The 144,179-nt window shown below is 37.2% G+C and overlaps 1 protein-coding gene and 2 long non-coding RNA genes across 3 annotated transcripts; all 3 read right to left on the bottom strand.

Moving 5' to 3' along the window:
• Nucleotides 1–59,325: 59,325 nt before the first annotated feature.
• On the bottom strand, nt 59,326–136,128 carry LOC139128324 (uncharacterized). The gene is made up of 8 exons (XM_070694119.1): nt 135,989–136,128; nt 98,322–100,221; nt 96,937–97,398; nt 96,126–96,211; nt 90,789–90,852; nt 90,130–90,393; nt 88,515–89,018; nt 59,326–63,666 (listed from the first exon to the last, which is right to left on the bottom strand). The coding sequence occupies exons 2-8, from the start codon at nt 100,039–100,041 to the stop codon at nt 61,973–61,975; spliced, it is 4,794 nt and encodes a 1,597-aa protein (XP_070550220.1). The 5' UTR covers nt 100,042–100,221; nt 135,989–136,128; the 3' UTR covers nt 59,326–61,972.
• LOC139128313 (uncharacterized) lies at nt 121,862–125,229 on the bottom strand. Its single transcript, XR_011551253.1, has 2 exons — nt 125,031–125,229; nt 121,862–123,877 (listed from the first exon to the last, which is right to left on the bottom strand). It is a non-coding gene; the product is annotated as an uncharacterized lncRNA (long non-coding RNA).
• LOC139128318 (uncharacterized) lies at nt 131,719–135,371 on the bottom strand. Its single transcript, XR_011551255.1, has 2 exons — nt 134,433–135,371; nt 131,719–132,170 (listed from the first exon to the last, which is right to left on the bottom strand). It is a non-coding gene; the product is annotated as an uncharacterized lncRNA (long non-coding RNA).
• Nucleotides 136,129–144,179: the final 8,051 nt, after the last annotated feature.

Genomic DNA, 144,179 nt, shown 5'->3' with positions numbered 1-144,179 from the left:
AAATCAGATTTCACTTTTATAGCAGATGCGTAGGCAAGGTAGGAGTCAAGCGTGACCATACTAAAAGATCCAATAACGATTTAGCATTAAATGTTATATCATCAGTACTTTTTTCGGGTGTGAAGAGAAACGTTTTCGTGAAGGTGTATGCTTATTCTGACAATAGTGTGAATGACCTGAGTTGCAACTGAATCCGAAGCAAATATAACTTTACGTAGTCTTTGATTATGAAATAAAATGTGACAATCTTTCAGTAAATCATGCCTTGTGGTTGGCATTATGTCATATGTATGTCATAGCATTCACTTTTATTGTTTGGTGAGGTGCATAGTAACAATTTCTTGGCAGCTTGTAGACGACTTTCAAAATGTTTGAGGTTCTCAAAAAACCTAGCTGAATATAATTGAAAATCAACTACCAATCGTTTTGCACTCTAATGGTGTTATTTCAAAAAAGGAACGTTGGAAGATAGAATAGTATGTGATAAGTTACTGAACTCATTACCAAGCCTTAGGTTAGAGATCGAACCTGTAACTTTGTCTCATAATTCAAGAAAATGCAGTCGAAAATTCTTTTTTTGAATGTAAGCGATACAAATTATGACGAAATATGTAAAATTAGTTTAATAATTTTCTGACCAAAGACATAATTGTCAAATAATCTACTCCTAACATAAAATGTCACAGGTAAGCTTATACACGTAACATTTGTGATTACAAGCAGAAAATAGAAAGACATCACTCCGGTTAATTCGTCGATATAACTGTTATGCATTTCATGCATACGACGTTTCGCTCCGCCATTATAGCAGCTTAGGATACATCTTAAAAGAGTTATAAAGTGTGCAGATCTGAGTATGCTTAATATATAACAAGTAAAAATTTAAATTTGCTGGATATGGCACGCATAAGCCTTAACTAATTTACAGTCTTGAAACCTTCAAACATATACAGGCTAGTGTATGAGTACAACTTCCTGAAAGCGAAATACATAATACAAGAATAGAAATCGAGAATGGTATGGAAAAGTCAAATGAAATTTAGAATGAGTTAAAATGTCTTCACAGTGAGAATGTCAGTAAGTACAACTTTCCGAAAGAAGGCATTACGGGAAGCTATTTTAGAGAAGTCTAAACACATACTCTTCATGAACAAAGTCCTTACAACATGTATGGAATTTAGTGATAGACACAATTCAGACGAAATCAGAAATAAGAACGTGACGTGTTCCTTTTCACAGTTAATAGTTCTTATCATACAACAACTTCAAATGATATCTAGAGATTGTGTGCCTCTGGTAATTTTAAAAATTATGCCTTTTCAATTATTGTTCTTCTGAAAAGGGAGCAGTACAATGAAGGTGTGAACGGAAACAGTAGTGCGGAATGAAACATTTCTTTCCTTTAAAGGTTAGCCACTCTATTTACCCTGCTATCGGATCTTAGTGCAACTTTCAACTTTTCCCAGAACAGCCTCCTGCCCATTTCATTTTCAGGCCACTCTAGATAACGTTTGGTCAGCAGAATATTACGTAAAATACGAGGCATAGCAGCGTCGGGAATTTTTTTCAGTAAAATCATCACAATGATATCTCGTTTCTCTTCAAATAGACAACTCTGTGCCATCCTCATTTCAAAGTAACACCATTCACTCGCAGCAAAATGTGGAGACAGTATCAACATGGTTTTCTTGCTTTGCTCGATACTGTCCAGTATGTTGTCAAAAATATCATTGCCAGGTATAAAATCCCGTTCGTGTATGCAGAGTTTGAAATTAGGCGGATCAATGTTCTCCAGATGAGGAACCAATTCATGTATGACCCAATCGCTGTCATGTTGGTTGTAAACAACGAATGCGTCATACTGTTTATTCATCGGTTGTTCCTCGTCATTGTTTTTGAGCCTGTATCCGCCCAGTTTCAGCTTAATTAGGAAGTACGCAAAGCGGATGTGCCAGTGAAACCGTTTCACTAATGTCACGATGATTATAACTGCAACAACGAAACATGTCAACGGTAATGAAACTATGAATACTAAATTGCATTCGATCCCATGTTCAACTGAAGCTACCTGAACACCATATTTCACTGTTCCTTGAGAACATTCATTACGTTGCTCTTCAAAGTAACCGGAAAAAACTGCGACTTGTTTATCATTTGTCAGCCAATCCTTAAATGGCTTGATTTTACAAGAGCAGTCGAAAGGATTATCATACACCTTTAACAAATACAATGATGACAGAGAAGTGAGTATTTCCGCTGACAGAAATGTGATAGAATTTTCTGATAAATCTAATGTTTCCAATTTAGTTAACTTGTCGGGTACACCATGAATGATTGATAATTTATTCTTTACCACCGACAATTCTACGAGGCTACTTAACTCGTTCAAACTTGTGAAGTTGAGCTGGTTGAAATTATTGTATGGCAGTCGAAGAATTCTGAGATATTGCCGAGGTTGTAAAGGTAGTACTTCAGTATTCAGTATGACAGCACTGCTTCCTGTTTTCCAGAATTTCGTATTTTCTATGACCAAACTTGTCAACTGTTGAAGTCGGACGTCTTTTTGGGTCAAGATACGCTCATCATATTGCCTTCCATCAATATAGAGACTCTCAAGATGTGGTGTATCTGCTAAATTGATATGTGATAGGTGGCATGTAGCCCCCAAAGTTAACGTCAGTTTGGTGAGACTACCAAGGTTTTGTAATGGGTGGAAAATCCGTCGAGTTGTGCTATAAAAATATATGTTGTTGCCAGATAATGAAAGGCTGTTTAAAATTTGCATTGTATGGAACGCCCCGTCGGGCACCGTGTCTAATTTATTTCCAGACAAATCTAAATGTGTCAACTTTGAAAGGGAAATAAAACTCTGACGGTGTATAGATGTGAACTTGTTACCACTGAGATTGATTGTAGCTAGGCTTGGCTGTTTCTTAAAAGCATGTTTTGGAATTTCCCCAATGAACTGGTTTCTGCTGACCTCAATATTTTGCAAGTTTTCCAGTTCTGATAGTTTGAAGACGAATTTACGGAAATTTTGTAACCTGTTTCCATTCAGTGTCAAATTTGTTAAAATCGACAGTCCACTGAATGATGCGAGGGAATCATCGTCGAGGTTACAATAGTCCATTTTCAACGTTTTAAGTTTCGGCAGCCACTTAAACGAATCTGAAGCGATTGGACCAAGAGAATTTCCAGATATATCCAGTTCTTGCAGATTGCTGTGAACGAGGCCTTCAAAAGTTGTTTCTGTGAGATTGTGTTGGTCATTTCCTCCGAGTGCTAGTTGCGTTTTTAGAACGTTAATGGTTACATTCTGTAGACTTGTGAGAAAATTCTGATACGTTTGAAGGTCTAACTTTGTCACCCCGTTCAGTGTTAGCTCTGATACATTGCTGATCCGCAACGGAAGAAGAGGTGTCACTTGGGACTCTTTAAGAAAAGTCAAATCGATTCTTAGTTCGCATAAATTACTCCTTGATAAGTCAAAGAAGGGAAATGTATTGTTGTATAAACGTACATTGCCGAATGAGACACTTTTGAGAAGAGGAAAGAGTGAGAAGCTGACATTACAATCTTCTCTAACTTCTAACCGCCCGATCGATATACTTTCAAGGTTTTTTGAACGCTTCAACTTCCTTATACTGTTACAATTCATGGTCCAAAAAAACACAGTTCTAAGATTAACCAAATCTTTGAACACTTTCCCCGAAGCGCTTTCCGGCATCGTAACGAACGCAGAGAGTTCTTCTAAATTTCTTAGACCTTTTAACAGCGATGGTGGTAGCAAGGTAGGGAATGCACTCGATGAATCAGGATTACGTATCGTCAACTCGGATAAATTGGTCAGATTGGAGAAAGGACTATCTGCCGTGTTCGAGAAAGTTTTGATCGAAACTTCCAATTCCTTAAGACTTGGCAGGTGTTTAAATGTACCCTTACCGTATGTTATATGACCGAAGCCACTAAACCGCAACCTCCGTAGCTTGTTAAGTCCCATAAATGTATCACAATCAATGTTTAGGTCTTCAAAAATCTCCATGTTAAGCTCTTCAAGAGAGTGGAGGCTTTTGAAGGAGTTCGGCGTAAGACTGGAAATGTAGTTACCGGAGAGGTCCAGGTATGTTGTTGATGATGGCAAATTCTCGGGTACTTTCGTCAAATGTCGGTAGGTGCAGTCCACGGCAGTAGAGTTGCTGATTTTACAGCCTGCCTCAGATGAAATGGATGAAAACGTCACGAGCATCATTAAAATGCAGACCTGTAAGTCGGTATCTCTGATTGGAATGGATAGAGTCTTCATGGTAGTTCTTATGATATGCTTTGCAGCATATAACGGCTTAAAAGTGTTCTAGTGAAGCAAACTAGACCAGCCAGATTCAGAAATGGTTAAACCGGGATCAGGATTGTCCAGAGCCACTTGTTTGTGCAAAGGACAATGTCTGTTGTGCGAAGGACGGCACTAGCACCTTGCTTTGTCGCCAACCGTTTCGCTTCGTGATGTATGAGGGGCTGGGCTAATCGATAGTGTCATTATTCACAAACATTTAAGAATCTAACTCCAGGACTATTGTGTAGCTGATTGGCTGTTTTGAATTTGTTGAATAACAACGTTGAGTTTCAGGCAAACGATTGGCTACAGGCTTCCAGGACGCCGCACATCGTCGGGGATGGGCAATTGGTGACAGCTTTCAGATTCCGCAAATTTTTGTTCGCTTGGTGAGAGTCTGATGGGTCATTACAAATTAGATTTCACTCGTACAACGCTTGTGTATGCGAGATAATACTCATGCGTGATAAGTCTAAATGTTTAAACGATGGATTAGCATTCAAATATTACATCGTTATTATAGAGGAACTTTTGATGGAGTTGTTTTGTGTCCATACATCCGCCTGTCCACTCCCTTCCTCTCCTGTCAAGAGATTGCACATTGCATTGACTTCCAAAATTATTCGACAAATAATGCCATTCGTATCTATACATAATCGTGAGCAGAAACATTTTAAATCAGTGCCCGTGCTATTTTATGCCATGAATACATTATATGAACTTAACAATACCTTGATACGTATTACTTGTCAAGGAATCTTGCCTAACATTGTATATTAAATCACCGTCCGGACGGTGATTAAATCGACGATATGTTAACGTATCCTTTGAGGATCTATTTCCTTATATCTATTTGCCTTCGTCAATTCATTGTATGCCGTGCATTGTTGTCATACAGGAATTCTAAAGACGACTGAAGATACTTCGGCTCTCATGGACTTTTCGTGATGGTGTCTTGTGATTACTTCAAGTTGCGTGCGGATCCTCTCCTCTTCTGGCTATAGGTGGCGCTTGCACTGAGAAATAGGCATCTACATTGATGAAGAGATTTACGATTATGAAACAGACAAAAGCAATACAAAGTGCAATGGAAGATATACCAGTATAGACATTTCGTATCAATTATTTGACATACGACATAATTCAACAAATAATGGTAAATTGTTAAAGCTGACACTTAAACGTCTAATACAACTTCTCCATGTTTGGAGAATATCATACATGGAACATTCTTCTATGTAATTGTAAAACCGACGTCAACAAATATTACTCACCAACGAGTACAAATTAGGATTACTGCTTTGCATTGTATTTGTATTAATATTGGTTGTATTGTGGTTCTTGATGATTTGGGTATGTACGATACAACTCGATATGTTGTTTAATGAAATCACAATTTCCCGTATTTTTCGATATTCGGTTGTGAAGTGCATTCATTATATTGCACAACTTTGCATAGTACCGAGCTGTGAATATATATATATATATATATATATATATATATATATATATATATAACACACACACACACACACACACACACACACATATATATATATATATATATATATATATATATATATATATATATATATATATATACATTGTCTCGTAGCGTGGTTGTGATGTAGCTGTTATCGGATACGTACACTCTGTGGCAGGGAACGTCAGGCAGTAGACGTATAAGAGACGGCAATGGTACACAGAAATACTCTAAGTCGTATTATTTTATTCAGCTGAGTAACACGAGTTACACGGTAAACTTCTATGACCTACACTAGTCGTCAGGGTCACGTTTGAACGTCGTCTAGGGCGTCGCTGGTAATGTCCGTCGACACTGTCCATCCACGGAGGGACCGTGTTCCCAAAGTTCTCCTAAAACGGTGTCTGATGTTCTCCGTCTAACACACTGAGATTCATAGTTTATATTGAGTTTCAGAAACTGCAAAGTCATGGGTCTATAATTAACTAAGAACAATCGGCAAAGTCAAATCGCTCTTGGTTAAGTACAATGTCAAACAGGGGTAAAGGTCGTCCAGGCATTGATAATGACTTAAGAAGTTGAAACAATAAAAGGTCACGAAAACGAACACGGGAGATAACGTGCAGGGTTATTGTAGGTCATTGCAGTTAAATTCACAGATTAAATTCTAAGCATTTGTCTGGCTACATCACAATATATATATATATATATATATATATATATATATATATATATATATATATGGGTACATATATAAGGAGAACGATAATGTGTTTAGATCTGAATGGGCTTGAAATAACAAGTCTACATTGAAATTTGCAAACAGCTTCGACGAAGGTCTTGAAACGTTCAAAATTACATTACATCAGTATGAAACACCGAGTGAGACACTATCAACGTGATTTTCTTGCTGTTCTCAATAATGTCAAGAATGTTGTCAAAAATACCATTGCCGGGTATAAAATCCCGTTCGTGTACGCAGAGTTTAAATTAGGTTGATCAATGTTCTCCAGATGAGGGACCAATTCATGTATGACCCAATCGCTGTCATGTTGGTTGTAAACACAGACAAATAGAAAGACAGACTAGCAACGGGTATTGTTCAAGGTGTGAAGCGGTTACGTAACCCATCCATGTTCGCCTCGCCTCAGGTGGCTCTCGCCTTTCTTTTCCGAAGAGTGCCCACCATGCATCCTTTGGTAATTTTCGGATGTTCGCCAATTTTTAAGCGAAAGTATGTTCGGCAAAGTTTGTGTTTTTGTTGCGCATCAGTCAAAATAAGTGAATCCCCTTACCCATTGTACCAAAAAAAATGATGACCCCCCTTTTAAGATGACAAAAATTTCATGACCCCCCCAACATTGCTTGAGTAAAGCTGCACACATATACATCTCTTGAGGGGGGATAGAATCCAAAAAAAAGATTCTCAGATTTTTTCAAAATGACCCTCCTTACAACCCCACAATGTGTGAATGTTCAAATTTCTCCTTCTGACTTGCTATAATTCTGACATTGGGATTGGACAGAAATTACAGTGAATCGCAATATTTTTGCGCAAGCGAGTGTGTACAAAATGATATTTGGATTTAATTGATAATCAGCTGTTGATAATGTTGATTCACTATACATGGTAGTCTATGAGAAAACTATGTAATACTTTGTCAATACAAAACTATATCTATACATTTACAGATATCTGATAATTGACAGAAAAGTACTTAATTGCAATAGGGTTGTTACAACTGGTATGTCGACAAAATTTGACTTTAGAATTTCAGCAAAAATGTTCATCCACTATACATGGGAGTCTATGATAAAATTGTGAATAATTTTTTCCAGTGAAAAATTTGCTATACTTGTTCATATACAGACGTTGAATAATGAACATAATTGTACTTGATTAGAATATGATAGTTAAAGGCGCATATTACGTATACAAGAAATCTGATTTTGGAATTTCATTGAAAATATTCATTCACTATACATAGGAGTCTATGAGGAAACTATGAATATTTTTTTCAAATACAAAAATAGGTAAACCTGTGTATTTTATGTACTCTCGATTATTAATATTAATGTACTTGATTAGACTAGGGTGGTTACAAATGGATATATGTGCAAGAAATTGGATTTTAGAATTTCACCGAAATGTTGAATCACCATACAATTGGTAGTATGTGAGGAAACTATGAATAATTTTTTTCCAATTCAAAACTACTTACATCTGTGTATTTATGGACGTTTGATAATTAATTTTAAAGTACTTAGTTAGATTAGGATGGTAAAAGGTTAATATGTGTGCAAGAAATCGGATTTTGGAATTTCACGAAAATGGTGATTCGCTATACATTGGAGTCTATGAGAAAACTATGAATAATTTTTTTATAATGCTAGACTAAATTAATTTGTGCTTTTATAGGCGTTTGATAATTGATGCAAATGTACTTGATTCAAATAGGGTATTTGAAAGTTCAGATGTTGACTACAACTATGATAATGGAATTTCACCTAAAAGTATAATTTCACTTTTCATGGACTAGTGGTCTGCAGGTAACTGTTAAATAATATCCCTTACACAACTTGCTATATCTCTAATATATAAGTAATATGAATTATCCGTTGCCCTCATTGAGCTCGATTTACAATAAGACAAGCCTCAGAGTCGCCTAGTTAAGATGTTCATGAGACAGATAATTATACTTTTGTTCGGATTTACAGTTAAATAACTTCAGAGAATAAAATCATGCAGCAAATCATTTTCATCTCTCAGAATATTTCTGAAAACTGAAACTGCTTTTTGACGGGACGGATACTTATGAAAATTAAGTGACCCCCCTCTGGGCTGTTTGAAAAATACATGACCCCCTTTGCAGTTTTCAAATTTAATGTGACCCCCCCCCCCCTGGATTTTGCCGGCCTACCCCGACTGTAATAACTGAACGCTCCTTTAGTGTTTCTGACTGAAATGGATAGTATCTTCATGATTCACGATTCAGCGTTCAACGTAGCAACAGTGTTGTAGTATAGTAACGCAGTACAAGTCAGATGTGGTAATGGTTGGTCTGGTACTATTGGAACTGTCCACAGCCACTTGTGTGTCCGGTTTATGTGTTGAGCGACACTTAAATCAACAGGTGACCATTATTTCGCTTTATGATATACGATGCGGACGTTTGGTGACAGGTCAAAGTAGCATCACAATCCCTCCAAGGGAATGTAGTGCCATAGACATTTGTCTGTTTGGTGAGTGTGCTATTGGATTATAAATATAAATATCAAAATGGGGTTTCAATTTTTCAACGGATGTATGCGCAGGCTTGCACTCAGGCCTTTGTTAGAGCTAGGACTTTAAAAGTAAATTAGCATCAAAATGTGACATCATTGGCACTATTTTGATGTGACAATGAATAGGTTTTTGATGGAGGTGTACGTTCACAATGGATCCTATGAAGTAAAGTGGTGCAAATGAATCCCAAACAAGTTTTACTTTGATGTAATCCTCAGTCTTTTCTATGTGTTAGTATATGCACATACCTAACGGAGCTGATAAAGGTTATATGTACAGCTCATTTTAAATAAAAATATACTTGATCAGAAAAGAGTGCCAATACAGCTTGCAGAGGGCACCACTAACATTTTAAGATCATCAAAAGTTTTCGCACTCAGGGATGGGTCGATCAGGAAGTTTGAATCCAGTACCCACGGCATGCTGAGGCAAGATTTTAGGCTGTAGTCTGCTGTTTGTGTCGCACACGGGACAGTTCTAACACATTTAAATATTAAGTAATGACAGGCTATCCGAGAAGTAAAATATTGTGTGCATTTTTCCCGTTTTCAATTTATTTCCCAATAATGGAATTTTTGTCAGTTATATTTGCAATTTATGATACAGAAGTACTTTTTTGTTTTCAGCTTGTGTAAGTAAAGTGACAGATGCTAGATGACCAAGAGTTATTGAACTATTCATCTGTCGGACGATAAAGAAAGCAGAAGTAATTTTTAATGCAACCAGATGTGAACTGAACGTGCTTACGTGGTTAACAAAAAGGTTCATTACATAGTAATACGCTTCATAGAAGAATCAGATATATGTCAGATCATAGTACTTTCGGAGTTAGATCACCAATTACAAAACTTAATTGAATATGCAAATAGGCTGCGTTTAGCTTGACGATGCTCAATGCTTCATGGAACTATTAGATATTTATCAGAAAAACATCTTTAGCTCGTTTCATCGCCTAATGCTGTAATTTCATAGTTATATCACTAATTACAAAGTTCATTAAAATGCAAATGAACCCTTAATTAACTTTACACCCTGCTTCATGCGACAATGAGATATTTATCAGATCAATATTTGAGCTAGTTTCACCAACGTTGGTGCCATAATTTCAGAGGTATATCACTGAGTACATTTAATTCACAATGTTCACTAAGTTAACAAAGTTCATTAAATATGCATATGAACCGTTAATTAACCTCACATTACTAAATTCTTCTCAATGCAGTCAGATATCTGTCGGATCAGTATCTTCTGCAGAGTTCTTAATATTTGAAGCCGTCATTTGGAGTTATGTGACACCCCAAATCTTGTATTGACATTCAGGAAGTGGTGCAGCCATAAACTGAAGACAGACGCAAAACAATGACTCCCTCATTTAATGAATGAAATCGAAGTAAGATATGTAAGATATGTACGGAAGAAGGGTCGGGATCAGCGGTAGATATTGTCGGGTCGTCGGCAATGGAGAACACCGAGCCATAATGTCCGTAGAAAGGGTGTGATTTTCAATCCTTTCGCTTTTAATTACTGCTCATTTGTTTGTCAAACTGTCGATACATCTTTCAAATGTTAGTTGCCTAACTTTTGCTCTGAAATGATCCCCCGAGCACCTAACTTTCTGGTCCCTGATTTGTAAAAATCTCAACAATAAAACCTGTGCACTTTACTCTCAGACAGCGCGACGAGTTTATATCATGTATTAATTCAGCGCCATCAATTATCACAGGGTTCAAAGTTTGATCACCATATTAAATCAGTGATTCACCTCTTCAACTCTCTGAATATGTGCCACTTTTCACTTTGATCACTTTTGATAGAGTGCATTATGTGACCACCGAGCATGACTGCAGGAAGTTTATATTATATAGTTTTATGATCATTAGATTTTAAACACGCACATCCCTTTACATTGTATGACATATGATGGTCTACGTGGCATATTGCTCACAAATTAGTACAACTTCTCCCATGTCTTTGACAGATGGCCCAAACAGATATATGTCATCTGCATATGACACATTATTCATAACCGCATCCCCCACTTAACAGTCAATACCATAGCTAGACAAAGTCTCATTTAAATCACCTACATATATTTAAAAGAAGGAGTGGCAATGTGACATGATTCCTGCTTGCCGAACCCCATTTGTTACATTAAAGAGGAAGAAACAGAATTTCTCCAGCAAATACTAAAGTTTTTGGAAGAAAGCCAAGAGCAGAATAGACGGACAGGATTTCTTTTCATAAGTCATGTGATTTACTGTCATATGCCTCTTCGGAATTGACGAGACAAAACAAATTCTGAACTATCATGTGTTCTATAGTAGTGTAAAGATTCTTTTAAAAAGAAGATGTATAAGTCAGTAACCCGCTTCTTTTAGAAGTCAAATTGATTACCCGAGACAAACTCCAACCAAAATTGTCACCATTAGATCTGACATTAATCTACAGTTTGAAACTACACTTCCGGTGCTATTTTCTGAATGAGGTTTCAACACACGTAACGAAAGAAAGCTTTGCCGCGTATCCGGTATGAAACTCCATGCAACTCCGGCCTGATTTACATTCTATTCCCTATGATGTCAACTCGCACCTTTACCAACCCGCCAAGAACCAACTCGCCCGATTCCAACTCGCCTGATACCAACTCGCCCGATTCCAACTCCCCCGATACCAACTCGCCCGATGCCAACTCGCCCGTTGTTTGCTCACGTGTTCACACACGTGAGCATATGTCGCAGCGATGTCTGTCTGTCTGTCTGTGTGTCTGTCCGTCTGTCTGTCTGTCTGTGTGCTCGATATCTCAAAAACGGCTCATCAGATCAGAATCAAATCTGGCACATAGATTCAGTTTGCAAATGGCAAGAACTGATTACTTTTTGCTCATTTGCATAATTAATGATTTTAGAAAAAACAGGTAGATATTGACAACGACAGCACACAATTTGATGAGATTCGCTACAAATGTTGATCACACCAAGATATATCAGCTGTGAAAAATATTAAGGGATGACCTAAAAGATAATGATAATATGCATATTTAATGAACTTTCCTAATTAGGGATATATATCTGATTTGACTCGATCAAAATTGACAAAACTTGGTATGTATATTGAAGATACTATGATTTAACATTATTGAAAGTCATTAAAGCATTTTTACTTCATCAAACTCTTAATTTGCATATTTAATGAACTTTTGAATTTAGGGATATTTATTTGAATTGACTTGACCAAATATGATGAATCTTGCTATGTACATTATAGATACTGAGATATAACATGGTTGAAAGTCATTAAAGATGTTTACTTCAGCCAACTCCTTATTTGCATATTTAATAAACTTTCCTAATTAGATATATATATCTGAATTGACTTGACCAAAGTTGATGAAACTTGCTATGTACATTGAAGATACTATGGTATAACATTATTGAAAATCATTAAGCAGTTTTACTTCAGTCAATTCCTTATTTACATATTTAATAAACTTCACTAATTAGGGATATATATCTAAATTGACTCCACCGAAGTTAATGAATCTTCCACATGTATTGAAGATACTATAAAACAACATTATTGAAAGTCATTAAACTTTTTTACTTCAGCCAATTCCTAATTTACATATTTAATGAACTTTTCTTATAGGGATATTTATCTTTATTGACCAGACCAAATTTGATGAAACTTGCTATGTACATTAAAGATACTATGATACAACATTGAAAGTCATTAAGCATTTTTACTTTAGCCAATTCCTTATTTGCAAATTTAATGAACTTTCCTAATTAAGGATATTTATCTGTCTTGACTAGACCAAAGTTGACGAATTGCTTTGTACATTGAAGATACTATGATACAATATTATTTAAAGTCAGTTAGCATTTTTACTTCAGCCAATTCCTAATTTACATAGTTAATGAGAACATTTCAGTCAATTCCTTATTTGCATATTTTAATGAACTTTCCCGATTTGGGATGTATACTTGGCTTTAGAATCAATCTGTGGTGAATATTATTCATTATGTTGATCATAACACTTTCAATGAAGTTGCAAACATGTGACAAAGGTTCAAATTTACACATAACTGCAATATATAATTAAACACGTGAGCATTTTCAGTTCATATCTGGTTTGAGATATAGTTGTAGATTCCATGTACGCTAACCCGATGGCCCGAGGCCAGCTATTTTCATGCCGGGCCAGTAACTCGTGAAAGACAGTCCTGCTGTTCCTAAAGACATGAGCCAGTAATTGTATTAACTTTTCCTATACGTTAAGAAACCGAATAAGATTTATTCTTTGAAGAGATTTGCAAAACGTGAAATTCGCAAATAATTTTTTTTCCGTGTTGGCACATATTTCAAGCCCTAGCCCGCACCTGTGGTTCTCAATGTTAGAAATATTTGTTGTAGGCTGTTTTGAGAAATAAAACGTTTTTATACGTACCAGGTACTCCTAAAAATAGTGTCAATGACACTAGCTCCCATTTTACAGAGATAATAAGTACTAGTACACACATGACATTGCATTCTTACAGGTTGATTACTAAGAAAATGCCATTGCAAGTCCTAATTAATCTTATACCCCAGCAATATGAAATGCTCATCTCATAATGACTTTTACACATCTGACAGAAAACAACCCTAGGATCAAGAATATCATGTTTTAAAGCAATCCAACAAATACTTTGGGAGAAAATGATTGTTTGACAAAAAATGGGAAAAATTGCCCCCAAAATACAAATATGAAAATTTCACCACGATTTGAAGGAAATCTGACAAAGGCCAACCCTGGGATCATACGTACAAGTTTTCATGGCAACGGAATAAGTGCTTTCAGAAAAGAAGATTTTTTGACCAAAATTGGGAAAATCGCCAAAAAATACAACTTTCAAAATGTCACCACGATATTTGAAGAAATGTAACTATAACAGTCACTATAAAGAGCCTGCATACCAAGTTTCAACCAAATTTGGCCAGTGGTTACAGAGTTGTAGGAATTTGCAGGATTTTTCCTTCCCCCCCTCATTTGCATATTTTTGACTTTGACATGTTCATTTGAACAATTAACATCTCCACCCCTGGGTGCACCTGTCCACCAAATAGTAAGATGGTAGGTGCTGCACTTTAGGAGTTTTTAATGTGGACGGATATACATACATACATGCATGCATGCATGCATGCATGCATACATACATACATACATACATACATACATACATACATACATACATACACATACATACATACATACATACATACATACATACATACATACATGCATACATACATACATACATACATACATACATACGTATGTACGTATAGACATACAGACACGCATACATACATACATTTATTTTTACAGCTTTTAACCTCCAACAGCCAACCAACCTATCAATATCAGCTTGTTCAACTTGATACTACTGCTTATAATAATATAATCAAGAGTTTATTACATTCTAATTAAAGTAAACGTGCCTTTCTTATCAGGATTACGTCATAAAAAACAGCATATCTGTCAGATTATAAAGAATCTTCCATTGGTCATCTTTATCTTTCATCCTATTAACCATGCACATTTTAACTCTCAAATTAACATTGCAAGTAAGTTCTGTTGAATAAGTTGAGCCTGTCGGTACTCAGAGAAAGCACATAGAAGAGACAAATGTTTGCAACTTAAGAAGTTCAAGGTCATCAAAAGCATTATAAGGAATCATGTAACACTTTCATTGCACTGTTTACTCAGATTGCATAATTGCTATAAATAGAACATGAATCTTATAGCCCAGCTTTACCATAAAAACCCTATCACTTTGACCACTCTTTCAATTGACCACTCTATTTTTTTCCTCAAAAAGTAATTTTATTTTATCCTTACTAAGTCGACCATAAATGGAAATTGAACTTTCTCTATCTCTATTTATTTGACCAACCTATCATGACAAACTATTATGAGCAATTTCTTTTAGATAACATACAGAGAACAATACATGACGGTACAAAATATGTCAAAGTTGGGATTCAGGAAAGTTGCCTTTCCATGTTTTAATCATCCAAGATGGTAAGCATTTCACTATGAACTGTAAAAAAAGTTGAACTTTCTAATAATTCTACACTAAAATTATTTTGGCTTTGTTGATTTCCTAATTAATTCAATTATTTAAAATCATATTAATTATTTTTTTCTTGGTGAATTGATAAGGTTTATACAGTTCAAGAGTTACATACAATGCAAGTCAAATTCAGTTAAAACATCAATTACCGCCTAACATTGCATCATTTCTATAAATAACACCTCAGTCTGGAACACCACAATCATAATCTACTCATTCACACAGGCAGTACTTAACTTTGAATGAATGACCTACTACATTACACCTTTGTACCAAATTTAAAAGCATGGCAAAAAGTACCACAAATTGCAAATTTCGCCTTGAGTTCACCGAGTCATCTTCAGGTCACTCCTAGGAACCTGCACACCCAATTAGAAAGTAATGGCATACACAGTTTCAAAGAAGATTTTTTAGACAAAAATGGCAAAAATTGCCAAAAACTACAAATATGCAAATTTTGCCATAATTTTGATGAATTCTATTTTGAGTTATCACAAGGCACCCGTATGCCAAATTTTAAAGCGATCCGACCATTGGTTTAAGAGAAAATATTTTTTACTAAAATGGCAAAAAATGTAAGAAAAAAACTCATTAAAAATAGAAAGCATCAAATATTGACATCAAATCTACATGTTTAAATGAGTTGGGCGTAAGGTACCTAAAAACCACATATGGCAATGATCAGATGAGTAGTTCCTGAGTTATTAATTTTTGACCATTTTCGCCGGTTTTTCTACCTCATTTGCATGTCTATGAGACTAAAAAGTTCATTTTAAGAACGGCACATCTATACTATATATGGCATTACTACACGAAAAATCAGCTTAATACGTAAAGCAGTTCGTGAGTTTTTGAGTTGGACGGACAGACACACATCCATACATACATATAATAATACATACATACATACAGACAGACAGACATCCATCTCACATACAGACTTTTTTCAACCCTATAACCTCCCAAATGCCATATATGTATGGCAAATGGGAACTAAAAATTGCAAAATAGTATCGGGCGAGTTGGCATCAGGCGAGTTGGTATCGGGCGAGTTGGAATCGGGCGAGTTGGTTCTGGGCGGGTTGGAAAAAGTGCGAGATGTACCCCTCTCTGACGACCAAGGGATACCCGGTGTATCGAACGGTATCTGCTAAAGTGCGGGCTGCGGGTGTTTAGAATTATGGCTAGATGTCTAATATATGTAATATGGCATTTAGTATATAAAACCTTTAGAAGGTGTCTTTTATCAATAATCATGATCAGGTCTATCGTACAGTACCCCTTTCCCTGCGAAGTCCATATTTCACCATCAGGTCTAGATTGTTAAAATTAATGAAACACAACTGTATGGTATATTTTAACATAATACTGTACAGTTGAAGGCTGTTGATAACATAAATGCTGTAAACTTGATTTCTTGGACTAAAGATGCTATAACATTAAAATACCAAACCAAGTGGGTGAAAAAACGTCATGCTTCTGAAAAAAAAATCAAAATCTGCTAAACTAAAAGCGGCGATTCCGAGGACCAATTTATTTTATTCCGACCTGCCTGGCCATTACAAATAATTAGGGATCTGAAATCACTTTTCTTTCTTGCCATGGATGTGAGTGGAAAATAATACCAGACTGACAAAAAAAAATCGCGCCTCGGAAATGTCGCCAATTATCGCGGAATGAAAATTGTTACAGTTCTAGTATCAGGCCATAGGAAGTAAAATTCTTTGTAATGCATCCATTCACAATTCGGTTCTAGGGCAACACGTACAGAAAATTAAACAATGCCTACTTAGATGCGATATGTAAGAAAAGTTTTGACTTAAAAAAGCGTAGAAGTGATGTGTACTTAAATGTCGTGTATTTTTCATGAAATCTTTAAACAGAAAAAGACGTACAACAAAGGACTTTGCCGTTTCGGTTCACCCGAGGTCGCGACCGCAGAGAACGACATTCCACTAACATTTTACGCGAGAACTTCAGCGGGAAAAACATGCCATTGCGTTGACTTATTTTCAGGAATCGATCTAATAGGAATATTTTTGGATGAGTTTGTGTTCTGCAGCTCTCAATAATTGTGTATCTCATAATATTGTTACGACTGACTTTTCGTAACTTGTGATCGTCGATGGATCATCACTCACTCAAAGTCACGCAATCGAGAGGTACTACGGGGAATCGTAATACTTTCAGTAACTGGAACGTACACCAAGTAGTCAGTTTAACTCACCACTTCAGATCTTTATTACTAAAGCAGAACGGCACTAAGTCCGTACTCAGGATACAATCATCGATCAGCAAAATCTCTCCCTAAAGTTCTCAGTTCCTCCCGAACTATCAAAATCATCGGCTTTTATACATTTCATCCAAAATTATATCACGTTTTGACTTCATGTGACATACGTTCATTGCACGTAATGTCACTCGTGTACTTACAACGTGAAAGAGTAGTTATACAAGTTATGAAAGTCGGTAAAAGGTCAAAGTAATAAAATCCTAAATATCGGTAAAAGGTCAAAATGTCATTATTTTAAGGCGTTACACTCTTCCACCTTTTTAATAACCAGCGTCCTCGCTGGACAAATCAAAGAGCAGAATCAATCAATCATGTCTAGAAAATAATAAAATGAGAAAGTAAGTACAAGGAATTCGAAATATAATTGATAAAATACAAGGAAGGAACACTAAAATTTATAAAATATCAGATACATAAATCGATGATAAAACTGTTGAATAAACGAGCGATTAAAGATAAAATAAACATACAAGAATTAGAATAAAAGATTGAAAATTAAAGTGATCATAAAATTGTAGTCAGAAAAATCAATGAAGTGGAGGTAATAATATAATAAAATAATGCTAATAATAATAATAATACAGCAATAATAATAGTAATAATAATATTAATAATAACAAAATAATAAATCAAATGAATAAAATAAGGATATACAGTCAACGATCGGAAAATTAAAATAATGATCAGAAGCATAAATTGAGAATCTAGTAATAATACAATCTGTAAATTAAAGGAAAACGATACAATACTTGAAATTAAACTTATACAGACAGAATCAATAACGTCATTGTATTTCAATATCAAAGGAATTAAACACCGAGCAAAATCAAAGTTGCCAATAAGGTGGTGATCGTGTCCGCGCAGAATCAGGCAATCCGGACAGTTTCGAGTCGTTGGGGAGAGTCAGTCTGTTGTTGGGGGATCGAGTCATGTCGTACGTCAATATTGATTCGGGCTGAATGGCATTGTTAGTTTGAACAAGGTCAATGATATCTTGGATATCATGGTCAAAGGCTTAGGGTAACCATAACAACGATCGATAGGCATCACTAGACTGCAGCAAATATAGCAACGTCCGTGCCAAAATACGAGGCTCTTTTTATCTCCAAAAATAAAAACAACAAAAACGAAACATCAACACAGAACATCATCAAAACTTCAAAAACTCCAAAAATACACGCGATAAACCTCAATATCGCGACATCTCCAAAAACTCAATTCCTCAGGCCATTTGGTCAAATCTAAGGACCATTGTATCACTTGCGGATCACTAGCACTGGCATTGTTAGCCAACTGAGGGGAGAATAAACAACAACTCCTGTACGCGTACTTCATCAACAACAAAATACAACTTCAACACGTCATCAACAAAACAAAACAACACTTCAAAAAAAAAGAAAGATACCTCGTTTGCGTACAAGTCCAGAGTATCAACCTAATAAAAAGTGGTTTTCCAAAGTACACCATTGCCATTGTGACCTTTGATGTCTATACGAATGCTAGAAAGCGTTCGACTGAACTGCACCTAAAGCTATCTCGTATCATAACGTTATCCCGACAATGTCAATTTACACAATTTGTCATCCAGGGCCTGGTTTACAGCCTTCGAACTTCATACTATTGCAAAGGGCATGGACCTTTCATCTTACGTCAGGGGGTGAAGGAACTCATTAAATACAGTTAAACTAATAATGGACCCCACGAAAGTGTTTACTGTAGCATCTTAATCTCAGGTGGCAAATATCGCATACCACCATCGTATTGTTCTTATTTATTCGAACCATAGTTTTTATTATCGCCTGACTTTTGTTTTATCGCTCGGAGCTCCGGAGATTGGTACTGGGTTTCTCCGTAAACTTGTCAATGCGGCGTCATTCAGATTTTCTTGCGGTTCCCAGGTATTATGTTTGTCATCATACCCGTGCCATTTTATGAGGAATTCCAATTTACCGTTACGATACCTGCCCTTTACTATTTTCTCGATCCCGAAATATTGGTTTGCCTCCCTATCTGTACTTTCCTCGTCACTTTAAGAATTAGAAAGTCTGCTCAGATGTGCCTCTGCGCGTTTACGTACGTCGCGCCGATATCGTCTCCCATTGTTCACGGTAGGCGACGAATCTAAAGGCGTCTCACTAGCACAATAATAAATCTCTGTATCGGAACCTATATGATAATCTACCGGAGTTTGATTTGGCGGTTCAGTGACTCGGTCTAAATCATCATCGACGTCACTATCGTCAGCGCTATATTGAACAGACTGTGGCTCTAACAATCGCTCTGGTCGTATATGCGCATACTTTAATCGATTTACATGTACAACTTTAGGGTACGGCTTATTATCGTCAATGTGTTCTAAACGGTAATTTACCGGTGAAACTTGCGCACTAATTCTGTACGGTCCCTTGTAAGGATGACGAAATTTCGGACTTCGACCTACTGCTACGGCTGGACTGTATAAGTAAACAGTATCCTCTACCTTGAATTGTACTACCCTGCGTATTTTCTTATCATATCTTTCCTTCATTGCATTTTGCGCCTTTGCTATATTCTCCTTTGCCAAACCGATGGCGACATTTCTCTTTTCTGCCAAATCCTTTAAATGCAAACTAATATTTCGAGTTTTACCTGGCTGGGGTAAAATTTCTACGTCTACCGGAAGTCGTGCTTTGTATCCGAACATGGCTCTAAAAGGACTAATGCTGGTAGTCTCGTGCGGGGCGGCTCGATAAGCAAACATGACCGTCCAAATCGTCTTCTTTTTCAGATACATACATGGATAACATGCTTAAAAGGCTAGATTCAGTCTTTCAACGGCCCCGTTGCACATAGGGTGGTATGGCGAGGCATATCGACAAACTTCTTTTACTATTTGAGACACGAAAGCCGATCCTTGATCTGAGAGAATAATACTAGGGAAACCAAATATGCACAGGACTTGTTCAAACAATATCTTAGCAACCGTCTCAGCCTTCATATCGTGCGTTGCAAAGGCCAAGCTAAACTTAGTCAAATACTCAGTGAACAATAAAACATATTTATTGCCTTGAGCGGTCGGTTTCAAGGGACCTAAGAAATCAACGCCTATACGTTGCATAACTGATGCTACTGGGATTGGGAGCAAAGGGGCGTTTCCCCTAAGACCACGCTTGCGCGAATGGCAAGGAACACACGAGTTAACATATTCAGTAACGTCTTTGATCATATTTTTCCAGTAATATCGCAACCTGATCTTTTCCAATGTACGACTAACGCCCTGATGACCAGCGGTCGCGTCATCATGCATCCTACGGAGAACATATAATTGTAATGCTTTCGGAACAACTAACTGCCTAATACATTTCTCCTTTTTTGCTGCCTTTCCGGTCGCATTCCAATAGTGATAGAGTACACCATTTATAATTACATAATTATCACTATCACAAGCAATGTGTCTCGCTAATTTGTCGTCTGTCGGCAATACACCATTTTCAAGGAAATCAAACCACGGTTTTAACTCTTGATCCTCTCTCTGTACACTCACTATTCTTTGTTCCGCGGCATCTGGTTCTCCTACCTGACTTTCATCGGTACTAGTGTCATTATTTTGTTGGGGGTCTAGGTTATCTGTGTCGGGCGCTTGTTGCTCATGCGTCAAAGCCTGGTCTCCTTCATACAATTGTCGTACGTCCGTTACGACATCATTATCTGAAACGACCTCTATCTCATTAACTGGGGCAACCGACTTATCTTGATCTCCCTGCAAGCGTATCATTACTATCGTGTGAAGTAGCTACCTGTCTTTCGGCGTCCGTATCAGCACTCGTTTCCGCCTGTGTATTATCTAAACCATCTTTACAACTGAAATCTGAGCTATCATCGCACACTTCAGAATATTTCCGTCGCGATAATCCATCAGCGTGAGCAATAGACTTTCCCGGTTTGTGGACAATCTCATAATCATAACCCTGTATCTTAAGAATCCAACGAGCCATTCTACCTGACGGTTTCTTTATTTTGAACAAATACGGGAGATTTGCGTGGTCCGTTATAATCTGGAACTTTGTCGAACGCAAATAGGGGTCGCATTGGGAAAGACCGTTAATTACTGCGATTGCTTCGCGTTCGGTAGTGGTATAGCGTTGCTGGGCGGCTGTGAGGGAACGTCCCCCGTATACAATGGGCCTTTCCACACCGTCTTGCTCTTGCGCAAGCACGAAACCAACACTATATGTTGACGCCATCCGTATACAATTTGAAAGGTTCGCGAAACGTGGATATCCAAGGACGGGAGAGTGGTTATTAAGGCTAGCTTAAGGCAATCAAAAGCCTCGCGGCATTCCTTGCGCCAAGAGAACTTTACATCTTTTCTCAATAATTTATACAAAGGGCCTGCGATCTTAGCAAAATCCCTAATAAACCGACGATAGAAACCAACACAACCTAAAAATGCTCGTACTTCAGAAACATTCCTAGGGACAGGGAAATCTTGCACAGCACTTACCTTTTTCGGGTCTACTGATATTCCCTCCTTATCAAGACGGTGCCCTAGGAATTTCACTTGCTTTCTACCGTAAAAGCATTTCTGTGGACGAAGTTTCAACCCCACCTCACGAAGGCAAGTTAATACTGCATCAAGATGTTGCAAATGCTCCTCAAATGACTGTGAAAAAATAATCAAATCATCGATATACACCAACACATACCGCCGTAACATACTCCGAAAAATGAATTGCATAGTACGCTGGAAAGAATTCACTGAATTCTTCATACCCTGGGGAAGTCTATTAAATTCATACAATCCATCATGACAAACAAAAGCAGTCTTATGTGCATCCCTCTCGTCAATTGCAATTTGCCAAAAACCGGACATCATATCCAAAGTAGAGAAATACTTAGGATTTTGGTCACCCATCATTTCCAGTGATTCTATCAAATTCGGGATGGGGAAAATGTCGGGTTTTGTCAAAGAATTAACCTTTCTGTAATCAACGCAGAACCTATACTCGTTATTTGACGTTTTTTTTAGAAGCACAACAGGGCTTGAGAATTGGGACATACTCGGTGGAATTATACCTTGCGCTAACAAATTATCAACTTCCCTCTCAATGGCTTTCCGTTTCTCTGGGTCGACTCGGTACGGTGGCATCTTTACGGGTTGGGCCCCTGGGACTAACTCAATACGATGTTTGATCACATCACAGTAACCTAATCTCTTATCATCATCAACAAACGCCAAACGATTCTTCCATAAAACATTGTGTAAACTCTTTGTTTGATCTTCATCCAGGGCCGAATCACCAAAGTCAAATTTACTCAAGAAATGTCGTTTGAGGGCGTCATTTGTTAAATCATTAGGCAGGGTGTCATTTTCAACATCCAAATTGTGAATAGTAGCTCCCTCAGGAAGCGGGCAGAAAATCCCCAATTTGGTCCCCTTTCTGACATATACGTCTCTGTCGGTCGAATTCACCAACCTTAGTGGGATCTTGTTTTTCTCGGTGACAGTTACAACCCATGCTGTCGCAACTCCCAGGTGTATTAAAGCTTTAGTTGTTTCGGTATGTCCAACAATTCCGTCGGGCATACTACAATTTCACTGGCCAGGAACTTTACGTTCAAACCGAGGTGAGATAACAAACCCCTGGGCAGCCTTGAGCAGCCTTGACAACGAGGGAGGAGCGAAGTTTCAACTTTCTTTGTGCCACGTCTATAATTGCTCTATATCTCGCCAAAAAATCAACACCAATAATTAATTTCTGTTTCAAATTTTCAACTAAATGAATCGACATCAATGCTTTCTTACCGCCAATAATAACACGCACACTTATAACACCCTTCACAGGTATTTGTCGACCATCGGCTAATTTTACAGCTTTATAATTAGACTTAAGGATTTTAATGTGGCGTAACTTCGGTACTTCTGATAATAATCGCATAGGGGCAACAGTAATGGTGGCCCCAGTATCTACAATCGCCAATATACATTGATTCATTACATTTACATTAATTACATTAATTCCTTGCATACATTGATCATTAATGTTCAAATTACATACACTCTTTACAACATTATTATTCTCCGTCCCTCGCCGTTCACAGGTATTAAAATTTCCAGATCCATTTCTAAAACCTGCCGGCCTTATTCGTTTTTTCGCTGAGAATTTCTGCCTCCAGCGAAACAATTGCGTGCAATATGGCCAGGCCAATTACAATTATAACAAACCGTAGCAAATCGGCGGGGACAATTTGAATTTATATGACCCGCAATCCCACACGTATAGCATATAAAATTACCATTTCCACTCCCATTCCCCTGGCGAAAACTTCGTGGACCACCCTTAAAATTGGCGTCATGTCTATTTCCCCTCTGTCCTTGACTAAAATTATCAAAACCATTCGAAAAATGGTCACGTACCGTATCTTCCCTGGGTGTTGCCGTTGGTTGAAGCCCCGTTGCCGCTGTCGATGCTTGCACGCTTCGGTTCTTTTCTTCCATCAGTCGTCTGTTCTGTTCGACTAGCATCATCATGACTTTGGTTAACTCTGATTCGTGCGATGCCGTTGATCGTCGATCTTCATCCGGCAAATCGACCACCAGCTCCCCAGTTCTGGCGAACGCGAACGCTGCCTTGAAATCTTCGGGATCTCTTCCCGCGACGAACTTCATCAGCTTAGGGCGTAACCCTTGCAGAAAAAAGCTTAAAAGTTCAGCGTCAGTACGACCATACCTGTCACACTTGTCTTTCAAGCGTCCAGCGTAGGCTTCTACCGTCTCGCCGATCCCCTGTTGAATACTACGGATTTCTCGGTCGTTCCTCCATCTCGGTCCCTGCTTCGCAAATCGCTTTACGAAAGTAGCCCTCAGGACGTCCCAGTTCTGTATGACGTTGTCAGGCTGAGACGTAAACCAACGCTCAGCCGCATCGGCCATAAGGAGACCGAATACCCCCCCGGCGAAAGTGTCGGTGGTCTAACACAGACTACCATGTTAGTTCATGGTCATATGACCATGTTCAACCTTGGTAGTTCATGGTCGACCATGTTTGTTAAATGGCACAAATTACCATGGTTGTCCATGGTCACCAACCATGGTCAACCACGGTAAACCAAGGTAGTTATCCATGGTTGACCATGGGCATCAAACGTGGTTGACCATGTTATTAACCTTGGTCAACCATGATCACCGACCAATGGTATTTGATGGTTTTTGAAACAAAACCTGGGTGGAAAATTGTCAGAATGGAAAAAATCTTGGTATAAACCTCACCAAAACTCTGCAAAACACCAGTGATCCCTGACTGGTGTCATTATAACTTGACAGACTCGCTTAAGGATCAGCAAACTTAGCCTCCATTATAGTGTCCACTGCAATAACAGCCAAGCCCTTCAGATTCTATCAAAGATCATCCTCCAACATCTTCTGAGTGTTTCCCTGAATGTTCGATGAGCAAAAAAACCCAAAATTTCTCCCAAAATCGATGTTACAAACACAGCTACTTTTCCAGTGTTCACTGAACAGACAATCCGTTTGAAGTGAATTTTGAAGATGGCTGCTTCAAATGAGCCAATCAAATGCATTGCTTTATGACATGTGACATCATGGTAAAGGGTCAAAGGTCCAATGACAATGGACTATGACCTTGCCTATGTTGATATCATGTTTCGAGGCAAACATTGAGTGAGACTGAGATAGTCTTAACTTCTTGCCATTGTAGCAGTGCTTTCATGCCTCCATGTCAATAATCCAAGAATTCAGCTCGATATTTGTCCACAGTCTTCTGACATGAACAAGAATACAGCAAATTGGTCAAGGCTTCCCGGGCAACGACATTAATTCTCTCTAACAACTGTGAATGATGTCAAGAGACTCAACTATGTAAATATAGGAGTGTATATACATACGCCTATTATCAATATGATCATCAGGAAAATTGGGCATCAATATTAAACTCATGAGTCATCAAATATCATGGTCAACCATAGTTGACCATCGATAACCATGGTCATAAATACAATCAGTCATCAAATACCATAGTGAACCATGGTAGCAGATATCCATAAACAGGTCAGCCATGATAGACCGTGGTTAACTGTGGTAGACCATAGTATTGGAATGCCTACTGTGGTCTCATATCATAGCCGACCATGGTAGTTCATGGTCAAACATCAAAAACCATCAAATACCTTGTTGACCATGGTACACCACAGTTGACATTTCGCCGGGGTCCGGTTACCAATCACTAACCGTTTCAAGTTAGAGAACATCTCGAACTTCTTTAACCATTTATGAGGACAGTCACTTTCTCTCCCAGTAAACTTCGTTGGCAATATATGGACCCCTCCATTATCAGTATAAATTCGCCTACCTACATTGTCCATCTCTTCGGCCCGTTCTCTGTGGTCCCTGTCATGCATGTCTTCCATGCGTTGGAACGCAGACTCCATGCGTCGTTGAAGGCCGCCAATCTGGTCGTATTGCTGATCCAACAGTGCCTCGGCTTGTTCTGCCATGTTGATGCGTTGTCGTTGATTTATTCGTCCAGATCTCAAAATCATATAGTGTTTTTCCAGTTACGCCGGATTCTCCCACCAATTTGTTACGACTGACTTTTCGTAACTTGTGATCGTCGATGGATCGTCACTCACTCAAAGTCTGGAACTGGAACGTACACCAAGTAGTCAGTTTAACACTTTCACTGCGTAATTAATTTTTATACGTGCATTCCTGTGCGTAGTTTTCTATGTATGTATGGCCTTATAAATATTGATTTACATGCATGAGCTGTATCTTTTTTCGGTGGGTATTGCAATATGACAGAGCATCATAAAAATGCACAAACGGTCATGTGACACACCTTGAAGATCACGTGATCATGGTGGCCATATTGGATTTTACAAAAAAAATTCAAAAAATGTTGCATTTTTTGTTATTTCAATATATAAATGTATTTTTCACAGCGTAACACTTTAAAAATTACTACTTACGTTTTATTAACTCAAATTCAGTAGGGGAAACACATAGTCTTAAACATATCCAACATAAATGAGATTAATATGCATATTTATTACAAGTTCAAATTCGAACAACAGGTATCATCTGACATTCAAAAGAGAGCTATATTATATATATGCTTATATACTGGTAGCCAGTCCGATGCGTAATTGTCATTGATAGATTGATGTCATACAACATCCACAGGATACCCCATCAACGTTTTTGATGTCGGTCACCGGCCCTTTGTCGCACTTTTCTCTCAGCACGCTCAGCTTGCCTACCTTCCTGTCTTGCTTGCGATCTCTGTCTTTGCTCAACTGGTTTGGGAACATATTCAAGTTCGTATTAGAGTTGTAATTTGAAATTTGACTTCCGCTATCTCCGTCGAGTTCAGTGTCACTTTCAGTGACAATTCCACTATTAGCGTCTAGAAAAACATGCTCAACGGCTTAGTGGGTGTTAAACTGTGCCCGCACCGCCATTTTTAAATACCCTCTGAAAGAAAAACAACAACTGATCACACGATCCTTACAAATCACGGCAGAGAAATGACCGAGTATGGCTGCATTTGTTTACAAATTTGGCGCGCATGCTCATTTAGGTTTGACCTCTACCTCGTACACTATGCTAGGCTTGAGGAAATAGTCAACAAACATGATGTAGATCAAACAAAGCCAACGTATATCGAACGCACATAAACGCGTACGTTCTTGGCGCGTTTACGCGCCTCCCGCAGTCTGGCCGTTGGCGCAGAATGCGCCCTCCCGCAGTGAAAGTGTTAACTCACCACTTCAGATCTTTATTACTAAAGCAGAACGGCACTAAGTCCGTACTCAGGATACAATCATCGATCAGCAAAATCTCTCCCTAAAGTTCTCAGTTCCTCCCGAACTATCAAAATCATTGGCTTTTATACATTTCATCCAAAATTATATCACGTTTTGACTTCATGTGACATACGTTCATTGCACATAATGTCACTCGTGTACTTACAACGTGAAAGAGTAGTTATACAAGTTATGAAAGTCGGTAAAAGGTCAAAGTAATAAAATCCTAAATATCGGTAAAAGGTCAAAATGTCATTATTTTAAGGTGTTACAATATCATGGACTAATTCTATTTATGACTTGCACTTGCAGCATGATAGTCGCTCCACGCATTTGATTCAGCGTGACTATGAAAAGTTTCCTAGGACTATAATCGTGTTCACCACAATAAAATAATTTTAAACGGCATTCAAAACTATTTTGAAAATTGTGCTTTTATCGGCGGTTGAACTAATGTGAAGTGTGAGAAGGGCATGTATACCAATTATTAGGCGTGTCGAGTTTCAAGGAACTGAAGTTCATCTCCCAGTTCATCTGTGCTGTCAACAATCCGAAACTTACTTTTAAACTATCCATCTTAATCATAACATAAAAAGTTAATATAGCGAGTTGTTGTGAAATCTGTCTTGTGTTCATATTATTACTCATCCGCATTCAGTACTCATGTCATTTCGAAAGCTTCGATCGGCTGTGCAACGGCTAGCTGCAATAATTGTAGCCTTGGTTGTTGGTGGGGATTGGGCTTCTGTCGTGCGGCTCGCGAAGGGCAATTAAGGTGCGAGCCGCATGACAGAAGCCCAATTCTCACCAACAACCAAGGCTACAATTATTGCTGTTATGCAACGGCGAATGTTGGATGGGAAATGGACTATTCTGACGTTGGTGGCGCTTTACCAGATGTAAGCTCAAATAAAGGCATTATTCAAGAAGTTCACGGCTTTTATTCCATAAACAAATACATCTAGATACTATTTTAGCATTTATTCTAATTAGTAGCGAAAATGATACCAAAAAACACACATTTTTTCATGCCCGCAACCCGCAGCCCGCAACCCCCAAAATAGCGCATCCGGCTAATAGCAGACTTTGCGTCCGCAAGTGTATGTGGGCAAGTTGTGAATATCAACCACTAGGACACTGTTCGCACCAATATTCTGTTCCAAACTGCACAGAGCACTGGTACTTTCCTGGGGAACAATGACTGCTGTGTTGTAGGATACCAATATTCTGTTTCAAGCTGCACAGAGCACTGGTAGTGGTACTTCCCTAGGGAACAATGACTGCTGTGTGGTAGGATTCTGTTTCAAACTGCACAGAGCACTGGTACTTTCCTAGGGAACAATGACTGCTGTGTGGTAGGATACCAATATTCTATTCCAAACTGCACAGAGCACTGGTACTTTCCTAGGGAACGATGACTGCTGTGTGGTAGGATACCAATATTCTATTCCAAACTGCACAGAGCACTGGTACTTTCCTAGGGAACGATGACTGCTGTGTGGTAGGATACCAATATTCTATTCCAAACTGCACAGAGCACTGGTACTTTCCTAGGGAACCATGACTGCTGTGTGGTAGGATACCAATATTCTGTTTTAAACTGCACAGAGCACTGGTACTTCCCTAGGGAACAATGACTGCTATGTTGTAGGAGACCAATATTCTATTCCAAACTGCACAGAGCACTGGTACTTTCCTAGGGAAAAATGACTGCTGTGTGGTAGGATACCAATATTCTATTCCAAACTGCACAGAGCACTGGTACTTTCCTAGGGAACAATGACTGCTGTGTGGTAGGATACCAATATTCTATTCCAAACTGCACAGAGCACTGGTACTTCCCTAGGGAACAAGGACTGCTGTGTGGTAGGATACCAATATTCTATTCCAAACTGCACAGAGCACTGGTACTCCCCAGGGCACAATGCCTGCTGTGTGGCAGGATACCAATATTCTGTTTCAAACTGCACAGAGCACTGGTACTTCCCTAGGGAACAATGACTGCTGTGTGGTAGGATACCAATATTCTGTTCCAAACTGCACAGAGCACTGGTACTTCCCTAGGGAACAATGACTGCTGTGTTGTAGGATACCAATGTTCTATTCCAAACTGTACAGAGCACTGGTACTTTCCCACGGAACAATGACTGCTGTGTGGTAGGATACCGATATTCTATTCCAAACTGCACAGAGCACTGGTACTTTCCTAGGGAACAATGACTGCTATGTTGTAGGATACCAATATTCTATTCCAAACTGCACAGAGCACTGGTACTTTCCTAGGGAACAATGACTGCTGTGTGGTAGGATACCAATATTCTATTCCAAACTGCACAGAGCACTGGTACTTCCCTAGGGAACAATGACTGCTGTGTGGTAGGATACCAATATTCCATTCCAAACTGCACAGAGCACTGGTACTTCCCTAGGGAACAATGACGGCTGTGTGGTAGGATACCAATATTCTGTTTCAAACTGCACAGAGCACTGGTACTTCCCTAGGGAACAATGACTGCTATGTTGTAGGATACCAATATTCTATTCCAAACTGCACAGAGCACTGGTACTTTTCTAGGGAAAAATGACTGCTGTGTGGTAGGATACCAATATTCTATTCCAAACTGCACAGAGCACTAATACTTTCCTAGGGAACAATGACTGCTGTGTGGTAGGATACCAATATTCTATTCCAAACTGCACAGAGCACTGGTACTTCCCTAGGGAACAATGACTGCTGTGTGGTAGGATACCAATATTCTATTCCAAACTGCACAGAGCACTGGTACTTCCCTAGGGAACAATGACTGCTGTGTTGTAGGATACCAATATTCTATTCCAAACTGCACAGAGCACTGGTACTTTCCTAGGGAACAATGACTGCTGTGTGGTAGGATACCAATATTCTATTCCAAACTGCACAGAGCACTGGTACTTCCTAGGGAACAATGACTGCTGTGTTGTAGGATACCAATATTCTATTCCAAACTGCACAGAGCACTGGTACTTCCTAGGGAGCAATGACTGCTGTGTGGTAGGATACCGATATTCTATTCCAAACTGCACAGAGCACTAATACTTTCCTAGGGAACAATGACTGCTGTGTTGTAGGATACCAATATTCTATTCCAAACTGCACAGAGCACTGGTACTTCCCTAGGGAACAATGACTGCTGTGTGGTAGGATACCAATATTCTATTCCAAACTGCACAGAGCACTGGTACTTTCCTAGGGAACAATGACTGCTGTGTGGTAGGATACCAATATTCTATTCCAAACTGCACAGAGCACTGGTACTTCCCTAGGGAACAATGACTGCTGTGTGGTAGGATACCAATATTCTATTCCAAACTGCACAGAGCACTGGTACTAGGGAACAATGACTGCTGTGTGGTAGGATACCAATGTTCTGTTTCAAACTGCACAGAGCACTGGCACTTCCCTGAGGAACAATGACTGCTGTGTGGTAGGATAGACATCTAAAGTAAGGACACTTAGGGGAGAACCATTTGATTTTTTTTCCTGTCAGAGTGACAGCAATTTATTTTTTCTACTGTCAGACTTGCATCAATTTTTTTTCAAATGAAGTAACTGTGCAAATTTTTTTTAATTGGTCATCAAGTTTGTAATGCGTTGTATATAAGGGAGTCGTCATTATATACGGCCTGGAACTCCGAACTTTTGAGTGACCCCCCTCGCCAACCATAATTAATTTGAGTAACCTCCCTCTCTAACTCTGAAATTTTGACTGATCCCTCCACTTAGAAAAGTTAAATACCAATACATGTAATTGTACAATTTACAAAATACAGCAACAGTGAAGACCTTTCAAATCCTGATGTACCCTGCTAGACTATCATCAGTTACCTCATGATCGTTCGAAAACGGTGAACCCATCAAAATGAAATTCAAAGTCATATAAAATAAAGATATACAAGCTAATGCAGTATCTAACCATATAGTATATTGTTTAATTTTGATGGGTATTATGACAGGGTTTTCACTAGGATATCTGACCGGGGAGAACACGCGAGAGGCTTAGGGGGAAATTGTCACAGGGGATTTCCCCTATCTTGCATGGAAAGTTTTAAGGTATTGACGTGTGCAATGGTGCAGTCTGGTGCAATCTGAGAGGTGTTTTTTAATTTTTTTGACTAAGTAAAACTGTTAGAGAGCACAAGAGGGGGGGGGGGGTTTCCCCCTCGTATTGGAAATTTTGAGAAATTGATGTGTTTAATGGTGCAATCTGAGAGTTTCAGTTTATTTTACACTGTGTAAAACTTTTTGAAAATGACATTGAACACTGATATTTTTTACATTTTTTGCATGATCAGTGTTTGAGTCACAATATTCAACATCCAAACAATGACAATACAATTGTGAAAAACAGTTCTGTTTGCTAGAGACTGAAGACAAATGAATATACAGGAAAGAAATCTGTGACCTTCTTGTGTCATATTTTTTCTCCAGCTGCCAGCTTCTAATGAAAACACGAATATGGTATGTTTAACTGTCAAAATGGTCATTGAACTGAGGTAAATTAAAACATATTTCTGTGATAATAAAGGGTGAATTCACAACTGTTCAGTTTTGTCCTAGATCCTGTGAAAATTTTTGTGAAATTGATGTGTGCCATGGTGTGGTGTAGTGCAATCTGAGAGGTATTTTCAATTTGTCTTTTACCAGTAAAACTGTTAGAAGACCCAAGGGAGAGCACGAATGTTTACAATGGTGCAATCTGAGATGTTTCAATTTATTTCGGACAAAAAAATTGAGTAACCCCGCCCCCTTCTTCTTCTCCACATTTTGAGTAACGCTCCCCTGAATTTTTTTAGTGACCCCTCCCCCTCACATTACTCCGAATACATGGCGAGACACCGGTAAATCGCTAGTGCTTTGACCCTGGTCATGTTATCTCAGTCCCCGGTAAACCAGTTTGTTGATTGAGTGATTCCTCTTAACGGTGTTTAAGAACAAAAATGGGGTTCCTTCATCAGTCGCTCTCTTGTTTTGTATCCCCTCCACTTGGTTGTGTGATTATTAAGTTATCTTCGTCCTCAAAGAGGAGAATCCACATTAGTTATTGAGAGCGTTTGCCACTATTGACAGACTCTATAGTGAGCGATCCGGTGTGTGGTGTCATATTATAATTAACATGACCAAGCATCGATGTAAGTTCTCAGGGAAGATGTTATCTTTTGTGGTCAGAGAAACAAGGCTCACACATTGTAATTCATCATATTTGTTGTTCCTCAATTTTTCATTATCAACTTGTACATCTTTCTAACATATTTATATTGAGAGAATAATTCGTTTAACACTAGTTTATTGACTCCTGTCTTGTGTTTTAAATTTTCACAATTTACAGAAGTCAAATAGTCCCTTTAGATAGTGCCTATGCCATTTAGATATTGCAACAGAAATCCTGAAATATGATTTCTTTGATCAGAAAAGGGAAGGAAAAATTGAGTGTACTGAGTTTTAAAGTAGACCTATGTAGTGCATGCTTATATCATAAGTGCTGGGAAAAAAACATTAGAATTGCTTGTGGTAAAAACATTTGCGCCGCCTATGGCGGCGCGCCGGCAAAGAATACATGACAATAAGTTTCCAAATTTTGCTAATTTCTGGTGCATTGTGACAATTTTTTTCACTTCTGTCTGTTATAACAATTTTTTTTTCTCAGGCCATGACAGGATCAATTTATTTTCCTTCTATCTCACCTGGTGACATTTTTTTTCTCAAATCCTCCATACCCCCCGAAATCAAATGGTTCTCCCCTTAGAAACTTGACTATTTCTGTATCTGGCAACTGTCCTTAACAGAAACACCGATAAATTTGTGTACAACAGCCTTGATGATTGATTGTTAATCTGGATGGTAAGATTCTTTATATGACCCTGTTACTTTATTTGTTTAGTTGAATGAGTGCAATAAACCAAGTACAAATTTACAATTGAAAATGATTAGAAACAGGGGAAAGTACTCAAAACACGATTGGAACTAATTGGGGATATTCGATTTCAAATTTTTCAAATTTCTCAAAAGCGTTAGGTGCCGTATAGCTGAATGTTGCAACATTACAAATTACTCATAAAAACAAGTGTGTAACTTAAAAAGAAAGCAGATGAGATTACATTTGCAGACATTACTTCAACGTCCACTTATCCCAAATTAGTTCCAATCGTGTTTTAATTAGAAATATGCAACAATTAAAATTAAAATTCTGATGGCATTAACTTAAAAACAATACAGAAGTATCCAAGATCTGGTTTATTGTTTCTCATGTACAATGTTTGCACCTCATGGCAACTCATGATTTTGTATCGTTAGTTCCCTTTGCATAATGAAGACAAGAAGGTTCAAAAGATTCACTTTTAGTGGACGTTTAACGTTGTGACGTTTATAATCAGTTACATATCAGTGTGCATATTTCTACTCAGTAAAAAATGACATAACAACGGTCAGTGTGGCGTTCTCTTCATTTTTTCCTTGTAGATATGAATATGATGATGTTGGTTTCTTTATCCTCAACAGGCTTGGTTTCGACACTTCTAAGCATTAATTACTTCGCCAGTTAGTAAAATGAGACAATGATCAACTGCTCTTCAAATTATGTCAATGATCCTTAGTTTGATCTTCCCATTAATATTCAGTCATTCTCTGCTTCACCGAATGCTTAGCTTTCCTTCACATCCTTTCTCGCATTTTACCATGAAAATCCTTACATGAGCCTCTTGAATGATTTTATCCTGGCGCTAAAAATTATAAACGCTCAATGCCTACACATTGCATGTACGCAAAAACAAAAGCGTACAAAAAATAGTTTGAGGGCGCTCTTCATAAATTGCAAGCGGCACTCAACCCATACACTCTTATCTGTACGTGCGGCATAGCTGCAATATTGTAGCTCGAGGTTTTGTCTGGGTATTTGGGTTGGATTGCAAAACCAGATCTGGTTTTGCCGTCCGACCCAAATACCAAGGCAAACCCTCGCGCTACAGTACAGCAGCTACGTGCGGCAGTGCAGTGTGTAAAGCAAACACAGTTGATTTTGGTCCTAAAAATATTAAGTAAAATGTAAAAAATATAACCTTCTTGGATGCTGTTGCCTATTCTTTTCGCTTACCGAATTTGATGCAAGGAACATTCGCTCTGGTACCATGGTCTGCGGTTTTCGTAATAACAAAAATTGTCGACGTCGGAAGATCCACAAGATCGGCTGCTTTTGGCCAATAGCCGCGCCGTAGGCTGAAGTCAAACCAGCGTGAAGAGAAATTTAAACCTATATAATTATTAAATGCCGATTTAATTTAGGCCAAAAAAAGATCCTTTCTGGTCATTGACGTATCAATTTTTTTTAATTTTTGGTGGAATTTTATACATTTTCCCCCTTTTCCCTTTTTTTCCATAGGGGCAAATGAAAAACAGGAAAAAAAGAGTTGACGCGTACGCTTTGAAATGATGCGTGCGATGACCAGAAACATTGAAACATTTTTTTTGGTGGCCTTAACTGATTTAGCAAGCTTTGACTGTTGCATGAGTTAGTGATGCCAATCAAAAGACAGTTATTAGAAAGGTACTGTAACACTTTGTGTAAACAGACAACACTGAACCGATGAACAATACTAAAAGAAAAGACGTTTGATCAATTTGCTGATGATATGCTTACCTATGATCAGCCCATTGAAACAAATTTGAAATAACAAGAGCTGATCTTTCAAAATGCGTCCTTGCTGCACTTGTTGTAACTCGCCTGTCTAATAAAGGTTAAAATTATCAAATCAATGGAATACACGGCATAAAAAGCCACAAAGGCAAAACAATTTACTATTAGAAGATTTGAAGACAGAAGACTTGAACTTTTAAAAGGGGTGAAGGTAACGTGATGTACAACATCAATATTTGGTAACAGGATGTGAGTAAAAACAATGTTTTACTCAACGGAAAGTTACTGAAATGCACAATAAGTTAAGAATATGACAATGTCATTCCAAGATAATCTTTAACAAGCGGCCTAGCGGCCGATATAGCTCCGCTGTGTTTATGTACAGATAACTATTTTTGACACAGTTGATGAAGAAGGTGGAAATCTTGAGAACTCAATGCAGTGGCCAGAAAAAAGTGGCTACAATAAGCTGCAAAAATACAAAATTGAAGATTTCATCATACTTTGCATATATCACATCGGATCATCCCTAAGAACATGTCAACCAAAGCTATCTGATGAGTAGTTTTTTGAGAATAAAATATTCTGACCAAAAACGGCAACAATTGCCCCCAAAAATAAAAATTGCAGATTTCATCATAATTTCAAAATATCACACTTAGTTCATATATAGAAACCTGTATACCAAATTTCAAAGCTGTTAGACCAGTACTTTTTGAGAAACGCATTTTTTGACCAAAAATGTGAAAAATTGCCCCAAAAATTCAAAATTGCAGATGTCATCATTATTTCAATAAATATCATTTAGTTCATCTATGGAAACCTGTATACCAAATTTCAAAGCTATCAGATAAGTAGTTTTGGAAATACACATTTTTTGACCAAAAATGGCAAAAATTGCCCAAAAAATACAAAATTAAAGATTTCATCAGAAATTCAATGTATATTACTAAGCTTATCTGTAGAAACCTGTATACGAAATTTCAAAGCTATCAGACCAGTACTTTATGAGAAACACATTTTTTGACCAAAAATGGCAAAAATTGCCCCAAAAATACAAAATTACAGATTTCATCAGAAATTCAATATATCTTACTTAGTTCATCTATAGAAACCTGTATACCAAATTTCAAAACTATCAGACAAGTACTTTTTGAGAAATACATTTTTTGACCAAAAATGGCAAAAATTGCCTTAAAAATGCAAATTTGCATATTTTTGCACAATTTGAACAAATCTGAAATAGATCATCCCTAGGGACATATGTGCCAAATATAAAAGCTATCTGACCAGTCGTTTTGAAGAAGAAGATTTTTAAAGATTTTTTTACCAAAAATGACAAAAATTGCCTTAAAAATACAAATATGCAAATTTTACCACCATTTGAACAAATCTGATTTAAGTCACCCTAAGCAAACTGCATATCAAATTTCAAAGCAATTGGACGAGCGGTTTCAGAGAAGAAGATTTTTTTACCAAAAACACCAAAAAATGCCCCAAAAATACAAATATGCAAAGTTCACCATGATTTGTAGAAACTGAAGTGAGGTCACCCAAGTGAACTGCATATAAAATTTCAAAGCAATTGGACTTGTGGTTTCAGAGGAGAAGGCAATTGTTGACGGACGACGACGGACGACGACGGACGCCGGACGACGGACGCCGGACGACGACGGATAATCAACCTATTTGATAAGCTCCGCGTCGCTGACAGCGGAGCTAATAAAAAGGATGCAGTGATGTGAAATAACTTGAACCAATCACCAGACTGAGGAATTCTTAGACCTCCAGTATTGCTATTCATCATTTCAGTGTGTATACCCTACCTCTATGAACAACAATGATGCATTAAAAGTGATTTTTATGTATTACTATTTCATGATCAGAAGGTTATATATCGCAATATTTGAAAATTGAATGAATACAAGTTTGATTTGAAAGAAAAATTGAAACAATTAAAACAATGTATCCTGTCTTAGTGACATATATTATAGATAATGCAGTTACTTTGATAATCAAGCTTAAGGTTTTCAACAATAGTTGTTGTTCTTTTGAATGCCCGTTGGGCTAAGAAGTAGATGTTGTGTCCTAAAATTCATTGCCTGTTGAAAATCCGTCAATTAACTTCAGCTCAAATTTCAGCTGGGATGAAGCTAATGTAGTCTCCTAAATTTCATTTCTGCAGTCAAGTGTCAGCCAATTAGTTGTGAGTGCTAACCTGTCTCAATAAAACTGCAATGTCTCAATTTCAAGCTCCAAAATATCTTAACTAAAACTTACTACTTTTATTTAAAATGTTGTTGCAATAAAGGCAACACTCCATTGTATATGAACCTGCAGAAACTACACCCTGCCAATCTCTTCAATTCATAACCATGTTTGAGTAACAAAGGTTTTGTGAAACATATAAAGACAGTGAATGGTGAATATGAAGACACATTTTTATTGCTGTGCTCTGTTTTCAATGACTGTGTTTTCTGAAACTGTTCTAGACTTTTGCTGTATGTTTCTGATCATTGACAACTTTTATCATGCAGAATGGTTGAATGACTAGGTGTAAAGAAAAAAGGTTCCCTAGGGAACAATGACTGCTATGTTGTAGGATACCAATATTCTATTCCAAACTGCACAGAGCACTGGTACTTTCCTAGGGAACAATGACTGCTGTGTGGTAGGATACCAATATTCTATTCCAAACTGCACAGAGCACTGGTACTTCCCCAGGGAACAATGACTGCTGTGTGGCAGGATACCAATATTCTATTCCAAACTGCACAGAGCACTGGTACTTCCCCAGGGAACAATGACTGTTGTGTAGCAGGATACCAATATTCTGTTTCAAACTGCACAGAGCACTGGTACTTCCCTAGGGAACAATGACTGCTATGTTGTAGGATACCAATATTCTATTCCAAACTGCACAGAGCACTGGTACTTCCCCAGGGAACAATGACTGCTGTGTGGCAGGATACCAATATTCTGTTTCAAACTGCACAGAGCACTGGTACTTCCCTAGGGAACAATGACTGCTGTGTGGTAGGATACCAATATTCTGTTCCAAACTGCACAGAGCACTGGTACTTCCCTAGGGAACAATGACTGCTGTGTTGTAGGATACCAATGTTCTATTCCAAACTGCACAGAGCACTGGTACTTTCCCAGGGAACAATGACTGCTGTGTGGTAGGATACCGATATTCTATTCCAAACTGCACAGAGCACTGGTACTTCCCTAGGGAACAATAACTGCTATGTTTTAGGATACCAATATTCTATTCCAAACTGCACAGAGCACTGGTACTTTCCTAGGGAGCAATGACTGCTGTGTGGTAGGATACCAATATTCTATTCCAAACTGCACAGAGCACTGGTACTTTCCTAGGGACGATGACTGCTGTGTGGTAGGATACCAATATTCCATTCCAAACTGCACAGAGCACTGGTACTTCCCTAGGGAACAATGACTGCTGTGTGGTAGGACACCAATATTCTGTTTCAAACTGCACAGAGCACTGGTACTTCCCTAAGGAACAATGACTGCTATGTTGTAGGATACCAATATTCTATTCCAAACTGCACAGAGCACTGGTACTTTCCTAGGGAAAAATGACTGCTGTGTGGTAGGATACCAATATTCTATTCCAAACTGCACAGAGCACTAATACTTTCCTAGGGAACAATGACTGCTGTGTGGTAGGATACCAATATTCTATTCCAAACTGCACAGAGCACTGGTACTTCCCTAGGGAACAATGACTGCTGTGTGGTAGGATACCGATATTCTGTTCCAAACTGCAAAGAGCACTGGTACTTCCCTAGGGAACAATCACTGCTGTGTTGTAGGATACCAATGTTCTATTCCAAACTGCACAGAGCACTGGTACTTTCCTAGGGAACAATGACTGCTGTGTGGTAGGATACCAATATTCTATTCCAAACTGCACAGAGCACTGGTACTTTCCTAGGGAACAATGACTGCTATGTTGTAGGATACCAATATTCTATTCCACACTGCACAGAGCACTGGTACTTTCCTAGGGAGCAATGACTGCTGTGTGGTAGGATACCGATATTCTATTCCAAACTGCACAGAGCACTAATACTTTCCTAGGGAACAATGACTGCTGTGTGGTAGGATACCAATATTCTATTCCAAACTGCACAGAGCACTTGTACTTCCCTAGGGAACAATGACTGCTGTGTGGTAGGATACCAATATTCTATTCCAAACTGCACAGAGCACTGGTACTTTCCTAGGGAACAATGACTGCTGTGTTGAAGGATACCAATATTCTGTTTCCAAACTGCACAGAGCACTGGTACTTCCCCAGGGAACAATGACTGCTGTGTAGCAGGATACCAATATTCTATTCCAAACTGCACAGAGCACTGGTACTTCCCTAGGGAACAATGACTGCTGTGTTGTAGGATACCAATATTCTATTCCAAAGTGCACAGAGCACTGGTACTTTCCTAGGGAACAATGACTGCTGTGTGGTTACTAGGATACCAATATTCTGTTTCAAACTGCACAGAGCACTGGTACTTTCCTAGGGAACAATGACTGCTGTGTGGTAGGATACCAATATTCTATTCCAAACTGCACAGAGCACTGGTACTTTCCTAGGGAACAATGACTGCTGTGTGGTAGGATACCAATATTCTATTCCAAACTGCACAGAGCACTGGTACTTTCCTAGGAACAATGACTGCTGTGTGGTAGGATACCAATATTCTATTCCAAACTGCACAGAGCACTGGTACTTCCCTAGGGAACAATGACTGCTGTGTGGTAGGATACCAATATTCTATTCCAAACTGCACAGAGCACTAATACTTTCCTAGGGAACAATGACTGCTGTGTGGTAGGATACCAATATTCTATTCCAAACTGCACAGAGCACTGGTACTTTCCCTAGGGAACAATGACTGCTGTGTGGTAGGATACCAATATTCTATTCCAAACTGCACAGAGCACTGGTACTTTCCTAGGGAACAATGACTGCTGTGTGGTAGGATACCAATGTTCTGTTTCAAACTGCACAGAGCACTGGCACTTCCCTGAGGAACAATGACTGCTGTGTGGTAGGATAGACATCTAAAGTAAGGACACTTAGGGGAGAACCATTTGATTTTTTTTCCTGTCAGAGTGACAGCAATTTATTTTTTCTACTGTCAGACTTGCATCAATTTTTTTTCAAATGAAATAACAGTGCAAATTTTGTTTTATTGGTCATCAAGTTTGTAATGCGTTGTATATAAGGGAGTCGTCATTATATACGGCCTGGAACTCCGAACTTTTGAGTGACCCCCCTCGCCAACCATAATTAATTTGAGTAACCTCCCTCTCTAACTCTGAAATTTTGACTGATCCCTCCACTTAGAAAAGTTAAATACCAATACATGTAATTGTAAAATTTACAAAATACAGCAACAGTAAAGATCTTTCAAATCCTGATGTACCCTGCTAGACTATCATCAGTTATCTCATGATGGTTCGAAAAAGGTGAACCCATCAAAATGAAATTCAAAGTCACAATAAAATAAAGATATAAAAGCTCATGCAGTATCTAACCATATGGTATATTGTTTAATTTTGATGGGTATTATGACAGGGTTTTCACTAGGATATCTGACCGGGGAGAACACGCGAGAGGCTTAGGGGGAAATTGTCACAGGGGATTTCCCCTATCTTGCATGGAAAGTTTTAAGGTATTGACGTGTGCAATGGTGCAGTCTGGTGCAATCTGAGAGGTGTTTTTTAATTTTTTTGACTAAGTAAAACTGTTAGAGAGCACAAGAGGGGGGGGGGGGGTTCCCCCCTCGTATTGGAAATTTTGAGAAATTGATGTGTTTAATGGTGCAATCTGAGAGTTTCAGTTTATTTTACACTGTGTAAAACTTTTTGAAAATGACATTGAACACTGATATTTTTTACATTTTTTGCATGATCAGTGTTTGAGTCACAATATTCAACATCCAAACAATGACAATACAATTGTGAAAAACAGTTCTGTTTGCTAGAGACTGAAGACAAATGAATATACAGGAAAGAAATCTGTGACCTTCTTGTGTCATATTTTTTCTCCAGCTGCCAGCTTCTAATGAAACACGAATATGGTATGTTTAACTGTCAAAATGGTCATTGAACTGAGGTAAATTAAAACATATTTCTGTGATAATAAAGGGTGAATTCACAACTGTTCAGTTTTGTCCTAGATCCTGTGAAAATTTTTGTGAAATTGATGTGTGCCATGGTGTGGTGTAGTGCAATCTGAGAGGTATTTTCAATTTGTCTTTTACCAGTAAAACTGTTAGAAGACCCAAGGGGAGAGCACGAATGTTTACAATGGTGCAATCTGAGATGTTTCAATTTATTTCGGACAAAAAAATTGAGTAACCCCGCCCCCTTCTTCTTCTCCACATTTTGAGTAACGCTCCCCTGAATTTTTTTAGTGACCCCTCCCCCTCACATTACTCCGAATACATGGCGAGACACCGGTAAATCGCTAGTGCTTTGACCCTGGTCATGTTATCTCAGTCCCCGGTAAACCAGTTTGTTGATTGAGTGATTCCTCTTAACGGTGTTTAAGAACAAAAATGGGGTTCCTTCATCAGTCGCTCTCTTGTTTTGTATCCCCTCCACTTGGTTGTGTGATTATTAAGTTATCTTCGTCCTCAAAGAGGAGAATCCACATTAGTTATTGAGAGCGTTTGCCACTATTGACAGACTCTATAGTGAGCGATCCGGTGTGTGGTGTCATATTATAATTAACATGACCAAGCATCGATGTAAGTTCTCAGGGAAGATGTTATCTTTTGTGGTCAGAGAAACAAGGCTCACACATTGTAATTCATTATATTTGTTGTTCCTCAATTTTTTCATTATCAACTTGTACATCTTTCTAACATATTTATATTGAGAGAATAATATTCGCTTTAACACTAGTTTATTAACTCCTGTCTTGTGTTTTAAATTTTCACAATTTACAGAAGTCAAATAGTCCCCTTTAGATATTGCCTATGCCATTTAGATATTGCAACAGAAATCCTGAAATATGATTTCTTTGATCAGAAAAGGGAAGGAAAAATTGAGTGTACTGAGTTTTAAAGTAGACCTATGTAGTGCATGCTTATATCATAAGTGCTGGGAAAAAAACATTAGAATTGCTTGTGGTAAAAACATTTGCGCCGCCTATGGCGGCGCGCCGGCAAAGAATACATGACAATAAGTTTCCAAATTTTGCTAATTTCTGGTGCATTGTGACAATTTTTTTCACTTCTGTCTGTTATAACAATTTTTTTTTCTCAGGCCATGACAGGATCAATTTATTTTCCTTCTATCTCACCTGGTGACATTTTTTTCTCAAATCCTCCATACCCCCCGAAATCAAATGGTTCTCCCCTTAGAAACTTGACTATTTCTGTATCTGGCAACTGTCCTTAACAGAAACACCGATAAATTTGTGTACAACAGCCTTGATGATTGATTGTTAATCTGGATGGTAAGATTCTTTATATGACCCTGTTACTTTATTTGTTTAGTTGAATGAGTGCAATAAACCAAGTACAAATTTACAATTGAAAATGATTAGAAACAGGGGAAAGTACTCAAAACACGATTGGAACTAATTTGGGGATAATTCGATTTTCAAATTTTTCAAATTTCTCAAAAGCGTTAGGTGCCGTATAGCTGAATGTTGCAACATTACAAATTACTCATAAAAACAAGTGTGTAACTTAAAAAGAAAGCAGATGAGATTACATTTGCAGACATTACTTCAACGTCCACTTATCCCAAATTAGTTCCAATCGTGTTTTAATTAGAAATATGCAACAATTAAAATTAAAATTCTGATGGCATTAACTTAAAAACAATACAGAAGTATCCAAGATCTGGTTTATTGTTTCTCATGTACAATGTTTGCACCTCATGGCAACTCATGATTTTGTATCGTTAGTTCCCTTTGCATAATGAAGACAAGAAGGTTCAAAAGATTCACTTTTAGTGGACGTTTAACGTTGTGACGTTTATAATCAGTTACATATCAGTGTGCATATTTCTACTCAGTAAAAAATGACATAACAACGGTCAGTGTGGCGTTCTCTTCATTTTTTCCTTGTAGATATGAATATGATGATGTTGGTTTCTTTATCCTCAACAGCCTTCGTTTCGACACTTCTAAGCATTAATTACTTCACCAGTTAGTAAAATGAGACAATGATCAACTGCTCTTCAAATTATGTCAATGATCCTTAGTTTGATCTTCCCATTAATATTCAGTCATTCTCTGCTTCACCGAATGCTTAGCTTTCCTTTCACATCCTTTCTCGCATTTTACCATGAAAATCCTTAACTGAGCCTCTTGAATGATTTTATCCTGGCGCTAAAAATTATAACGCTCAATGCCTACACATTGCATGTACGCAAAAACAAAAGCGTACAAAAAATAGTTTGAGGGCGCTCTTCATAAATTGCAAGCGGCACTCAACCCATACACTCTTATCTGTACGTGCGGCATAGCTGCAATATTGTAGCTCGAGGTTTTGTCTGGGTATTTGGGTTGGATTGCAAAACCAGATCTGGTTTTGCCGTCCGACCCAAATACCAAGGCAAACCCTCGCGCTACAGTACAGCAGCTACGTGCGGCAGTGCAGTGTGTAAAGCAAACACAGTTGATTTTGGTCCTAAAAATATTAAGTAAAATGTAAAAAATATAACCTTCTTGGATGCTGTTGCCTATTCTTTTCGCTTACCGAATTTGATGCAAGGAACATTCGCTCTGGTACCATGGTCTGCGGTTTTCGTAATAACAAAAATTGTCGACGTCGGAAGATCCACAAGATCGGCTGCTTTTGGCCAATAGCCGCGCCGTGGGCTGAAGTCAAACCAGCGTGAAGAGAAATTTAAACCTATATAATTATTAAATGCCGATTTAATTTAGGCCAAAAAAAGATCCTTTCTGGTCATTGACGTATCAATTTTTTTAATTTTTGGTGGAATTTTATACATTTTCCCCTTTTCCCTTTTTTTCCATAGGGGCAAATGAAAAACAGGAAAAAAAGAGTTGACGCGTACGCTTTGAAATGATGCGTGCGATGACCAGAAACATTGAAACATTTTTTTTGGTGGCCTTAGCTGATTTAGCAAGCTTTGACTGTTGCATGAGTTAGTGATGCCAATCAAAAGACAGTTATTAGAAAGGTACTGTAACACTTTGTGTAAACAGACAACACTGAACCGATGAACAATACTAAAAGAAAAGACGTTTGATCAATTTGCTGATGATATGCTTACCTATGATCACCCATTGAAACAAATTTGAAATAACAAGAGCTGATCTTTCAAAATGCGTCCTTGCTGCCCTTGTTGTAACTCGCCTGTCTAATAAAGGTTAAAATTATCAAATCAATGGAATACACGGCATAAAAAGCCACAAAGGCAAAACAATTTACTATTAGAAGATTTGAAGACAGAAGACTTGAACTTTTAAAAGGGGTGAAGGTAACGTGATGTACAACATCAATATTTGGTAACAGGATGTGAGTAAAAACAATGTTTTACTCAACGGAAAGTTACTGAAATGCACAATAAGTTAAGAATATGACAATGTCATTCCAAGATAATCTTTAACAAGCGGCCTAGCGGCCGATATAGCTCCGCTGTGTTTATGTACAGAATAACTATTTTTGACACATGTTGATGAAGAAGGTGGAAATCTTTGATAACTCAATGCAGTGGCCAGAAAAAAGTGGCTACAATAAGCTGCAAAAATACAAAATTGAAGATTTCATCATACTTTGCATATATCACATCGGATCATCCCTAAGAACATGTCAACCAAAGCTATCTGATGAGTAGTTTTTTGAGAATAAAATATTCTGACCAAAAACGGCAACAATTGCCCCCAAAAATAAAAATTGCAGATTTCATCATAATTTCAAAATATCACACTTAGTTCATATATAGAAACCTGTATACCAAATTTCAAAGCTGTTAGACCAGTACTTTTTGAGAAACGCATTTTTTGACCAAAAATTGAAAAATTGCCCCAAAAATTCAAAATTGCAGATGTCATCATTATTTCAATAAATATCATTTAGTTCATCTATGGAAACCTGTATACCAAATTTCAAAGCTATCAGATAAGTAGTTTTGGAAATACACATTTTTTGACCAAAAATGGCAAAAATTGCCCAAAAAATACAAAATTAAAGATTTCATCAGAAATTCAATGTATATTACTAAGCTTATCTGTAGAAACCTGTATACGAAATTTCAAAGCTATCAGACCAGTACTTTATGAGAAACACATTTTTTGACCAAAAATGGCAAAAATTGCCCCAAAAATACAAAATTACAGATTTCATCAGAAATTCAATATATCTTACTTAGTTCATCTATAGAAACCTGTATACCAAATTTCAAAACTATCAGACAAGTACTTTTTGAGAAATACATTTTTTGACCAAAAATGGCAAAAATTGCCTTAAAAATGCAAATTTGCATATTTTTGCACAATTTGAACAAATCTGAAATAGATCATCCCTAGGGACATATGTGCCAAATATAAAAGCTATCTGACCAGTCGTTTTGAAGAAGGAGATTTTCAAAGATTTTTTTACCAAAAATGACAAAAATTGCCTTAAAAATACAAATATGCAAATTTCACCACCATTTGAACAAATCTGATTTAAGTCACCCTAAGCAAACTGCATATCAAATTTCAAAGCAATTGGACGAGCGGTTTCAGAGAAGAAGATTTTTTTACCAAAAACACCAAAAAATGCCCCAAAAATACAAATATGCAAATTTCACCATGATTTGAACAAACTGAAGTGAGGTCACCCCAAGTGAACTGCATATAAAATTTCAAAGCAATTGGACTTGTGGTTTCAGAGGAGAAGGCAATTGTTGACGGACGACGACGGACGACGACGGACGACGGACGCCGGACGACGACGGATAATCAACCTATTTGATAAGCTCCGCGTCGCTGACAGCGGAGCTAATAAAAAGGATGCAGTGATGTGAAATAACTTGAACCAATCACCAGACTGAGGAATTCTTAGACCTCCAGTATTGCTATTCATCATTTCAGTGTGTATACCCTACCTCTATGAACAACAATGATGCATTAAAAGTGATTTTTATGTATTACTATTTCATGATCAGAAGGTTATATATCGCAATATTTGAAAATTGAATGAATACAAAGTTTGATTTGAAAGAAAAATTGAAACAATTAAAACAATGTATCCTGTCTTAGTGACATATATTATAGATAATGCAGTTACTTTGATAATCAAGCTTAAGGTTTTCAACAATAGTTGTTGTTCTTTTGAATGCCCGTTGGGCTAAGAAGTAGATGTTGTGTCCTAAAATTCATTGCCTGTTGAAAATCCGTCAATTAACTTCAGCTCAAATTTCAGCTGGGATGAAGCTAATGTAGTCTCCTAAATTTCATTTCTGCAGTCAAGTGTCAGCCAATTAGTTGTGAGTGCTAACCTGTCTCAATAAAACTGCAATGTCTCAATTTCAAGCTCCAAAATATCTTAACTAAAACTTACTACTTTTATTTAAAATGTTGTTGCAATTAAGGCAACACTCCATTGTATATGAACCTGCAGAAACTACACCCTGCCAATCTCTTCAATTCATAACCATGTTTGAGTAACAAAGGTTTTGTGAAACATATAAAGACAGTGAATGGTGAATATGAAGACACTTTTTTTTGCTGTGCTCTGTTTTCAATGACTGTGTTTTCTGAAACTGTTCTAGACTTTTGCTGTATGTTTCTGATCATTGACAACTTTTATCATGCAGAATGGTTGAATGACTAGGTGTAAAGAAAAAAGGTGTGAAGGATTTAAAATTGGGTCATGGACCAACTTTTTCATTTGAAAGCTGCAAATTGTATTGCCTCTTGCAATACAGACAATGTATTTCCTCTTACTATTGTCATATAATGGCATGGGCTGCCAAAAAGGTCATCAATGAGTCACATATTATTAAACCAGGTTTGCTTTGATGTTGAAATAAATCTGTATTCACTCTCACTCTGGTCAAAACATTTCTGTGAGTCTTTAGCAACTGTTAGTGTTTACTGTTCCCTATTCTTCTTTAGCTTTGTCTTAAATATTTTATAACAGGACAGCAGGTTCTTTGCTTACACTTTTACTTTATTATAGCAGCATTGCAGATCGAGTAGAGTGAAGTACGTAGGACATGGAAATTTCAGCAACCAATTTAAAACACTGTGACACAATCATGTTCATATCCATCCAGCATACATATCAGGAAGAAACCATTAGCATAACACAAACAACAACTATTTTTCAGAACAAACACAGCAAAAGTGAAATGTGGAACAACGTAAGTCTCCAGCTTGCATCAACTTGTTGGAGTCCTTTCTCAAACCATTGCATTGGTAAAGCAAAATGACATGCAATACAAATTTAGAATCTGATGTTTCCCTCCCTCTACCAGTAGCGTATGGAAAAGGAGATATCTGCTACTGCAGTGTTGTCCCAATATCAAGGTTGAAATATAAAGCATTCGTATGTGATGTGTATACGCTCTCATCTTTCGGAAGATCAACCTGAAATATCATAGTTTTAAAAACATATTTGGATTTCATCGTGAAATAATATGTTTATGATATTTGTATAATGGTATCAACTTTGCTGGATGTTTAACAACTCATGGGATACATACCATGGAACTGCAATATCAGGATGGGTCTAAGACATTGTTGTAAGTCTATATCCTCGCGAACTCCAAGTAGGGAATCTTATTGGTGTTAGGTCATCGCCCGCATCATTCTGTATCATGCCTATTTTCTATGATATCTTCAGCTTAATTAAAGCAACACTGTATACTGTCCAAACGAACAGTTCAAACATAACTTAAATTGTTCTAGTATTTAGACTTTGAGCAGACTTAACCCTTTCACCACCTTGGTTTGAATCAATATATGCTATCGTTTCCTATGGAAAAGTTGGACCCCTAGAAAGTGAAATGGGGTGAAAGGGTTAAACTCTTGGGCCTTTCAGATAAAAAAAAACCAGAAAAAGATCAATAAGCCAATATTTAGTAGTCCATAAAAACAATAAGACTAAACAGCAGAAAAACAGTCAATCACATCTAAGCACCACTTTGTAGAATGTCCTTTATCCTCAATTAAAAAATTTACAAACATTTACTTGCTTCGCTTCGATAATGTTTGTGTGCGATGTGTGAAAGTGAGCGTGCGAGCGTGAGTGCTTCACGGACTCTACAGCGAGTGGAGAGGTCGCAGTCAGAAATTGTAACAGCTTTAGCTGGGTTATTGAACCAAACTTTTTGAGATTAGGGATTTGGCCGAGCGGTTTTGTCTGTGGCTTCTCCGCTAGGTGACTGGGTACCGTACGTTGTGAGTTCGAACCGGATTGGAACCACCGGCCGTATTTGCTTGTTGAGAAAAATTAGAGGTCAGTAGTGCATTTATTACACAGAACAAAGTCGAATGACTTGTAAACAGACACACTGACACAAAACAAGATTCTATCAAGAAGTGATTTCTTGATCTAGATTGTACTGTATATTTGATCAAATATTCTTATGAGATGCCATGTGAATTGAATTGAGGAGAGTTCATTGCATTGAATTCAACCAGATAATTAGATAAAACTATTATACTTTTTGTAAATTATTTCACTATTTTCTGTTTGTACGTCAATTGCAAGTTCTTGTCCTACTCCTCAGAGCTCCTTCAAATAATGACTATTTGGCTTGCCAAAAAGTGTCTATATGTGCAGAATGCACTTCTAATGTTTACATTAGAATTCTAGTCCTATTAACCCTCTCAGGTCCAAACATCTATGTATGGGGGTTAATCATATAAGTTAGCAGGGTTAATGTTTACATGTGCATTCTGGTCTGGATCAGTACTCACTTGTCAATAATAACAATATGATCTACACATTTACACATTTACAAGTTAACAAGCTGAATATACCTCAACATGCCTTAGGAAAAGAAAAAGAAACTGCAATTGACATAAAAAAAGAGAAAAGTGAAAAAATCATTGAAAGTTGTAGCTACTTTCCTTTAAAGGTGGTGTTGACCTTTACTATTAAACGCATATTTTTCAAATAATATTTCCCCTCATACTCTATATTTTCAAAAAGCAGAGAATCTAAAAGTTTGAATGGTAGCAATAATTTACTGAAAGGATAAAGGTATCTGACCTGTAGTTTCGAAAAAATAGATTTAAACCAAAAATGACAAAAATTGCTTTATAAATACAAATTTTGCCATGATTTGAAAAAATCTGACTGAAGTTACCCTAAGTAAACTGCATATCAAATTTCGAAGCAATCGGACATGCGGTCTTACAGAAGATTTTTTTTACCAAAAACAGCAAAAACTGTCCCAAATATACAAATTTCACCACGATTTGAACAAACTTAGTGAGGTCACCAAAGTGAACTGCATATGAATTTCAAAGCAATCGGAATTGCGGTTTCAGAGGAGAAGACAATTGTTGAAGGACCCCAAATGGACGGACGATGGACAGACGGCGGAAAATCAGCCTATTTGATAAGCTCTGCGTCGCTGATAGGGGAGCTAATGATACAAACTTATTGAAACAAAAACGATACTACTGTTCATATGAATGATCCAGAGTCAAAAAATAATCTTCTAAATGGTGCATTTTATATATTTTAACCAACTGAAGTTTTTAAAGATTGTATTAATGAAATTTCTCAGTTTTTAACTGACCTTTTTAACAGCTCGCTAATATCAGGTACTGTTCCGCACGTTTTCAAAACTGCATTTATTAAGCCTTTGATAAAGAAACCTAGTCTTGATAACAATATTCTTAAAAAATTGTAGGCCAGTTTCAAGTTTATGTTTTTTGTCCAAAAGTTTAGAGCGTATTGTTGTGGGTCAATTGAAAATCTATTTATCAGAACATAAATTGTATGCAAAATGCCAGTCAGCTTATCGTGCAAATCACAGTACTGAAACTGCATTGCTTAGGGTTCATAATGATATCACGACAGCATTAGATTCACGAAAAGATGTCATTTTGGTCATGCTGGATTTATCACCTGCTTTTGATACTCTGGACCATGACATTCTTCTCAATAGATTGTGGTGTCGTTTTGGAATAATAGGTTCAGCCTTACAGTGGTTTCGTTCCTATTTAACAGGCCGTTTTCAACGTATTTGTATTATATCCGGTCCACAACATCACAAGATGCTGTTCTACGATTTGGTGTCCCACAGGGTTCTGTCCAAGGACCTTTACTTTTATAGTCTTTACACAACTCCTCTGGGTGATATTATTTCTTGCCACGGCCTTGATTACATGCTTTACGCTAATGATTCTCAGATTTATGTTGTTTGTAATAATCCAGACGATGTCAAGTTGGATCTCGAATTATGCATTAATAATTGTGCGTCAATGGATGAGATCAAACATGCTGATCCTAAGCGATGAAAAAACTGAGATAGTTCACTTTTCATTGCGCTTTAAAAAAAGCTGTGTCCATCACAGTTAAAGATCTTGGTGTTCTGCTCGATTCGAATTGTTCTATGACAAGTCAAATAAATAACACTTGTATATCTGCCTTTTTCACACTGTACAAAATCGTTTAGATTCGTTCTTTGATAGATACGACCACAGAGAAATTAGTTCATGCTTTTGTCACAGAACGACTGGACTATTGTAACAACCTGATGCATGGGATTCCTGACTATCAGCTTTAACTTCAGTCAGATCAGAATACGGCAGTACGTCTCATAATACGCACTAAGAAATGTGAACACATTTCACCTGTTTTATTCCAACTTCATTGGTTGCCAGTGAAAGAGACAATCAAGTTCGACATTGTGCTTTTTGAGTTTTTGAGTTGAGTTCTTCGTATCGAATGTCAACAGTATTTGCAATAATTGGCTGATGTAATATCCCTGAGCGTGCTCTCCGTTCATCTAACAAAATACTTCTTACCAGGCTTGATGCCAGTAATAATGGTTATCGTGCATTTTCAATTGCTGCCCATAGTTGTGGAATGAGCTTTATTTTGACGCTCACTGTCTTCGTCGGTCTTGTGAGTCTTTTAAGCGTCTTAAAACTCATCTTTTTAAGCAGTGTTATATCACTAATCTGTAATTCTTTATTGCTAGTATTGATTTGATGTCATATTTAGATGTAATTTTTATATAAAGAGCACTGAGACGTAGTGTAATGCACTTTTAAGCAATAATGTTATTATTTCTTTTTGAAATTTAATAACCCATTTTAAACTTGAGTATACCTAGAAGAAAAGGCAATTTTGTTTGCATTAGCTATTCTCTGAACCTGAAATGACAGTTGAATGACTGGCATTTATAAAATAGCGTCAATGACACTGTAGCCCCATCCTGGACTATTTAGTGTTGTTCTCTGGTCAGATATTTGAACATGTGTGAAAGGAATAAAGTGCATGAAGTTAAAATACTTAAATGCAATGTACTGGAGACAGTGAAATATGTTTAATGTATTTATTCAGAATATAAAATGGAAAAAATACAGAATTAGAAATATCGAATACTGTGATACAACCATTAACTCAACAAGTCATTGACAATGACATAGTCCTCACTTGTAATAGGAGTATTAGTCTTGATGGGGCAGGGAAATGTGGTCATTAAGAAGTATCACTGGAGTGTATATGTTGAGATCTATGGGCACATAGGTCTATGTCGTTGTTCCCATTTTGAAACACATGAGGCATGTCTAAGTTATGGTTCTAAATCGGGAAAAAAGATCAGACCTCTAACAGTATTGGCCAGCCAAGAAATACATATGCACATAATAAATGAGGTACAAGATGTGACATCTTAAGGTCTAATATCCTATAAAAATTGGAGGGTATAGAACTTGTCGTTACTGAGATATACATATATATATATATATATATATATATATATATATATATATATATATATATATATATATATATATATATATGTGTTTAATCAAGGTCAAAGGTCATCTAGGTCACATGACATTTTGAAAAAAAATTATATTGCTAATTAATCCCTATATCCCAAAAATCAGACCTCCAGCTCTATTTGCTTGCCCAGAATTAGATGTGTGCATAATTAATGAGGTAAAGCGTGTGTTGTCATAAGGTCTCCCATCCTACTAAATACAAAGGACATAGCACTTGTGGTTACTTATTTATTGACATAAACATATATTTTAGGTAAAAGGTCATCGAGGTCATATGACATTTGGTCAAAAAATTTCTCTCCTATAGTTATCCCTATATACCAAAAATCAGACATCCAGCTCTATTGGCTCGCTCAAAATGAGATATGCGCATAATTAATGAGGTGCAGTATGTGGTGTCATAAGGTGTCCAATCATACCAAATATGAAGGGTGTAGCACTTGTGGTTACTGAGTTACGGACAAATATGTATATTTGAGGTCAAAGCTCACCGAGGTCATGTGACATTTTGTCAAAAAAATTGTATTGCTAAGTTATCTTTATATACCAAAAATCAGACCTCTAGCTCTATTGGCTAGCTCAAAATTAGATATGCGCATAATTAATGAGGTACAATACGTAGCATCATAAGGTGTCCCATCATACCATACATGAAGAATGTAGCACTTGTGGTTACTGAGTTATGGACCAACGTAAAGCTGGCGTCATCCTCATCCTCATCCTCAGCCTCAGGGGTCACGCGAAAATGAGGATGAGGATGACGCTACAGCGTCAGCTTCACCGGCGTCAGATCCGATTATTCCCGAATGCGTCTGATGGAATAATAAGTGCAAAAACGACTTTAAAAATGTGCTCCAAGTTTCATATCACTGTAAATGTTAATCAAAACACAGTGGGGTATGTATTTCATAATATTTAGTAACCTCTCCTCTTAATATCCGTTTCTCACGATGTAGTTATAACGCAACATTCTTAGCCCTTAATTTCCTTAAAGTTCAAAGGTTGTATGTTTAATACGTTGACTTTTCAGGCCTCAAGTCATAGTTATACCAGTTAATTGTTTTATATGTCCTCTGAATAATTAGGGCTTTCATATTGCCTCTCATGGTGGCGATTTTTACACATTTCGGACCACGTATACTATTTTGCACCAATTTTTGGAAAATCTGAACGCAAGAGTTGAGAGGATACCAACAAACACATCCGTGGATCCATGGACTGAAAATTACGAACATTTCCAAAAAACTAGTCTGTATGAGATATTCTAACGATAAAATATTACCTGCGAACCAGTTTTACGATTCAAAAGAAAGTTGAGTAAGAATGGAGTTGTTATTTTCTTAAGTTTTGGGCGAATTTTATCATTTATCTGTCATCGGGTAGCGCAACTTCGGCAATCTTTGGATACGACGCTGAAGCTGACGCTGAGTAGCATCATATTCAGCGTCAGCTAGAAAGGTCACCTGAGGCTGAGGATGAGGATGAGGATGACGCCAACTTTACGTTGGTGAGTTATGGACAAATATGTATATTTGAGGTCAAAGGACACCGAGGTCAAGTGACATTTTGTCAAAAAAATTGTATTGCTAAGTTATCCCTATATACCAAAAATCAGACCTCTAGCTCTATTGGCTCGCTCAAAATTAGATATGCGCATAATTAGTGAGGTACAATATGTGGCGTCATAAGGTGTCCCATCATACCATACATGAAGGGTGTAGCACTTGTGGTTGCTGAGTTATGGACAAATATGTATATATGAGGTCAAAGCTCACCGAGGTCATGTGACATTTTGTCAAAAAAATTATATTGCTAAGTTATCCTTAGATACCAAAAATCAGACCTCTAGCTCTATTGGCTCGCTCAAAATTAGATATGTGCATAATTAGTGAGGTACAATATGTGGCATCATAAGGTGTCCCATCATACCATACATGAAGGGTATAGCACTTGTGGTTACTGAGTTATGGACAAATATGTATATTTGAGGTCAAAGGTCACAGAGGTCACGTGACATTTTGTCAAAAAAATTGTATTGCTAAATTATCCCTATATACCAAAAATCAGACCTCTAGCTCTATTGGCTCGCTCAAAATTAGATATGTGCATAATTAATGAGGTACAATATGTGGCGTCATAAGGTGTCCCATCATACCATATATGAAGGGTGATAGCACTTGTGGCTACTGAGTTATGGACAAATATGTATATTTGAGGTCAAAGGTCATCGAGCTCACATGACATTTTGTCAAAATATCCGAGATATCTGTGTGAACGGATGGACCCACGGATGGACGAACAGACGGACATGACCTAATCTATAAGCCCACTGGACTTCATTGGTTGGGACTAAAAATTGTGTCACTGCATCCTTTTTGCAATATGAATACGATGAGAAACTAAATTTTTATTTTTCGTTGCCTTATACATGGGAATCTATGGAGAGCTGCCTTATACATGGGGTCTATGGACGTGTAAACTAAAAATATGCAAATTTCACCACAATTTGCCCAAAGTTGGGAAAGGTCACTCCTATGCACTTCCATACCAAGTTTCAAATCAATCGGACTTGTGGTTTCAGAGAAGAAGATTTTTTGACCAAAAATGGGAGAAAATTACAAAAAAATTCATGAAAAATAGCAAGTCCAAGATACTGACCCAAGATGTGCAAAATCATTTCAGGTCAGCCAAAAGTACTTACATGCAGATTTTTCATGTAATCTGCTCAGTGGTTATTGAGTTTTTCAATTTTGACTGGTTTTACATTTTTTCCACTTAATTTGCATATTTTTGGCAATGACAACTTCATTTGAACAAAATCTCATCTTCAGCCCATCATCCATGTACACACCAAATATCAAGATGAACTAGAAAGCATTTGCAAGCAAAAGCGAAGTTCCAGAGACCAGAGCAGCAGAAGAAACAAGAGAATGTGTGACAAAGATAGGTGCAGAATGAAAGAGTGCTTTGGATTTTAATATTCAAGCACGTACCTATAGTTAAGGGCTGATAGCAGTAAACACCATAATAAAACTAAAAGCAAGGCAGTCCGGGGAATTACAGTACACAGATTACAAATGCCTACATGTATGGTAAAAACGCAACAGATACATACGGGGGCGACAACGCACGGAAATGTATATCAGACGACATTCTCGCGAGCCAGAGCAATAATTTTCGCTCCGCTGACCTACGCAAAAATCAATCGCTTGACGGGTAGCGCTGAGTTGTTGCCGTAAAGAGGCGCGTGGTTTACGACGATGATCAGACGAGAGGAAACATCGGACCTAGGCCGTTGAAATTGAAAACCGAGGCCACATGCATTTTCATTTGATTAAAAGCACAGACTAAAACAATTTCCATTGCTATGTCGCTGTTTTCACAAGATACTGACTGTTTGATCTTGGAAAGTTGAGTTTACCTGCAGCCAACGCATGCCGGTGCGGTGACAGACAGTTGACTATGAATGCCTAGCTCTGCATGGCAGGGCTGTGTTACCGGCGTTAAACGGCCTCACAGACTGATATAGGAAAAACTGCTGGTGGCTCCTCAGAAATACGGCAGGCAGTTTCTCCGCCAAAACAGCTGATTTTGAATCCAAATTTTGCATTGACCTTCGTTTTTGAGCACACCCACCTCGCCTAGGTACACGATGTGCCCAGCCACGCTTGTAAACTTACGGAAAACCTACTTGTCTCTCTCGATGCGAGCGAAGCGATCGTACCGCCGCCATTGTTATCTCATTAGCGTTCGGACGAAACAGTATAGCCACGTACGGCGAGTATTTAGAGAAAAATAAAATCAAAAAGCAACCAAAAAAAGCATAAGAAAGCTAGAATTATTAATAGCTGAACGCAATATGATAGCTGAGCACTGCAAAATAAAAAATAAATAGATAAACACACAAGAAATGCCCGTAAAACCTGTCTGAGCTGAGCGATGACGTCATAAGCGTGTCGCAATGCATTCTGGGTAATTAAGGTAAAGTTTGTGTATAGCATGTTCTATGATAGTAATACCGGAAATAGAGAGAGAAAGAAGGAAAGAAAGAAAGAAAGAAAGAAAGAAAGAAGGAAAGTGAGCAAAAACTAACAGTTCCAGAGCTGGTCTCTGGAACTAAATATGCAGCGGGTTTGGAGTTTTTGATGTTGACGGACAAACATACAGACACACATACATACATACATACATACATACATACAGTTCCCTAGCCTATAAGAATAGCTTCCATTGCCATATATACGTATGGCTATGGGAGCTAAAAACCGGGATAAGCAAAATTTAAATTTCTTTTGTTCAGCATGCAGGAATGTTATTACCCAACAAAACTGTCATTTTGTTAAAAAGTATTTAAAGAACATGTGAAAATTTCAAAAAATTTGATTGACCCTGATGGACCTTTGAATTTTTTTTAAATGTTGACATTGGGAGAAAAAAGCTGGGAAATTGAGTGATTTGCATAAATTTATACTTTATTTCTCTTCCAACTTACAATAGCTTGTCATTCGAATAGGTAAAACCAATCAACATTTTAACCTTTGCTTTATAAAAAATAAAATTGAATGATTCTTTGCGAAAAAGTGATTTTATGCAACACCATCCTAAATTTGAATACTTCATATTAAGTAATACAAAACAGCTGTCTTTGATCTGATGATGGCCATGGAAGTAGTTCGTACTGAATTGGTTATGGCTGCATCCATGACAAAGTAATTTTATATGGGTCACTTTTAAAAGCGGGTATGAATTATGAATATGTAAGTGAGTGATACTTCAAGTTAATTTGTACAATCTATGAAATACAAATGAAATATAATCCTTACTTTTATTGCTGGAAAAAGCGAAAGTGAAAATATTTTTGTTTGATTTGTAACTCCTTCAAATCTGGTGTATTGTCCATATTCTCAAAATACATCATTTTTGTATGCCTCATATACTGTACATCACATGTTCCATAGGAATCAATGGTAAGTTGATGACACTGCTACAAAATCATCATCACACAGAAAGTGAGCAACAACTACTTCAAACTGACAACTTCTGGCAAAAGTAATGATTGAAATTATGCATAAACATGGGGCCCGGGGGCACCGACGTCCTTTGTGCCTCCTTACTGTTTATTATTTGCCATAAATGTGAAATCTGGCAAAAAGTCAAATTGTTTGGACATAAATGAAAGTTAATGTGAAAGTGAATCAACAATAAGAGATGGAACTCAATAGGATCAACAATATCTAAAACAGGAAACGGTGAACTTATATGATACAGAAGGGGAGAAAATTTAGCCACAAACTATTGTAATATAATGGACAATGGCTAATCTAAACCAAATTACTTAAACTGGATTGTTGGCATTGATTACACATGTATTTATTGTCCATCAAATAGAAAATAAATTTGGGCCATTGACTAAAAAACATTTGCTTGTTACACTCACCACACTTGTACTTAGTATTTGGAGTGTACACCTATCTACAATACAATGATAAAAAGTTTGGACTCTGAAGGTCAACAGTGCATCTTTAATGTATGAGACTAAATAAGCTTACCCCTCAAGTATGTATAGGCCAAAACAATATTTAATTTTGAATTATGTAGTGCAGGGAAGGACATAGAATATGGTGAAAAGCAAACTAAATATAAAAACTGAATATACAATTATATGGAAATGTTGTTTTACAGTCATGAGTATCTAGTGTGTGCCGAGAGACATATTAAAATTGGACAGTATCATCCTGACCAGAGTTTGTCTGAGTGGTTGTTTCCTTCTGATTTTCTGACACGGTGATAGGTACAAAATATTATGTTATTCACCATAGTTAAGCAACATAGCTTGCTTTTGTTCACAGTAGAACTGAGTTTTACATGTAAGATAACTTTCTCATAAACTGTAAATTCTGGCTTGTGGCAGCTCAAACGTCGCAATACTACATTTTTTGATATGATATGGAGTGACTTGCACACATATGCAATATGCAGTGACAGTCGATATATTCATAGTAAGAGTCTACTACATTCAAGCATAGTGATGTTGACAACTACATGCATGCCAGTGCACGATTTCAAAGTAGCCAGGAGGAAATTCTAATAGTCTTTTATGGAAATAGGCCCTATAGGTATTAAACCACAGTGAAACAAACAACATTAGTTATCGTGACCTTGCTAAAGTGCAATCTCGGATCATGTATGATCTGATGATCATGCCAAATTACCATGTCGGATTATGCCGTGATTCTGAAGTGCGCGTAAATCGGTCAACATAAGCACACATAGACTCTCGCCAGTCGCTTGTACTGCTTGGTCTCGCGTAGCTTTCGGTATTTATACAAGCTCGTGCCTTCGGCACTCGACCTTGCGCCTTCGGCGCTCGATCGCCTCGCCGATCGCCTACGTTGGATTACTACCGCAAGTGACTCCGGATCCGGTCAAAAGAAGGCACGAGGACTGTCGACAGTCTAAAGCACACACTGTCTTCACAATGATGCTTCGGCGCTCGATCGCCTACGTTGGATTACTACCGCAAGTGACTCCGGATCCGGTCAAAAGAAGGCACGAGGACTGTCGACAGTCTAAAGCACACACTGTCTTCAACAATGATGTCAAAATCATGCACAACTGTCGAAATTACCCAAAATAAGCAACAGAAAACTTAAGGTTATCGCTGTGTCGAAAGGACAGTACATCAACATAAAACGACGCTAGTTTGTTATGACATGGAGGTAGAAGGACAGAGCGAATTCTCTCGCTCTCACCTCCATGCTCTCACCCAGCTATTACTAACGGGCCGCCGGTGGGATTGCCTCGCTAAAGCAATGGATTCGCCGGTAACGAAGGAGCGTTTCGTGCCAAAAAAATACATGACAGCAACAAAATACAATCACCGTGAACTTCATATTTACAAAAATCATCAAATAAATGCTAAAAGCTTCAAAACGTCAAAATTCGCACAAGACCGAGAAACAAGACAGTGTCGGTTTGATTTTTCAACCTTGCAATACAACGCTAACTTGTTATATGCGCATGCGCATATTAAGGAGAGACCCATTTGATTTCGGGGGGGGGGTATGCAGGAAGTGGGTATGGGAACTTTTTTTGTCAGAGAGACAGCATTTTTTAATTTCAACTGTCACACCTGCATCAATTTTTTTATCAAATGGAGTAGCAGTGCAATTTTTCAAATTTAAGCCAGTGTTTCACATATCACAGGATGGTTTTATATATTCATTTTACATTCCAACGAATGAAAACAAAATGGAAAGTCTAGTATATATACAACTTTAAATTATAGAACACTTTTTTGGCAAATCAACAGTGATCAGTACTATACCTGCTTTTCTTATAACAGTCAATTCCCTTTTAAGTTCTCAGGGGAGATGTTATCTTTTGTGGTCAGAGAAACAAGGCTCACACATTGTATTTCATTATATTTGTTGTTCCTCAATTTTTCTTTGACAACTTGTAATCTTTCTAACATATTTATGTTGAGAGAATAATATATTGGTTTTTACACTAGTTTATTGACTCCTGTCTTGTGTTTTCAATTTTCACAATGTACAGAAGTCAAATAGTCCCATCTAGATATTGCCTGTACCATTGAGATATTGCAACAGAAATCCAGAAATATGATTTCTTGGGTCAGAAAAGGGAAGGAAACATCGAGTGCACTGAGGTGTAAAGTAGTGAATGCTTATATCATAAGTGCTGGGGAAAAAAACACATGAGAATTGCTTGTGGTAAAAACATTTGCGCTGCCTATGGCAGCATGCTAGCAAAGAACACATGAGAATGAATTTCCAAAATTTTGCTCATTTCAACTGCATTATGACAATTCCTTTTTATTTATTTCTGTCTGTTATGAGAATTTTTTTTCTCAAGCCATTACAGGCTTATTTTTTTCTTTTATTTCACCTGGTGACAATTTTTTTTCTCAAAATCCTCCATACCCCCCCCACAAATCAAGTGGTTCTCCCCTAAGTGAGTCCCTGACCTATGCGGGCCAGTGGATTACTTCCTCAGTAGAACTGATATGCCTGCCGGTACCATCATTCTTCAGTCGATCAAAGGCGCCTTTCGTACCAAAAAATACACGACAGCCGCAAAAGTGCATCACTGTCAACGTCATAACTATAGAATATATTGAAATGCACAGTGAAACGTTCACAAAGTAAAAAATGTGCCCACATCGAGAAACAAGATGGCGTCCGATTCGATTCTCAACTCAGATTTTGTCCTAGAGTTGTGCGCATGCGCAGACGGTAGCTTTAACGAAAGCGAGTCAAAATCAAGTAAATATAAAATAAAAATGGATAAAATATTGTTTAAAAATAATACAAGGCATGTATCACCAAATTTTGAACATTTCTGACGGCATTTCAACTATACGAACACCCATGCCAAATATCACAATAATCAAATCAGTGGTTTTGAGGAAAAATTGAAAATAGTGGTTTTCACAAAAAAGCTAAAAAAGTGACTTTAAAATGATTCAATCAAAAAAGGAAAAAAGACTGTTTGAGATACATGCCAAAATGACCACCAGACCAAATTTCAGAAAAAGTTACTGAAGCGTTTCCGAGATACCTGCGTCCACAGCATACGGCCCACTGTATGCAACAACAGAGGCCGCGTCATCACATTAGTACTTTGGGCCAAAGGCCCAAAGGACTAATATATTGATAAACCATACAATAGCGATTTAAAATCATGAAGTTTGATGATGAAAATTGTTGTCCTTAATGGGTTTTTGTCAACCATGGAAATGGCCATGTGATTGTCATTTTCAAAGATCTGCAAAATTTAGAGTCAAAACTATGTGGGAGAGGCCTGCACTGAAAACATTATCACCAAAACAAGGAACAACATAGTCTCAAGCCAGGTGATCACTTACCCTCTCTATGCCAGGCAACTTATTACAAGCCCTTGGGCACATAATCCCTTGTTTGGGCTTAAATGTACTCTTCAGCTGTAAAACTACTGAAGCAAAGTCTTTCCTAAGAAATATAAAAGGTCGACACTAGGTGAAAAAAATTCATATTAATTTACCAAATTAAACAATTTCAAATGTAGTAGCATGATTGTATATAGACTGACACCTTAAAAATCTGCACTAAAATATGGCTGCATTAATAAGCTTCAATCAAGGAAGAATTACAAAGCATTCAGAAGTTTAAACTTTAACCATGTTAAGTTTTGTAGACATCACTATGACGTACTTTCAGATGGTTCACTATATGATTTGCTATCATCGGTGTTCACTCCACAGTTGGAAGATGATAGCTATTGACATATCATCGCCATTTTGAGCCAAGCAACACTTAGGAGCTCTTTAGGGACCTGTCATTATTTATGGCCAGGGAGGGGGTCACTCAAAAAATTGAAAGCTACAAGGGGGTTGCTCAAAATGTGGAGAGAAAGAAAGGGGGTCTGCCAAAATTTCTGTTAGAGAGGGGGTTACTCTAATTCATCAGGGTTGGCAGTGGGGTTACTTGAAATTTCTGAGTTTCCAATGAAATTCCTTCGACCCCCCCCCCCCCAAAAGCCATAAATAATGATGCAGTTTATTGTACATAAATAATGAAAGATGAAAATAAACTGTCTTGTGACTTAAAAAGTGCAACACTAACAATCAAGATGTACAGAAATCACGAAGTGTGAATACTTTAGTTCCAATTTGTTGTTCAATATCACTCTCATTTATTATGCCAATAAAGGGTTGATCTTGGGCAATGTTTAAATTCATGGCTGATGCATTGTCACAGTCTTACCTCTGTCAGTTTACACTAATAATAATAGCTGCTTTTCACTAGTCTTGTTTACATTGCAGGGTCAGAAACTTGAACATATACCCTTGCCATTCTGTTATCACAGCCCATAATAATTGAAATCTATGTCATTTATCACATTTTTCTAATATTTTTGTTCGATAGAAACACAGTATTCTGTACATGTCAAAGATACCAGAACTCTCTACAATAACCTTTCATTTGTTCATTATGTTACATCACACTTATTGTTCGACCTGAGATTCACCAGCACTTGAATGTTCAATAATCTCGCGAAGTTTCATGCCAGTTTTTGTGAATGAATAGTTGTCAACATCACTGAATTCTTCATGGAATGTACGTGAAAGATTCTTAAACGTTTTATATATGTACTCCTTTTCATACAATCCGTGATATTTCTGAATTTTCATTACAATGTCTGCCAAATCCTCACTATCTAGAATACTGTACTGTCGATGTTGCCGAAGTCGGCGGAAAAGGGCATTCAGCAAAGCCGAGAAATTACCATAGTGCCCTCCATGACATAGTATAGCTTCTTCATACTTGGCAGCTGCATCAGAATATTCCTTGTCGTACATCAAACAATCGCCATTCGTCCCTAGGTACACAGCATAGGTGTATTTATCTATGTCTCCTGTGTTCTTAATCTTTGCCAATATTTTGAATGCCTTCTCTAAGGCATCCCTATCCTCAACTTCAAAATCAAACCTTCGTTTTCTATTTTGAAACAAACGGATTTGTAGTCTGGCCATCTCCAACAAAATCGTCGGGCTGTAATCCATTACCTCTAGACACAATTCCAAATCTGCTTCTGCTTTCGTGAGCGGTGTCTTGTCAGGTACTTCACCTTGCTTCACTGGGCCTTGTGACTGTTTGTCATACATTTTAATATAGATATTTGCCCTCTGTTCATAAGCGTGCCAGTTAGACTTGTCAGGGTTCTTTGCAAGCGACTTCTCAATCACCTGTAACGCATACTCATATTGCTTATCTTTGATCAGTAATTTTGCAAACTTGACTAGTTCCTTCCAACCTCCATCATAACAAGTCTCAGCAGCTTGGAAACAAAGTGAAGGTTGCTCATAACAGTTGACTAGATCTAGTTCTCGCAGTTTTTCAAGATTTTCAGGATGTGATCTTGCATCAATCAAGCATCTCCCGTTAATCAACAACATACCAATGTAACACCAGCATTGAAATTTGTAAAATCCATCACCACAGTTATCCAGGATATCTTTCAGAAGTTGTAGAAGAGTAATCATTTCCTTGGTTGCTTCTTTATCTTCCCTTCCACTTTTATTCCACAGCTGCCAGTCTTTTGTCAGCTTCATGTATTGCCTAATTCCCATACACATCTTCCATTTAAACCTCTCGCCATCTACTGCAGCTACATTTTCAGACTCTTTTAGAAGAAGTTCATACATTGAAATCGCTTCTTCATATTTTGGTGGTGTTTTTGTCTTTTCGTCGAAACAATCAAAAGCTAGGGAATATGCTTGTTCAGCAAAACACCTGAGTAAAACAGCTTGTCTTTCTTCTCCTGATAATCTTCCTTGATCTTCAAATACTTCAGTTAGTTGATCTTTGTAGTCCTTAGCTTTCTGCTTTATGTTCATGCATTCGTAGACCGTTGTCAAATTAGATAGTGCATTCAAGTTGGTAGGATCTTTCTCAAAGATTTCGGTGAATGTTTGGCAAGCTTTCACCTTTTCTCCTTTTTGGAATTCTAGCAAGCCAAGCATGTTCAGTATGCCGTAGCGGAAATGTCCCGTTTCATTCTCAAGTTGTTTGCTGATGCTGTCATAACGAGCATTCAGAGATCGTTTGTCAATATCTCTGCTGAGTAGTAGCAATGGAAGATGAAAATGTCCACAGTCATCTGGAGAAGATGGCAGTCGTAAGTCAGGTTGACATGATGCTACAAGTGAAAAACAAAATGATATTGTTTTGTTAAAAGGCTATTATATCACAATGCCACTATGACATACAATATCCCAAGCTTTCTTAGAAGAAATCTTTTGAAGACTTTTTGACCGAAAATGGCACAAAACATTACATAAATATGATAAAACAGATTGTGTTAAAATTGTAAACATATAGCGTCATGACACTTCGCTCACATTTGGTTGTGTTAGCCAGAGTGAGTGTATACACAATATTTAATAACTTCTATGTACCTTAGCAGCTTGTGATATTCATAGTAAAGTGCATTTGCACAAATTTTGATGCACTGTCCATTGAAGTATTAAATTGTTGGCAACTGTTTCAACCATTTATCACACACACTTACACAATACCATGCAAACTGGTACATCATAATTAGTGATACAATCTGCCATACAAAAGTAAAGGTGTCTATTTATAATATTGCATTTCATAGAATGCCTGTAGGAAACTTGCCAGGTTGCCCCAACAAACTGGAAGGTAGTGTTGACTTTGTGACATCCTTGCCAAACTTGCCTGATGCTGACTTAGAAGTTACCAGTCTTTGTAACAACCCTCAGCGAAATATACAAGAATCTGACTACTTTGTACAAAGTCCATCTTGCTTGTATGATATTCAGGCAAAGGCGTACATGATTATGTAAGGATTGTGAGCCTTGTACAAAGTCTATACTTTAAGATTACCAGTGAGTTGGCAAAATGTTACATCATGACAACATTGATAGCAATGATACTGACAGATTTCGATGGGAAAACAAGTTTGCCTTTCGTAGTTTTCCTCATTTCTTGAAATACTCTGTCTTGGATAAGACAGGATGGAATGACAGAAAAGACAACGCTTTCAGCCCCTCCAAAAAAAAATAGCGTCAATGATGACACTGTGCTCCTCAGTGCATTTAGCGGTAGGGATGCAAGGAGAGAGGTTTGGGGAATGTTGCTGAGAAAGATGCAAAGAAAGGGTTTAAATGTGAAACTGTAATAAAACCTATTGTTTTTTTAAGCAGTGAGCGTCCAGCTTGGTAAACATGCAATCTTGTACATGAAGGCAAAAGACATAATTTCCACATGTCCACCAAACTTGGAATTTGCATAGATGTACATAGATCATCCAAATTGATTTATCTGCAAGATTTTGTATGTTCCTTGCTACAAAATTCTGACCCAATTGAATTATAACAGGAAAACATGCACGCATGATTGGACAGTGTGGACTGTGTATTGCATGCACTACATCTGCCGTGATGATGGATTGCCAGACGACCACACTGCATCAAAGAACTGTAGTTTAAAACGAAAATATAATTCTAAACAAGTCATTGACAATGACATAGTCCCCACTTGTAATAGGAGTATTAGTCTTGATGGGGCAGGGAAATGTGGTCATTAAGAAGTATCACTGGAGTGTATATGTTGAGATCTATGGGCACATAGGTCTATGTCGTTGTTCCCAATTTGAAACACATGAGGCATGTCTAAGTTATGGTTCTAAATTGGGAAAAAAGATCAGACCTGTAGCTGTATTGGCCAGCCAAGAAATACATATGCGCATAATAAATGAGGTACAAGATGTGACATCTTAAGGTCTAATATCCTATCAAAATTGAAGGGTATAGAACTTGTGGTTACTGAGTTATGCATATATATGTATAATCAAGGTCAAAGGTCATTGAGGTCACGTGACATTTTGAAAAAAAAATGTATTGCTAATAAATCCCTATATGCCAAAAATCAGACCTCTACCTCTATTCGCTTGCCAAGAATTAGATATGTGTGTTGTCATAAGGTCTCCCATCCTACTAAATATAAAGGATATAGCACTTGTGGTAATTATTTATTGACATAAACGTATATTTTAGGTAAAAAATCAAGTTCACATGACATTTTGACATGACAAGTTCACATGACATTTCTATCCTATAGTTATCCCTATATACGAAAAATCAGACATCCAGCTGTATTGGCTTGCTCAGAATTAGATATGCACATACTTAATGAGGTACAGTATGTGGCGTCATAAGGTCTCCCATCATACCAGATATGAAGGGTGTGGCACTTGTGGTTACTGAGTTATGGACAAATATGTATATTTGAGGTCAAAGGTCATTGAGGTCACGTGACATTTTGTCAAAAAAATTGTATTGCTAAGTTATCCCTATATACCAAAAATCAGACCTCTAGCTCTATTGGCTCGCTCAAAATTAGATATGTGCATAATTATTGAGGTAAATATGTGGCGTCATCCCATCATACCATATATGAAGGGTGTAGCACTTGTGGTTACTGAGTTATGGACAAATACGTATATTTGAGGTCAAAGGTCACCAAGGTCACGTGACATTTTGTCAAAATGTCTGAGATATCTGTGTGAAAGGATGGACTCACGGATGGACGAACGGACACCATGACCCAATCTATAAGCCCCCTGGACTTCATCCGTGGGGACTAAAAACTGTGTCACTGCATCCTTTTTGCAATATGAATACGATGAGAAACTAAATTTTTATTTTTCTTGGCCTTATACATGGGCGTCTACGGAGAACTGACTTATACATGGGAGTCTATGGAGAACTGCCTTATACATGGGAGTCTATGGAGGACTGCCTTATACATGGGAGTCTATGGAGAACTGCCTTATACATGGGAGTCTATGGAGGTGTAAACTAAAAAGTCCTCCGAGTCTAACACGGCCAAATTTGATCGCATTGTGAAACAAATCGACGTGCATCTGTATGGGGTAGGGTATTATCCTTGTGCAAAGTTTGAAAGAAATTGACCTGGGCATGTCTGAGATATCTGCGTGAACAGACGGACTGACGTACGCACGCATGCACGGACAGACGGACATGACCCAATCTATAAGTCCCCCCAGACTTTGTCCGTGGGGACTAACAAACTTTCTTCGTGTCATTGATAGCCTTGATTTTCTTTGGATATTGAATGGACACATTTATTAAAGACGTCACTTTAGCTTGTCACTGATAGTGAAATGATTTTTTGTAGAAACTTGATCGGTCCAGCCAAGTACACATGCTCACTCATAACAGCTGGACTGCAATGATCACAACATTGCTTTGTGATATTCCGATACAAAATTAAAATAATTTTATTAATATGTCGCATTGACTATAAAGTTGCAAATGTTTCCTTGGGTGTTGAAACATGTTAGCATAGTGTGTTACAAATCAACACACCAAACAGCAATGTTCATGTAAGAACAACCTGCTTGATTTCCATGGACTTTCTGGTCCGCCCATCACACTGGTATGTCTGTTTCCCCTCTAGCTTCCGAAAATTCTTATTAAAGTTACAAATTCAGTCTCAAAAGTTTTGAGTAAATTTCAAAATTGATTGTATTAATTAAATTGTCAGTTATCAACAAATTCCTTTTGTATGCCAATACAGCTCATCTCAGAACCGGACATACTTATATACACACAAGATTTGGCAACACCCTGACAATTAAATAATCTTCAACAGTACTGATTTACATTTACAAATTATATTCTATGTGAAGTAATTCTTCAATTGCAGATACTATGACAGAAGAGTTCAGCACTGCCAAGATATGAGTATAGCACACTGAATTTTGAACCAGAGTTATGAAAATGACTGAACTGTGTCACAATAAGTTTCTTTTATTAAATCAATCGTTTCATTTTTTCTAAGATTGTAGAGACTAAGGGTTAAGGATATTAGTAACTTTAAACCAGGAAAAAATACCAATAAGTGGAAAGGATCAAAAGAATCAACTTATTTATTTCTTTACATATTACAAAACCAGAAAGTAACACATAATTCTAATTTAAGTGATTTAAGGCTAGTTTTACAAGCTTACTTGTCAATGTTTGATGGAAAGAAACAAAACATAGGGCCAAAGTCCCTGAAGCTACTATAGACATGGATACAAAATTAAGTATTTCCTGACTGTATGAAATTATCTCACTAAGGTCATCCTACGGACAAGTAAACTAAATATTAAAGCTGTCTGACCAGCGGTTTTGAAAGAACAAGCAACTCAACAGTTGACAGAGCTCTGCTGTGTTATGTAGAGAATAACCTTTTGTGACACATGTGTTGATGAAGAAGGTGGATATCTTTGATAGCTCATTTCAGGATGGCCTGACCAAAAATGGAAAAAATTCCGTAAAAATACAGAGTTGCATATTTCATCAGACTATATTAGTCTATAATAGCAAATAAACGAGAGTTAATTACATTCTAATTAAAGTAAAGAAGACTTGCTTAAATCAAGATTTATGTCATAATAAAACAGCATATCTGTCAGGTTACAAAGAATCTTCAGCTGGTTATCTTTATCTGTATTTTCATCCTATTAACCAAGCACATTTTAACTTTCAAATTAACATTGATTGTAAGTAAGTTCTGTCGAATAAGTTGAGACTGTACGTACTCAGAGAAAGCACACTGAAGAGACAAATGTTTGTAACTTAAGAAGTTCAAGGTCATCAAAAGCATTATAAGGAATCATGTTACACTTTCATTGCACTGTTTACACAGATTGCATAATTGCTATAAATAGCACATGAGAAATCTTACAGCCCAGCTTTACCATAAAAACCCTATCACTTTGACCACTCTTTTAATTGACCACTCTATTTTTTTCCTCAAAAAGTAATCTTATTTTATCCTTACCAAGTCAACCATAAATGGAAATAAATTCTCTATCTCTATTTATTTGACCACCCTATCATGACAAACTATTATGAGCAATTTCTTTCAGATAACATAAAGGTGGTTCAGAATATCAAAGTTGGGATTCAGGAAAGTTGCCTTTACATGTTTTAATCCTCCAAGATGGTAAGCATTTCACTATGAACTGTCAAAAAATGTAAACTTTCTGATAATTCCACACTAAAATTATTTTGGCTTTGATGATTTCCTAATTAATTCAATTATTTAAAATCTTATTAATTATTTTTTCTGGGTGAATTGATAGGGTTCATACAGTACAAGAATTACATACAATGTAAGTCAAATTTTGACCAAAATGACAAAAATTCCTTAAAAATACAGATTTGCATATTTCATCACAATTTGAACAAATCTAAGTTGGGTTATCCCTAGAGACCTGTATACCAAATAACAAAGCTGTCTGACCAGCGGTTATGAAGAAGAGATTTTTTACCAAAAACACCTTTTTTGGCATTAATTTGCCTATTTTCAACAATATCAAAAATTAAAAAAAACAGTTTCTCAAAATCATATTTTTCATCTACACAACAAATATCAAATCAGTAAGTACTGCGGTTCTCAAGATATTTGAGTGGACGGACGCCTCACAAACGGACATACATACATACATACATACATACATACATACAGACTGACGCCGGACGCCGGACGGATACCCATCCCAATAGCTTCTATAGACTATAGTCTATAGTAGCTAAAAAACCACGAATAAACCTCAAAAGCAACAAAATTCCAAGCATAACATTACACGATGGTTCAGAATGTTCATTTACAAAGTTCACTCAAAATGTACTTTGAAAACGATAGTATTTTGACAGCTGTACCGCGGCTACTTACTAAAAGTCTGTTGAAAAAGAGAAGAGTACTAAATATCGTTGTTTTTCAGGTCAACAAGTGATTGAATCAGAACATGTGTCATGAAACAGTAAAACAACAACTGATAAATAAGTAACTTTCTCAAGAGTAACTTGAAACGCCTCGCCTGAAAGAAAATTTCATCCCGTTTCACAGAAACTGACTGCGTATCAGCAATGAACAGAATGGTCGGGAATCTCCACGAAAATCGCTCACACGTACGTACTCCGTCCAAAACATTGATTGTTTCACTTTTTAGCTGCATGATTCACTTGCCAAAAATATTTTTATTTTGTAGATAAATAATTGAATTTCTCATTTTTTTTATTTCGTTTGTTAATGAAAAGTCATTTTAATCTTTTTAGATGCTTTAAAAATTTCAAAACCCACTAAAAAGCTACTATTTGGCCAAAATTGAAACGAAAAACACGAAAACCAAGCTCGAATCATGGGCTATTTCTGTATGAATACTCTCAGTCTCTACTCTCGCCGATGCACGATTTTTGCACCGAAATTTTTTATTCATTTTCGTTTGTATGACTTTGAAACTCCAGGAAGCAATTGAGAAGAAAGGGTTACCTTGAATTATTGAGGTTTTTGCTGATAATTTGCCAAATTAAGTGAGAAAAAACACTACGAAAATTACCACACGCTTACACACAGTGTTTCAGAGGCCTTTCATGTTCGTGTGGTACAACATGTGATCATGGAGGTAGTAGGAGACTTAGGTTATGCACGGTCGCGCCGATGAAATGGGAAGCTGAAATTTTCGCTCGTAATTTTGGAAACGAAATCGTAGATCCACTCAAAACTTTCGTATTTATTTTTTACATATTTGAAACCCATGAGGAACGTAATTCATTCTCCCCTACACAGTAAAATGGAGATCGAAACGACATACATGTCAGACAAAGACCAAGCGCACGCAAGATGTCCATCCACATCCACTAATCTCGTAATTTACAATGACAGAACAAAAACAATTTGATCGAGCATGGACTTTCTAACGTAAATGCATCATTGTCTATCGCATTTTCATGAAATACACTCACACGTACGCTCTAAGTTCAATTATAATGTCAATTCAACACGATACTATTTTCGCTGATAGTGAGTGTGCAGCGTGAATGGCATGCTATAGTCGTTAGATAACACTGATCACGTGGTGTGACAAAATAGTTTTACGGAAGTTGTTGACAGAAATGACGTCAATTTTGCCTCTCCCAACTCTATAAGCTTCCTCAGTTACGTAACTTCGTCGCTAAAAAAATTATTGCTTAGTAATTGTTCACACTTTGTCAAGTAATATTCATGAACCTAGAGTTGCGCAGCAAATTATTTACTCAAAAAACGTATTCTTTTTGAGAAACATAAGAAACTGACTGTAATGCCACATTTAGTATTTTCAGGTCTTTTCGTTATATTTTGAACTGGGGTATTTTAATACTAAACCATACTTTTAAGGCAAAATTTGAGATTATAAAGGTCAATGATAGGTGAATTGCCACTTACAAATGTAAGATTCATTAGTTTAACAAAACTGCGCTGTCCTAGTCTCTTTTACGCGTATTTGGAAATTTACTTACATGGGCAAGTGGCTCGTTTGCACCTGTTTGCATAAACATACACTTTTCCATTATACCACTGAAGGGAATAACAACTAGCATTCCCACCATGAAAATTCAGGTGCAGCCAACGAAGCTATTCATTGAAAAAGCTATTCCTGGAGCAAATTTTGAGGGCAGGGGAAATTTCAATTTTGCTTGGGCAGGGGATATATTTTTAGATGGCAGGGGAGGAAATTTTAGTTTTTTTTGTCGGGCAGGGCAGATAACGGTTGATTGTCCCGGGGACAGGGCTTGGAGAAAAACGAGGAGACTGGGGAAGCTACTTTAAAACGGGGACAGGGGAAGTTGAGCTGTGGTGTTTCCGGTAGAAGGCCACTGCAGTATGTGTCTACATGGGAATGTTAATTTTCAGGGGAAATTTTTTCACAGGACACATTTTTTCATTTTTTCACAGGACAGGTTTTTCATCTCAGGATAGGGTAGCTTCATGTCTGCAGGGAAATGGAATGACAAATATTGAGGGGAGGTTTTTCAAGGGCAGGGGAAATCGGCAAGTTTTTTCACCACAGGGCAGGGCAGCTTCAGAACCTGACAGTGGGGAGGGGAAACAGGCAAAAATAAGTGGGGAGTGGGTAAAAATGAAGTTTGAGTGCGGGAGGGTAAGTCGAAAAATGTTCACTGGGAGGGCAAATTATGAACAGCTAATAAATTACCCTCATGTCTTAAAATTAGTCAGTTCACATTACTTATCATGCACAGTATATCTTGTCATAGTAAAGACCTCTTTAATCGGGCATTGTTCGTTGGCTGCACCTGAAAATATTTAAAATTGCTTTGCATCCTGCATGCTTCCATTGTTCAACCAAAGCAAAGTTTACATTTTACAGCTACATTCACCAATGTTATACTTGTCACAGTAATTTGAAGGTAAATAGTATACTTGAAGAAAAACAAAACCTGACCAAAGGATTGTACCAAATGTGTTAACCCTAGAGACCGCCATTATTGTTTGCATCAAATCTACCACTCTATCAGTGGCCTGATGATTTTGTAGAAATGATTTTTTTGTAGAAATGATGATTTTGTAAAACATTTGTGTAGTGGGGTGAGTCACAATTTCAAGCCTGTTGATGTCATACATCATGTGAATGTTTCTTAACAATTGACTCGAATGAAACATGTGATATGCCTGTTATCTCTGGCGCCAAATCCACTAAATGGGCAAAACAACTAACTATCGACCTGATCATGCCAGATGACATCAGCTATGAAGTGAACATTTCTTACTTATTGGTCCAAATGAAGCATGTGATCTGCTCTGTTATCTTTGGCGGCAAATCAATTACTTAAACAAATTTTATCATTGAAATATCCTACATCTGCTTCTAGGCTCTGCTGAGTGTGAAGTACTTCATTGTAATGGTTTGATAATATTTTCTCCTTGACTGATATTTAATATGAACAAGTTTGCTCTCGTGTATTGGTGCAATAAAGAAACAGGGAGGGTTCATAGTGTTTCTTCCATCGTTGTCACTGAGGCCGAACATATGAAGGTCTGGGAAAAATAATAACATTGCATGGAAGTTTGGTGGTAATTTATTAAACAGTGTTATTATTGTGGAATAGTAAAAAAAAATTAGGTAAGTGTTGTCTTCAACAATTTCCCTTTAGAGACTGGTTAGTTTCTTCGGCATGGGGGGTGGATTATCTTTTGCCAAAATCAAAAAGTGGCTGATCCCCCCCCCCCTCTTTTCCAACTTTCCAAAACAGGGTGACCTCCCGAAAAATGCAAGTGAATGATGAAGTTTGTGGCTTGCACGATGCATTTGAGGCAAGTATGAGCCTGTGCCGAGAAACACACTGACCCACCCCCTATTGGGCATTGAAAGTCAAAGTCAAAAATAGCGTCAATGACACTGTAGCTCCCATCCTGGACTATTTAGTGTTTGTTCTCTGGTCAGATATTTGAACATGTGTGAAAGAGATAAAGTGCATGAAGTGAAAATACTTAAATGTAATGTACTGGAGACAGTGAAATATGTTTAATGTATTTATTCAGAATATAAAATGGAAAAAATACAGAATTAGATATATCGAATACTGTGATACAACCATTAACTCAACAAGTCATTTACAATGACATAGTCCCCACTTATACTAGGAGTATTAGTCTTGATGGGGCAGGAAAATGTGGTCATTAAGAAGTATCACTGGAGTGTATATGTTGAGATCTATGGGCACATAGGTCTATGTCGTTGTTCCCAATTTGAAACACATGAGGCATGTCTAAGTTATGGTTCTAAATCGGAAAAAAGATCAGACCTCTACAGTATTGGCCAGCCAAGAAATACATATGCGCATTATAAATGAGGTACAAGATGTGACATCTTAAGGTCTAATATCCTATCAAAATTGGAGGGTATAGAACTTGTGGTTACTGAGATATGCATATATATGTATAATCAAAGGTCAAAGGTCATCGAGGTCACATGAAATTTTGAAAAAAAAAAAAATTATATAGCTAATTATATGCCAAAAAATCAGATCTCTAGCTCTATTCGCTTGCCCAGAATTAGATGTGTACATAATTAATGAGGTAAAGCGTGTGTTGTCATAAGGTCTCCCATCCTACTAAATACAAAGGACATAGCACTTGTGGTTACTTATTTATTGACATAAACATATATTTTAGGTAAAAGGTCATCGAGGTCACATGACATTTGGTCAAAAAATTTCTCTCCTATAGTTATCCCTGTATACCAAAAATCACACATCCAGCTCAATTGGCTTGCTCATAATGAGATATGTGCTTAATTATTGAGGTACAGCATGTGGTGTCATAAGGTGTCCAATCATACCAAATATGAAGGGTGTAGCACTTGTGGTTACTGAGTTATGGAAAAATATGTATATTTGAGGTCAAAGGTCACCGAGGTCACGTGACATTTTGTAAAAAAAAATTATTGCTAAGTTATCCCTATATACAAAAAATCAGACCTCTAGCTCTATTGGCTCGCTCAAAATTAGATATGCGCATAATTAATGAGTTTCAATATGTGGCGTCATAAGGTGTCCCATCATACCATACATGAAGGGTGTAGCACTTGTGGTTACTGAGTTATAGACAAATATGTATATTTGAGATCAAAGGTCACCGAAGTCACGTGATATTTTGTCAAAAAAAATTGTATTGCTAAGTTATCCCTATATACCGAAAATCAGACCTCTCGTTCTTTTGGCTCGCTCAAAATAAGATATGTGCATAATTAATGAAGTACAATATGTGGCGTCATGAGGTGTCCCATCATACCATACATGAAGGGTGTAGCACTTGTGGTTACTGAGTTATGGACAAATATGTATATTTGAGGTCAAAGGTCACCGAGGTCACGTGACATTTTGTCAAAAAAATTGTATTGCTTAGTTATCCCTATATACCAAAAATCAGACCTCTAGCTCTATTGGCTCGCTCAAAATTAGATATGCGCATAATAAATGAAGTACAATATGTGGCGTCATAGGGTGTCCCATCATACCATATATGAAGGGTGGTAGCACTTGTGGTTACTGAGTTATGGACAAATATGTATATTTGAGGTCAAAGGTCACCGAGGTCACGTGACATTTTGTCAAAAAAATTGTATTGCTAAGTTATCCCTATATACCAAAAATCAGACCTCTAGCTCTATTGGCTCGCTCAAAATTAGATATGCGCATAATAAATGAAGTACAATATGTGGCGTCATAAGGTGTCCCATCATACCATACATGAAGGCTGTAACATTTGTGGTTACTGAGTTATGGACAAATATGTGTATTTGAGGTCAAAGGTCACCGAGGTCACGTGACATTTTGTCAAAAAAATTGTTTTGCTAAGTTATCCCTATATACCAAAAATCAGACCTGTAGCTCTATTGGCTCGCTCAAAATTAGATATGTGCATAATTAATGAGGTACAATATGTGGCGTCATAGGGTGTCCCATTATACAATATATGAAGGGTGGTAGCACTTGTGGTTACTGAGTTATGGACAAATATGTATATTTGAGATCAAAGGTCATCAAGGTCACATGACATTTTGTCAAAAAAATTGTTTTGCTAAGTTATCCCTATATACCAAAAATCAGACCTCTAGCTCTATTGGCTCGCTCAAAATTAGATATGCGTATAATAGATGAGGTACAATATGTGGCGTCATAAGGTGTCCCATCATACCATACATGAAGGGTGTAGCATTTGTGGTTACTGAGTTATGGACAAATATGTATATTTGAGGTCAAAGGTCACCAAGGTCACGTGACATTTTGTCAAAAAATTGTTTTGCTAAGTTATCCCTATATACCAAACATCAGACCTCTAGCTCTATTGGCTCGCTCAAAATTAGATATGTGAATAATTAATGAGGTACAATATGTGGCGTCATAGGGTGTCCCATTATACCATATATGAAGGGTGGTAGCACTTGTGGTTACTGAGTTATGGACAAATATGTATATTTGAGGTCAAAGGTCACCGAGGTCACGTGACATTTTGTCAAAAAAATTGTATTGCTTAGTTATCCCTATATACCAAAAATCAGACCTCTAGCTCTATTGGCTCGCTCAAAATTAGATATGCGCATAATAAATGAGGTACAATATGTGGCGTCATAGGGTGTCCCATCATACCATATATGAAGGGTGGTAGCACTTGTGGTTACTGAGTTATGGACAAATATGTATATTTGAGGTCAAAGGTCACCGAGGTCACGTGACATTTTGTCAAAAAATTGTATTGCTAAGTTATCCCTATATACAAAAATCAGACCTCTAGCTCTATTGGCTTGCTCAAAATTAGATATGCGCATAATAAATGAAGTACAATATGTGGCGTCATAAGGTGTCCCATCATACCATACATGAAGGCTGTAGCACTTGTGGTTACTGAGTTATGGACAAATATGTATATTTGAGGTCAAAGGTCACCGAGGTCACGTGACATTTTGTCAAAAAATTGTTTTGCTAAGTTATCCCTATATACCAAACATCAGACCTCTAGCTCTATTGGCTCGCTCAAAATTAGATATGTGAATAATTAATGAGGTACAATATGTGGCGTCATAGGGTGTCCCATTATACCATATATGAAGGGTGGTAGCACTTGTGGTTACTGAGTTATGGACAAATATGTATATTTGAGATCAAAGGTCCTCAAGGTCACATGACATTTTGTCAAAATATCCGAGATATCTGCGTGAACGGATGGACTCACGGATGGACGAACAGACGGACATGACCCAATCTATAAGCCCACTGGACTTCATCCGTGGGGACTAAAAATTGTGTCACTGCATCCTTTTTGCAATATGATACGATGAGAAACTAAATTTTTATTTTTAGTGGCCTTATACATGGGAGTCTATGAGATCTGCCTTATACATGGGAGTCTATGGACGTGTAAACTAAAAATATGCAAATTTCACCACGATTTGCCCAAATTTGGGAAAGGTCACCCCTATGCACTTCCATACCAAGTTTCAAATCAATCGGACTTGTGGTTTCAGAGAAGATTTTTTGACCAAAAATGGGAGAAAATTACAAAAAAATTCATGAAAAATAGCAAGTCCAAGATAACTGACCCAAGATGTGCACAATCATTTCATGTCAGCCCAAAGTACTTACATGCTAATTTTTCATGTAATCTGCTCAGTGGTTATTGAGTTTTTTCAATTTTGACTGTTTTTACATTTTTTCACTTAATTTGCATATTTTTGGCAATGACAACTTCATTTGAACAAAATCTCATCTACAGCCCATCATCCATGTACACACCAAATATCAAGATGAAATGTACAGCGGTTTTGGAGTTTTTGATGTTGACGGACAGACATACAGACATACAGACATACAGACATACAGACATTTCCCTAGCCTATAAGAATAGCTTCCATTGCCATATATACATATGGCTATGGGAGCTAAAAACAGGGTGATCCCCCCTCCCCCCATGAATCCCCCCAGCTAAAGAAACTGACCAGCCCTTATCTTTAAGGTTTGCACTATCGGCTGGGTTTTGGACAACTATCTACACATTTAAGCAAATGAAACAACAAAGACACCATCTGATCAGTGTCTCTAATCATATTCTGTGCCAGTACACTGTTTTTGGACATGCCAGATTGGCAGTGCGAGGGCACACTACGACTATAGATGTGCATCCTCGATAATGATCGGGAATAAAATCGGTGTAGGGCTTCAGCATCATCAGATGATGGTCAACTACATGCAGCCAATACATTGTATTCATTATAATCCACATTTTAAGCATCATTTCATTCATATTTGCCAAAATTCATATGGTTAAGTATGGTTGAAAATTCATACCACGCATTTTGCAAAATTTCATCATGCTAAAACCTGTCTGCATCTCAGTGAATCGTGTATTTCTCAATTTAATTACCATTGTATTTTGTGAGTGGGAATATTGTCTCCCTCCAAATTTGTAAACACAGATCCACCTGCTGTTATGCAACAGTAAAATATGTGTCTCGAAATGCAGAGGTGGTCACACCACTAAGAGCTGAGCTAATATTTTGTATTTGTTCAACATTGAAGCATCGGATCCCACCATATCGGAGCTGTGTATCTGTGAATGTCCAGTGAGACTCCTTGGGTTAAAAGCATCCAGTTTCATACCAGTACTTCTTGTTCTATTGTTTGCTGTTCATTTGTTCATTTGCTTGTACAAAATCGAAACAACTCAGCAACTCATTTCACTCATTCCATTGGAAAGGACACTGCAATCTTCAACCATGTCAAAAAGGTTCAACCAAAGTTTTCCTTTTAAAGACACCAGTACTACGCAAATCATGTGGCATTGTTTAACCTGAACCTCAAATTAATCCTCTTAGATGGAGACGTTCACCTTCATCCAGGTCTGTCGCCAGCTGTCCATATAGCAAAGATGCAAAACCCCATGGTCCAGGTAACAGTAATCATAATGCTGTAGGGCTCAATTTGTGCTATCAAAATGTAAGGAGCCTGAAAAATAAACTTGACACATGGCACTCCAGCTTAGTTGGACTTGCTGCGAGCGGGCAATACAATGTTTTTGCATTTTCTGAAACATGGTTAAAAGGTTCTGTTTTGGATTCCAAACTGAGTGTTCCCAATTTCACACTGCACTGCCGTGATCGATCTGGTAAGAGAGGAGGAGGTGTTGTCCTACTCCTCAGTGATAAGTTCCAAGCTCGACACAAACAGGATCTTGAATATGATGACACAGAATCATTATGGGTTGAAATTGAATTATCAAGGAAGAGAAACATGGTGGTATGTGTCTTATATTGTCTACTAATTAAGGATATTGAGCCACTACAAAAAACTGGCAACATATCTCTGAATACCGTACCGGTACTGCTACTCGTAGAGGCAGCAAACTTTAAATCATTGGTGATTTTAACTTATCCGATATTTACTGGACAAAAATTGATCCAGCTGGTCTTGATCACTCACTGGATCCTTGCATTCATATCAATTCTGGTGATTTATATCAAATTGAATGTAATTATCATCCTACTTGCAATAATCATTTTTAGACTTTGTTTTGTGTTCCACTCCTAGTGATGTCAGAACCGGCTTGAACATTTTTGAGTCCGACCTCGATTCTTTGTCATGTTCTTTCATGTTCACCACTAAGACAGAGTCCTATTGGGAGGATAGAGTAATGTATACTTTAAAAAAGCTTATTTTGATGCAATGACTAGGACTCTTGAATTGCTGCCATGGTGTATTTTATATGATCTGCATATTGATGACTGTATTGAACTTTTTTATGATATGACTTTTGCAGCGATTAAGGATACATAAATTTTTACTATAACCCAAACAGGATTTTTATTCCATCTTACAAACCAAAATGACAATATCCTGTTTGGTATGACAGGGAATTAATTACAGCACTAAAACAGGAACTTCCCCTATAAAAGCCAGCTTATTGTAAATCCATGCAAATGTAAAAAAGCCACGCTACTGATCAGATGTGCTGTGTTTGGTCCCAGAATCCCATGATTTTGTCATGTTTCAGGCGTTCATTGTCATTGAATTTTGCATATGATGTCTGTGAATATATAGCAACTAAACTTGAGTCGAAAACGAACTGAAAAAATGTCTCTTGTTGGAGAACGCATATGTTTCAAAATCTGTTCCCTGTAGGACCATTTGACCCCTCTTTGCATATGTCACGAAAGTGCCAATCATGATTATTCAAATTTATTACACGGTCAAAGCGATGCTATGAGAATTCAAAAACTCCTGCCCAGGGTATGTAAATGGTTGTGTCATCAGTAATCGCCCTATTGTGTGCCCACGGTCCTGGAAGTTCCTGTTTAAGGATAAGGAGGCTGCATTCCATCTAAGAAGGAAAGACCACAACAGTTATGATTCGACTAAAGAGGGCTGCTTTTAAGAAATTGGCCAAAGAAAAATATAAATCTTATATCAATATTTTAGCTGATGAAGTTTAATGAAAAGCGATATCGGTTGCTAGTGAAGGCAAGGTCTCAGGACCATTCCTTCCACTCAGGTATGAAGTATGATAATATGTCCCCCTCTGATCCATTTGAGAAAGCAGAACTTTTTACCAGATACTTCCATTCAGTTTTCACCGACTCAAATGACTCAGCCATAGATTCTTATCCTGATCTTCCTACTTTTTCAGACAATGTTATGCCTATGATGAATATAGAACTGAGCAAGGTTTATGGCCTTCTGTCATATTTGGATGTCAAAAATGCCCTGCAAGGATGTGATAATCTCTTTAGTCACATCCTATCGAGGTGTGCTACAGGTTTCAGCATTCTTGTTTTCAAATCATTTTCAACATCTCTTTATCAAGGATGCATGTTTTCCTCATGTCTGGAAATCAGCAAACATCATTCCAATTCATAAATCAGGCAGCAGAGACATGGTCACTAACTACAGACCAGTTTCTTTATTCCCAACATTATCTAAGGTTTTTGAGTGTCTTATTACGGATATGATCTATGGCCATATTAATCCACTGATTGTTGATGAGCAGCATGGCTTTGTTAAGCATAGATCAACTACTTCAAATCTTACTATTCTCCTCGAAGGTGCATACGATGCTATTGGCAATAGAGCACAATTAGATGTCATTTAAACAGATTTCAGCAAAGCATTTGATAAAGTAAATCACGCTCTCTTGCTTCAAAAGTTACAATTATTGTTATCCATTTTGAATTTGACGCTATATTGTCACTCTAGATATCAAGAAAGTTTTTCAAATTCAGAGTCTGAGATTGAACAGCAACAAATATTTTCCTAGATTGTTTGTCAGTTGCTTATGTATATAAAGGCCAAACTACTGTACTCAAGAGGTCACAGACACGTACCAATCATGATGTAGACCATGCCTTCAGAGTAAACCATTTCCTTAAAGGTATTTACAACAAGTCATTGACAATTACAAGTCCTCTGAGAGGATAGAGTCCTCTTCATTAATTAGGTCTGTGATTAAAAATACTGTCATACAGATGGGGCTTAATGGCCAAAAATGAGTTCCATGGTGGTGAAAACATAAAACCAATAAGCCGCCATACTAATTACAAAAGGTCATTAAATAAGTCAATTAGTACTTAATTGACAGGATGCTGTCAAACATTTTTGCATCCTATCCTAACACTGACAGATTATCACCGGTACCATATTTCATAAAGCTTGATGCAGTACTTTGGACATTCACCCAACAAAAATCCATTATGTAAATGTAAACTAGGAATTAATTTATATATATAAAATGATACCACTAATAAGTGTCATTGATTTGTATTTACAACACTATGGGATCAAAATCTGTACCAAATTAAGTTTCATCAAATTTAACGCATTATTTGTGGATATATCACTCTAATTAGGAAAGTTCATATATGCAATTACAAATTAATTAATTTGACACTGATAAATGTCTTTTTCACTGTTCAAGCAATGTGAGTTTAACATTTGTACAAAGTTTCATGAATTTGATGCAGTATTTCTTGACATATCAGACTAATTACGAAAATTCAATAATTGACATGATACTGCTACATGCCGTTAAACAAATTGATGTGCATATGTATGACACATATATATATATATATATATATATATATTATATATATATATATATATACACCAGTATATATATATATATATATATATATATATATATATATATATATATATATATATATATATATATATATATATATATATATATATATACAGGTGTGCGACATTAAAGATTGGATGACATCAAACAAATTACAACTCAACAATGGCAAAACAGAAATCCTCCTTATTCGTTCACAATATAATCACTCACCAGCCACCATTGACAGCATTCAAGTTGGATCAAGTTCCATTCAACTGGCAGACGCAGCACGCAATATTGGATTCCTGTTTGACAGTAGCCACGATTTTAAGAAACACATAATTCAGACCTGTCAGAGCATCTATCTACTTATCCGCCGTATTGGATTCATCAGGAAATATCTCTCTCAACAGACTTGTCTGACTCTCATGTATTCAACTCTTTCTGCCAAGCTAGACTACAGCAACTCCCTACTCTACGGTTTACCGGACTTATACATCAGATTACTACAAATGAGCACAAAACTCGGCTGCCCGTCTCATCACAAAAACAAGGAAAAGGGGTCACATTGCACCAATCCTGAAGGAACTTCACTGGCTCCCTGTGTCTTACAGAATTCAGTTCAAAATCCTACTTCTCACATATAAATCAACACATGGACTCGCTCCTTCATACCTGGCTGAACTCATTGAAATCAACACCCCTAGCAGATCTCTCCGATCAGTCTACAAACCACACTTAAAGTTCCACGAACTCGGTTAAAATCATACGGTGACAGATCCTTCTCCTATTCCTCATCAATTCAATTCTATGGAACAAACTGCCAGCTCCTATTCAATCAGCCCCGGACATTCGCACCTTCAGATCTATGCTTAAGACTCATTTCTTCAAGAGAGCTTACCTGTGACCTAGTGTAAAGTGCCAGTGAACATTGCTGATGGATACTGGCGCTATATAAATTATTTATCCTATCCTATCCTTTATCCTATGACATAGGTCAATGTCCTAGTGCCAACTTTGAATGATACTGGTGGAAATATATCTGAGTTATAAATGGCAACCAGGCAGCCATTATATTGCATTGGACTGTGAAACCAATAAACATGCATATTTATGATATGATAGGTCAATGTCCTTGTACCAACTTTGAAAAAATCAGTTGATACATATCCAAATTATATGGCTCAGGACGTCAGACAAAATCATAACAAAATGGCCACAAGGCAGCCATATTGTATCGGATTGTGAAACCAATCGCAATGCATATAGTTCAATGTCCTTGTATCAACTTTGAATAAAATCCGATGATACATGTACATATCTGAGTTATGGCTAAGGACATGTAAAAATTGTAGCAAAATGGCCGCATGGCGGCCATATTGGATCATATCTCAATTTAAACCAAATCAACATGCATATGTATGACATATGAAGTAATCCTTGTACCAAGTTTGAATGAAATGACTCAAGGCATCTCTGAGATATCTGCGTGAACGGAAGGACGGACGGACAGACATGACCAAACCTATAAGTCTCCCCGGACGGTCCGTGGGAACTAAAAAGCCAGTCAAGTATCAAAATGAGTAATAGCAAGTCAATATTGTGAAGTATCTTTAGTCATAAATGTATCTGTCTTTCTCCACTTCATTCAAGAGCCACCTCACCTTGACCTGGTTTCATGACTGACACTATTTTGCGCATTTGCACTTGCTCAATAATGCCTTACCTTCTAGCTCCTTGCCCACATCATATAGTTATACCAGTAAAACAGCAGTGGGTATTCAGTACATGACCTCAAATCGTGATAGGCGATTCGATCAACAAAAGGAGAAGTTTCACTTTTTTTAATGAAAATCCAACAAACTTAATATTAAAACAAGTCATTGACAATGACATAGTCCCCACTTGTAATAGGAGTATTAGTCTTGATGGGGCAGGGAAATGTGGTCATTATCAATAAGAAGTATCACTGGAGTGTATATGTTGAGATCTACGGGCACATAGGTCTATGTCGTTGTTCCCAATTTGAAACACATGAGGCATGTCTAAGTTATGGTTCTAAATCGGGAAAAAAGATTAGACCTCTAGCTGTATTGGCCAGCCAAGAAATACATATGCGCATAATAAATGAGGTACAAGATGTGACATCTTAAGGTCTAATATCCTATCAAAATTGGAGGTATAAAACTTGTGGTTACTGAGTTATGCGTATATGTATAATCAAGGTCAAAGGTCATCGAGGTCACGTGACATTTTGGAAAAAAATTGTATTGCTAATTAATCCCTATATGCCAAAAATCAGACCTCTAGCTCTATTCGCTTGCCCAGAATTAGATATGTGCATAATTAACGAGGTAAAGCCTGTTGTCATAAGGTCTCCCATCCTACTAAATATACAGTCTGCACGACGACCGGGCTTTTCCGGTACCATTACATGACGCGTAATATCGGCAAAAATGGCGTCTTTCAGTGGCGTCATTAAAAGTCAACAAAAGCCAACAATATCGCCAAAATAAAGACGTGGTTTTCTCAGAAACTAAGGTATATTTTTACTGTTTTTGAGATGGTAAGTGTCGGCTATAGGTCTGAAGAATATCGTCGACAAATTTTTTGGCAATATACATATTTTAAAATATAATTTTATCACTTTTCAATCGGGTAGCTAAAATTACTTGATTTTGAACGAACTCAACTTTCAAAACTTGTAATTTTTGGTCTAAAGAGACAATCGCCAAACTATGCAGATTAAACGTACCCCATCGTCAAAATAAATGTAAAATAAAGTCATCTGGGTCACTAGGCACGCGGTCGTCGGCACAAATGGAGCAAATTCACGTGTGTGAATATAGGGCAAAATATGAAAATTTTGTCAATTTTGTGGCATAATCCTGCTGTTGAGGACGACGCTGCTTGAAAAAGGCTGCAAGTGTCAATTTTGGCATAGCTTCCACAATACGGGTGCTAAAGTCCCACCCGCTCGGCCGGTGACCTCACTGCACGAAGAAATGGAGGGTACATTTTCTAGGGGGTCGACAGGACCTCTTTTTGAAACTTTGTAATTTTTGGTCTAAAAATCCTGTAGACAATTTACTACGAAAAATAAAGCCTTGAGGTATTATTAATTATTTATAAATGATTAATTTTTACTGTTGTTCATTAAAATGTGTTCTCAGCACTGTAAACTTTTAAGCGAAATGATGAAAAACCCTAAAATTTTCAAGCCAATTATGTTCCAACGTAAGTACCGTCAGAGGAATGCAAACCTCTCCAATCGGCAATGGTTTACTCCCAGCAACATACAGCTTTATGTTACTGATCAGGAGCTTGCCCCTCGTCGAGTGAAAACGATTGATTGACACATGTCAAATTCCAGTCGTAAGGGCGCGAAGCGTGGCACTAGCCAATCCCTTACCACTTTCGTGAATGCAGCTTAGCCGATTATTATTGCCCTCAAAGTATGACTCATCAGCTATGCCTTAATAAGGTAAAATAGGCATAAATAATAAAAAAAACCCAGGCTAACAAGGTGGCGCGAAAATCGCATATGTTGTAAACAAATGTTCATGAATAGTATCACATGACATCTCAGAGCTGTGCCTATTGGTTGAGAGTGTAGACATAATGAGGTCATGCATAATGAGCTGTCGTGTATTACTCGCGTGCTCATTCATAGCTTGACCGGCGAGACACTCGGAATGCACGAAACTTGCACAATACGGAATGACTCGTCCGTGTATCGATCAGTACATTTTCTTTATTAATGTAGTAGAGGTTACTAAGAGGTAAACTTGTGGTAGCCCGTATTTGTTGAAAAAAATCCCGACAACTAAAATTTCTGTCGATCTCACAACTGGTCTGCCATCGCAGTCAGTGTTGCAAGTGTTCGATCAGAAGGGGTCATACTGCTGCCTACGCCCATCACTGCCCGACAGAAAATTTACCTTCCAATATCTGTAATCAGTCTGATTCTCTGTACCAGAGCCCATAACTCTCTATAAAACCTTACAAAATAATAGTCCCAGCCATCGATTTTCCAGTGAGTGTCAACGATCATCTGTGGTATGTCCATGCATGGATCTATTTTTTACATCCATGGTCCATGCAACGATAATCGTATCCGGTATCCAAACACTGCCCATCAGGAAATCAGTGCTCCAATTATATATTGATGACAGCTTTGGGACAGGATTCAGTCATTGTGAGTAAAAACAGAGGCATATCAATGTGGTAGTACTCATTGGGGACTGGTACACATCAGCAGCTCGTTGGTTTTCAGACATCGAATCTTGACAGTATGACAGTCGATGGGTAGTTGGACCGGTCGGGAAGTTCATGTAATCGCTACATTTAGACCTTTCAATCTAGGTTTGTTCCATTAAAGCCATTTTTGTACCTATCTTTATTTCTACTCTAGAAAGATAATAAGCTTTAAATTTGATCTGTTACTTTAAGAACCATGTGAGTTTCTGTTCTAATGTTTTGATGTTATAGCATCGACATCGGTCAACTCTCGCCGAAGTGTCAACTATTTATGTGCAGGGTGGGAAATTTAACTGTCATAGAACACGTGTATACGGAGGTTGTAAACGTTTTCAAATCATCAAGAAAATAATTATTTTTATTAAATAAATTACAAATAATATCAAATTATTGTAGAATATCTTCATATGATAACAAATATTAATTGTTATTTATAATACCTCAGTGGGTGAACCCACCCATTAAAGAAAATGGTTTCTCACATGATGTCGCACATGCCAATCACCCTACAATACCCAATCAAATCGCTGGTACCGGCCACACCTCAAAAGCCGGGTTATCGTGCAGACTGATAAAGGAAATAGCACTTGTGGTTACTTATTTATTGACATAAACGTATACTTTAGGTAAAAGGTCATCGAGGTCACATGACATTTGGTCAAAAAATTTCTATCCTATAGTTATCCCTATATACCAACCAGATATGAACTGAAAATGCTCACGTGTTTCATTTATATATTGCAATTATGTGTAAATTTGAACCTTTGCCACATGTTTGCAACTTCATTGAAAGTATTATGATCAACAAAATGAACAATAATCACCGCTGATTTATTCTAAAAGGTCATGAAGTATACAAATATGTAATCAGCTGAAATATAAATATTAAAGTTCTTTGACTGCTGTCATTGTATCACCATTTTATATAGCAAGTGTAGTTACTATTTGCCAAGTCCCCCAAGCCATATATGCCGAGCTGTGAAAGCTCATTAGATATGCAAATTATAAATTAGCTGACATGAAAATGTGAAATGACTTTGGATAATTTTTTAACCAGGTATAATCATGAATGTCCATAGCATGTTTTGCCAACTTTGATCAAGTAATTCCCAGTATATATCCCTCATAAGCAAAGTTCATTAAATATGTAAATTAGGAATTAGCTTAAGTAAAAATGCTTAATGATTGTCAATAATGTTGTATCATGGTATCTGCAATATATGTAGCAAGTTTTTCAACTTTGGTCAAGTAAATTCAGATGTATATCTCTAATTAGGAAAGTTCATTAAATATGCAAATTAGAAATTGGCTAAAGTTAAAACACTTAATGACTTTCAATAATGTTAAATAATAGTATCTTTAATATACATACCAAGTTTGGTCAATTTTGATCAAGTCAATTCAGATAAATATCCCTAATTAGGAAAGTTCATTAAATATGCAAATTAGCAAGTATCTTTCATGTAACCCCTTAATGGTTCCCACTGCTGATATATCTTCTTATGATCAACGTTTGTAGCAAATCTCATCAAATTGTGTGTTGTGGTTTTTAATGTATATCCATTTTTTTTAAAATCATTAATTATGCAAATGAGTGAAAAGTATGCAAGCCACACTCACCAAAAACTAATCAGTTCTTGCCATTTGCTAACTGAATATATGTACCAGATTTAATTCTGATCTGACAAGCCGTTTTTCAGATATTGGACCAACAGACAGACACACAGACGGACAGACAGACAGACAGACACACGGACACACAGACAGACAGACAGACAGACATCGCTGCGACATATGCTCACAGGTGTAAACACGTGAGCAAAAAATCAGACATCCAGCTCTATTGGCTTGCTCAGAATTAGATATGTGCATAATTAATGAGGTACAATATGTGGCGTCATAAGGTGTCCCATCATACCATACATGAAGGGTGTAGCACTTGTGGTTACTGAGTCATTGACGAATATGTATATTTCAGGTCAAAGGTCACGCAAGTCACGTAACATTTTGTCAAAAAAAGTGTATTGCTAAGTTATCCCTATATACCTAAAGTCAGACCTCTAGCTCTATTGGCTCGCTCAAAATTAGAAATGCGCATAATTAATGAGGTACAATATGTGGCGTCATAAGGTGTCCCATCACAAGGGTGTAGCACTTGTGGTTACTGAGTTATGGACAAATATGTATATTTGAGGTCAAAGGTCACCGAGGTCACGTGACATTTTGTCAAAAAAAATTGTATTGCTAAGTTATCCCTATATACCAAAAATCAGACCTCTAGCTCTATTGGCTCGCTCAAAATTATATATGCACATAATGAGGTACAATATATGGCATCATAAGGTGTACCATCCCATATATGAAGGGTGTAGCACTTGTGGTTACTGAGTTATGGACGAATATGTATATTTGAGGTCAAAGGTCACCAGGGGTCACGTGACATTTTGTCAAAATATCTGAGATATCTGCGTGAAATGATGGACGCGGACAGACATGACCCAATGTATAAGCCCCCTGGACTTCATCCATGGGGACTAAAAACTCTGTCACTGCATCCATTTTGCAATATGAATACGATGAGAAACTAAATTTTTATTTTTCTTGGCCTTATACATGGGAGTCTATGGAAAACTGACTTATACATGGGAGTCTATGGAGAACTGCCTTATACATGGGAGTTTATGGAGGTGTAAACTAAAAAGTCCTCTAACATGGCCAAATTTGATCGGATTGTGAAACAAATCGACGTGCATCTGTATTGGGTAGGGTACGTACTATCCTTTTGCAAAGTTTGAAAGAAATTGACTAGGGCATGTCTGAGATATCTGCGTGAATGGACGGACAGACGCACGGACGCACGCACCGACATGACCAAACCTATAAGTCCCCCTGGACTGTGTCCGTGGGGACTACATGTATAACAAGCAATACAATAGCGGTACGGGCAACATTTTATATCTGCTTTAGAAACACTCATTTTCTCTGATTTTTAGGCCATGTTTACCTTAAAACCTATTGTTGTTTGCCAGCTTTTGACAAAACCAACCTTTTTCATAATGGTACTCCACAATGTCTTCAAATCTACCATAATGTTCAAACACTGATGTATTTTAGACCATATACTAAGATTGAAAGCAAGTATGGACTCTCAAGTTCAGACACAGTAGACTGGTACATACATACAGACTTTTACCTACAGTAAAACAGTATGAACTCAAACAGTATAATAGCCATTGGAAGCTCAAATGTGCAGTTGCATTGTCATTCAGGTTATGTATTTTGATATTTACTAACCTGTTTGTTCCACTTCAGAGATAACATTTTCACCAATTTGAAGACTTTCTGTGACTTTCTGCTGCAGTTCAATGTCAGTTTGAGCATCAGATACCTGCTCTAGTCTTGTCCTCAGTTCATTAATAAATTTGTCTTTTGTTTTCAGCTGTGATTTAGATTTTTCCAGTCTGTCTGTCAGACTTTGAATTTTCCTATGTTGTACAGAAACTATTGTCATATACTCCTGACACTGCTTCTTTAATAGTGACTTTTCAGTCAGTACTACATTTAACCGGGTTCCCACGATTTTCTTTGTCTGCAATTTAGACTTTTCTGTGTTCAGTTGACTTTGTAAAGACTGAACTGAGGGCTGTGCTAATGTCAAGTATCTGATGTCAGAATCTGTGAGTTGTTGTTCACTGGATTGGAGTGGGAGTAAACTTCTGGCTTGTAAACTCAAAGTTTCATTGATCACGGTGATAGGAGGAGTTAGTGTGCCATGCTGGGTGAGTTGTTCATCCAATTCTGTAATAAAAGAACATTTTCTGTGTATCATTCTGGGTCAACATGCATAGTATACTCAGTGGTTTTGGTGGACTGGCAACATGACAGGGAACTCGGGTAAAACTCCTCTATTTCATCTTACACATAAATATTTTTCAATCTTAGTAATCCTTGCTCAGATTACAAGCATTGATTTTCAGTTTCCAGTGAAGCTAAGAAAAGCTTCCTTATCTCTACCCTAAATGTCACATAATGAATTTCACAATGCCACTTAAACTTTTATCAAGAGTTAAATTTGTTTCAAATTTTGAATTTTAGAAATTAGACTTTGCAGTTAAGCAAAATGAAATGGAGGTGTATGAACTATAGAATGCTTGTGGCCACATGGCCTATATCAAGTGTTGAAAGACCTCCCACCCAACCCCCTTATTCCATCATAACAAGGTACCAGCACGTGACACAATAATGAAACTCATATTATATTTGACACTTGTCGAAGTGCAATGTGGTTTAAAAGTTACGTTTTAATATCCATGGATATTTAAGGTAGCAATATGCATGCTTAAAAACTGAAAGGCTTATACTTTTGCTCAAACTTTCTTCTTTGATGCTTCAAAATATTCTTTCACACAACTCAAGCATAAAACAGGGGTCAATGGGCAAAAGTCTGGTATAAAAAAACAATTCACTATAATTTAACAATATTTGACATTCAAAATGGTCCTCATTAGGGGACGACTGCATTAACTTGCATGGTACCTGAAACCCGAGTCCTTGCCTTAGCAACTCGGGTGTCAAACAGAAGACTTTTAATCCCCAAGGTGTGCATGTTCAATTGTTATGTTTATCTAATCCAGCTGGTGCTATTGTAGTGCCATTGTGGGAAAGGCAGGTCTGTGAAATTGATCCTCTAGGGAAGTAGGGTATTCCGAAGTTAATGGAGCCTTCCGGTAATGTTGTCCCTGTGTGAACTCTCTGAGGGGAATTTAAATTTTAGAATTTCATCAAAACAAGGTGGTGAAAATTTCATTTAATACTCCTAATACTCTAATGAAAGTCAAGAAAAAAATTGAGAACCTGAGTATCTATCCCCAAGGAGCACACTACCATAAAGAAACTTTTGGTTACTTACCGTGGAAGGTTAAACTCGGACATTTGACATCAGTGACCAGATACCTTGTAACACTGAGTAATGACAGGATTTCCTGTCTAGACGATAGGATATGTTGAATCCTGTCTGTCATTGTCATCACTACTTGGATTATATCAAACTGATTTCCTTTCTGTCTGATATACTCCTCAGCTTTGAACAATGAACAGACATTAGTCTCTGTGGATTGGTGGATTTCATGAACAGGATCAAGCTTAAGGAGCATTAACGTGAACAGTTCTTTGTCTGCAAGCAAAAATTAACAAATATTGGTTGTCAAACCATAGCAAATCCTATAGAGATGTTTTCTGATATGGGTTGCTCTGTAAAACTCAAGTACCTGAAGTTTAATTCTTGCTACATGACATCAGTAACTTCAACAACATTCATTACATATCAGAAACATAAGTGATGAGGACGAAAATTTAGTAATTGTATCATACAGGAGCAGTGCTAACAGTGTTTGGTGGTGAGATTGATGTTAGAGTGAAAAAACATATTTTAGATATTAAGTTACCGTGATGTTCATGTATGCATGTTTGAGAAAGTGTCGACGTTGTTTGTGCCCTAGAACTATATTAGAAAGTTCAAAAGGGTCTGTGATTGTACACAGTGGGTCAATAAACTGTACGTCTACTCACTCTGTTTCTTGTCTCCAAGAAAACTATCGGTAAATTTGCCCTCACTGAGACTAGTTTCTTCAGCCTTTAAAAGATGTTGATAAAACCATATTATTTACATTTGTTAATGAAAAACTCTTTCACACTTTCACACACATCTCCAACCAATGTAACAGTTATTTGTTCTGCTGGCAAAATTAAAGGCCCAATAGCTGTATCTTTTAGCATTATTTTTGTGATTTTACTTCTTAACAAATAATCGTTGATGACACAGTCCCCACTTGTTCATGGGTACTTTGATTACAAGTCGTCAGAGAGAATAGAGTCCTCTTCATTAATCAGGTCTGTGATAAAAATACTTTGATACAGATGGCACTCAATGGCCAAGAATGAGTTCCATGTTGATGAAAACATAAAAAGCAATGTAGGCCGCTATCCTAATTACAAAAGGTCATTAAATGAGTCAACTAGGAATTAATCGACAGGATGTTGCCAAACATTTTTGCATACTATCCTAACACTAACAGATTATCACTGGTACCATATTTCATAAAGTTTGATCACTCTAATTAGGAAAGTTCATTACATATGCAATTTACAAACTATGGAAATGACACTGATGAATGTCTTTTTTACTGTTAAAGCAATGTGAGCTTAACATCTGTACCAAGATTCATGAAATTTGATGCAGTATTTCTTGACATATCAGCCTAATTACGAAACTTCAATAATTGACATGATACTGCTACATGACGTGAAATAAGTTGACGAGCATATGTATGAAATAGGTCAATGTCCTTGAACCAACTTTGAATGATACTGGTGGAAATATGTCTGAGTTATGGCTCTGTACATGAGAAAATCATAACAAAATCGCCGCCATGCTGCCATATTTGATCTTACTGTTTAAAAAATCAACATGCATATGTATGACATAAGTCATATCCAACTTTGAATAAAATCAGTTAAGACTTGCCAGAGTTATGGCTCTTGACATGAAAAAACCATAATAAAATTGCCATCATGTGGCCATATTGGATCATACTGTGAAACAAATTGACGTAACTATGTATAACATAAGTCAGTGTCCTTGTACCAACTTTGAATAAATTCGCATGATACATGTCTGAGTTATGGTTCCGGATGTGAAAAATCGTACAAAATGGCCACACAGCAGCCATATTGGATCGTATCACAAAACAAATCAACAGTCCGGGTGATTTCCAAAATTGGCGACTCACTATGATAATGCATTCCGGCTTTTAGCCAATCATCGACCAGATTACATCATAACTAAAGTACAGGTCATGCTAGGTCACAAATTACCCACCAAGTTTGATTGGCGGTTTTGGGCCGCTTATTAAGCCTCTGTCTTGTGAATTTCGATGAATTTGGACTGTCAACATAATCCACATGTTCTGCAGAAGGTCGTGTCCAACAAGAAGTCCGAAGAGTGAAGAAATATTCGAAATATTTAAGATTCATTTCTACCCCCAGTTTATCGATTTTGCTCAAGTACCCAGAATCATTTTGTAGATGTTCATCATCTCTATTAGAAATACTGTTATAAAGGTTATTTGTGTAGGTACGCATATGGCGTTTTGCAAAAAGGAAGAGCGATGTCAGAGTTTTAAAATGATACCTGTTTTGTAGTTGTCCTACGCAGACTAAAATTGGTACGCGATTTTTAAAATGTGTTGACAGAGTGGCCACACAACTGTTTGACATACGGTAGAATTTCTGACCGCTGCCATCTCCGATACAAATGGGGTTTTCTGAATGATCTGCATAGGTACACGATTTATATTTTGCAGGACTTCAGGCCAGAGTCCAGGAATCACAGCCATATATGGGGTTTGGTTTGGTTTTGAAATGTGTTTTGACAGAGTGGCCACACAACTGTTAGACATTAACAGAATACGGCGCGAGAGTTCGACACAGTGTGGCATACGTAACCAAGGACGCATGTGGAGGTTGCCAGGAAATACAATTTTACTCATGGTGCGCTGGCCGCTGATTGGCTAATGATAGGGGAAAATATTATGGTATAGCATTGCCAATTTTGGAAATGACCCAGATTGATCAATGTGCATATGTATTACATAGGTCAATGTCCTTGTAACAAGTTTGAATAAAATTGGTCGAGACGTGCCTGAGTTTTGGCTAAGGACATGAAGAACAAATTGACGTGCATATGTATGACATATGAAGTCATCCTTGTACTAAGTTTAAATGAAATCGCTCCAGGCATCTCTGAGATATCTGCGTGAACGGATGGATGCACGCACACACGGACATGATCAAACCTATAAGTCCCCCCGGACGGTGTCCATGGGGACTAACACAAACAAGTTTTTGGGAATGTTCATTTAGGTGTGTTTATACAAGTATAATAAAATGTCAACTGGGACTACATGTCCAATTTTGAGCAAGATAATTAATAAATGTCTGCCAAAACATAAAATGGCGCCCTCATGCAAATACAGCAAAAAACACAGTACGCGGTGCATATATGCATTGGAATCTTCACAGAAACAACAGAGTAGTCAAATATAATGCCTAGTGCTGAATGTTTTCTACTGGGACATCGTATGCTTTCTTTCTTTGTAATATTACCAGTTTTTAAACATGGCGGGAAATCAAAATAACGGTTAAAATTTAAATTTATCTGTCCAATTTTTCAGTAATAAAGGACATATCCTTAAATGTGTAGAATTTAAAGAAAACCAGAGAAAATAGAAAGCCTCTTTCAGGTCAACAAATTTCAAGAGTTACAGCTGCAGGGGCTGTAATAGCTATTCATAAAGTCTACAGTGCTGTAAATCAGGTTAAAAGGCCAAGATTTTAACTTATCATCTGGCTATGTATGAGCCATGCTGTGCACTGTGTAACAAGTCACATGTTAATTCCTCATTTCAAGGGTCTAACTCTAAGCACTATTAAAATCGTCATGAACTGCCTCGTGACCAACATGTATAGTGTTTACAAGACAACTCATAGGATATGAATAGAATACTTCAAATCAACTTACACACTTGACTGTACGAAAACAAGTTGAATTCACCAATTGTCATTATAAACTACACCTACAATCTTGCAGACACTGAGAATGATTTAATTTTTTCTGAATACAGGAAAACTTTCAAATCTTTCTTCATAGTATGTTACATGTATTTTAACCCTTTGCAGCCCAGAGCGCCCTCAAACGCCCTATGGGGGTGCGGCCAAAGCGCCCGAAAGCGCCCGAACATTCCAGACTTCCGGGTCGATTTGAAAATGCGGGAAACGTAACGGTTTTCCGTGATGAACGTATCATCATTTTCTGATGACGTACTAAGCACATGTTAGGCTACATTTTCCCGCTCATAAATATACAAGTTGCCATTAAAAGTTTTTGCACAAAATCGATCGATGTTTTCTCGGACGCGTCGCTAAGTTTGAATTTTAATTTTTTGTTTACGTCCTGCCGTAGCGTTAACCCTCACTGAAAAATCGCGGATGTCGGTCGCTCGAATACCTAAATCATGAGAATTTTCCTTGACAATGACGAAAAGGAGGAATTTGAAGGCTTTTCAGACGTAGACACAGTGAGTGACATAGACGTTGGCGAGATCGATGCAGCGCTACGGCAAATACTCCAGTTTTAGGACTTCAAACTGTAACCGGAAGCGCCCGATATCTTGCGTGAGATCCATCGTCGTCCCATGGTATAAAATTTCGATCTTCCGAATTTTCTGGTCGCTGAATCTGGCCCTTATCATCGTTTAGGCGTCGGAGCTCATCCAGTAGATTATTTTTTCTGTTGATTCCGTTTTCAAAACGTAGAAACAGTGAGTGACATTGACGTAGGTGAGATCGATGCAGCGCTACGGCAAGTACATGCTGCAAACTATAACCGGAAGCGCCCGATAATTAGTGTGAGATCTCATAGGGTCGCCTCATGGTTGGAAATTTCGATCTTCTGAATTTTCTGGTCGCTGAATCTGCTTTTTATCATAGTTTAGGCATCGGAGCTCAGCCGATGATTACCGCTGCCTTTCCGTCAACAAGTTGTCGATGAAATCAACCACTACGCGACTCAGTGTCGATGGTCCGGCGCCGACGTAAACCAGTACTGGTATGAGACGAAGGTTGATGAAATGCGGGCGTTCATAGCAAAATATTTTGATCGAAATTCACACCATGCCAGATGTAAACGACTACTGGTCAACAGACGACAGATTACAAGTACCGGGGATCGCAAAAGTAATGCCAAAGAAACGATATCAGAAGTATTTTCATGTCAATGATAATGAACTCGATGTGCCCGCCTGTGACCTCAACCGTGCATGATCGTACGTTCAAAGTTCGACCTCATCTTGACCTCAGGCGTTCAATTTTCTTTTCCCGCAAATTACGGTCATTTCGCCAGCTGTCGATTGATTAGGCTATGATAAAATTCAAAGGCCATATGATCCAGTACATGCAAGCCAAGCCAGTCAAGTATGTATTTCAAAGTTTAGATGCTTACTTGTGCCCTTAGCGGACACTGTCTGAGCACAGTCCCTCTATCCACGGACTGTGGTCTGAGCTTCGATCCCCAGAATTTATTAGAAAGAAAGGCGGACGTACACGGTACAGGCGCCAAAAAGAGAACTATCGTACCCTCATTTTTTTGAATTAAAGACACTTTAAATAAATAAATACTTTTATTTTGTTGTAAATTTGATAATTTTGTGTTCAATATTACTTTTACTTTATAATACGTTTAAAAATGATGCAAACATTTCCTCAATGTGCCATGAAATTTTGCACAAGTTGGTTGATGATATATAATAATATGTACGGCAAATTCTCGGCTCTATGATGCTACAACAATTACAAAATTAGAAAAACATTGATTTTCAAAATAACATCATGTAAAAAAAGAAGAAACACTCAAATTATGTGTTTTGTTTATTTTTATTTCATCTGGGACTTCTTACCTGAAAAGGAAAGCGTAAAACTGCGCAATAAATCAGCTGCCAGCTTCATTTGATGAGGAAAAGTGTCAAGAAAATTTCTTGACTTCCCCATCAGCAATATATCATTGGAAAGGAAATTTTATAAGCTTTAAAATAATTTCAGGTTGCTGTAGTCAGTTTTGAGCCACTTTTTTACAAATTTGGAATAAACAATACACTGTTAATGATTACAGAATATTTTAATTTTTGAGTGGGGAGTTCTGGTCTCCACTGTACATTGTTATGCAAATGAGCTGGGCTGCAAAGGGTTAACAATGCATGATGCCAAATAACGTAAATTTGCAGACAATCTTGGTATCTTATTGGCTTGGATGTACATGTATTTAAATGAATTCTATAATTAAGTTTCACTCACTGAGGAACTAAACTTGGTATCTTCAACACTGTCTTCTGATTGGACGTCACTGTACATTGTCATCGGTTGAATTCCACTACCATCTCCTGAAATTTAAATATCAAGCAATATTTTAATATTCACTTATTCCAACATATCATGGACAGGATTAATAGAAGAAGTAGTTGGAAATCAAGTTTTAATTACTTTGACATCTTATTTCAGTATGTCTACTATACCTTCTTGGAAAATTCACAGTGGCCATATTGATATGTAGGACCTATACTCAACTATTTCATGTCATCATTAGAGGAATATTTATGGTTATTCAATTGAAGGTTCTCTTTTGAGGAAACAGACATGAATGTTTCAAAACAATCAAGATATTTACGTATGTGGTTTACCAAATTGTGTATTCATGATCCTGCTTATAAGTTAGTAAGGTCTACCGGCGTGCATGATAAGATAAGAAGTGACAATACATTCCAAGTTGAGTCAGATATATTGAATTTGTCAAGAAACCAACATTCTGTCATAACAATGATAATTGCCATCATGTAATATTATATAATTTGATCAGCTAGCTTACTTTATTGCATTTCAAATGTTCTGTCTCATACTGCTATGCTCCTTTCTTTACAGGTGTTGCAGTACCATACTTCTTTATCAATGGAATTCCATTAATTCTTATTTATTAGGTAATTATTTTTGAACTTTTAAATCTTTGTACAGTACTTCTATTTTGGTATGAATTTCTTTGTGAGCATTTCATACTGATAAAATCTTTCTGCTTTTCAGTAATATGAAGCATACTTAAATTATTAAGACTTACGTTTGATGAAGAAAAGTTCAACTTCTCTAAATTGCTCTTGGTCATATGTTGCTTTTAGGTGCAATTTTATCCCAACTTTGGCAGCAAACTCCCTCATTTCATCTGTTATCAGAAGTGGTTCAAACGCTCTGGCTAGACTTCCAGATCTACAAGTCTGCTTTAACCTGTAGAGATTATAAAGAGTAAGAAACCTCAGCAAGATTGCTAAGGACTTTGCTGTCAAACTGGATGGATCCACATCACCCAGTTTCTGCTTGCATACTTTCTTTATTTCCTGACAGCCTTCTTCATGACCCAGTACATCTTCTACTCTACGCTTTAGAGCAGCTCTGACTTTAGTCATCATTTCCTCCATCAGCTGCTGTCTCACTTGAGCAGGAAGGGCTTTAACTTCTTCTTCTAGGTCTTTGAGGTCTTGTTGCTGAACATTTTCTTCCAATCCTATCTGTACAGTTAGACAATCTGTTGAAATAGGAAAATCAAAAATTAAATCACATACAAATATGTTGGAGGGATGGGGTAGCACAAAGTATGTTTGCAGTCAACTTTGAGAATGTGGAAATCAACCTGAGGAAAGTTTACAAGTTAATCAATGGTGTAGTTCCTGAGCATTTCATGGATTTTATCATTACACATTAACATAACTTCCCTGTCCTATATTTTATTAGCTTTATATAGCTATTAATTTTAATTATTGTTTGTATTATTATTATTATTACAATACTGTATCCACAGTAATTTAATAAAGTAGTTATGATTAATCGATTGTCATCAAAACACTTATTTTTTCAATAACAGACTTGCACTTCTTTACAGAGATACAGGGGATGAGTTTATGATGAGCACAATACTATCTACTATATATTCCATGTACTTGGATAGCTATACATTTTATGTCATTGACTTTTACTGAGCTTGGTAAACATTTTATTTCATCATTACACTTTATTATTCTAATTGAAAATGTTGTAGCGACTGGACTGTATTCTGTTAGTTTGAGTCACAAATGATACAAATTTTTCTTGCCTTTTCCATATCATTTCAATGTTCTGTTTGCAAATTTGCCATATTTGATGTTGCTCATACCGGTACATTGTCCAAAAGAGAAAACTGAAATAACACTTAAAATATAGAAAGTAAATATCCGAACAAAAACATTGGAGGTGGGAAGTGGAAGTGTCAGTTTGTTATATTTTATCAAGCATAATGTAAATTACATTATGTTTCTATAATCCTGATAAAGTTAAGCCAATTCATTGGCATGTTTGTCATCAGCACCTGCTAGGCTTGTAATTGCATTCAAACTATATACAGCATTTTTTAAGAAATTTAATAAATTCTACCAGTCTAATATTTAAAAAAATTACATACAAAAAGTTAAATACCTTTTCCATTTCTCATGCTTCCTTCATCTTTACTGCTACATGTAGCTCCATTTTGTTGTTGGATAGTTGTAGTTAAAAGTGATGCAAGCCTGGCACAGCTTTCTGATAAGACTTCACTCTGCAGCAAGTCTTTTTTCAGGGTCATTGCCCTCTGGAAAGCCAAGGGTGTGTCTTGTAGATGTTTTAATATTTTCTCTGACAGCTTTGTCCCTGTATCCTCCACAACAACCTGGTCAGCATGTTCTTTCAAGTATTTCTCAACAAAGTGAGCCAGATGAGTGTACTTACACACAGCTGTTGGTAAACCACATACCACTGCTTCAAAGCCATAAAAGCTGTAATCTATGTAGCATGGTGCAGGCAGGCAGAGATGGGATTGTTGTAAGGATCTGTGCAGAATCTTTGCTGAATGGCCGGGATGAAATGTTGGCTGTATATGACGACATTGCATCTTATCAGAGAGGAACTTGATCACCACAGTCTGGTTGTCTTGTGGAGATACTCCCTGGATCTTCCACAAGGGAGGATTGATGTTTGAATTACTTTCTGATAGAAGATTTGCTGCAGTACCAATTGAAACTGCCATTGTTTCACATCTTTCTATGGCTTTCTGTGTGTCAATCTGACCACATGTCAGTATACTGTGCTTGGTTGTGTTTCTTAACACTGGATCTTTCCCCCTGAAACACGCTGGTGGTATAGGAAGAATCTCCTCATGTGGAATTTCCGACAGGTCTTTACCATGGAACTCAGCCCTGTATGCATTCTGAAAATGTTCATAGATGACTGGTCCTATGGAAAACAGCAGGTCTGCTTTACTGGCCATTTGCAGCATCTTCTCTTCAAATTCAAACAAACCATACTCTTCAGCTTCCAGGCAGGCAGATTCTGGACAGGCATGGTTGATAAGAACTAGCTTTGCCTTTGGGAATAATTTTGCTCTGATATAATTAGCTGCATGTCCTGTCTTTGGAGCATAACCAACCACATACTGGACATCTTCTAACTCTTTCAGGTCAGGATAGTATAGTTCATGATTCAACAGCCACTCCAGCTTCTGAGGATCATCTTTTGGTCCAACCTGGGTCTTCCTCTTTGCTGGAATCAAGGTAACGCCACAGCTCTCAGCATCTTTCTTCTGGTCATCAGTGATTTTGACATCAAGTATAGTAGAGTAGGCTTTCAGAACTTCTCCTGCCTTGGTCTTCCTTTCACAGAAGTCTTGGACAAGGCTTCTATGGAATCCTGTCAGACCCAACTCATCATTTTTCCAGACATCGGAAACGAATAATGCTGCCAGTCTTGAAGGCATTTGGTGAAATTCAGCCTGTATAAAAAGATTTTCATGTATTGCAGCTGCTGCATTCTTTATCTTTACTGACAATCCAACCACATGACCTACATTTTTCAGCTTCCCCAGTTCTGGGTAGTAGGTATTGTGATGGATAAGCCAGTTTACTGCTGGTAGGTCTTCATCAGGATCTAACCACTTACTTCTTGTAGCTGGAATCAGTGTAACACCATGTCTTGATGCATCTTCCTTTTGTTCTTCACTCACTTCAACATCAAGGACAGTGCAGTAAATTGCTGTAAGTTTATCAGGCTTCTTCTTCAGTGTCTCTTCACAGAAATCACTGATCAGCTGCCAGGTTGCTGGACCATATGAATTGTTCTTCCATGATGTTGATAAAAACAGGGCTGCTGAAAAGTCTACCATCATATGTTTCAGTAAACCTTTAAATGTACCGAACAGACAGTAAAATGAAGTCTTTCAATTTGAAAGTCACCTTATTTTTCATGCCAAGAAACCACAACTGATGATGACTGTACATCTTCAAGTCACACACATGCTGGAGCATCACAATGTCAGTCTTTCAGTCTTTACCAGTAGACCAAACGACTGAAATATGTAAGCAACAAGAAGCATTATCATGATGTTATAGTGTTTACAATAAAATATTTGTATTAATATTTAAACACTAAACATCAAATATACAAGCTTAGCATCAACAGTTTTGGTATTGTAACAGTTGTGAAAAAAAGCTTGTAATATGAAAAGTAAAGAAATTAAGTAGTCACGTCTCATTTTCTACAATCCCTGTAAAATATTTGCAGGATTCGAGAAATAGTGATCAATATACTCAGTGACTAAATGATATAATGATTGTATATTGAATCTTGAATTACTTTTTTATGATGCACCCCTTGGGGCAAACATTGCTGGTGACCTCAATTTTTCTCTGCAGTAACCCTTGAGCACCTTCCCCAGTATACAGGCATGTAAAATTATTGAAGTCTAACACATATAAGTATGGTTAAATATATACTGAAAAAGGGCGGTTTCTGCTAAAATGCCTGGCAGAATAGCGTGCAAGAGAGGCAATCTTTTGCAGGCACCTATTATGGGGCTGATTTCTACTGACTTGGCAAAAAGGCGTGCAACAAGCTCGGCAGGAAAAGGGTTAATAGACGCTCGTGACAACTTTAATAGAACTTCAAAAGTGAAAAGTCCACTCGGACTGCTCACATGCAAGATGTCCAAATTGGCGGGTAACCGACCATCTAAAACTGCGCATGCTCAGAAGTAAAGCTCCTTAGCTTTGTGAAAGTTATCAAATTCCACTCTATTCTTTAAAGTTTGTTGAAAGAGAAAAAGTCCACAAATGAATGTTTTATGGAGCCTGCAATTAAGAAAGGCAACGCGAATGAATGCAGAACAACAAAACCATCAATACAATAAAGCTCAAATGTAGGAAAATTGAACGCAACGTTTCTAGGTTTAAATGCAGAAACAACAGAACATTGTTAATTATCCTTTGTGATTACATATTGAAAATCCCTTCCTCTAAAGCTCTCATTAGTGGAAGTGACGAAGCTCCTTTCTTCGTTAGGCAGTCAGCCAACTGTTTCTCTGTTTTACACTAGATCACTCTATCGATATGTCCACTTTCTAGGAGTTCTTTAATGCCACTGATCTCTAAGCGAAGCCTTTTCTCATTGACCATCTTTACAGATTTCAGTGCCTCAAAGAGTGACTTACAGTCTGTGACACATGTAAGCGGTGGCATATTCTTGTCTGTTTGACCAGAAGTAAGCTCGCTGTATAATGTAGCAATGAACATAGCTGAATCAATGCCGTCTGCCATAGCCAGAGTCTCACCAGCCAGTGTACTACGAACAACCCTTCTGATCCTTTTAGAATTCCAGCATATTGGTGAAAACTTTCCATCCTTGTCAGCAAGAAACACTAGATAGCCACCCTGGCTTCCTCCATTGGGTAAATTACCAAGTGAAGCATCACTGAATATTACCAGGGATAGTGTATGACCATCTAAATGTTGAAATTTCAGAAATATATTCTCTGATCTGATCTTTCCGATTACTTTATTGGCATCAAGCATATCTGAAACCTTGGTATTCTTGATGTTAGTGGCCAAATTACAAGCATCAAAGAGAATGTCTGGTCTGCTTTGATGTGCAATCCAAAGAATTTGTCCGACCTTTGATCGCAGCAGTTCCCTTTCTCCATCTGTCAGAGTACTATCTTTCTGTCCCATCCTACTTCTGTCAATTTGGATGGGTGACATGTTGGATGCATAATCGTGTTGATGTAGGTAGATGTGTTCCTCTTCACAGGCCAGTCCTATTCCAACATATTGAAAGGCATCACAGTCTTCCTTTCCAATATTGAACTGTGACCTGATAGAGTCAATTACTGTAGATTCAAATTCTTCAGAACCACTCCAAATGAAATCATCAACATGGCTGGCAAGTACTCCTATCAATCTTTCTTGATCATCCATCCAATAAAATACTGCCGGGTCAACTTTGGAAATCTTAGCTCCAGACTCTAGCATCAGAGCTCTAACTTTGTTGTACCAATGTAAGGAAGCATCACTGAGTCCATAGCAGGCATATTTTGCCAGCACGCTCAGCTTCTCTTGGCGGCCTAATATATATCTCTCTCTCTAGCTTGGAACCTTGTAAAAATACAGTGTTGATATCCATCGACTTTGGTTTCCACTTGTTCTGAGCAAATATTGCAAGAATAACTCGCATAGATTCTTTACCAAAAGTTGGTGAATCCTTCTGTATCTCATCATTGTTGACTTCCTCAAAGCCTCTTGCTACAAGCCTTGCCTTGGTTTTGGTGCCTTGATCATTTGTTTTCATCGTACACACCCATCTAGTAGATACACACCACTGTCCGTGGTCATCTACTTCCTCATATACAGCATTTGTTTTCCAGTTTTCTAACTCAGTCAGTTTTGCTTTGTTAAATCTGTCTTCTCCGACTATCATGATGATATCTTCACTCTGTTCATCACAAGATCTGTTATTTCCTGTGACTCTCAAACTGTCTACTTGACTTAAATCAATAGACTGTGTTATCCCTTTTACTTCTTCAGGTCCAAGGTACTTTACATTATACCAATATTTGTTGCATCCAGATGCTTTGCCTGCTCTGTCTGTAATTTCAGCTGTCATCAAGTGTCCAGATTGACTGTGTTTATAAGTTATCACATTACCTGGTACCAATTTCATGCATTCTGCCCTATTTCTGATTGATGGATCATTTGCTTATATATTGCACTGTGATGAGTCTTCACATGTTGTATTTTCAGTATTAATTTGTTCTCCAGATATATGTACTTTTGTTCTTTTAGTTTCTCTGTCATCTTGCTCAGAATTTTCTGCCGCATTGTTGTCACTTGGTTTCTCATTAACATCATCATCTTCTTCTCCACTGTTGATTACATCATCAGAGATGCTTCTGGTCTTGTTTACATCAGCTCTCTTTGAACTTTGTAGTTCTTCATTCTTATGTATCTGCAGATCAGGCGTGGCCATCTGTAGTCTGCACTGATGTACTCTGACCAAAGTTCCACCATGTCTCACAAATATCACAGCGCCCTCCTGACCAATTACTGTTCCCTTTCCACTGTGCACTATGTGGTCGTTGATAATATACTCTGTCACCAGTGTTATATGGTCCAGATATTGGCCTGAGCTGTTTTCTTAGTACCCGTCTGATTCTTTGTGAGCATTCAACTTCAGTGAAGGCTTTTCTAGTTTCATACAGAGCAATGATATGCTTTGCTACTTCTTTGCTCCTTGTGATACCTTCTAGGGCAGGTGGTTTATCAACTAGTATGGATGGTAGATTGGGGTTACGCCCGTAAACCAGCTGGTATGCACTAAAGCCATCTATGTTGCACAAACTATTCTTTGCCATCAGTGCCCATTTCAAGGTCGTTTCCAAGTCTTGACTTTTATCTTGTTTCAGCTTTCTCATTATTTCAGTCAGTGTTTGATTATGTATTTCAAGTAAGCCATTAGACCAGGGCGAAAAAGCTGCTGTAGTTTTCACTTCTATGTTGAAGTTTTCACCCATATCTCTGATGTCATCATTATTAAATTCTCCTCAGTTATCACTATATAGTTTCTTTTGGGCTCCATATATGCTGATCCAATTCTGAATAAATTTCTGAACAAATACTGCTGAATGTTTGCTTGTCATTATAGCTCCTGCACTAAATCTTGTGAATTCATCTATTATATGTAGATACCAAAGATTCTTCTTTATTTCGTGGAGGTCGACTGCAACTGTTTCATTAAATTCAGTTGCTAAAGGAAACCCAACTGCTGGTTTCGCTGGCTGTTTCTTAAACTTGACACACGTCTCACAGTTTTCTACAACTTCATTCAAATTCTTAAACATCTGCTGATCAGATTTTCCTGCCCCTTCTAATAGTTTCTTCAGACGTTCAGCTGCGGCATGACCAAACTGTTGGTGTAGTTTCTTTAATGTCTTCTTATGATCATTTACACTCATCTCACTATCCAAGATAAAGCTCTCTGATGCATCTGTCTCATCCATGGGATCATCTGCAATCAATGCCTCTGATTGATCACCTGATGATTTCAAACCACTCTGTATGTTAATACAATAATGCCCACTGGAAGTAAAGTTCAGTTCAACTGGATCTCGAAACATTTCAGCTTTGTCATTCTTAATATCAAGCTTGGTTCCAGCTCTTTTAAGGGAAGTTTTACTCAGTAGTAATGGGATATTAGAGTCAACAACTTCTGTGTTGATACTGCAAACTGTCTTCCCAATCTTCGCTGGTATCTTTGCATTCATGACAGACTGAACCTTTTTACCATCACCAAACTTGAAACTTCTGCTACTCTTTGTCTCAATGACTTTACTCTTGTGTCTTTCATCCAAACTTTGTATGTAATTCTCAAACCAACAACTGCCACAAACGGTACGTGTGCATGCTGTATCAATCACAGCACACCCATAGGCTTCTGTCATGAACACTTCACTATCTTTTTGTTCTTTTGTTAACAATGTTATGTTACAAAATTCATCATCTGCATGACTGTCTTCTTTTGGCTCTTCCTCTGCCATGTTAACTTGAGCAGTTTCTTGTCTATGTTCACAATCTTTTGCCCAATGAAATGTTGATTGACAAATTGCACATTTGGATCGTCTACCAAATTTGTCTATTGGGTTGGTTCCCCTCTGAACATGAGTGTAGGTTTTCGAACCCTGTGATTCTTTCTCGGATGGAAATTGCTTCTTATCTGCAAATCTGGGTCTATACTTTTGTGTAATATATGCAGCCTCCTGCTTAATTGTGATGTCTGGTGTACTGCTCATTTCACCAGTATTACCACCACACGACTCATGACCTTTCCCAAAAATCCGCTTCAAGGATGACTTCATCGTAGCGAATTTGAGATCTGAGGATGCTGTCAGAACAAGTTGTTTCTCCCGGTCTTCAAGGTTGGCATTATCTAGCAATTTGAAAGCTAAAACTGCATCGGGAAGAACCATCTGATACTTCTTCACTTTTGTATACAGTCTCTCAAACTCAACGATGTATTCAATCATTTTCATTTCATCAGATTTTCTAAATCTTTCAAATTTTGAATAAGCCTCATATGATAGATCGATGGTATCTTTCTTGTACAATTCATCGAGAGCTTCAATCAGAATTTTCAATCCGTTCGTTGAGTTCAATTTACTTGCCTCAATCTCTATGACCTTTTCACGTGCATGGCCCGTAAGTGTCAATGCACTGCCAATGCTTGCTTCTTCTCATCCAAGTCAGTCAGAAGTCGCCAGACTTCAACTTCATTTTTCCATGTCTCATAGACTGTGTCTTCCTTCAACGCTGGAGGATTTTTATAACTAGGGTTTTGAGCCATTTTTGAACCTTGCTCTGCTACCATTTGACAACTTTAATAGAACTTCAAAAGTGAAAACTCCACTCGGACTGCTCACATGCAAGATGTCCAAAATGGCGGGTAACTGACGGTAGAGTTGACTTTTCAGATCCTCAGATTCAGATCCTCAGATCTCAGACCTCAGATCCTATAACTTCAGATGCAGATTCATAATTAAAATTTCACAATTTTCAAAGTTTAATGAAATATACTGATAAATAAAATATAATTTACATTTGAAAAGGCTTTAGAAATTATTTTATTTCTATTTTGAATCTTGAACTTCGATCTCAGAATCAGAACGTCATCCGTCGAAGACAGGGTGCGCAATGATTCCACTTAGTATGTCATCACGTGAACGTTCCCTCATAGAGATAAACACACCCGCGCGCGATCGAACGATCAAGACCGCGACGATCATGTAAATGCTGGCTATCGACAGTCCGTATTTTACCATCGTTCGTAATATTGATGGCGAGGGAATATCACTAATCCATGTTGGAGGCCAGTGACCCCGGGATAAATCAGAATTCAGGGGTAGGAAGAAGCAAGTTAGCTAATCTGTAATTGTAGACCCGTGTTCGTTGAAACTTGTTGAGCGAAAACGTTTACGTAGACTTGGTTTTTTTTCATAACTGCTTTGTACATGTCATATTCAAATTATTAAATTTAATATTGCAATCATACTATTAATACGGGTATTGTAAAAGGCTTGTAAATTCGAATCTGCATCTGAAGTTATAGGATCTGAAATCTGAGATCTGAGGATCTGAATCTGAGGATCTGAAAAGTCAACTCTACCGGTAACTGACCACCTAAAACTGCGCATGCTCAGAAGTAAAGCTCCTTAGCTTGGTGAAAGTTATCAGCTCGAACAAAAATAAAAAAGCTCTCCAATGGCACATTAGTTACTATAGCAGTGTTTCATCTAGGATGCTATACTGTGGGGGGGGGACTTGTCCCCCTCTACAGGAATTTTGGAGGGGGATTTTACAATTTTGGAGGATTAAACTGAAACATATAATCATGTCTTAACATGTAAGTTTTAATGTTATAGTGATGTCACTTTTGATATACATACAACAAGCCATAAATCACTTGCTTACACAATCCAAGCTGCTGATTGCAAACACCATCCTCTAAGATCTTTTTCAACAAGTCAACAAATTTGAGTATCACTGTCGTGAATGTACAGGGCTTCTAAGAGTTAATATTCATAAGCATTAATATTCATAAAACAATTGTAGCATATTCTGCATGTTTGCTTTCTTAGGACTTAATGTACAAAAAATAACAACAGCTAGCCATTTCCACTGTACCTTCAAGATTAATAAAATTACTTGTAGTAATAAAGAAAGCAGTCAGACGGTTTGGAGTTGAACTCTTTATTTGAAATATCACAGTCAAAATTAATAAAATCAAATAAGGTAAACCGTTTCACAAAAAAAACCTCCCTCCCCACCCCTGGGGACTTTTTTCTTTCCCCTGTGGTAATTATAAAGGAATGTAATGTAGCTTCTGAAAAAACGATGAACTTGTTTGTCACATTTTTACAGTGCTTATATCATCCCTCACCACTGTAAAGTTTGGATCATCATTGCTTCATACAAACCAGTGGGCTGTATTTCTCAAGTGACCTTGCTGGTCTTGTGGTCTTGCGAGCAGACTCAGTAGAGTTAAAACCAACAACTTAGGATGTGGGGCTAGTCTGCCATGTGTTTTGAAAGCAGATCTATTTTCTCAATGTCAGATTTGCTCCACTTGCTTTTTGTTAGTCATTTTAGAACGTGAAAATAACAAACAGAGTGACTGGTTGCTACAAACAGTCTACTTTAGAGCTTACATGTACATTTGCCCTAAGAATAAGTCAGAGTCTGTTCATTGAATTCAAAGACTGAACCCATTGACACCACAGCTTCCTCGTGACTTTCATTGCATGCAGTCTTGTCCTAATGCCATGGCATGATTGACTGAACTGAACTGAACATGTTTCTGTAAAAGTCCAATTTTTTGTGCTAATTTTCGCTAACACAATTATTTTCATAATGTTATGGACATTCGTACAAAGCACAAAATCTTCTGTTTGTCTCCCTTTCTAAGTTGTACACAGGCCTAAGGCTAATGTGACATAGAAACCTGATCTAGCTATTTTTTCTGGTCAAAACAATTTTTTTGTAAAATGCCAAATTTAGTTTACAGGTTCCTCCTCTTTCTCATCATCACCATCAGTTTATTTCACTGGAAATGTAAAGTTACACTCACTCAAAAAACACAGAAAAATGAAAATAGAAGAAATCAGTACAATTGTGAAATAAATATCATATAATTTAGCAAGTATTCCTAGCGGGGACCATAATATAGTTCTTCTGATCTAGTTGAGTTGTGCCCCCTAGTATTATAGAAGGTGTACATCTATTGGTATAGATAGCAAAAAGCTGTAGCAATAATTGCAAACTATATTTCAAATCAAGTACAGATCACAACTATAACGAGAAACAAAATGATATGAGAGATACTTCAGAAAACAACGGAAAAAGTAGTATCAGTAAGTATACTGCCTACTTTCTGTTTTGTGAAAATGACAGTAAAGTGTGCACAGTACCTTGTTTTATTTAGTGATAAACGTCTAGATTTTACAGTAGGTGTTACAGACTGGTTAAGTTCAAAAATCTTGTTGATTACACTGTACATTTTTTCACCATATAACCATGTAACACCAGGGCCATGAAAGTCTTACTTTGATCAGTGAATTTTATCACTCTGGCTGGCTTTTCAGATTTTCCTTATAAATTGAACACTGACTTAAATGTCAATTTAACGGATGTTGTTACATATTTAAATCTATTGAAATTTTAAACAAGCAACCTAATGGCGATATAGCTCCACTGTGTTTATCTAGAGCATAACTATTTTTTACACATGTTGATGAAGAAGGTGGAAATCTTTGATAGCTCATTTCAGTGGCCAGAAAATAGTGGCTAAAATAGCTGCAAAAATACACAATTGAAAATTTCATCATAATTTGAATATATCACATTGGATCATCCCTAAGAACATGTCAACCAAAGCTATCTGACAAGTATTTTTTGAGAATGAAATTTTCTGATCAAAAATGGCAAAAATTGCCCCCCAAAATAAAAATTGCATATTTCACCATACTTTATATATATATCATATACAAAAATAATCCCTTGGAACCTGTATACCAAATATCAAAGCTATTGACTTGCAGTTTTTGAGAAACAAATTTTTTGACCAAAATTGGCAAACTTACCCCAAAATACAAAATTACAAATTTCATCATAATTTCAAAATATCACATTTAGTTCATCTGTAGGAACCTGCATATCGAATTTCAGATCAGTATCAGACCAGTACATTTCAAGAAACTGCCCAAAAAATACAAAATTGAAGATTTCATCATTATGTCAATAAATATTATTAAGATCATCTGTAGGAACCTGTATACCAAATTTCAAAGCTATCAGATGAGTAGTTTTGTAAATACACATTCTTTGACCAAAAATGGAAAACATAGGGCCAAAGTCCCTGAAGCTACTATAGACATCAATGCAAATTAAGTATTTCCTAACTGTATGAAATTATCTCACTAAGGTCATCCTAAGGACCTGTAAACCAAATATTAAAGCTGTGTGACCAGCGGTTTTGAAAAAACAAGTGACCCAACAGTTGACAGAGCTCTGCTGTGTTATGTAGAGAATAACTTTTTGTGACACATGTATTGATGGAGAAGGTGGATATCTTTGATAGCTCATTTCAGGATGGCCTGACCAAAAATGGCAAAATTAGCTGCAAAAATACAAAATTGATGATTTCATCATAATTTCAATATAATACATTAAGATAAAGCTTAGGAACCTCTATACCAAATATAATAGCTATCGGATGAGTAACTTTTGAGAAACAAATATTTTGACAAAAAATGGCAAAAATTAACCCAAAAATACAAAAATTGAAGATTTCATCAAATTTCACTATATCACACTAAGACAATCCCTAGGAACCTGTATACCAAATATCAAAGGCATCAGACAAGTAGTTTTTGAGAAACACATTTTTTGACCAAAAATGGCAAAAATTGCACCAAAATTACAAAATTGCAGATTTTGTCATATATTCAATATATCATATTAAATTCATTTGTAGGAACCTGTATACCAAATATCAAAGCTGTCTGACCAGTGGTTATGAAGATGAAGATTTTTTACCAAAAACACCTTTTTTGGCGCTAATTTGTATATTTTCAACAACATTAAAAAATAGCATCAATGACACTTAGCTCCCATCCTGGACTATTTAGTGTTTGTTCTCTGGTCAGATATTTGAACATGTGTGAAAGGGATAAAGTGCATGAAGTGAAAATACTTAAATGTAATGTACTGGAGACAGTGAAATATGTTTAATGTATTTATTCAGAACATAAAATGGAAAAAATACAGAATTAGAAATATCGAATACTGTGATACAACCATTAACTCAACAAGTCATTGACAATGACATAGTCCCCACTTGTAATAGGAGTATTAGTCTTGATGGGGCAGGGAAATGTGGTCATTAAGAAGTATCACTGGAGTGTATATGTTGAGATCTATGGGCACATAGGTCGTTGTTCCCAATTTGAAACACATGAGGCATGTCTAAGTTATGGTTCTAAATCGGGAAAAAAGATCAGACCTCTAGCAGTATTGGCCAGCCAAGAAATACATATGCGCATTATAAATGAGGTACAAGATGTGACATCTTAAGGTCTAATATCCTATCAAAATTGGAGGGTATAGAACTTGTGGTTACTGAGATATGCATATGTATGTATAATCAAGGTCAAAGGTCATCGAGGTCACATGACATTTTGAAAAAAAAATTATATTGCTAATTAATCCCTATATGCCAAAAAATCAGACCTCTAGCTCTATCCGCTTGCCCAGAATTAGATGTGTGCATAATTAATGAGGTAAAGCGTGTGTTGTCATAAGGTCTCCCATCCTACTAAATACAAAGGACATAGCACTTGTGGTTACTTATTGACATAAACATATATTTTAGGTAAAAGGTCATCGAGGTCACATGACATTTGGTCAAAAAATTTCTCTCCTATAGTTATCCCTATATACCAAAAATCAGACATCCAGCTCTATTGGCTTGCTCAGAATGAGATATGTGCATAATTAATGAGGTACAGTATGTGGTGTCATAAGGTGTCCAATCATACCAAATATGAAGGGTGTAGCACTTGTGGTTACTGAGTTATGGACAAATATGTATATTTGAGGTCAAAGGTCACCGAGGTCACGTGACATTTTGTAAAAAAAATTGTATTGCTAAGTTATCCCTATATACCAATCTGATTAAAATCAGATGTAGAGTACGGAGACATCTTCTTATGCGTAAGCGGTATTCTCTCACTGTCGCCTCTCACTACATCTGACCAACTCCCATAGAAGGTCGCATTCAAATCTCGCGCTCTGGCCAAAACAGCCAACCTATCAGAAGGCGCCTTACAGAGAACAATAGGTATGACTCGCAAGCATGCACAAAAATAAAAAATGTATGACCGAGCTATCCACCCAGTTGTAAACAAAGGCGCAGGGCGAATTTTAAAATCGCTTGTCTGTAATTTTAATGTTGAAACATGCCATTTATTGATAACTGTGCGAGCGGAAATCATGCGGACAGACTTTGAGACTAGCCCAGCGTACGATGCTGTGTGTTCCCGGCGTAGTATGGCCTCCCATTACAGCCCTGCAGACAGGAATACATGGCAAGTTATCGGTCCTGATTTTGGACCGCGCATGACAAGCTACCTTTTCTAATACTTTCGGCAGAGTAACTCATTAGATAACGCCATTAGATACGTTCTTCTAAGATATGGCCAGTTCCTGGACACCTGACCGACCGTGAATCGCTGGTAAACTATTACAAACGGTTTTGGACGAGAGCAAATTTTTGAACAGAAGAGAGGTCGCCCAGTTGTGAGCTCGGCCCCGGTCAGTGGGAGAACTCGGTGATTTGTGAGCTCAGCCAGCTGGAGAAGTCAGCTAGTAGGCGAACTCGGCCAGTAGGAGTATGATTATATGATGAGACTACAGTGTATATCTATTGTCTAGGTCTCGCCAAAGTTATGTGAAAGCGATGTCAATGTCATTCATGAGCGTGATGTTTGCAAACTTCCTTCCACCATGAAGTTACCTCTTGCTTCAGCAATGCTGACTACAAGATGACATCGGCCGTAGAGTGTGGTACATCTTTATTTGCTTTCCATTGAAAAACCTGTAAACTTACGATTTACTACCGTCAAACCATAACATATAAAACGTTATTTATCCAATGATTAAGTCATTCTTACTGCCAATTTGTACCTGTCGATCATACGCCCGCGCCCTACTCGCGATCTGCAGAAACACCGAGGCAGACATGTTTTTCAGAGTTGAACGTCTTCTTTTTGTTTTCTGAATGTTCAACAAAATAACATTTAAAAACATAGGGCCAAAGTCCCTGAAGCTACTATAGACATGGATACAAAATTAAGTATTTCCTGACTGTATGAAATTATCTCACTAAGGTCATCCTAGGGACTTGTAAACCAAATATTAAAGCTGTCTGACCAGCGGTTTTGAAAAAACAAGCAACTCAACAGTTGACAGAGCTCTGCTGTGAATATGTAGAGAATAACCTTTTGTGACACATGTATTGATGAAGAAGGTGGATATCTGTGATTAACATTGTGAGTTCTGTTGAATAAGTTGAAAATGTACATACATGTACTCAGAGAAAGCACACTGAAGAGACAAATGTTTGAAACTTAAGAAGTTCAAGGTCATCAAAAGCATTTTAAGGAATCATGTAACACTTTCATTGCACTGTTTACACAGATTGCATGATTGCTATAAATAGCACATAAGGAATCTTACAGCCCAGCTTTACCATAAAAACCCTATCACTTTGACCACTTTTTTACATGTAATTGACCACTCTATTTTTTTTCCTCAAAAAGTAATTTTATTTTATCCTTACCGAGTCAACCATAAATGGAAATTAGAACTTTCTCTATCTCTATTCTATTTGACCACCCTATCGTGACAAACTATTAGATAACATACAGGGCACAATAAATGACGGTTTAGAATATGTCAAAGTTGGGATTCAGGAAAGTTGCCTTTACATGTTTTAATCCTCCAAGATGGTAAGCATTTCACTATGAACTGTCAAAAAAAGTTGAACTTTCTGATAATTCTACACTAAAATTATTTTGGCTTTGATGATTTTCTAATTAATTCAATTATTTAAAATCACATTAATAATTTTTTCTTGATGAATTGATAGGGTTTATACAGTACAAGGATTACAATCAATGTAAGTCAAATTTTGACCAAAAATGACAAAAAAATTCCTTAAAAATACACATTTGCATATTTCATCACAATTTGAACAAATCTAAGTTGGGTTACCCCTAGGGACCTGTATACCAAATAACAAAGCTGTCTGACCAGCGGTTATGAAGAAGAAGATTTTTTACCAAAAACGCCTTTTTTGGCATTAATTTGCCTATTTTCAACAATATCAAAAAATTAAAAAAGTAGTTTCTCAAAATCATATTTTTCATCTACACAACAAATATCAAATCAGTAAGTACTGTGGTTCTCAAGATATTTGAGTGGACGGACGCCTCACAAATGGACATACATACATACATACATACAGACTGACGCCGGACGGATACCCATCCCAATAGCTTCTATAGACTATAGTCTATAGTAGCTAAAAACTAAAATTGGCATGCGTATAAAAGGATCTGTTGACTGTGAAGAGAAAATGTACACAATCATCATATGATCATATGTAAGTGGCCGACCTCTCTGATTTATATAAAATTTTTTTGCAATCTGTGAGTAAACGATTGAGTGACTTGGGTAGGCAGACATCGGTTTTCGGCTGAAAGTAGTTAGAAAAGGTAGTTTTCGTGCGCGATATCGGAACTGTGGTCGCTATGTATTCCGCCTATCAGCACAGATAGCACGGCTGTGGGGGAGCCCAGCCGTAGTAGCTCTGCATGGCAGGGCTGTACATGTGTTACCGGCGTTATACGGCCTCCCACCACAGCCCTGCAGACTGATATAGAAAGGACCGCTGGTGGCTCCTCAGAAATACGGCGGGCAGTTTCTCTGCCGAAAACAGCCGATTTTGAATCCAAAACTTGCATTGATCTTCCTTTTCAAGCACACCCACCTAGCCTAGGTACAAGATGTGCCCAGCCGTACTTGTAAACTAACGCAAAGCCTACTTTTCTTTCTCTGTGCGAGGGAAGCGTTCGTATCCACCGCCATTGTTAATCTCACAGATCGGATGTTTACACAGATTGCGTTACGTGCAATCTGATTGGCTGCTTCAGAGCGCGAGATTTGAACGCGACCTTCTATGGGAGTTGGTCAGATGTAGTGAGAGGCGACAGCGAGAGAATACCGCGTACGCATAAGAAGACGTCACTGTACCGGTACTCTACATCTGATTTTAATACCAAAAATACCAAAAAGCAGACCTCTAGCTCTATTGGCTTGCTCAAAATTAGATATGTGCATAATTAATGAGGTACAATATGTGGCATCATAAGGTGTCCCATCATACCATACATGAAGGGTGTAACACTTGTGGTTACTGAGTTATGGACAAATATGTATATTTTAGGTCAAAGGTCACCCAGGTCTTGTGACATTTTGTCAAAAAATTGTATTGCTAAGTTATCCCTATATACCAAAAGTCAGACCTCTAGCTCTATTGGCTCGCTCAAAATTAGATATGTGCATAATTAATGAGGTACAATATGTGGCGTCATAAGGTGTCCCATCATACCATACATGAAGGTTTAGCACTTGTGGTTACTGAGTTATGGACAAATATGTATATTTCAGGTCAAAGGTCACCGAGGTCACGTGACATTTTGTCAAAAAAATTGTATTGCTAAGTTATCCCTTTATACCAAAAATCAGACCTCTAGCTCTATTGCCTCGCTCAAAATAAGATATGTGCATAATTAATGAGGTACAATATGTGGCATCATAAGGTGTCCCATCATACCATACATGAAGGGTGCAGCACTTGTGGTTACTGAGTTATGGACAAATATGTATATTTGAGGTCAAAGGTCACCGAGGTCACGTGACATTTTGTCAAAAAAATTGTATTGCTAAGTTATCCCTATATACCAAAAATCAGACCTCTAGCTCTATTGGCTCGCTCAAAATTAGATATGTGCATAATTAATGAGGTACAATATGTGGCGTCATAAGGTGTCCCATCATACCATACATGAAGGGTGTAGCACTTGTGGTTACTGAGTTATGGACAAATATGTATATTTGAGGTCAAAGGTCACCGAGGTGACGTGACATTTTGTCAAAAAAATTGTATTGCTAAGTTATCCCTATATACCAAAAATTAGACCTCTAGCTCTATTGACTCGCTCAAAATTAGATATGTGCATAATTAATGAGGTACAATATGTGGCGTCATAAGGTGTCCCATCATACCATACATGAAGGGTGTAGCACTTGTGGTTACTGAGTTATGGACAAATATGTATATTTGAGGTCAAAGGTCACCGAGGTCACGTGACATTTTGTCAAAAAATTGTATTGCTAAGTTATCCCTATATACCAAAAATCAGACCTCTAGCTCTATTGGCTTGCTCAAAATAAGATATGTGCATAATTAATGAGGTACAATATGTGGCATCATAAGGTGTCCCATCATACCATACATGAAGGGTGTAGCACTTGTGGTTACTGAGTTATGGACAAATATGTATATTTGAGGTCAAAGGTCACCGAGGTCACGTGACATTTTGTCAAAAAAATTGTATTGCTAAGTTATCCCTATATACCAAAAATCAGACCTCTAGCTCTATTGACTTGCTCAAAATTAGATATGTGCATAATTAATGAGGTACAATATGTGGCATCATAAGGTGTCCCATCATACCATACATGAAGGGTGTAGCACTTGTGGTTACTGAGTTATTGACAAATATGTATATTTGAGGTCAAAGGTCACAGAGGTCACGTGACATTTTGTCAAAAAATTGTATTGCTAAGTTATCCCTATATACCAAAAATTAGACCTCTAGCTCTATTGACTTGCTCAAAATTAGATATGTGCATAATTAATGAGGTACAATATGTGGCATCATAAGGTGTCCCATCATACCATACATGAAGGGTGTAGCACTTGTGGTTACTGAGTTATGGACAAATATGTATATTTGAGGTCAAAGGTCACAGAGGTCACGTGACATTTTGTCAAAAAAATTGTATTGCTAAGTTATCCCTATATACCAAAAATCAGACCTCTAGCTCTATTGACTTGCTCAAAATAAGATATGTGCATAATTAATGAGGTACAATATGTGGCATCATAAGGTGTCCCATCATACCATACATGAAGGGTGTAGCACTTGTGGTTACTGAGTTATGGACAAATATGTATATTTGAGGTCAAAGGTCACCGAGGTCACGTGACATTTTGTCAAAAAAATTGTATTGCTAAGTTATCCCTATATACCAAAAATTAGACCTCTAGCTCTATTGGCTCGCTCAAAATTAGATATGTGCATAATTAATGAGGTAAAATATGTGGCGTCATAAGGTGTCCCATCATACCATATATGAAGGGTGATGACACTTGTGGTTACTGAGTTATGGACAAATATGTATATTTGAGGTCAAAGATCATCGAGGTCACATGACATTTTGTCAAAATATCCGAGATATCTGCGTGAACGGATGGACGAACAGATGGACATGACCCAATCTATAAGCCTACTGGACTTCATCCGTGGGGACTAAAAATTGTGTCACTGCATCCTTTTGTGAATATGAATACGATGAGAAACTAAATTTTTATTTTTCGTGGCCTTATAATACATGGGAGTTTATGGAGATCTGCCTTATACATGGGAGTCTAAATTTGGGAAAGGTCACTCCTATGCACTTCCATACCAAGTGTCAAATCAATCGGACTTGTGGTTTCAGAGAAGAAGATTTTTTGACCAAAAATGGGAGAAAATTACAAAAAAATTCATGAAAAATAGCAAGTCCAAGATACTGACCCAAGATGTGCACAATCATTTCAGGTCAGCCCAAAGTACTTACACGCTAATTTTTCATGTATTCTGCTCAGTGGTTATTGAGTTTTTCAATTTTGACTGTTGTTACATGTTTTCACTTAATTTGCATATTTTCGGCAATGACAACTTCATTTGAACAAAATCTCATCTACAGCCCATCATCCATGTACACACCAAATATCGAGATGAAATGTGCAGCGGTTTTGGAGTTTTTGATGTTGACGGACAGACATGCAGACATACAGACATACAGACACACAGACATACATACAGACAGTTCCCTAGCCTATAAGAATAGCTTCCATTGCCATATATACATATGGCTATGGGAGCTAAAAATTGCCAGTTTCAACCTAACTTCAAAACATTATATTGAGATAAATCTTAGATACCTGTAAACCAAATATCAAAGCTATCAGATCAGAGCTTTTTGGATAAAAAAATTTTTGACCAAAAATTGGGAAAATTGCCCTAAAATTACAAATATGATAATATCAACACAATTTGTACAAACTTGACTAAGGTCATCCTGAGGAACATGAATATTAACTTTCAGAGCGATCAGATGAGCGATTTCAGAGAACAATTGATTTTTTGACTTAAAATGGAAAAAAATACCCTAAAAACATAAACATGCAAATTTTACCCTAATTTGTGCACACATAATTTAGGATACCTAAACCAATCTGCATACTAAGTTTCAACCCAATCTGAAACACATAGAAGACTAGGGGACATACAGTTACCATGGATTTTTGAATTCTGGCATATGAGAACAATCAAATATTAGAGAAAAAAGATGGGGTCACCATACTTGATCTTATACAAATGTATGATGAAAAGTCAGTTTTTCTAAAATCACTTAAAATCAACATATAAAACCATTCATTTCAAGTTCATGTAGTGAATGAAATTTTTACATCTCATCGTACAATAACACAAAAGTGAAACTTTGAACAGTAAAGACTCAAATTTAAAAGGAAAAATGTGTGACCAAATGGAATTATCTTTTATAAAATTTGCCATTATTACATCAAAAAATTCTGAGATTAAAACAATAATTTCATGGAATATTTAACCTTCCAGTATTGTCAATTTTGTAAAATATTTATACGTGGCATCTACATGTAAGTTATATATGTCTTGTTACTCCTATATAGTAAAATCTTTTCCCGGTGCACGATTGTAATCTTGTTTCTTATTTTGCCCTATTCTTGTGCTATAGGTTGAAGAACGGCGTGATTTGGAAGCTCCAGGTTCTCTACGATTTCAGGAACATGGTGGTATACAAATTGTGTGATAAAAATCCCGAAATTTGACTAAAAATGAGATTCTTTAAACTCCTGTTTCAGTCTCGCGAGAGAGATACCAAATATCAGACCTCTAGCTCTATTGCAGGGTTCGCGGTAGAGGTCGCCACAGTCGCAAAATGCGACTAAAACTTGTTTGTGGCGAACAAAAACCCATCGGCAATCGCCACGATCTCAAAAGCGTGGCGACAGCTGATTTCGTCGAAATTGATAAAACTAAGCAGTCCAAATCTTAATGCTTTTCCACTGATATGCTAAAGACAACATAAAAAACTCTTTATTTAAAGCGCTTACTTGAAATTGTAAAAGAAGACAAAATATTACAATTACATTCTCGCGATCTCCATGAACTGGCCTTCTGATCACGCTGATACTGAGATAGACAACCATAGCCAAAAGCAGCAAAACTCAGCGACAATTCCAAGCTTTATTGACACAATATTTCATATCGCAGTACCAAATCAAACTGATTACAAAATCCCTGGATCAGCGACATTTTAGTGAAATTTCCACATTAATCATAACTTGTAAAAAGTAAACGTGAAACAAAGACGTCGTGTATGCTGTCGATCAACAGCATTATGTGAACCGTAAACTAACCAGCTGGCATGGCATGTGCATTGACTGCACATGATAAAAGCAAGTCGACATTGCAATATCAAACGGTCTACATCTTGTGAAAACAACGACCTAGCAGTGAAAGTTGTAATAGTCACCGGTAAAAACTCTTCACTGATGAAGTGATAATAGCGTCAAACAAATGAAATTGCATATTTAGAGAAGGAAAACCAACGTCGCATCGTGGCCTTGAGTGAGAGTAAACAATGGCGGATGTGCGGAGTGGGACTATTCTATTTAGGTAACGGGGGTACGGAGGGACACAGATTCATGAAGGTACTGGCAAAACGTGCCATTTTCCTAGCAATGCTGTCGCGGGAACTTCAATGTCCCATTGTTGTAACACCTTTTCAATAGTTTTTCTGATCAGAAAAGTAATTTTATTAACTGTAATGATCTATTATACGCTCATCACCTTTCTGTATCGGGGTTTAACTAGGGTAAGAGCACGTAAAGTAAAGTGAAGTAAGCCTTTATTGAAATCCTATCCCCATTGGGGATCTTGATCATAAAGTGCAATACAGGTTTTGCAAAATCAACAACAAAAGAGTATATATAGATGAGGATGTAACATGTTCATCAATATTTTACTCTTTTTGATTTTTATTTTGGTCTGAGTTCAAACAATTTTCCCAAATCACATAATGATGATTTGTCTGTTCTTGAAAAATGTTTAGGTCTTGTGTGTCTCTGAATGTGTTTTTACAAATGTTTAGTTTACTTAAACATCATGTCTACTGTCTGTGTAGCCTTTGCAGTGAAAAAAAAATGTACAACCTCATTTATCTCATATATATATTATATATATATATATATATATATATATATATATATATATATATATATATATATATATATATATAATGTATACATTATATATATATATATATATATATATATATATATATATATATATATATATATATATATATATATATGTGTGTGTGTGTGTGTGTGTATTTATGAATGTATCACATCAAAAACTTGAAGACTGAAGTATGTTTCTACCAGCATTTAGTATGTGTGGCTAATGAAAGTTGCGTGTGGCTAATAAAATTAGGACCAAATTAGCCACACTGAGTAAGTGTGGCTACTAACTTGAAAATCCTACCGCTAACCCTGCTATTGGCTCACTCAAAATTAGATATGTGCATAATTAATGAGGTACAATATGTAGCGTTATAAGTTGTCCCATCATACCATACATGAAGGGTGTAGCACTTGTGGTTACTGAGTTATGGACAAATATTTATATTTGAGGTCAAAGGTCACAGAGGTCACGTGACATTTTGTCAAAAAATTGTATTGCTAAGTTATCCCTATATACCAAAAATTAGACCTCTAGCTCTATTGGCTTGCTCAAAATTAGATATGTGCATAATTAATGAGGTACAATATGTGGCGTCATAAGGTGTCCCATCATACCATACATGTAGGGTGTAGCACTTGTGGTTACTGAGTTATGGACAAATATGTATATTTGAGGTCAAAGGTAACTGAGGTCATGTGACATTTTGTCAAAAAAATTGTATTGCTAAGTTATCCCGATATGCCAAATATCAGACCTCTAGCTCTATTGGCTCGCTCAAAATTAGATATGTGCATAATTAATGAGGTACAATATGTAGCGTCATAAGTTGTCCCATCATACCATACATGAAAGGTGTAGCACTTGTGATTACTGAGTTATGGACAAATATGTATATTTGAGGTCAAAGGTCATTGAGGTCACTGAGACATTTTGTCAAATATCGGTATTTTTTGTGGCCTTATACATGGGAGTCTATGGAGATCTGTCTTACACATGGGAGTCTATGGAAGTGTAAACTAAAAACATGCAAATGTCACCACGATTTGCCCAAATTTGGGAAAGGTCACTCCTATGCACTTCCATACCAAGTTTCAAATCAATTGGACTTGTGGTTTCAGAGAAGATTTTTTGACCAAAAATGGGAGAAAATTATTAAAAAATTCACGAAAAATAGCAAGTCCAGATACTGACCCAAGATTTACACAATGATTTCAGGTCAGCCCAAAGTACTTACATGCTAATTTTTCATGTAATCTGCTCAGTGGTTATTAAGTTTTTTCAATTTTGACTGTTTTTACATTTTTTTACTTAATTTGCATGTTTTTGGCAATGACAACTTCATTTGAACAAAATCTAATCTACAGCCCATCATCCATGTACACACCAAATATCAAGATGAAATGTGCAGCGGTTTTGGAGTTTTTGATGTTGACGGACACACATACAGACATACATACATACATACATACAGACAGTTCACCAGCCTATAAGAATAGTTTCCATTGCCATATATACATATGGCTATGGGAGCTAAAAAAAAATAGCGTCAATGACATTGTGGCGCTCCCATATGGATGGTAACACAAGTAAAGGAGTGAGAAATTTGTGAGCAATGCCTGGTTTGTGTGTGTTTATTGTATGAGGGTGCCTCATGAGTTCTATACCGTGTAGCGGATCTGAGTCAGAAAATCTGTAACAACTACACTATACTATAGGACGCTTGGTGAACTACTACTTAAAAGTGAGCTTCAGCAGAGTGGTTTGACTGGGATGTCTGTGTGAGGTGATAGGGTAATGTACATTGAGAGTCTGAGTTCCATCCAGAATTTATGTAGCTTGTAGTTCATTGATTGACAAAAAATTATGTCTAAAATTGGAAATGATTATTGGGGACTTTATGGTAATGATGATGGGAAAATCTGGTCCAAAACCAGCAGACAGACTATCCACATATCCTCATCTAGGTCCACCATTAGGGATTGTGGTCTTGTGTATGATAGGTGCAGTGTTTTGCCCAGAGTGCGTTCTTGCGTCTTTTGACGCAAAATTAGCAACAATGTCCCGCAAAAATACCGGACATGGGTCACAGGGACGCACTAAAATCAGGGCTAGAATTGTAAGTCCAGCGTCCACAGACAGACTACATTTTTAGCTATTAAATTACACACTTGATAGCCCGTACAGTTATTGCTTCTCTATTGAGAAAAGGAAACATTTAAAATTTAGTCTATTTTTTTCGTCACAATGTAAACACTTTTGAAAAATCAGTTAGTCTGTTACAGTCTACGATTCATGGTATGAGCAAGGCGATGTGCGTCCACTCGGCCCTGCAGCCTTGGGGACAAAAATCAAATGCCGGGCCACGTACGATCCCGATAACCACAATGATTTCGGAAGCGGAAGGCTTGTAAAAAGAACAACTAACTTTTCACAAAGCAAATTTTATTGACCAACAACTTGAAATGAAACGTTTACATGTAAATATATGCTAGTACAGTGAAGTACGGAGAATCAAATTTTCAGTCACTATACTAGCCCGGGCACATGGCATCACACGGAATTGACTGCACGTGTATTTGGTGTACTGGAAGCTCATGACTTCATCTAAAAATATCATCAACCCCCCATTTTTGTTGAAACACTATATCCCTGACTTTCAAAGTAGTAATTTGCCTTAAATTTCCCCAGAAGGAGTCTCATAAAACTCTCCGATCGTCTGCAAGCCAGCCCACCTAGAGATCGAGGTCACGCTGAATTCGTTATATAGTCAAGACCCCCTAGCTCGATTGTAGCTGATCTTAACAAGAACCACCTAGCTTGTCAAAACAGCGTTATGGCTATGTGCTATTGCTATCATGATGATCAAGGAGTTTTCCCACATATTTGTTTTCAAACTATATTTTTGCAATTTTCAGGGAAAAATGTCAGTCATTGGAGCAATTATAAAAAAGAAGAGAACTTTATAGCAGTAATAAAAAACCCAGGTTACAATGTGCATCAAACTATTGTCTTCAACCACTTCTAGTTCTGGAGTCATAAGTGTAATGAAACCTTCTTTATTTCTGTTAAACACATGTAATGCAGGATCCCCGTAAAAGAAAAATACGCATGAAATTGATTTTATCATGATGATGTCTTTTTTACAATTCAAAACTGTAAATATAACCAGTTAAAATGACTTTGTCACAAACCATTATAGGAGACGTCCAGCAATCTTAATTTTACAATGAATGTATGTATTCATGATATCAATTTTTTGATGGAAAACAACAGCCCTACATGTTTACAATACCTTTCTGCCTTGGGGAGTTGACTTTGCTTTGCGTTCTCCGCTCACACATTGACCCCCATTGTAACTTAGTGTCCCCCTATTTTAACAATCATGGGACACTGTGTCCCACCTTTACAATTCCTGGGCAAAACACTGTAGGTGGTGTGTTGTACGGGTTAGGTTGGGACTAAAAATTTTGCAAAAATAAATGGATGACCCAGCAATTAGTCAGTAGGATGACCCAGCAATTAGTCAGTAGCTGGATGGTTGGTGAGGTGAAGTGTGTGGAAGTTGGTCAAGTTTTTGACATGGACAGACATATATACATGCATTGTACACACATGAAGAAATAGAGAAAATTTGAGAATATAGTATTTAATGAAAAATATAGTTGACAATGACAGAAAATAAACTTTGTATCTCTTCAACAAACGGTGATCAGTAAGTTGCCAATCACTTAAAAAGAAAATAAAATGAAAAGTTTCAAATCAAGTAGGGTGTAAATAAATAGTTTAAAAGGCAGAAAAAAGTAATTTTCAAACTTAACACTATATTCTGCACTAAGTGGTATGACCTAGCTGTAACTGTGTTTTATGTGTAACTTTAACACTACTGCTTGGTGACGGAAACACAGACTAGATCCTCATAAAACACACAAACAGATTTTCTTGCCAACTTTTGTAATGTCAGTGGTGGTATTACCAGTATTTATTTTGAAGACAATATGTCTGCCATCGACGGTTAATAGTTGCTCTATATTGTACATGATGTTTTTTTGAGATGGCATAGGAGAATCTTTGCTTGCTTGGGGAAAATTTTGTACCTGATCGAGTGAATGGAATATTTGGGGAACAAAGTTTTAAGTGTTACAAAATTCATTTTCAAACGTAAGGGTAGTTTCTTCACCAAATGGTGTGACTAAATTTTAAGCTTTTGTAACCTTCACTCTAACTTGTTGGTGAAATTTGCCATTACAGACATTAGACAGTTCTTTTTGCAATTGCTGGTCTGTGTTGCTCATGGTGCCAAGTTGAGATGGTGACAAGAAGAATCTTTGCTTGCTTGTGGAAAACTGTGTATGTCGTTGACTGAACAGCATCATTGAGGTGCAATGTAAAAACTACACCAGATTGTGATTGTGGGGACCAACTCTTCTTGCAGAAAGTAAATCTGAAATGGTAATAATATCCCAGTATCAAAGATTAGAATGGTGAAACATGATTTATTGTAGATGAAATATAGATGGGAATTCAGGTGTCATCTCTTGCAGGTTTATTCAAGGGAAAATTTACATTTCATTAACTTCAAATCTAAGGCAATACTGTGAGAGGTGACACATGCACATAGTCAGGGCTTCAAACTTAATTGTCTGGTGCTACTGATATGTATCGAGATGAATACTTTTGTATGGGACCTTGATATAAGTTCCAAAATGCAAATGAGTCAGTATAATGCAAGGCATATAATATTGAGGTCCTGAACTTGTGCCACTGTTACAGTAAAGATGTTCCTCTGTTTGCGAGAAATATGCCTTATGGTCAAAAGAGGTGTGCATAAATAACAATTCAAAACACCCTGAAAGAAAATATTGTGCAACACATTGCATCATAATTGTTGCTGTGTAGTCAACCAGACCTTGCAACCACCCGAAGTCCTCACAAACATGATACAATAAAACGGCAAAGAGAAGAAACAATAAAACAAATCTTTTTGTTTGTAGATACCCTTTTAATTCAAATCACCTCTCCAAAGAAGATAAGATTTAAATAAAGAGTCACATTAAATAAATTAAGAGGGTTCGAAATTCCCCGGTAGCTCTGTGTCAACAGATTGGTATACCAGAGTTGGTCCTTGGGCAACTATATTACACATGTTGTACTACTTGAAGTTGTAGCCCACATGGGCAACTGGGTTTTTTTTTAGACAATGAAACGTCAAATTTGATATATTTTTTTCATTGCTACCTACTACACACTGAGGGAAAAATACTGTCTTTGTTAAAACAAGAACAACTTATCACAAATATGATAATGAAATTAAGCAGAAACTTATTTACAACCAATGAACCATGAGCCAACTTGAAGTTGCGTTGAAAACGAAACAGGTCACATGTACCTACTACTACAACGGCCACGCAACTAATGCTGTACTTACCGACATTAACTGACATAACCCACTCACACACCTACAAATTATGAACCTTTATTGTACGAACTGATGCCACAGCAGACTAATGCCACAGTACACCTACGTTCGAATTAACTGATACCCGATCGACTTCACACGACCAACACGAGCCGATATTAAACGAAAACGCCTTTACCGTTTTACGTTCGTCCTCTTGAAATGCACTGTATACAAAAGCGCGGCCTATTCAGATACCGGTATATTCACGGGGATCGCCACGTGCGGCGATGCCACTTGAAACCGAAGTGGCAAGGAAAATCGTCCCCTTAAAGGCAAAGTTGATTTTTATCTCGACGAAGTGGAAAAAAGATTAAAATACTGGTCTGTTTTAGTCGTAGTAGACTCTTGTTTCTCTCTCAATGACCCACTCAAACTACATTTACTTCCGCATTCATTGAAGCTGGTGTATGCTTTCTCAAACACCCTAGTCTCGCGAGTAATGACGTCACGTCGATACTAGTACAGTATGCTCAAGGGCAGTCTCGTGTGAAAATTGACGATTGACTGTAACGTAGCCTATGAACGCGATGCATGCACGTTGCCGGCCGTGGCGCACGCAGCGGCGAAATCGAATCGTGATGCACGACAGTTGTTGCCGGTCTCGATCAATTTCTTCCCATTTCGGCGGAAATTGCTCAGTTGAAGGGTTCAAATTGCGTAACGTTGAACGTCAAGTGAAAAAGCCTCACTTAAAATGTGATCGAGATGGCTCAATTAACGATACAGAGTACAAAATGGCTGATAGTAATTTATAGAGGTATACAATTGTGCAACACAATTTTCAATGTTGCACTGATGACCGCCACCATTAAACGCGAGTCTACACAGAAAACATAGGGCCAAAGTCCCTGAAGCTACTATAGACATGGATACAAAATTAAGTATTTCCTTACTGTATGAAATTATCTCACTAAGGTCATCCTACGGACAAGTAAACTAAATATTAAAGCTGTCTGACCAGCGGTTTTGAAAGAACAAGCAACTCAACAGTTGACAGAGCTCTGTTGAGTTATGTAGAGAATAACCTTTTGTGACACATGTATTGATGAAGAAGGTGGATATCTTTGATTAACATTGTGAGTTCTGTTTAATAAGTTGAGACTGTACATACTCAGAGAAAGCACACTGAAGAGACAAAGGTTTGAAACTTAAGAAGTTCAAGGTCATCAAAAGCATTATAAGGAATCATGTTACACTTTCATTGCACTGTTTACACAGATTGCATAATTGCTATAAATAGCACATGAGGAATCTTTATACAGCCCAGCTTTACCATAAAAACCCTATCACTTTGACCACTCTTTTAATTGACCACTCTATTTTTTTCCTCAAAAAGTAATTTTATTTTATCCTTACCAAGTCACCATAAATGGAAATTAGAACTTTCTCTATCTCTATCTCTATCTCTATCTCTATTGACTATTTTGAGCAATTTCTTTTAGATAACATACAGGGCACAATAAATGACGGTTCAGAATATGTCAAAGTTGGGATTCAGGAAAGTTGCCTTTACATGTTTTAATCCTCCAAGATGGTAAGCATTTCACTATGAACTGTCAAAAAAGTTGAACTTTCTGATAATTCTACACTAAAATTATTTTGGCTTTGATGATTTCCTAATTAATTCAATTATTTAAAATCATATTATTATTTTTTCTGGGTGAATTGATAGGGTTTATACAGTACAAGAATTACATACAATGTAAGTCAAATTTTGACCAAAATGACAAAAAAATTCCTTAAAAATACAGATTTGCATATTTCATCACAATTTGAACAAGTCTAAGTTGGGTTACCCCTAGGGACCTGTATACCAAATAACAAAGCTGTCTGACCAGCGGTTATGAAGAAGAAGATTTTTTACCAAAAACACCTTTTTTGACATTAATTTGCCTATTTTCAACAATATCAAAAATTGAAAAAAAAAAGTTTCTCAAAATCGTATTTTTCATCTACACAACAAATATCAAATCAGTAAGTACTGCGGTTCTCAAGATATTTGAGTGGACGGACGCCTCACAAACGGACATACATACATACATACATACATACATACATACATACATACAGACTGACGACGGACGCCGGACGGATACCCATCCCAATAGCTTCTATAGACTATAGTCTATAGTAGCTAATAAAATCACAACACTTCACAAGCGACCTAGCAGCCGATATAGCTCCGCTGTGTTTATGTAGAGAATAACTATTTTTGACAAATGTTGATGAAGAAGGTGGAAATCTTTGATAGCTCAATGCAGTGGCCAGAAAAAAATGGCTAAAATAAGCTGCAAAAATATACAATTGAAGATTTCATCATACTTTGAATGCATCACATAGGATCATCCCTAAAAACATGTCAACCAAAGTTATCTGATGTGTAATTTTTGAGAATAAATTGTTTGACCAAAAATGGCAACAATTGCCCCCAAAAATAAATATTGCAGATTTCATCATAATTTCAAAAGATCAAATTTAGTTCATCTATAGAAACCTGTATACCAAATTTCAAAGCTGTTAGACAAGTACTTTTTGAGAAACGCATTTTTTGACCAAAAATGGGAAAAATTGCCCCAAAATTCAAAATTGCAGATTTCATCATTATTTCAATAAATATCATTTAGTTCATCAGAAATTCAATATATTACTTAGCTCATCTTAGAAACCTGTATACCAAATTTCAAAGCTATCAGACCAGTACTTTTTGAGAAACACATTTTTGACCAAAAATGGCAAAAATTGCCCCAAAATTACAAAATTGCAGATTTCATCATAATTTCGATAACTATCATTTAGTTCATCTGTAGAAACCTGTACACAAAATTTCAAAGCTATCAGATGAGTAGTTTTGGAAATACACATTTTTTGACCAAAAATGGCAAAAGTTGCCCCAAAAATACAAAATTACAGATTTCATCAGAAATTCAATATATATTACTTAGCTCATCTGTAGAAACCTGTATACCAAATTTCAAAGCTATCAGACCAGTACTTTTTGACAAACACATGTTTTGACCAAAAATGGCAAAAACTGCCCCAAAATTACAAAATTGTAGATTTCATCATAATTTCAACAAATATCATGTAGTTCATCTGTAGAATCCTGTACACCAAATTTAAAAGCTATCAGATGAGTAGTTTTGGAAATACACATTTTTTGACCAAAAATGGCAAAAATTGCCCCAAAAATACAAAATTACAAATTTCATCAGAAATTCAATACATATTACTTGGTTTATCAATAAAAACCTGTATACAAAATTTCAAAAATATCAGACCAGTACTTTTTGAGAAATACATGTTTTGACCAAAAATGGCAAAAATTGCCCCAAAATTACAAAATTGCAGATTTCATCATAATTTCGATAACTATCATTTAGTTCATCTGTAGAAACCTGTACACAAAATTTCAAAGCTATCAGATGAGTAGTTTTGGAAATACACATTTTTTGACCAAAAATGGCAAAAACTGCCCCAAAATTACAAAATTGTAGATTTCATCATAATTTCAACAAATATCATTTAGTTCATCTGTAGAATTCTGTACACCAAATTTAAAGCTATCAGACGAGTAATTTTGGAAATACACATTTTTTGACCGAAATGGCAAAAATTGCCCCAAAAATACAAAATTACAGATTTCATCAGAAATTCAATACATATTACTTGGTTTATCAATAGAAACCTGTATACCAAATTTCAAAAATATCAGACCAGTACTTTTTGAGAAATACATTTTTTGACCAAAAATGGCAAAAATTGCCTTAAAAATGCAAATTTGCATATTTCTGCACAATTTGAACAAATCTGAAATAGATCATCCCTAGGGACCTATGTACCAAATATCAAAGCTATCTGACCGGTAGTTTTGAAGAAGAAGATTTTTAAAGATTTTTTTACCAAAAATGACAAAAATTGCCTTAAAAATACAAATATGCAAATTTCACCACAATTTGAACAAATGTGACTGAAGTCACCCTAAGCAAACTGTATATCAAATTTCAAAGCAATCAGACAAGCGATTTCAGAGAAGAAGATTTTTTTACCCGAAACACCAAAAAATGCCCCAAAAATACAAATATTCAAATTTCACCACAATTTGAACAAACTGAAGTGAGGTCACCTCAAGTGAACTGCATATAAAATTTCACAGCAATTGGACTTGCGGTTTCAGAGAAGTAGGCAATTGTTGACGACGACGGACAACGACGGACGACGGAAAATCAACCTATCTGATAAGCTCTGTGTCGCTGACAGCGGAGCTAAAAAGCGAGGTTACTGACGGTGTACTATTACTAAACAGCACGCAAACACGCAAGCTCATTTAGAAACTGCTTTTCTGTCTTTCGTATTAAATACAGAACACGTCTTTCAGTTAGACGTATAGTACCGCGGAATATCTCAGGAACAGACTGTTGAAACCTCTACTTTAAACATTACACTTTTATGTGTTCAACTGAGTTGTTTTTTAGGAAGGTTTTGCTGTTGTTTCAGCGGTTCGGCAACATACTGAACAGACATCAACGCTTGGGCTGAACCGCCCACAGTTACGAGTGTAGTGATACGTACTGGCCGCCGGTACGTATCACTACACTCGTAACTGTGGAACCGCCGTCTATCGATGAACCACACAATCCCTCAACTCAGCTCCGTGCACTGTAGCTGAACGGATGATAATTGCCAACTGAACAAGCAGTTTCAAATTCACATCAAAATACATGCTAAACAACACACTATATCTCAAAGTAACCTCACAACATGTAATCCCCGTTGTCACTTCGGAATATTTTGACTCGGCAATGCCATTATGAACAATTTCACAAGCGCTACAGTTCAGGTACCCGTTCACACACTACAATCCATTATACACAAATTCTCCATGTAAAAATATGCATAAATATAATAGACCATACGTTTTAAAACATGTATTGATAGACATACAGAATAGCTTACCTTCTGACTCGTGAGATGCACCCAAAAATCTTGCAAAACGCAGGAAATATCCCGAAGTCCAGAGTAAACGAGTTCTGGCTTCAACTTTTCTTTACGAACGATGGTATGTATTACGTCACAAATTGGCTATTACATCAATTGTTACTATTCCCTAATTACATGTCTCTCTTCAGCGTGCAACAACAGGGTGCTACACTATAACCGTAACAACAATGACGCGTTGAAATAGGTGGAGCTTGCTCTGCAGCAGTGACGCAGTTGAAATTAATTGACCTTGAACATTGACTTTCAATGCGTGTTAAAAAAAAGTCTACAATAAAACAACCAAAACATCACCATTCAAATACATACAAAATGCATGGATAATCCATAGTAACGTGGACATCAAGTTTTAAGACTCTCCAACAAATATTTTTGAAGAACAAAGATATTCAACCTAAAAATGAAAAAAAAATCCTTAAAAATATGAAATCAAAGATATCCCTCTGAAATTTACAGTTTTTTAAAGGATTGACGCTACCTATCCTACACACAAATATCGACACATTCTGCCAGGTAGTTCCCGAGTTACAGCATCTTCACAAATTTTCACTTTTTTGTACCTCATTTGCATATTTTTGACACAGACATCTTCATTTGAACAAATTCACATCTCCAACCTAGGATGCCTCTATTTACCAAATATGAAGACATAGTAGTTTTTGTGTTTTTGATCTGGACGGACTAACAGACATACATACATACTTACATACATACACACAGACGCTATTTTGCCACCTTATACGAATACCTCCCATTTGCATATATACATATGCATATATGGAAGCGTAATGAGATTTCAATCGCGACTCCTCCAGCCCCCCCCCCCCCCCCCCCCCCCCCCCCCCCACCATTTTTTGAACACAGCCTAAGAGTACATGTATACTGACAGCCTAAGCTGGGCACAAGCAAGACGTGTACCGTGTAATTTTTCTGTGTCTGGAACCATGGAGCTCGCTGGAACATGATTAACCCTATCTCTGCATGGCAGGGCTGTGTGTTACCAGCGTTATACGTGGTGGGAGGCCGTATAGCCTAGATTCTATTAGTACGCTTGCCTCCGTACCTCCGACCCACTCCCGTCTAGTCTCGTGAGCAGTATTGCGAGCAAGAGTCGTAAAAACTGCTCATTTGAATGTCAATGCTCGCCAACTGAGACCGTGATGTCACCAGCGTCCCTTTCAAAGTCAATCACTGAAAATGACCCTCTCATGATTGGCCTATGACTTGGTTGGGCAGAGCTAATTAATATGACTTCAAATATGTTAATTATGTTGACACTGCAGCTCTGCCAAACAAATTATAGGCCAATTATGAGAGGGTAATTTTCAGTGATTGACTTTGAAAGGGACGCTGGTGACGTCACGGTCTCAGTTGGTGAGCATTGACATTCAAATGAGCAGTTTTTACGACTCTTGCTCGAAATACTGCTCAGGCTGCACAAATTTGGAATTATGTTTGACGTCACCTTAGGTCACCAAAACCTAGGGGGGGGGGGGGGGGGGGGGTTTACAAAACAAACTAATTATATATTCCAAAATATGCAAATCAGGTAAAAAACAAATTTGAAATCAAATATCGATACTCAAGAAGCCCTAATCCTCGAAGTCCAAGCATAAATTTCACACAAATGGTTAATTGCACTGATATTCTTGTTCAGATTTACATTGCCTATCACTTTTGGATGTCCTTGGCATTGCCATTGGCATCAATCACGATACAGATGAACCTTGGGTCTTGATTGTATGTTTAGTTTAAAGTGTCATGCACATGCACAATCTATTTGTGGAACGGACAATTCCATTGAAATAAAACACTTACACATGAAGATATTAAAGTTTAACAGTTTTTTACTTGAACAATGTAAATAAACTTACAACGAGAAGTACTTGCTTATATTAAGTTAAACAGCTCGACAGAGAAGACTCTCACTTGATGTTCATATTTGTACTGAGGTACAACACCTGTAGTCTTTCAAATGTTATAACACTAACAGTGAAAAACATCCACTGGATGGACTGTCTGGTATGTAGTTCTCATTTTTTTAGTCACAGGAGCCTCACCATCACCACAGCTGTAACATATATCTGGGAGAGGGAGTTTTGACGAGTAGTTATGTGTCGAAATTTCACTGCAACAACTTTGATTCTGCCTCGTTACGCATATTCCGTATAGAGGATGACCTGGTTGCACAAATACACCACCACAGGTATGCAGACACTCGTCTAGGAAGGCATGAAGTTGTCTTTGTTCAGGAAGTAGTCTCTTTGCTGAATAAATGCACCTATCAAAGAGTATGGGAAAACAGAGAAAACACTTGGGAATTTTTTTATACATGACTTACAACATTGAACAATACATAGAAAGTTCACAAAAAAGAATGTAAATATTTTCAATGTACTTGGTTCAGTTACTTTACTGCACACTTTTGGTACAGTATAATTTTGACTGTTTGGAGTGATATTATGCGCCAGTCAATGTAAACCCCCACCCCCCCCTCGGGGTATAGTGGGGGATTTGGAAATTAGTCCTGTGAAATCTGCCAAATGCCCCACCCCCTGGGGCAAGACAATCTGGAAAATCCCCACCTAAACCAAGTAAATCCCCCAAATATGGGGGTGGGGAATTTGTAAATTCCTACACACAACCACTCTTTGGAATTTTCATGTCGTAACAACCTGCATCAATATAAAAAGTTCATGTTCAACTTTAGAACAATTTTTATCATTTAAAACGGGGTTTTGTGACATTTATGCTATTCACAAATGTCTATCACAATAAACACAAATAGATCCAGGAAAATAACACACTTTTTGCATTTGTTTTTCAGCCACATACTGTGACCAGATAAAAGTGTTGAGGTGTCACTGTCACGTAATTCACCTATTTTGGAGCAAGAATTTACAATATTTTTCAGTCCAGTTTGCTTGTATGTTGTCAGGAATAAACATATTTCAGGCTAGAACAAATGATTTAATTACATCACAACACCAGATGTATCACACAAGACATGTCGCCTCAATAAACTAATTAAAGCTGATAAACAAGATACATGATGTCCAAGATACCTGATGTCCAATCTCACAAGTGCAGCTTTTTTGTCTTCTCGCTCTCATGTTACAAGCACAATGACACATTCTACATCAGTCATGCACTAATTTAAAACAAGCAGAGGAATGAAAATTTACAATGGTCCGTGTTTATTCATCACAAAACACGGCAGAAAGATACTGTGTAAAACTCAACAGAACAGATGATCAGAATGATCACACTTATGAAACAGAACTGTTTCCCTAGCTAATGGGTTAATTATCATAAATAAATTTGATAATACATTTAGCGGACATAAAAGGGAATCCCGTCGTGACCGAACATGTTTTCCAAATACACGAGCAATTTAAGGGGACAAAGTCGGCCATTTTTCATGAATTTTGTTTGATGTGAGATACTACTTATATTGTTTGACATGTCGAAAGAAACCGAATGAATGGCTGACCATGCTTGTATTCGACCCTGGTTTTAGACACGATACATGCAAACCATCGCGAAAATGAATTAATGGTCATGACAATTAATTCGTTTTCGCGATGGTTTTACTTAATTTGTATAAAACCGGGGTCGAATATATGTATGGTCAGCCATTCATTCGGTATCTTTCGACATGTCAAACAATATAAGTAGTATTATCAAATTTATTTATGATAATTAACCCTTTAATTATTGTAATAATTATTGTAATTTTGTAGCTAGAAGACGTAGTCTCTCAATGGGCTCTTGGTTTTAGTGTAACTGGCTTTAGTGCGTCTCTGCTAACTTCATATATTCAGTAACTTCGGTATTTTGGGGGGACGTAGTTTCTAATTTTTCGTCAAAAGACACTAGAACACAATCTGGGAAAAACACTGGAAATTCCCTTGCAAAATAAATTGGCTCCCGTTTGTACTGGTCTGCGGACTTTTTAGGGGTAATCTGTACTGGTTCGGGATAAAAAATCACTGGTCCGGGACCTCGGATCAGGGTAATTTTCAGGCCCCAGTGCGCATGTGTAGTTTTTTACGAACATCTTCTGGGCCTGTCTGTCAAAGGAATAGGGGGATCACAACGAGGCAATTGCCCCACCCCCTCGGGCACAGTTTCATGGCACACACGGTCTAATCCCCCACATTTTTCCCGTATCGCCCGAGGTGGGGGGGGGGGGTGGGGGTTTACATTGACTGGCGCATTACACAACTGCAAATGGGAACAAGAAATAAGTGCTGAACAATACTTTGCCAGGGCTTCTTGCAATCTACGCAGGGTACCACAACATTGTTACTATTTCACCACTCAGTGATAAGTTGATGAGTTCTGCATTAGGCATTCCGTCCCCTTCTGATAGGGCAATGGATTTTAGAAATATTTGTTTCAGTCACTGATAAGGGATACAATCTTAATTGGCTGACTCCTCAAGGCACTTGTAATTGTAATAATGTGGTCATATTTATCTGCGCATTTACTGACTGACATCGCTGTATTGCCAAAATGCACATACTCATATTTTACTGACCTTGAATAGCATGGACGTTCAAATCACCTGTCATTCTGAATGGTCTACCGATTCTGCACTCTGATTCACCACACTTAAAGTTTAATTCATCCACCTTGGCTAATGCTGATTGTAGTTCCTCCACTGTGACTTCCGGAGTGCTAGCTGACATACGTCTTGAAGGGCACACATTTCAAGGAAAGTCTACCGAAGCGATCAACTATGGCTTGTGTGTGACTCTTTCTAAACTCTTTTACGCTCGAAAAACCGAATCCATTTTTGGCAAGTACGTTGATGCCGTTATATAAACGATTCCTCTCTAGAGACGCTATCAACGGCAATTTTATCTGTTGCTGCTCCATGTGCTGGAGCAAGGCATCTTGCGATTACAGTTCTGTGTTGTTTATATTGTCACGATGTCGTCCGGTTTCAAATGTACACCGAATAGAATGTAATACTTATGGAATCGATCACATGTTTTTGCAATAGCCAGCCCTGGACTCACCTCTATTCTGTCGCTGTCACCACTTTTATCGGACTGTAGCAAGTAGCATGACGTTTTGGCGTCTTTAGCAATTTTCGTTTTGAATCGGCTGTGTTCGTGTTGACTGGCGCGGACCAGCCCTTCATAGAGAGCAGCGAAGCTGCAAGACAGACCGACGTCAAAGGCGTACCAGTCAATTGCAACCTTCTCATTTTGAATCACTCGGCAAGTTATAATTTCCCGTTGTTGTTGGCGAACCTCTTCTGCCATCTTCAAAAGAACTTACCCACAGACACCCGAAAAAATCTAGCGACAAATCGTTCTGGTCACGAGGCCCCGCAAAGTTGAATGTACCTCGCGAGCGAGGTGAGGTACTGAGCAGCAGAAAAGGGACGAACAGACATGTGACGTCATATGACACATTTGACTCATTTGCATATTTGTTTGTTTTCGAGGATTTACAGCTAAACCCACAGGTTATCGTAACGTTGCTTGGATAGTCGTTCGAGGCGGGCGGCGCGGCCGCAGGTCGCCGTTTACTCTTTTTTCCAAGTAAACGGCGACCTGCGGCCGCCCGCCTCGAACGACTATCCAAGCAACGTTACGATAACCTGTGGCTAAACCTAGGCGCGCGCTGACGTCAAACAAAGTTTCAAATTTGCGCAGCCTAACGAGACTAGACGGGAATGGGTCGGAGCTACGGAGGCAAGCGTACGAATAGAATCTAGGCTAGAGGCCGTACAACGCTGGTGACACATAGCACTGCTACGCAGAGCTCAGTACAGTAGATTCTGAGATTAGTAGCTCAGTAGACCCCACCCCACGCCTAGTAGCTCAGTAGACCCCACCCCACGCCACTCCCATTTCCCCCATATCGGAGGGCGTGGAAGCGTTTACCGCAAGCAAGTATTCTCATTGTTCAACAGTCATGTGTATTACTGTTTTATCCTCGAAAATTCGGTCAACAAGTACATAGGGTGGTTTTAGAAGTGGATGACCCAGGAGATGACCCTAAATACACGACGCAACCCAGCTTCACCAAAGCAAACAAAACTCAACATGTTGTGCCGGTCCAGTTGGGTTTAAAGTTTACCTGGTGTCGTTTGCCGATAACGGTCGCCTGCTTGCCAGCTTACTGACGGCCTGTTACATCTGGTTTAGTCGTACTACAGCCTTACAAAGCGTTGTTGAATTTCTAGCAAATTTCAAAGTATTTCCTTGTGATGGTTGACATTGAATACCTGACAGGTGAAGGACGCCGCTAGTGTCAGGTTTTTGTAACATCAAAATAATAGAGGGCGCCTATTTGTACGTATGTTTATTTTTATCAGGAAGTAGAGGAGGTACAAATAGACATGTGCAAGAGGAAATTAAGAGTATGAAACACTCAATGCTATTCCAGATTCCTAGGAACAAATCATCGCTTCTAACATCCAAAATGAAGAAAACTATGATATTTTAGACTTAGAGAATTATGGTCTGGAAAAAAGATATGTCAAAACCAAGTCACTTTATTGGAAATTAGTTGATAAGAAATAGCATGCAGTCAAAGGTCAAATTGGTCAAAAATGGGCTGAGAATCTAAGTCTCACTGACAGTTACAAAGCTACTTTATTCAGTCGTCTTAATTCAACAGGAATTGTTAGCAATTCAGTAAATGATTTAAATTGGAAGATTTTCCATAGAGGCCTAGTCACAGGAAGCTTGGCCAAAACTTTCAATTTAAGTGATGGGAAATGCCATATTTTTGGCCAAGAAGAAACACTGGAACAGATCTTATTTGAATGTAAATATGTAAAAGAAATCTGGCAGAAACGTATTTCTCTCTTTGTCAGAAAACACAACTTTGATAACAATATCAATATCAAAAGATTAGCAATTGCAGGAATCGAAAACATAATAATGCAACATCTGTCATTATTTACTGTATTACTTCTTTTGTAAAACACAGAGTTTTGAATATTAGAAATTCTGTTACTTTTGATGGCATTAAAGTTTTCCTTCAATCCTATGTAATGCAATTAAAATGTTATCTTTTCTCATGGATGAATACATCATATTTCACTTATAAGATGATGAACAAAGCTGAGGAGTTTATCAAAAAGCTTTCAAGCCGTGTAAGACTTGAAGGAGAAAAATGCATCCTGAATGCATTTATATAATAATCTTTGTAGTTAAATGACTGATTTTTTGTTTTTTTTCGGACAAGTTACATTGTAATTTTAACGCATTCACAGTTATGTAGATTTGTTTTATTTGCGACCTTGTTGAAATAAATAAATTTATCTTGTTCAAAAATAGTATCAGGAAGTAGGGGTGTGTGGACATGCTTACGCCGGAAATCGGACCTTGAATCAACCGTGTAGGCTACTACAGCCACAATCGCTTGTGAATCGGTACACAACGGCTGCTGTGTGATCTGCATTATTTTAAAACTTTACTTGAAGGATAAGGATTAGCGCTGAACGGACTCTACGGTGATATATTTTGTTATATTTTCTTACTCTTCTTTCTAAGTCAAATGACTAATTTTTTTTCAGACAAGCTGCTTTGTATTTGAATTTTTTATTTGAATTTTTTGTATGTATCATCAGACAACCAATAGAGAATTTCCATCACAGCAGAAGTAGGTATATGCGATACACAAAATAAAATAATCACCCAGCAATTTAGCTGAACAGTTTGCTATTTGACCTGGCGTTTACCTTAAAAAGAATCTGTTTTATTGTATGAAGACTGACAAGAAATCCACTAAACTCAACAAATTTTTTGTAGCCATAATTTAAATACCAAAAATAGATGGGGCACAAAATGACTACAAAGGATCATGTTTTACCACACAGGGGTCAGGCTCCTTGTTTGTTTGTTTATGAGTGTTTGTTTATGCGTGTTTGATATTTGTTGAGTATGATTATTGCCTTATACAATAAAGAACCGAAATTAAATAAACAAACAAGGAGCCTGGGCCCCCTGTGGTTTCACACTCTACAATATTACACTCATCCACTTTCAAAATTTTCCCATGAAGGGGTGCTAGTCGAAAATGGTTTGTCCGAATGTACGCATGTTAGTTCACTCAGTGGCGGAGCTGCTTGCTATGCTAAGTTTTATGAAGTCTTCAGACAAAATAAAACCTGTAGACCCTTGTTTTGGTAAATGCCAGGTCATATAGGAAACTGCTCAGCTAAGTAGCTGGGTAATTACCTAATATGATGAGCCAAATTCATCCGTCTCAACTGTAAAATATGTGATTCATTAGAATACCGACACAAAAAGGAAATCCATCAAGAGGAGCTATAACGGTACAATACGTCTTGCTATATGGGGAACTTTGCCATAATCATCACATTGAACCGTAGCTTTAACCCTTTCACCACCATGGTTTGGTCCAAACCTATTGTTTTCTATGATAAATCTGGACCTCTATACAGGGAAATGGGGGTGAAAGGGTTAATATGGGTAAAAAAATTTAAACTCCGTCTGGTAACCAACTCAGATCCGCTAAAAGTTTCTATTACGTTATAATTCATAAATTCTTGTCTTTTTCCGAATAATGAGAAAACTGAAAGTATCGGGCTTGTAAACCATCTCGCTAGATAAGGTGTTATAATTTAATTGAAAGGAAATTGTTCATGTAATTTATGAGAGGTCGAATTTCAATCCCATTTGAACAATGAACGTTACATTTACTCATTGTTAAGTGGTTCAACCATGTACGATATCTTTTGCTATCTTCGTCTGCAATAAAATGCAATGCAAATATTTTTTCATGAAAATTCTCCAATATTAATATAGCTTTAAAAATAGATTTGCTCAAATTAAGAAAATTACGTACCGTAACCTACGATCGTGCATCATTTTTTTTCGAGAAACTATTTTCCATGTCTCGATATTACGACGTTTATCGCTCAGCTCCTACACGTTCTCGTCACGCCCATTGGTTAGACACTACTCGGCCAGCATAAACTGATTCTGCAATAACAGCGTATAACACTTGCAGTCACGACATACACGCAAAGTTGTTCCCACTTTCAAGACAAAACCCGTGAACGACGCATCGATACATGAATACCTTGTTGTTGTATTTCCTCAAGTAAAATAGACACGGTTTTTGACGTTATGAGGCAAATTGATTTTATGCCGTCTGAACGTTCAAACCTATTGGAAAGCGTAAAATTAATCTTCATCGTTTTGTAATAATTATAAAATAATTGCAGAGATGCGGCTACGTAGTAATACGGCGACAACAGGTGTACGGTGTGGAACCTGACCAGGTTTATTGACTGTGGTGCCGTGCGGGAACGGCCTATCACGGCCGACCCTAGGCCTAGGCGAAAGTCTCTCTCTCGAGACCGTAGGCCTCCGTGAGAGATGGGGCTCTGTGTAGATCAGAATCTCGAGTGCATCCCTTAATCACGAAAGTAACCTCAATTTATACATTTACAGTTCTTTGTCGGCTCAATCGTCTTAGAAAGTACAATAAATATAACCTTGAGTTCAACCGATTTTTGAAAAGAAACAATGTACAAGTTATCAGTTTGCCCACATAACACTATTGTTTAAGATCCAAGCCGTGAAAGTATGAAAAGCACCCTACCATCGTCTTTCTATTGTCCAACTTTGTACACAAGGGCGTCTATGAATCATCATAAGAATTCATACTATACGGGTTCCTGAATGGCGCCACCATTTAATTAGAACAAAGAATTGTGAAAATGCATCTTCGCGCCAATTTTGAAAGATATGCGGGACATAATCTCACGCCCATGCGATTTTTAAGAAGGTAAATTTACAGCAAATGAGAAAATTATAGAAATATGACAGTTTACAACATCTTACTCTAACGAAATCAGTCCGTTGTTACAGATTAAATTCTCCTTTATCTTGAATATTATTCTGTCATTCATTGTTCTGCGTAAAGGCAAATAAACGGGCAATATTGTGAAAGATTTGATTCGTGATACGAACTGCGAGAAATCAAACAAGTCAATGATTACTCTTATTAAAGGTGTTAGTCACCGATGGGAATCTTGGCCATAAACACTTCAAATCAGATAGTTAAATGATTATTTTTATTTTATTTTATTTAGCCTTGTTCAAATAGTGTAGCCTGGTAAGCTTCAGTAAAGATGCTTATCTTCCCCAGGGCCCTCAGATGAACATACAAACTGATACAAAGCAGAACAACATGAAACATGACAAACAAAGCTAGCACAATACAATGCACAGAAAAAAGTGGCCAGGAGTGAACCTGTACAGAAGAAAAAAAAAGAATGCACAATCACACTAAACGACAAAAACAATTTGACAAGAAACTAAAACTCATATACACAATCATTACTCCCAATAAACTGTAAGGTAAGCAGTTTTAAAACTGCTCAATGAGTTACTAGATCTTACATTTAAATCGACATTATTCCACGGATTGGCACTATTTACAGTAAACCCTTTTCGATAAAAATCCTTATTTGTTGCAGGAACCACTAACAATTTTTGCTTCTTCGATCTTGTAACTCTTTCATGATTAATTTCGGTAAAAAAGACATGTCATATATTGCGGTGCAAGATTATTTAAACATTGAAAACCATACAACATTCTTATAAACTATTCTATCTGGTAATGGCATCATATACATTGTTTTAAATAAATTCTCGGTCGAAGCATTATACCCTGCATCACACATCACTGTGATAGCACGTTTCTGAATCTTATGCAACCCTTTCATAAATGGTGATGCTCCCCATAAATGACAACAGTAATCCAAGTGTGGTAAAATATAGCTATTATAAAAAAGTCTTATTCTCTTAAGCAAAGCAATATTACTATTTACTTTTTTAAAATCTTGTCACAGTGCTGCTTCCATGACAGATTTTCATCGACAAGTGTACCAAGAATCTTTTCACAGTGTACTGCTTGCAACTCCGTTTCACCAAGATTACAATCTAAAGTTTGTTTATTCAAATGTCTACGTTTTTGTTGCACTGTTACAATCATTGTCTTTGACTTGTCACAATTAATGGCCATTCTATTATTCTTACACCAATTATTAACATTATTTAAGTCAGAGTTCAAGGTTAATTGTCTCAATTTCTTGAAAACATTTTGCACTGGTAGTTATGGTTGAATCATCTGCGTACATGTCAATGTTATTATCAATATAGAGTGGCAAATCATTTATGTAAATGATGAATAATAAAGGCCCAAGTATACTATCTTGGGGAACGCCAGTCAAAATATGTTGCTTTGTAGAGTAAAAATTTCTAATTTCTAATAAATCTCTTTGTTTGTCATGATTCAATATCAATTCTTCTGGTATTAATGATTGGCCAGTACAGTTCGTTACCAGAGACATTGATTATGAGATTGAGGATTGTTGCGTTGTTAAAACTTCATTCCCAGGGGTGCGGACCATGAGATTATACTGTTTTAAACAACTAAATGCCAATACCATGAGATGATTGAAGAAGAAAACATGTTAATCCTTAACTCAAAGATTTCGTGATAGGTGCAGATTATACAAAAATCATGTGACATGTAAAATGTTTAATGAGAGAAGAATATGTAATATATTTCTGATGAAGAGTATTTGAATTATTTTTAACAAAGCAATTATCAGTTCATTAGTGATTGGAAGGTTTTCCAAATAAATCAAGATTCAGATTCAGATTCAAAGTAACAATTCCTCGAGTTTTCTAAAGAGAGGAGCACCGAGCATCCTCATCCAGGCGTCTCTGCTGTGTGACCTTTACACTTCAGTTATAAATCCAGGTTGATTTATAGATTTATATTCACATACTTTGAGAGTATCTACTCTGTTCAAGATTCCGACAAACCTCTCGGCATGGCGGCAGTGAGTGAACTTCTTCAGACCAAAACTTCATGTATTATCGATGTGGCGGATTTCACGACCGAGAGTCACACTTCGAAAACGCCAATCTGAAATTTGCTTATGCTTCGTACCTTTATTAGACTAATTTTACAGCAACTATACACAGGGGCGTCAAACAAAGTTGTTCACCAATATAGATGTAAGCAGTGATTTTATTCCGGGTTTGTAATTTTATTCTCGTATTAGCCAACAAAGAAACAACACGACAACATTATTTAGTAATCATATAGCAGGCAAATTTGAGGATCATATAAATTAGAAAAAGGCCCAGTAGGTAGGTTGGCAGGGACTTTATTGAATTCCGCTGTTTTCCCGTGTTTGCTGTGGGAAGAGCAAAATCACGAGGTTGAGAGAGGGCAATGGTGCACTTCTCTAGTTGAGAGCAGGCAGTTGTAAGTTGCCACTGTGGGGAGTCTGGAATGTGTGATATTAGTGAGCTGGATGGAATATTGTTCAATATTAATGGAAGGAAAGTTACTGACACCTTTCGCCACAGTTATTTTTTCGATAAAGCTCAGGACAATATGCTAGAGTGTAAAACATCTCCATTTACCATTTCTCCAAATCACGCGGGTGGACCCCAAAAGTCTTGCATGAAAAAAATCGCTGCCATATGGAAAGTGCGTCCCCATGAGTTGAATGTTTGCGATTGTCTTTCCGATATGTTCTCTTTCAATTCATATCTGTTAACAAGTCAAATATTGCTGACCCTTAGTTCTCTATATACCCTAGTAACTATCAAAGCGTAGAATAGTGTACTTGTGATAGTTTTCATTTGATTTGATTACTGGTCATACAATACACAATTGAACGATCATCTTTGAACATATCAAATCACACAGAAAATAAGCCATATTATTTCTAGATCCTACAAATGAGTTTATTTCTTTATCCTCAAATTATGACGCATCACAGATGTAATGAATTTAGACTCTTTATTAAAGTAACAATAAAAAACTTACATTTGAAAAATAAACATTAAAAGTGCTTCAAAAGTATTAAGCTTATGTATTTAAGGAGAAAAAATGTGAATAAAGAAATAATTGAATATTACTTTAGTTTTCTGTGAAATTTTTCTTGCTAAAAATCTCTGGCTGATTTTGATTGCTATAATACTGCATTAGTTTTTGTGACACGGATTTGACAACAGCTAATGAGTTATTGAATTAAGTTCAAATTCTGTGCGGGAAATCCCTATCGTTGCCAACGTCTCATTGTGATTAAAGATGGCCAATGTATCGATATGATTAAAGATGGCCGACACTAATAGAAAATATCACAGCGAGTCTATCGACGGCAAAATTTCAATGCAATATTTTAACGGTTTCGACTTGTGATATTTCTGATTTCAAATGGAAATTTCCTCAAAGCATTTGTTTCTTTGTAATGAAGGAAAATTAAAGTTGACCAAAGCGTTCCGTTAGAAGAAGTATACTGGACTTTTACAACGGTGGCCAATCCCGGCACTGAGACAAGGATGGACGGTAAATGATACATAATTTGACTTGACATGATACACATTGGCACCTGAAAAGACTAAACATCATTAACCTCGGGGCAGTAAGAGAGATCTGAAAAGATGAAACAGTTGTACAACAGTTAAAGGAAATCTGGGAGCAAAATGTCTCATTTTTGTGTACCATAATAAGATTATGTGTCCGTGTTGAGTGATGATCAGTTTCAATTAAAATTGTAAAACATGCCAATGTGTTAACTTCATCTTGTAAGTCAATTCCCATCACACATTATATCTGACCTTGCAAAACAATCACACAGAATGATATTTATTTATGCAAACTTGATTTACTCACATGAATGTTTTGAGAAGTCAAAAACCTGGATTTTATCTCACGTATTTGCTTCGATTGAAACAAACGTTCAATATAAGTTACATGTTGGTTACTTGTGAAATGTCTGTACCAAGAATATAGCAACGTACATCGTTGAACCAATCGTACCAAGAATATGGCAACGTACATCGTGAAACCAATTCGTTGTGCTATGAAATACTCGAAGATGTTGATTGTTAGCATTGGATGATTTAGAGCAAGATAAATCTGGTTAAAGTGACTAAGGAAGCTCATGCTGTATGGTTTCTGTGCAGCACACAGGTTGCTAGTTCAATGATTGCAAATTGCACAGAAGATTAAAGTCAGAGTTTCCACGATTTTATTCAATTGAGGAAGTCTAAATTATTAAACACCGCATCATGTCTTCGTAGACGCTGTTCACTTCTATAAAGGTCAATAGCCTACAAAACTTGCGTCACGTTGGTGCGCCCGCACTGTTCTCGGCGAAGAAGAGCAGACGATTGTTACTGACAAGCCGGAAGGTTAAGAGAATAAAATGCATGTCGATATCCGAAAAATTAACTTGTCTCTCTATATCTTCGTC

This window comes from Ptychodera flava, unplaced genomic scaffold (genome assembly GCF_041260155.1).
Source record: "Ptychodera flava strain L36383 unplaced genomic scaffold, AS_Pfla_20210202 Scaffold_49__1_contigs__length_964681_pilon, whole genome shotgun sequence".
In the NCBI taxonomy this organism is placed as follows: Eukaryota; Metazoa; Hemichordata; class Enteropneusta; family Ptychoderidae; genus Ptychodera; species Ptychodera flava.
The sequence above is the reverse complement of the archived record's forward strand: the minus strand, read 5'-3'. Positions and strand labels throughout refer to the sequence as shown.

What these genes read in the sequence shown, in the direction of transcription:
- LOC139128324 (XM_070694119.1), bottom strand. Translation starts at nt 100,041, where the DNA reads ATGATGGTAGACTTTTCAGCAGCCCTGTTTTTATCAACATCATGGAAG. An exon ending in ATACCAAGTTTAGTTCCTCA is followed by an intron (nt 90,853 to 96,125) that starts GTGAGTGAAACT and finishes CATCTTTTAAAG; the next exon opens with GCTGAAGAAACTAGTCTCAG. An exon ending in TCTTGGAGACAAGAAACAGA is followed by an intron (nt 90,394 to 90,788) that starts GTGAGTAGACGT and finishes TTTTGCTTGCAG; the next exon opens with ACAAAGAACTGTTCACGTTA.